The 144,179-nt window shown below is 35.1% G+C and overlaps 3 protein-coding genes across 3 annotated transcripts; 2 read left to right on the top strand and 1 right to left on the bottom strand.

Annotated features, from left to right (window-relative positions):
- Positions 1-33,308: 33,308 nt before the first annotated feature.
- Positions 33,309-34,472, top strand: LOC149085223 (histone-lysine N-methyltransferase SETMAR-like). The gene has a single exon (XM_089233894.1). It carries the CDS (start codon positions 33,309-33,311, stop codon positions 34,470-34,472), a length of 1,164 nt encoding a protein of 387 aa, XP_089090020.1.
- Positions 34,473-36,926: 2,454 nt separating this feature from the next.
- On the top strand, positions 36,927-88,434 carry LOC149085222 (phosphatidylinositol 4-kinase type 2-beta-like). The gene is made up of 9 exons (XM_089233098.1): positions 36,927-37,333; positions 38,250-38,450; positions 38,922-39,053; positions 42,401-42,554; positions 42,700-42,746; positions 51,127-51,220; positions 70,252-70,385; positions 78,793-78,852; positions 86,022-88,434. Exons 1-9 carry the CDS (start codon positions 37,142-37,144, stop codon positions 86,193-86,195), a joined length of 1,188 nt encoding a protein of 395 aa, XP_089089224.1. The 5' UTR covers positions 36,927-37,141; the 3' UTR covers positions 86,196-88,434.
- Positions 88,435-109,310: 20,876 nt separating this feature from the next.
- AQP (aquaporin) lies at positions 109,311-142,308 on the bottom strand. Its single transcript, XM_089233097.1, has 6 exons — positions 142,019-142,308; positions 138,215-138,406; positions 135,967-136,165; positions 135,782-135,866; positions 112,544-112,682; positions 109,311-110,663 (listed from the first exon to the last, which is right to left on the bottom strand). The coding sequence occupies exons 2-6, from the start codon at positions 138,384-138,386 to the stop codon at positions 110,482-110,484; spliced, it is 777 nt and encodes a 258-aa protein (XP_089089223.1). The 5' UTR covers positions 138,387-138,406; positions 142,019-142,308; the 3' UTR covers positions 109,311-110,481.
- Between the last annotated feature and the right edge of the window lie 1,871 nt (positions 142,309-144,179).

Genomic DNA, 144,179 nt, shown 5'->3' with positions numbered 1-144,179 from the left:
CAACCGAACAAAGTTTCGAGAATGTTAAGCTTACTATTTTTTATTTTTTCTTCGTGGTTTGAAGCTTCCAAAAAATGTTTGGAGAATCAGAAAATTATTCATAAGATGCCTTCAAGAGCACAAAACTTGAAGAGAATTGAGTACTTTCTGAGCTTCATTGGAGTGGAACCGCTATCGAAGAGAGAGTAGCACGTTGGGTCTTGAGTTTCTTATCGCCTAAAAGCAGAGCAAGTTCCAAGCGAATTCTTCCAGAAATTTTCAACTTTTTTTTTAAATTCCTATCCCATGCAGCTTATCCATTCTTCGCGTCGAAACTCGGTTAAATGAGAAGACTGTACACAATTTAGATAAGTAGAACATGATTCCATTCGATTTTATTAATCCAAAACATTTTGTGCAGAGATATTCACAAAACTTAGTTTAATTTAATTTTTTTTTCACAGTACTATACTGTACATGCAGGGTGTTTCATAGTTGATGGTACAAACGTTGTAAGGTAATGGAATACAACTAGAAAAGTACAAATCACCCTACAATGAATGCTACTTAGCAAAGCGACGAAGTGCTAAGGACGCTTCCCAGACGAGCGTTATTATCGCCGTACACCCAAGTTGACGGAACACACAACCAGTTGTCAAACGGGCGCTGTTTTCACGGAGAAAACTGTTTCAGGCAGATACCACACGAGTGCACGTACGTCATTTTCGGCGTACGTCTCTGGAGATGAATAATAAACGAGAGTTGCCGGTAGGCACTTCACAGACGGGTGGTTTTGTTTCTATTATGAAACTTGTTCCTCCTTGAAAAACAGAGGTTGTCTGATTGTGCGTTCCGTTAACTTCGACATACGGCGATAATCGTACTCGTCTGGCTTCGGCTTCATAATAGCAAAGGAACTCCCATCCGTAAAGTGCTGTACGATTTTTGCCTTCCACGATCATCTAGCAAAATTCTAGTTTATTATCCCTCCCCCAAAGCGTACGCCGAAAATCACATACGTGTAGTTAACGCTCGTGTGACACCTACATAAAAGTGCTGTTCACAGCCACTGCCATCACTTTCGCATCACATTAACCAAGGGAAGGTGGATATGCATTACATGTTCGAAGCTGCAAGGGACTCTCAAAGATTGTACTTCTTGTACTTCGTATAGAACACTTTCCGACAAGATGCCTGACAGATCCGAGAACCTTCCAGTGGCGACGAACCACCAGGAACAAGGTGTTTTTGCCAAAGGACAGTTTAAAGCCTCCGAGCCTCCTATTGAGATATTTGAATTCAAAAATCTTAGAAAAGTTTGGAAAAAAACAGCATGAACGAGGGAAAGAACAGCATAAACTAGAGAAAGAAGCGTTGTCTATTAGCTACTTGCACTTGGCAATATTGCACTTAGAAACATGAAAATTTTTTTTTTGGACTCAAGAGAGACAGGGCAACAAATTTTTAATTGGATTTTCGACGACATGGCGTCCGTATAAAAAGTCAATTTTTCACATTTTAATAAATATACAACCTTTTGCAACATGAATGACGTATCCAAGTTCTACACGTTATTTGGATACTTTTTCCTAATTGGAAGTATGCCTCTAGGATCAACGATTCGCCAGTAAAAAGTGACAAGGGGAATTATGGAATCACCCTGTATATGCGTTAATAGTTATTTTGTTTATACAAGATCACATTAGTGACAATTATTATTTCAATCTTCATTCGTGTTATTACAGTAAAAACCAAGAATGTCATTTTGCACTGAATAGAAAATATTTAAAAAATAAAAAATCTTTTGTGGAATTTTCAAAAAAGATATTTTGGGTCACTCGACACTCTGAAATTAGTTTACTTATCAAGTTAGCATAATAATCAAGCCTTTGAGCGAAATCGGCTATAGGCAGATGAAATTGCGATAGTAATAGCTGTTTTATTTTTTTATGAAAAATGGTGCTTTTCTTACTCTAGATCGCCACTTAGTTACTCGTCATGTCTGATAGAGCATCGTCATGTCTGAGAGAGATAGTAATCACTTCATCACACACACACATGCCTTTACATCGACAACGCATGAATATCTACTAGTAATATTTTACAGGATTTGTCCTCGAATTTCTCATAACCAATTTTCTGATTACTATCAAGTTTTTGCCATCGATTGTTCTATTCTTTCTTCCTGTGTATTACCACCAATATTACTTTCCTAGTCCGCCATTATTTTCCAGTATTGTCTTTTTATTGCACGGCAGTCTTCAATTTGTGCTGGGCACAAAGTTTAAAAAAGTTGTATCAATAGTCATGTCGTATTGGATATTGTACGGTATTCATGTTAGTTTTTTTTTTTTCTTGTACTGTTTTTCAAAAAGAAACATTTCAACTGTCCGATGGTTATTTTTTATGTAGACACTCGCCTCAAGCAAATAATAAAGGCGATGCCGAGAACAGTATTTTTATTCTTATTTCAGGTAGTCGTTCAGGAACGATGAAGTCAATGTACGACACCTCAAATATTTTCAAAGAAAACCGTCGCTTCTTATACGATTTGGATGGTAGTAAGAATATGGGCTCGAATATACGTGGAGAAATATTTGCGAGTAAATATTATTCCTAAGAGATATTACAAAGTCCTAAAAATAACATTTGCTCATAGGCATCTTGATTGTATATGCTGATGTACCTTATGCGAAATTATATATATTGCTGTATCTGGAATACTTTTATACAGTTTTTAGAACCTCACAGTCCTATACAATTCCTTAATAAATTTCATTTAATTTAAATTTTATATTCTTTTCTTCTTAAATTAGGTTTCAAAAAAAATTATCATGATTAGGTTTAACAGTAATTTTTCCGGTTTTTTTTTGTATGAAATATTTAAAGAATGTTATATTCAGAAACGAAACATAAGTGCATGTTTCTTATTTCTGGTTCAACATCACGTTATTTCACATGGCTGTTATCCCACTTCCTAAAAATTGCGTCTGTTCGTCTTTCAGCTACCATCTCGAAGTCATATTCAGCACTAGGAATTTTTTCTCAAAAGTGCATTTTTCTGTTATGTATTTTTCTAGATACTTCTTGTGAATTTTAAATCATACAAGTGTGATTTCTTTAACTCACAGAAGAGGAGAATGTATTATTTTTTTATCATTTTTCACTCCTCTACGCGAAGATGTCTAAGAAATGGAAACTTAGTGCGTGTTTCAGGGCATTTATTGAAGATTTTATTTTATTTTTCTCAGAAAGAATTCCATACGGTGGAATCCGCGTTTCTTCAACCAAAGCTAAGCCTTTTTAGCAGTTAGAAGAGGACTGTTAGAAAAAACGTGCCGTAGAATGTTTAGAAAACTTTGTTCGTGTCTTTCTTTCTTCAACACCAGACTATTTCGGGAACTCTATTTCAACTTTTTCTGATACAAAGTCTATTGTTATTTTTTCCATAATCGTTCACGGGAAATATCTAAAAAGTAACAGGAATTGTTTTTGATTTTTTTTTTCTTGAATGTTTTTGACAGTTATATCTTACATAAAATGCCAACGAATAAATTTGAAAGTTATATAAAACTGGTCGCGTACAAAATTGACACCTTCATAACAACACTTACTCACAGTACTGAATGTGTACTAAATATGCTCAAGATATTGAAAAACATCAACACATTTTTTTCGTATATATCAGACGAATTGTCCTATCACGTTATTTTTTCCTTCAACACTATATTTTATCGTTTTATTTATAACTTGATATATTATACACGTTTGCGAGAGATTCTAAAAAAACATCGTGGATTAAATTCATGTTGGGAATAGACGGTTTTTTCTCAGTCCAATATATCAAGGAAACATATACTTCCTAGATTTTATGCCGAAGTGAACTCGGAAAGAAAGGCCATCTGGTCTCCGCCGGGACTCGAACCTAGGTCCTCTAGCATTCCGGGCAAGCATGCTACCATCCACACCACTGGAGGCACGACCCTGCTTTCCTCATTTCACGCACTGTGGTGTGAAGCGCTGAAGTAGAGGCAGTAGAAAACCAGATTAGCATCACTAGAAGACCAGATGACTTTTCTTTCTAAGTTCACCTTTTCATAAAATCCAGAAAATATCGGTTTCCTTAAATTCATGTTGCCTATACTAAATACAAAAAAATCTACCGTTTCCCACGAACTAAAGTGATCTGAGAGTGGATCTTTATCAGCAATAAAATTTTCAAGTCCATTCTACTGAATGGAAAATTGTTATTTTCATTGCATCATCCCAGAAACTGGCTGCCTCGTCAGCTAATTACTAATTAAATAAACATTTGCTCGAGTGTTTCTAAATAAAGACATGCTGATCTTTTAACTTTGATAATATTATTTTGTCAAGTCATAAGGGAATTGGAATGCAATGGATGGAAAACGAACACTTACTGATCGATGAAATGTTACAAAGTCATGACCTTTTATCTCAAACCATCCTCTCAACATTCCAAAACAGAATGCTCTCGTTAACTCATTTCTAATTTTGCTCGGAATCGGGCATTTTATGATCACATTTCTGAAATGTTCATCGTCTAATCGCGTGAGGTATGTTAACTAGTTTTTGCCGTAAGATGGAAAAATAGAAAATAAATCATGTTCATCATAAATGCTTACCTCTTGCCTTAGTAAATACGGCTTGGTAGCAAATTCTGTAAGAACCAAAGAAACAGTTCATAAAGTGATTTAAAAAAATGTGCTCTCATTTTTTTTTCGGTGAAAAATCTTTGAAACTCTTTCATGTTTTAGAATGGAAGTAATATTAGTGTATTTTAATAGTTTCACGTGAAAAAATAATTTTATACCGTGAACCGAGGTAACTTTAGGACAAGTATTGCACAATTTTGAATGTGGTATCAGTACTGTAATTATTAACAGCATTGTTTCTGAGGGGAAATATAGCTATAACCCTCTGCTTACTTACCATGCACGATTATTTAAAATTATTTATAAAAAAAAAAATTTCTTACTAAAGACATATAATTCTGTTGTCCTACAGTTACCCCGGAATGTGGGGTAACTTTAGAACAAGACTTTTTTCTACTCTGAAAGATATATTAGTAATGTTGTCAGATTGTTATATCGATAATAGTCTGCAGAAATTCTACAGGATTTCCCTGAGCTCATGGGACTAAGCCTTAAAGCTTAGGCTTTTTAAATGCACATAATAAATGCTTCTTTATGTGTATTTTACCTTCCCTTAAACGAAGGTAAAATACACATAAAGAAGCATTTTTGTATAGCGATATTGGGTTGGAAATGAAAAGTGTTGGCGGAAAAACACGAAATGCTGAGAAAATGACAAAAAGCTTTTTATTTACATTGATAATTACAGTAAGTACTCAAAATTGCTACCACCAACATTGATACAGGCCTGGCGACGTCTAGCAAATTATTACGGTACCCTTTCGAAGATGCCAGGTGTTTCACGAATAGTTGCAGCAGCGACTGAAAGTTTTGTAATGAGGTCCTCATCGGAGTTTTTCCGCCCCAACACTTTTCAATACAAAAAAAATGCTTCTGTATGTGTATTTTACCTTCCCTAAAAGTTTGGCCCATGACTTCAGGGACGCCCTGTATAGAAGGAGTTTCACAATGAAAAAATCGAAATTTCCTTAGTTTGTTTCTTAAAACAATTTCTTTCTTTTACTTTTTTTTTCACTGTAAAGTTAATTTTGTTTTAAAAAGTTTAAGAAGAACTAGAAATTTCATTTTTATAGAGCTTTCACCAATTAAGTAAAAAAATGAAATGAACCTGAAATAATAATGATAATAAGTCAAGTCTTTAAATATGGGTGTTGAGAAGGTGTAAAAGATTGAAAATTATTCACTTATTTACAACGTTTTATTCAAACTCAAAAATAAGTGGAAATTGCACAAATATTAATGAATTAAGATTAAATTAAACCTTCCCTTTCTTTTCGATTGAAAACAAACCCCCCCCCCTTTAATTTTTTTGGGTATAGGAATATTTTTTTTATAAGTTTGTCCTATTCGTTTGGTCGCTTCAAATATTTCTCTGCCTTTCGCATTCAATAATTAACTTGGAATAGAGTAAGCCATTTTATTTATTTTGAAAGGGTAGAATCTGTATTTTGCATTTCTAAACTTACAAAATTTCGACAGCTATATTCTAATGTTACCCCTGTAATATGTTTACATTCCATTACGTAAAAAACTGCCTAATTAACATGCAAGAATATTTCAAACAGTAAACTAATAACTATGAATTTAATAATTGTCTGTTTCCACTTGACATACTTATTTATCACAGATTTATCACAAAGGTATGGTAATCACTAAATAGAAGAAACAAGCGCTAACAATTAGAAACATCACTAAAAATATATTTCAACATCTCAGCGTATTTTACTAACTGTTGTGAACGATTCCAGATCAAGAACTTGACGATAGCTTGAAAACTCATCCCACCAAGTAATTTCAAATATAAAACTAATGCTTGTCCTAAAGTTATTCCGCCTGTCTTAAAGTTACCCCAGTTTACGGTACTTCTTTTTTTCCAACCGAATCCAATATTTTTCTGTTAATTCCCCCTTTATAAATTTCTTAATCATTTATCTTGGTTCGATTTACCGTGGTTCTTTAAGGTGCCGTAAGATTAACAGATGGTTCCATGAGATATTTTGCAGGTATACTGTAAAGAGTAATTTTGGAATTGGCTCCTGATGGGTGCGTCGCGGTTGTTTATAAGCCGGGTTTTTTCCTAGGGGCAGGTTTCCTGTGCTGCGCGCAACGTGATTCGCCCAGCATAGCACGCCGTCCACTCACCAATAAGAAAAAGCAGTACGACTGTTTTCCTACAGAGCGTAATACGGCTGACGACGGCGCTTTACGCCGGGCGTGATTGGCGGTCTGCTTCTGGAGGAGTCAAAAGCGTTTGCCGATCTTTCCTTAATTGTTGTTGTGTTTTCTTTCCCTTCCCTTCAAACCGGAGCATGCAGACGACAGAGTAGCTGATGCCAGCAGGGCCGTATACTACAGTATATAGCTGCTCTGAGCTGATGCACCACGCGAGGAAAACACAAACGCGTAGCGAGATTATGTACGTTTCTACACGTTTCTGCCGACGCGAAATTATACTGTTCGGTTCTCAAGCCACGCGAAACACCTACTCCTAGGAAAACCCGGCTTTCGTACCGTATTTTCCTGTGTATAATCTGCGGTGACGCATAATCAGCATGCGAAATCAGAAAAAAAAAAAAACGTATAAACCACGGCGGCGTATTATCCACCGGATTTAAAAATAATAATAATAACTTACCTTTTGTGGTTCAATAATCAATCCATTGTTACGCTAATTAATGAAATTTATTTACGAAACAATAGCATTATTTACATACAAAACAAAATTTTCACTTCAATCAAAAACCTTCAAATTCAGACTCATCAAAATACTTATCAGGCTGATAACATGATTTTCTGCAGATTGTCCGCAGCGGTAGATAATACGTATTTTTTAATATTTAGCCACTTTTTTAACATATAATCCACGGATTAGGGACCGTTCAAGTATTGAGTCAGCAAATTTTTAGCCATTTTAACCCCTTTTTGTCAGCAAAATTTCTTCATCTCCGCCCCCTATCTCCTAACACATATTGGTGGGATCAGAGATGCACATCACTGAAGTAGGCCCATGGCACATTCACAGATCGCTTATCGCTTAAGTGACCCGCGACGCAGTTCCAGAACACTTAAGCAATCCGTGGCGCATTTAAATATCCCTTGAGTGACATGTGGCACAGTCTTAAAGCACTTAAGCGGCCCCCCATGCAACTCTAGATCACTCAAGTTACCCGCGGCACATTCCCAGATTACTTAAGTGATCCGCGGCATAATTACGGATCACCTGAGTGATGCGTGGCACAGTTCCAGAGCACTTGGATCAGCGAAATATTTAGAGATCACTCAAGTGGCTCTATAGAGGACTTATGAATAGGGAGAATGTTAGTTCATGTGCCTACAAACTAGCGAAAGTTTTTTCTCGTTTTTGGCGCGCCGAGTAGGGTTGTCATTAAGAATATTTCATATTTTTATGAATGGTGGTTGATGACGTAAGCATCATGCAAACTCCCCCCCCCCCTTCCCCGGTCATCAAAAGTCAGCAAATCGAAACCTCCTCCCCCCAAATGCTGACGTAATACTTGAATGACTCCGTAGACGTAGGAAAATATGGTAACACATCAAAGTAACTTGAAATCGAGAAAAGGTACAATGATCTTTTCAAAATTTTAATCTAATTCCTAACAGCTGCCATAAACATAAAAATGAAGGGAATTCCTGACATAACCAGAAAAGAAGATAAAATGTGTTAAATAAAAATTTGTCACAGATTCTTAGTTATAATTTTACATTTCAAGTATAAATAAGCAATTTATTTTTATTAATAAAAGATAAGTAACCAACTAATTTTACCAAGTTTTATATATATATGTGCTTCTCAAAATTTTTTTCCTCTGAGGCTATAAATTTTGTTATTAAATTTAAATGAAAGCAAATTTATGCTATTTAATTATTAGCTATATTTTTGCTATATATGAAATAAATGCATAGAAAAAAGTAACAAGCTACCAGAATTTGAAACTGTTTTACCCATGAACTAAATTTCGTAGATGAAATACGAGTATTGTATATGAGCCATCTCATTATACTCACTCACCACGAATACCTCATTAAAGTTAATTTTGAGAAGCAATATAAGAGAATTAATTATGCTAGTATTTAAGAGAATAATTTCAAACGTTCCATCAAATATATTTATATTCAAGATAAATTGGGCAATTTTTAATTTTTCGTCAGCTCGTGAAATAAAATACATGAATACGCTGAAGGAATAGTTGTTAAGATCTAATTTACATGACGCAAATACGTCTTTTCTTTCTATTAAAGTTAACGAAACTCTCATTACCGATCGAATTTTATTACCGAAATTAAAATTCATAAATACATGTATATCATTTTATATACATCGTATTTATAGGAATGTTGTTTCCAAAATAGTGAATCCCAGAGAACTTTCTTAGTATTGCGTTTGAGAAGCCTAATTGCTATTTTCCTTTTATTTCAGAACTGAACTTACTACAATTCAGACATCAATTAAAATAGCGTATTCATGTTTTCCTTAATGAAGAGAAAATTATAAAAAATTTCAAAATATAAAATACTATAGATAATTTGATTTTTTTTTACATCATCAAATTTATTATCTGTATGTACATATAATAATGAGTGCATAAAAAAGAACTACATATAAGAAGAGAGAGAGAGGAATAGCTCGTGTGTGTTTTTCAATTTTAGTACATGAATATTTCTAATGTTTTTGAAGGTATTAGCGCCATCTACTGATTTTTTATGAAATTACGACTGACTTACCTACTTTCGCGTCGAATTTAATATTGTATACGTACTTGAAAAAAAGATGCACAGACACACACAATAATATATAGATTATAATATATATATTTATTTATTTATTTACTTGTATCGCAGGTGCTGGATGTCACTGTTAAACAGTTTGTGATTGGCTCTAAACTGTAGCTAGTATTCTAAAAGACATTTCCCGCGAAATATAACAGTGGTGTGTGTCAGAATATGGCATAAATCATAGCTTCACGGCAGTAGTCTTGAAACGGGGGCTTATGGATGCCCCTTGCAGCCCAGTAATATTCTATGGGGGTCACGGGGATAAATCATTTGAAAAAAAAAGCCAGAGCTGGTGATTAAGGGGGCCACAGAGGCTGAAATAAAACTCAGATATGAAGTATAAAGCATTTTTTTACGTCGTCTGTGATAAATGTTGAAGAGGCCCTCTCTCCTAAAAACACTATTTTTTTATTTAAAAATTAAAAAAAAAATTGTAGTTTATGGGAATTCGCAACAAAATTTAAACTGAACTTGTGTAAAGTAATCCAGTCCGATTATGAATGATTCAAATAATTCACCGTGTTGTATACCATTAAAAAAGTTTAATTTAAAATAACAATACTATATGGATAATTATTTAGACATACTTTAGAAATAAAAAAATCTGCTATACATAAAAATATACAGTATATATATATATATATATATATATATATATATATATATATATACAGGGTGATTATAAAAAATCTATCCCGACATATGGCCCCCTAACTATCATACCATTCACAGAAACTGAATGAAATTTTGGCATAAGGTATTTTGAGGTATGCGCTCAAGAATGATATGGAAAACAACAGTGTCACTCTAACAGTTACGGTTACAGTGAGAAAATTTCGAAAATATCAAATGGCAACACCAAGTTTTTTGTATTGGAATGTGATCTCCATTGTGAAAAACGCTAAATAGCGTTCGAACGGCAACTGTAGCATGAAAATCACCGGCGGTAGATAGGCTAAAAGTGAGGACAACCAATAAGGACAGAGAAGCAGCATAAAATAAAGCATTTTATTGTGTTTCACAAATTTTCCACATGGCCTTGTGGAGGATTAATCAGGCCTTGTGGGATCTCAGCCGAAGAAACGGTGCGACGAATGAAACGAACATTAATGCTCTGGTGCACGGCAAAGTCCTTTTTACTTTTTCCTTGCCTAGCTCCGGGGATTTTCGTGCTACAGGTGCCATTCCAACGCTATTTAGTGTTTTTCAGTATGGAGATCGCATTCCAATACAAAAAACTTGGTGTTGCCATTTGATATTTTCGAAATTTTCTCACTGTAACCGTAACTGTTAGAGTGACACTGTTGTTTTCCATATCATTCTTGAGCGCATACCTCAAAATACCTTATGCCAAAATTTCATTCAGTTTCTGCGAATGGTATGATAGTTAGGGGCCCATATGACGGGATAGTTTTTTTATAATCACCCACGTATATATAACGATGATAATAATGGATTTCTCAAATCCGAAAAATTGATTCTACTTATTTTTGATTACTATACGAATCGATAAAAAAATGTATTTTCGTGTCATTCCAGAAAGCACCGGCTTGAAATAAAATGAGGAATGTAAAAATATACGACAATTTTGTAAAAGTTGTTATTCACTATAGTGAAAAAACTCTGGTATATCATTTTTTGAAGTTTGATGCTCTTATAAACCTTTCCCTTCCTAAATATTTCATTAGTTCACGAGTGTTCTAAAGCATTAATATTAGTGATACACATTACTTCATTTTACTCATTTAACATCACCCTGACTATAAAGTCATTTTCAGACAGACATAACGCTATGAGTATTATTAATTTATTCGTCAGGAACATCTTGATGAACCAGTCCAAGATTTAAAAAGCAAAAATACCGCCTGCCCTTAGCTCTTTTCCTCGAGATACATTTCTAAGAATAAACCATTATCTCACAGTAGGGTAACTTTAATGCTATCCCATGGGATTTCGTATATATCCACTATCCTCGTAATACAACGACACCTACTCAAAAAAAAGCTCTGAAGAAATAGAAAGATTTTTAACTTGGTGGTGGTGAATGAGAACACAAAATGATGTGGAGGAGGTTGATGAACTTTTTTTTTTATCACTTATTCTTACGGCCATGGTCTTTAGAACTTTATTCCGTTTTTAAAGGCCTCCAGCGGTTCGTTTAAGCAGAATATATGATATATATTTTTACCAGACAGCGTAGGAAGCCAAAGATTAAGACGTTATTATTACCTCTAAAGATGTCCTGAAAATCTAAAGACACAAAAAAAAGCAGAACTTCTGACCTTTCTGTCTTGTTCCGAAACTAAAAATAATTCTCCTTTGATGATTAACAAAAATATCATAATTAAAAACATTTTTTCCCCATTCTTATTCGGAAAGTTTTTAATTTTTCCTTTTTTTTTCATCCGATGTTTTTCGGAACGAATTAAAAGAAACTTTTATCGTGTAAATTACTAAGAATCCTTAATGCCTTCGTTTTTTCCTCCCAATTAATTTTTCATGCCTGTTAATTCTGAATGGCGAATATTTATATGTATTACGTGTATATATAAACTTTTTTGTTCTCTCAGAGAAAAATCACTTTCCTTAAATTCTTCATTCAAAAGATTAGCATTAAGAAAATATTAAAAATAAATAGGAATTTAAATTTCCTCTGCATTACATGCTCATCCAATTATTACTTTGTCACCTTTGATGCGTTACTAATAAAAAAAATTATTTCTTGAGCTAGTAAAAATTTCAGATGAGCTTTACGTTTTATAAAAGTTAAAAAATATATTCCTAACTCAATTATTGACAATGAATTAGAAAACAACATGTATTTTAAATACTTGCTAAATTTTCTCTTGCTTGGGTTCGAAATCTCTTCACACATTTTGAACAATATAAAGATATATTTTAAGCTCTCTGGTATTGTTCTTTAAGAATGTATAATTCTGATGATATTGTGATTGGATTTGACTTTCGGGAAATGAGTGATCAGTATTATGTAATACATATAAACAAAGAGATCAACTTGTATTTATTTCAATAAATTTTTTAATGCCCGATTAAAAAAAGAGTATGATACTCAGTTTGAAAAAAAAAAGTATTTAAAATGATTATTTCATCCATATCATTGAGACTAACCTTACTACAAAGTCAAAATTCTTCCTAATTAGAGATGTAAGACCATTATGTGAGTAGTAGTTGATTCTTTATTCGGTGTTGAAACTTGGTGAATAGAAAAATCGTTTGCGACGAATGCTTCTTAATTTTCGTATCAGCAGTAAATTTTTCAAAATCTATTAAACTTGTAGTCGAAAATGCCTAGTGACAAAGTTAAAACACATTTTCTTATAACTGATACATTTTCGATTAATAAAGGGATCTTTTGCGGCCTCTTCATTGCTTCCTTGCTGTTTTCACGCAGATACCTTTGAATAAAACTTACGTAGTTGCATTTAAGACACGTTAAAAGACTACCTATATTAAAATATTTAATTCTAGTTTTAGGTTCACAGACAATATGAAATTACTAATATCGTGGAGTTTCTTTCTTGTATCCCGATGAATTTTTATATGCTGTAAATCAAATTGTCAAAAAAATGTTATTACCTTAATTTAAAGAAAATTTACTTCGAAAAGCAAAAAAAATATCAAAAGTAATTTAAATCGGAATACATTTTGTGGACCAATCATGCGCGTAAATGTTTGTACATACTGTTATGTATTGTGATGGATGCTGCTATACACTCCCATACAATGCAATGTCTGCAATTCCAAATTGATGTACCGTGTGTTAAATCAAATTGGGGTGCGTGTTATGTATTGTGATGGGCAATCCTTGACTATCAATAGAGTTCAAGTTCTTTGTTCGATATCACGGCCGGTGATTGGCTTTGTATCCAAAGATAATTCAGGTAACGCGTGTTTGTTTATACTTGAACTTATGATATATAGATCCAGTACGACAGAGCTGCCGTATCCGTGGTTCGGAAAGTCACGCACATGCGTACAGTTTAAGCACGTAATGCATAAGCGCCGGTGTAAAATCTTGCCGAATTGTGGACACAAATATACGTCTAATTGTATTCAGACGATAAAAATAAACGATTCGTGTAACACAATTACTTATTTTTTTTTTAGGCCTACATATCGCCCATGAGCTTGTTGCGTGCGTATAAAAATAATTATAGCAAAGTAATAGAAAATTGTACTTTGTTCTCAACTATGGTCCAACCATTATTATGAACCACAAGCTGTTTCTCGCAGCATCACTCGCGTGGATTTGGTAATTTAAAAATTACTCTTCGATGATTCCCCCATGTAACATTTGAACTCCTCACAACCCCCTTGGGGATGGATTTTCAGAAATCCCGTCTTAGTGGGTATTTACATTATAAAATACAATATTGACTAAATTTCATATTTATGGCTTCAGGATTTCGGCTCAGTTATGATTGCTCCCTATAACTTTTGTACCCCTCCCTAAGGGGGCTAAATTTTGGAAAATCCCTTCTCAGTGATTCTCTACATTACAATACAAAAATACTGAAAAAATTAATACGACCCCTCCCCCATTGAACCCCCCTTAGTGGTCGAATTTCGAAAAACCCTCTCATAGTCATGAAACGAAACTTCTAACCAAATTTCATGATGAGCTTCAGCGGTTTTGGCTCGGCGTGATTTCTCTATGAATCCCCCCCTCCCCTTTTTGATCCCCTTAGGGGTCGAATTTAGAAAACCCCTTCTTTTTCTTCTTCTAGCGAAGGAGATAAAGATGGATATATGATATAGTGTTGAAGTAGATTCTCTCAACTGTGGTTCGTAAGCGATTTATAACACGAAATATATATGATGGACTATGTATTAATATATATGGTTGGGACTTCACATAACACAACTATAGTACAAAATTTAATTTTTAAAAAAATCCATATTTGAGCTACATAAGGAATAAAAAAAAAGTGTTTAACATTAATGCTTGATCTTTCCACAGGCAATATCAGCAAAAAAAAATTGAATAGCTTGAATACACAAGTTATGATGATTAATCTAGAAAATGGTGTTATTTTGGCGCATAGTTGAGTGAAATTACGGTATTTAAGAAAAGTTTCCATGATGAAATGGCAAAGTGAGTTGCAAGTTTTTGTTGCAAAGTTTGAGTTGTCCTACTATTGCAGCCGTGAGAGCGATATACATACATTTTTTTCTGCATCAACTTTTATAATGTAAATGGGTGCATCATTTTTTTTTTTCGATTTGCTGGGAATAATTTGCACAGGATTGTTTTGTATGAGAGCAAAATTACTTTCTCGAGACCAAACATGCATAAACAACACTGATGAAATCAATGTAAGCGTACTTGATTTAACTTATGCAGAGGTCTCAATGAATGTCAATGTTAGTAGTTCGCCTAATTCTATTTCGTATATATATGGTAATGTGTGGTATACTTCATTTCCTGTGAGGTATTTAAAAATTTAAAAAATTTATTCGTGGGCCGGATAAAATTCTCCAGTTGGTCAGATTGACACGGGGACCGGATTTTGTGCGCCTATGCTTTATGCAGTATGTATCCAATGATTGAGATGGCAATGTCTGCTTTTTATTATCCGTTATTGCAGGCATCCACGCAGGCCTGGAACCTATTTACCGCGGATACAGTGGCCGTACTTAAATTACGATTACAATAGCTTAATGACTGAGTAATAAAATAAAAAAAATTTAATGGCATCAGCTCGGTCAAATGAATAATGTGAAAACATACAGTGCAGCTGTTTATTGTTTATGAACTGACTATTGTGGGAGAACAGTTTTTCTGCTCTGCTCCAACGCACAACATAGCTGTTGCACGTCCATTCACTTGTTCTTTATGTGAACAACAACTATAACGTTGATTCTTTCCATGATTTTGCTATTCGTTTGTATTTGTATTGAAAGATCTGCCGTCAATACTGGTCCGTGACGGCAGATTTTTTGTATTTATGTCAAGACACGGAACGCTTCGACACGCATTCTTTGCATGTATACGCCTACGATGAATTTCGAAAGAAACTGTGCTTTCGACTATTGAAAACTTAACCATTGCCCTCTGTATATTCAATACATTAAACTAATTCATCATCCATAACAGTCTCATTTTACGTGATATGCTGTGAGTCACGATAGCTTCAAAGAGAAGTGATTTAAAAACCTGGTTAATAAATACAGTAGTCTTGTTAATAAACTTCAATCTCTTTTCATTTGATTGAGTTATTCGTTGCTGGTTAACACTGTATTGCATTCTTATTTAGGTAATTTCACTATTGCTATCCAACCTATATTACTTTCAAGATAATTGAAAGTTTTTTTTGTTCCCCCCCCCCCCCATCGGTATCGAACGAATAGCTATTCAAGTAGTTTTATAATGAAAGCACTACCGATGATGCAAGAATGCGAGTGTTCCATTTGAAGTTGGCAATTGCTATTTCAAACAATGAGCTCCAATAATTCACTAATTAATTTTTTTAGAGAGTACGAAATCGTTCCCAACATGTTTTGTGCTGTTCTAACCACTATTGAATGTTTCTCATCATGTTATCTGCTAGATATATTTTATGATTACTAATGCTTTATCGTTTGCATAGATATTCATATATACAAGAAAGTGGAATACTAAGGAGAGACGACACTCGATTTATACTATATTTCTTAATTCTTTCCCCCGTTTATCACTTGGATCATTAACTTTCTCCATGAGCATCTTGGTCAGAATATTAAAATTTTGCTGCTTTCCATGTTGTCTTTTCTTCCGTTATGGGATTTTCTCCTTCCGAACCCAAATAGTTAATTAACATCATAATCTTATGTCTCATTCTTAAACATATGCCTGTGTCATTTTTGGTATTAGAAAATACTTTGTTTCTCGCTCTTGTGCTTAAATCACGGATTATTCGTTGTCTCTTGAAACTAATTAACATGAAAAACATCTTATTTAAAAAAGTAGTTAAATATAAGTTTTCGGCTTTGTGCATGATAAAATTAAAGAATATTATACTCAAGTTTCTTGACCTGACCACACAAAATAATAATTATAATACAAATACAACAGCCACAACAAACAAAATTTCCAAGTAGGTGGCTGGAATAAATATGAAGATATCTGAAGATAAATATGAAAAATGCATTTAAATACGTAGAAAAAATATATATATTTGTCATTTCACCATATGCTATTCACGATTAACTTGAACCCAAAAAAATAAAGCTAAAAAACACAACTAACCCCCTCTAAGACAAAGAAAACTATCCCTCATAGAATATATGATTATATTCTAATTATGAATAGCTGTTCCATTTGGCCTGCGGTAAATATCGCTTTGTCTTATTTCTTTTTGGCATGCCAATTGTGGTTTAAAGTTGACTACTACGGAAGGTACGCAATTCTCTGTGATCACAACTGTATTGGCGAAGAGCTACAAAAGACAACGCAACTTGCAATTGTTCCCCAAGACGGAACAAACGTCCTCTTATCAAAAAAAAAATGGATTGGCTGTGAAAAACAGAATCAACAAAATTATAACCCATCCTATCATGAATATCTAAGATACGCTGCTCAAAACAATTAGGAGATATGTGTGCGTGTGTGTGTGTATTGCATATTTAAATTTGTTAAATTGGTTAAATTGGTTAATTTCAATTTATTAAAATTTAGCTGACGATTAACTCTTGCGACACAACTCTTGACAATATCTAACAATGTTCTTCGTCAATACGTTCTTTGTCAATATTTTACTACTTAAAATGTTTAAAAATCACATAAATAAAAACTACATTTTCCCTAATTGTTTTGAGTATCGTGAAATAATTAAGTAACCTTTTGCATTATAAACAAGAATTTCGAACAAAAGATTGAAATTGTCCTCAAACAGAACAGTGTTGGTCATTTTACATTTTTGAACTATTTTTAGAATAGATTTTTCCTTATTCTCATTTTGTTTCTAATTCGTAATTATATCTGAGTTGAAAACAGAACAGTGTTGGTCAGTTTACATTTGAACTGCCCATTTTTAGAATAGAATTTTTAATTCTAATTTATAGTTATATTTGAGTTGAAAATGTAGCATACAGACTAAAGCTAGTCATAAAAACTAATATATTCAACCTCCAGGTTAAAAAAAAATTCCATATTCTACATTGTTAACAAACGGAACATAAATAGATACACAGAACTTCGTTTGAATAAACGATTTCAGAAAAAATTACGACGAAAGTTAATTGGCACGATTCGAAAACTGCGGCTTAAAATTGTGCTCAATGAAACTTGAGTTCCTTTTGCAGTAAGTAACAGTGGAGCGTGAAAAAGTTGAATATAGCAAGAAAAGATCTAGACTAGACGTTAGCTTCTGAAATTAAAAGAGGTTTAACGATTAAAAATAGCATTGCTTGGTCTCCATTGAACAATTCAAACTCTAATCTTCCGCCACAGTAATTATGTTTTTTTTTGTTTTTTTTCACGGAGGCCCACGTTCCTTTAAGAAATCCCATCAATGATTCAAAAGAACTTTGGTGAAGAAAGCTTTCCATAATTTTCGAAGGAAATGAAATCTCAAAACTCTGACGTTCGAACGAAGTTCTTGAACTTCCATAATCACTTAAGAGCTTATTAAATTCTTTATTTGACACATTTTGAACCAACAACGGTCACCATTTTTCATCTTTTCTCTTTTTTTATAAACTAACAAAAACTTAATGGAAAAAGTTTTTTATGTGGAAGTATTTGAAAAAATGTCTGTTGTATGAAAATAAATTAATCACAATATCTGTGCATTAAGCTTAAAAAACTCGGTAATGAACACTGCCACTGTGATGGTCGAGTGGTCATAGTGACGGACTCACATCGCGAAGATACCGGTTCCGATCCCACCGTTGCCACAGTAGTGGTCGGTTGAAATTGGTTTTTTGTGGTTCCCAACTTCGAGGAACGAATGGTGAGCCGATCTCCCCGTTTAAAAGTCTCGCCACAGAGAGCAGCAGGCCTACAACGATACAATTTGTCAATCATTACACTTCACTCATGGTTTAAAGAAATTGATGCACGTGGCAGCACTACACATAACAAGCATTACACAGAAACGTACTTCACGTTAGGTTCACAACACATACATGCACAGCTCCCAGTATGGTCTTCTTCGACCATCCGCTAAAATCTCTTCACTGAGACAGAGCGGCGGGCTATGATCTGGTTAGGAGGTAATGAACTCTGGAAAACCTTCCATTCAGTTTCATACATTGATCAAGCAAGTACTATGGTACGAAGTACAGATGATTGGATACCAAGCAAAGATAATTGGAAATAAAAGTCACATTCTCCTCTTTGGCATTCGTTCTATGTCGCCATCTGGAGGCTAATTTCGTTACGAGCTGCTGCTGAGTTAGGAGGCTGTCTATTGCGCAGTCTCGTTCAGCCCAAAGGAACACAATGTTCTGAGCGAAAAAAATGTCTGTCCTCTGTATCCACAGACGAATGTGACTTTTCTTTCCAATTATCTTCGCTTGATATCCAGTCATCTGTACTTCGTATAATTAGCGGAGAGGTTCGTCGTTTCGTTTACGTACTATGGTGTATATATAGTGTATATATGGCCGCAACACTTGAATAATTTGGATAAAGAACGCATTTGAGATCCACTAACAATGGCATTCAAAAGCAGCAATGATGAACAGTTAAACCAGGTGGCTATCCAGGATGGTACTGTATGGCAACAAAGGAAAAATAATAATTTAATGGTTGGCTGAAACTGTAGAACGAAAGATTTCCACAAAAATTCAAAAATAATTTTAAATAGTATAATTCACACACAAAACACATCAAAAACTTTTGGCCTTCTTATTAAATCTTGCGTTGTTGATTTAATACATGCGATGCATTTACGAAATTCGAGCTCTCGCTCACTGAATCGGAAACCATGTTTAATCTATTTCTGGAGGAGGAGAAAGAAGAAAATGGTAGATTGATTTTTCACTGACTTTCTAAAGAAATTTGTTTTCTCAAAATATTTTAAATCTTCACCAGAGTATTTTTAAATATTTGGGAAAAGAATAATGAACGTCCTAATGAGTGTTCCGTTCTTAAGAATGAAAAGTGACTGTGGGATTTAGTCTCGCTCACGAATATAACAAGACACTCGAACAATCTCGAACACTTGTATGCTCACAAAATAAAAATATGATTTTTTTTCAACATTATTTTAGAATCGTGTTTTCGTTAAGTATAACCAAACTGTGGATGTTTTCTGTAATGATTCAGCTAGAAAAAGGATGACTAAATTCAAAAGAATGCGAGAGAAAGCGAATAAAAAAAATTAAATAAATCACGGAACTATATGAAATAAGGTTCAAACAATTTATCATGGCCTATTGCATACAGTGAAACTAGATCATTTAATACTCGATTCGTGTACTTCAAAAAGATATTCAAATTTTAAATTTACAAATCTTTTATTAAAATTCTATTTAAATCATACAACATTCTCCCGAAATTAAGATAAAAATTAATGACTTAAGAAACCATATTCCACAATTATTATTTTCTGGGGCTCATAAGCTAGCTTAGCCCCAAAATGTTTTGTGTCTGTGGTTTTACTGAATAAATAAATAATGCACCAAACATAAATATGAAGCAATAACTTTTCACAAATAAAAAAATTAGTGAGGGTTAAATTAAATTTTGGGATTTACATTTTTTTTCAATGAGCGATTTTTTTAAATTTAAACAACACTTTCAAATTGTGGGTTTCTTATGAAAGCTGTTTCAAATTGCTTGTCGATAGGAGTATCCTTATCCTCGCAACTGTTGACTCTAGAAGTATATTCCAAATACGAAAGCTTTGAAGAGTGACGAGCGATTTTTGTTAAAATGACGTAATTTGGGGCTGTATACATTAAAGGAACAAAAAATTAACTTTTCTGCACATCCCCATACACGTTAATTTTCAATTAGAACTTCCTCCGAAAAGTCATTTCCAAAAAATTCCGTATGTTTAAATGCAATGCTTACCGAAATATTGAATATGTAAAATTATAGCGTTTTGGCAAGTAATGGCATCTATTCTAACCATGGCTTCAGGGAAAGTGATATTCTGGACTCTTGACCTGGCTGGAGATACCAGTCTACAAATTTACAAACTCTTGTGTTACATTATAGGATGCGAGGATCCGGGTTCGAACCCCACAGTGGTGGTCGGCTGAAGTTGGTTTTCTGTGGTTTCCAACTTCAAGGCGCAAATGCGAGCCGATCTCCCCGTTAAAAAGTCTCGCCACAGAGAGCAACAGTCCTACAACGATAAATCATTCAATCATAACACTTCACTCATAGTTAGAAAAAAACTGGTGGCAGATGGCAGCACGACACATAACAAGCATTACACAGGAACAAACTTCACGTCAGGTTTCACTACACGTACACACACATTCCCGCATGTACCGATTCGTTGGGGGGTTCCGCGGGGGGTTGTGGGCGGGGTGCATGTGTGGTGTAGCAGTAGTAGGTAGGGCTCGTAGGTAGGGTAAAAAAGGGCTCGGGGATCCATGGTGTTCTTAGGTCAGCCACCTCGTTGGGCAATTTGCCTGTTGTGGCGTTGTATTTGTATTTGTATTTGTATTTGTATTTGAAATCTCACAATCATGGAGGTCTCATATCCCTTTCATTCCAGATGGCACAAACGTTGGATTGTTGTTTTTTCTCTTTTTTTGTAGATATATTTTTTTTCTAACCTCGGAAGTTCAGTCCTGACTTCAAAGATTGTGGGTGTTTTATTGTTTAAGTCAGAACCGAACTCCCTGAGGTTCAAAAAGAACATCTACAGCGAGAAAAAACAACCCACACCTTCATGCGTACCAGGTTCGAAAGGGTAATGTACATAAAGCTCCCGGTCAGTGCCCGTGTGAAGGCCAGTGTTTAGTGAACACTGCCCTTCAAACGGGAATGTTATAGAACATTGAGTCACACGAATTCAATGTTTCATTTAGTCATAGGTTAATCATACAAGTAATAGGTTTTCATACTGTTGGGGTGGGGGAACCATTCCAGTAGCTGAAACGCGTCCGAGTGACGCAGTGGTAAGATGCTCGTCTTCCACTATGAAGGTTGCAGTCAATGTCTATGGGTTCGAATCCAGTCAAAAGAACATCAGAAAAAGTTCTTTGCAAATCGAGCCTGGAGCGGCCACCGGTAGATGCTGTCTTCATTCCCCACCCAACTCCACTGGTTGGAAATTGCCGTATGACGATATGACAGGAGTTGGTGTACAGTAAATTAGTAACGGAAAATGTCCCTGATTTGGGGATTCATCGTGGACAAGCGCTTACGGTTCTCCATTGTTTAGTTCGAAACAAAAGTAAGTTGCAATTTTCCCTTTTTTTTTACGGACTGTACACTTATGGAATGAAACTACTTATTAAAAAAAAGAACAGTTAGTTCAAAGTCAACAAAAATTGTAATTCTTTTTTTCTCGCCGGATTTAACTAGACCTCATTTGGAATACGTAGTGAAAATTAAAAAATATCCATGCCTGCAGCTACATATTGATTTGATCGGGATTGTACGACGACTCGTCTCACATATTCATTAACGAGTATGCTAGATAAAAACTATTGGGGGCACTGAATATGCCTTCACTGAAAGAAGGCTCCCTTTTTTTCAAACCGAGCACAACTCTGGTCAATCGATATGGGCAATTTACTACCGAGTGAGTTGTGCCGGAAGTTTGAGTACCTAACAGCGTGAGTACGTATGTGGTGTTGTGTCTGATTTTTCGGTGCCGCCATCTATATTTTAGGAGTGAACTGGGTGAAGTGTCATGATTGAATATTTGTACCTTTATATGCCAGTTGCTCTCTATGACGAGACTTCAATGGGGAGATCAGCTCGCATTCCCGCCTCGAAGTTGAGAACCACAGAAAACCAAATCAACTTCATACGACCACCTCTGTGGCGACGGTGGGGTTCGAACCCGTGTACTCGCGATAAGAGTTCATCACTATGACCACTCGACCACCACAGCTGCACTGAAAGAAGGTTGTATTCGTGGGCACATATATACTGACTGAGACACAAAAATTTGAAAGAATATAGACAGGGTGGACCATAACACAAATGCAAGTTATCTAACGAGAAAATACAAGTAAACCAAGAGTTCTGCTATATCTAAATTCTACGTAAGTCTAACTGATACGTATGAACATATGTTGTTAAGCATATTGTGTGAATACCGTGAAATTTTCAAGCGGTATCGAAGCATTCAAGAGAGAAAAAAAATTCTATGAAGCTCTTTTTTGTTTCAAAATAAGTATTCATTGCAAAATTCAATTCGGAATTTACATTGTGTAGGTATATTAGTATACACTTATTTCTTTTTCCGGTTTTTCTTTTCAACTATTTTACACAGTTTCCAACGATGTAGCATCTTGTTCAAGAAGATAAGCAAAGGGGAGGGAAAATGTTGATAAGATGTCTTATTCAACACATTCCTGTCAACAGTCTCTTTAGTCGAGCAACCAACGAAGAGACAGATTATGCATATAATTACGTATATCAACGCATTCCGGAGAGAGACACACGTGAGGAGTCTCTTTGAGAGAGATGAAGTGGATGGAGTTTGCCCAATTTTTTTCCCCCCACTTCCCTTGACGACTTTTTTTTGACAAAACGGAATGAAAAGGGTGGAAAATTTATGACGAGAGGGGAAGTGAAAAAATAAAAACTCAAGAAAAGAAAAATAAAGGCAGAACAACCTACAAACATGAAAGTCCATTGAAGACGTTACTTTCCAAAGGCATGTTCTTCTATTCACGTTCAGCTTCCGTTCATGCTTCAGGCTTTTTCTGACAGTTGCTCCACATTACTTGTTTTACTTTTACTTTATTTGTTTGCTTACATGTCAACAAATCCATTGGTGTTGATGTGATCCTACAAAGGGAATAGCTACCATAAAGAAGATACTACTGTGTATTAAGTCTTGGTGGAAGTTACCACTGACATCTTTGATAACATAAAAAAATTACTTGTTTTTTTCATTCTTCTTGATATAATGAATATATGCAGTATTAAAAGTTTTTATACATGGTTCGGTTCACAAACTGCACGATATGTGAGAAAATTTCATTATGCTACATTAATATTGTATATAAAATTCATTTCAACATAATTAATACAGCAGAATGATGAGAACAAAAAAGTGTGTGTGTTGATGAAAAGTTTTGATGATAATTATTTAATATAAGTTTCAAAAAACGAAAAAATAAAACGTTATTAAAGAAATTTCAATTTAGGTCAAGTCACAAAATATACAGAAGAATTATACTGAATTTTTTGTGAAATACAACAGCCAGGTAGTTGGTTTTTATTATCAGACTAAGGTCTACTTCTAGATTTGGGCATACGTAGGCCTATTCATTTCGAATGTTCAATACTTCGGACAACTACAAAGAAAAACTAGTACCTCTTTTGTATTTCCCCATTCTTTCTTTACCTCCTAGTCTGGGCATTTAGAGATCTACCATTTTCATTCCAATGTGAAAGACAGATGGCAGCACTTCTTAAACATGAATCACGTATAACGCTGACATTATAAATGCATTATGACCATGCATATATACACACACACTATATACCACGATACACTAATTTGTGAAAAATTCCCCAGAGGAATGTTTACGGGTAATGCCTGTACAGTTCAGTAGTAGTAGTCTGCGCGTTCGTCTAGCTGTTATTCTATCACTAACTTAACACATCGGAAACGGGGACTGAAAACTCAGTCCAACGTCGTCTGACTGGAATTTAAAACTCGTTCTTCAGCTGCAGAAAGTTGAGTGTGGAATCCTTTGCCGACCGAAGGAAAGGAAATTTGTTGAAGTTACATCTTTTTTCCCTCCCCTTCCCTTTGTCTAATTTAAGTTGGTGAAAACATATATACGTACGGTTTGTAATAGATGAAGATAATATATATAGAGTACTGTATTTCTATTCTGGATTATATATGTGTAGCCTATATACTTATCTTATACAGGGTGATTCTGAATTCGTGGGATAAACTTTAAGAGGTGATAAAACACGCCTAAACAAGCATCTTTCGTCATGGAATATGCGGTAGAATATGAAAAGTTGAGGTCCAAACTCTGTATTAAAACACATTGGTGACACATTAATGACACTAACTTTGGCGATGAGGTCCCCAAAGATTTCAATGGGAATAACGCATGCAATGCCCAGGTGATGAGCTATCAATAAGAAATCGAAAGAGAAGAGGGATCGTGACAGACGGGTGACATATATATGATGGGCTCGCCGTATCTGATCAATTATAGCAGAAATGTAGTGTATGAGTAATTGAGTGTAGAGTTTCCCTCAAAAGTTAAGCCTATTTTAATATGTAGGAACCACATCCTTCCTCCGATATGATTGGGTTTTGGTTTTTATTGGCCCATCAAGGTTATGCTGTGCCTACAGTGATAAGCAGTACAATGACTTGTGGTAGATTTCGCATTACCCACGGTGAACTACGAGGAAACTTGCCCAGGGCAGGACCTTGAATACTGCGAACTACGAAACTACGAACATTTTATATCTTATGTATACGGAGTGATTACTTAATTCGCCTTACTGCATTATACTGGTGAACCGTTGATCCTAGAGGCATACTTTCATTTAGAAAAATTATCCAAATAACGTGTAGAACTTAGATACGTTATTTATGTTGCAAATTATTGTATAGTTGTAAAAACAAAAAAAAAACTTTTTATACGTTCACCCTGTCCCCAAAAACCGAATTAGAAAGGTGATACAATGTCTCTCGTGAGGCCAACAAAAAAACTTCCATGTTTCTAAGTGCAACATTTGGAGAGATATTGCAATTCCCAATTTTCACCGATTTTTTAATAACAATGTCTCTGCGAGTATTGCACTTAGGAACGTAGAAGTTTTCTGTTGGTCTCAGGAGAGACATTGAAACAACTTTCTAATTGAGTTTTTGAGGGCAGGGTGTCCGTATTAAAAGTTAATTTTTTAATTTCAATAACTATACATCCCCTTGCAACATGATGATATATCTACACGATATTTTGATAATTTCTCTAATTGGAAGTATTCCTCTAGGATCAACTGTTCGTCAGTAAAATGTGGCAAAGGGAATTAAGTAATCACCATATATATACCAAGAAAACTATTTGCGGGTGTGAAAGGGAAAGAAAGCAAGAAGGAGATGAGGGTGTATGTATGGAACAATCTATCTTTGGGCAGGGTTGCAATATCGCATCACTTTAATGCCTAGAAGAAACGATAAAACAATTTTATCGTTTATAGCTATCGTTTTACCATTACAGCTGAAAATCGTCTACATAAGAAGTGTTAAAACATTTATGCTCTAACAAAACTAACCTTTACAATAATAGTTTAATTTCAATCGATTCTTATAGCAGCGAATGCTTTGAAAGCTCGGATATTGAAAATAAATCAATGAAGCATACACCAATATATATATTATATATAGAAGATGAATAGAATCTCAACATATCGAGTTATGTGCGTATTCTTTTAATACGCGTGAAATCTTATACTTGCAGGTATATATTACAAAAAAAAGTCATCCTTAGTAGGAGCTTCTGCGTGGAAGAATATCTCTTTGGCAGAGGGGAATCCTGAAACAGATCAGATGCTACAAGCTCGATATCCTTCTGAACGATTTTGTCAAAAATAAGAAGTAAAAAAATTGTGGTATAAGGAATGAATAAGTCAAAGAAATGGAAAAAAAATATCGTAAAAATTTCCTGTTACTCGGCGGTGAAACTAGATCCAATATTCTGCGTTTCACTAAAAGTAGAAAGAAGAAATAAGGATTCACATTACCCGGCATGGGCTGCATCAGATGCGAGAGAATAAATTCGACTCGCTGCATATGCAGTCTTACATGCGCTATATTGAAAAGAGACTGACTTTAAAAAATTTTAAAACCAAATAAATTGGAGATTTCGGTCAATTCTTTTATATTCGATATTCCGCATTCTACGTTGTAGCATTTTTCGACAACTGGTAATTGAATTCGCAGATTAAGATGCTGCTTTTTACATTAAAAAATTCTAATAACAACGATAATTTTAAGTAACACTAATGGACACTAAGTTCGGTGTGGATATTGAGTTTCCGATGAAAATGAATGCTTTAGCGTAGTCTGGTGTTTGTTTATTTTTTATATACTTTCAATTATCACTGCTTCCTTAATTTTACATTTTTATTAGAAAGACACTTCATCATCTTCGATATTTATATAAATACAATATATAAGGAAAAATTAGTATGGACATTTGAGAAGAATGTTTCATTTTTCCACGAGTAAATCTTACACTTCAATAATTCGAAAGTTATTGTTATAAAAATAGTATCATTATTTCCCATCCCATGGTGTTTATCTGAGCTTGAATACTTCAAAATTTACTTCAAAATTTACTTCAAAATATACTTCAAAATATACTTCAAAATATACTTCAAAATATACTTCAAAATATACTTCAAATACTGTGAAAATGTATGATGTTTTTCTCCTTTATGCAGAGGTTTCACTGACAAGGAAAGGGTCCCAAGGTGACGTCTTCAAAAAGTTTCGAAAAAATTACCACTGATTCTTCTCATATGAATATGCACAAAAATATATAAAAAAAATCGCGTGAAATTATTATGGCAAAATAATTGTAAATGCTAATATTTTTTGAACGTCAATAGAGTTCAAGAATGAATTTAAAATCCCGCCACCCCAGAGTGACGTAATTCCAAAAAGTACATGATCAGATACAGCATAGAAAAAGAAAGAGAAAAAAGAGAAATAACTGGATTTTTTCTAAAACAGATAAGCAGAAGGAAAGAAAGGAAAAGAAGTATTTTATAGATATATCACCAAGAAGTGCGAGAGGCAATGAGTACCCGACTGTAACCAATTTTTATAATTTTTTGCGGCTTTAATAATTCCATTCCGCCGCTAATTTTCTAGTTTTTATGTGTTTCTGGGTGAGGTGAATTTACTTAATTTTCTTCATAATTTTTTGAGGAAAACACATTGTTACCCTTTCTTTGTGAGTCACAGCAGGGTAGCGCACGTTGATGATTTAACTCTGAGACCCCAAGTGAAAAATTGTAATTCTTTCGATTAATTCACAGGTTTTCACCTTTTCACTTTTAAAATTTGAAGTACTGCTGTTTGAACGTTCTCGAATGGATTCTCAACAATAAAATATTCTGAGTTGTTAATCCCTTAATTATATAACCGTTAATACTATAAAATATTTCTTACTAATGCACAGTTATCCCATTTCAATAAACCATGTATACTCAGTTTGACCGAGAATTCCTAGTCTAATTTACCCATCTAGGCAAGCGCATCTATGTTCTGGTGCAGAGGTTCTCAAACTGTGCCCCCCCCCCTAGTACGCCTCCAACCATTATCATGGACGCCTCGAAGCGTCGGCCCAGAAAAAGGTTTTTTTGCAGAGTTTAACTGCTCTGGGGAGCACCGGATAAGAGTTGATTAGATAAAGGGGCACCGCGGGTGGAAAAAGTTTAAGAACCTCTGTTCTAGTGAGTTGTATTTTGAACTTGGAACTGATTAGACTATGATTGTCATGCTAACTATTTTTCACATTTTTCCGTAACAATAGATATGCTTTTCGGTTCATATCAACCATGCAAAATGTATCTTCTGGTGCGCCAATTATACCTTTGAATTCGCGATTGTGAGAAACTTATTCAGTAAAACATAGGTCCTCTATTGAAGAGTATAATCTTGCTTCAGTATCTTCGCAACCTAATATATCAAAAGAAATCATATCGATTCACACGGGGCTAAAAAATATAATCTTCCATTCGATTTTAAATGGGACGTGAGCGCTTTTCTTGCTCAACAAATCATTATCATTCTAGAAAATTTGGAATTTTCAGTTGAGTGTAGAAATAACAGAGATAGATCATCTTATAATTTCGCATTTCTTCTTTACTGTTGCATTTACCTAGTTCTTTGTGGTTTTACCCACCTTTCTTGTCAGCATCCACGAAAACAACTGTGTAAAAAATACGGTTAAAACGCAAATTGAAGAGGCCTTCTCATTGTCATCATAATAAGCAACAGCAAAAACAAACATCAAAAGGAAAAAAATTTCCTAGTGTATCGAAAGAAAAACCATCGATTCATTTCATTTAATTCTAACAACGTTTACAAATTCTTGAAAAACCGATAACAAAGTTTTTAACCGATCGTTTGCGGTTGAAATATTCGAAAATGAGAAAATTTATCCCTCTTCTGATCGTTCAAAAATATTTTCTGCATTAATAAGTGTTATGGGGCACATCAAAAATTTCAACAGAAAGCTGCTCATTACGTTATTTTGCTAGGAGCGGATTATTTTTAATTACATCAATGCATCGCATTCTCACACCGGTGGTTTATAGATAATCTTCAATGAGTTGCCGAACTATTATTTTCATTGCGAAAATGGAAGTAAATTTGGATTCAGACCCAGATTAAACAACCGAATTATAGAGAGGGCTAGGTTGGAGCTCGAGATAGAATCGTTACGGGAGATAGTTGGAGCTTGGGAGAGCCCGGAAATAAGAAGCCACCCGTCGATGAAAAAGTAAGTGTTGTTAGTGATCTCCTCTAACAACGCCAATTCAGAGGGGGAATGAGTGGTTGTAGATAGGGTAGCTTGTGATAGTGATAGTAGTGCAGTTATCGGGGATTCTATGATTAGGAAACTGGAAACAGGAAACAAATATAGGATATGTAGAGACTTCCGGAGTTACAAGTGCTGCCGTCATCCAGCGGGGCGATAAGCTACTTTCGACATGTTTTTCGTAGGTGAAAGGTCACTGGGAGGAAATTCTTATGGGTAAAAACGAACCAGATAGGAACGACTATTAGTGAGTCTGTCAGAGTACCAGGACTATTATCCGCTCGGCAAGCGGGGGGTTCAGATGTGGCAATGATTCCCGTACGGCCAAGGGGTAGTAGGGCATTTAGGAGTAAAATCCAACATTTCAACTCAGACCTGACGGACAGTTGCTTCTCTGTTGGGCTCAAGTTTTTAGCTCCTGGTTTCACTGATACATGACTTCGTTAGATGGGATTCACTTGCAAGGGGTAGTTTGGGGGAATGTTGGTTAAATAATGATGATGATAACAGTATTAACGTGGAATAACACAATTTTGACTTGGATATCTTCTCGATTAACACTAAATCACAGGGAAAATTAGAATGTGTACTAATAAATGCCAGAAGCTTGGGTAATAAGAAAGATTTTTTGGAAACTGTGATAGCTATGGAGGGCCTAAATCTTATAACCATTACAGAATCTTGAGCAAACGATGGGGATGAATCATTCTTACAGATCTCAAGATACGATACGTTTTTAAAAAATACATCTGATAGGAAAGGAGGTGAAGTCTTGATTTACGTGAAATCATGTTCGAAAGCTAGAGAGCATAGAGAGCTAGAGGGCATAGAGAGGGGGGGGCGTGAGGGTCTGGTCCCCCTCCCCCCCCCGAAATGTGAGAAAATTACCGAAAAAGGGAAAAAGATGGCCAAATCCATTGTTCTATCACTTTGGTTCCCCCCCCCCCGAACGAAATTTCTGGCTACGTCCCTGCTAGAGAGTGTAACGTGACGAGAAGTGATATTGAAACTACATGGTTTGAGCTTGAAAGCAAAAAGCGTTATACGATTATTGTAGGAGTTTTCTATAATCCACCGGATAAGAATCCGAACATCTCCAAACTTCATGAGGAAATTTTCTACATGTCTAAGCATAAGAGGGTAGTCATGTTAGGGGATTTCAATTACCCGGATATCGATTGGGAGAAACTATCGTCTAGGAATCAATATGAGAAAGACTTTCTTATGTTTATGCTCTTTTTTTGTATCAACAAGTATCAAAAGCCACTAGGGGTACTTCTATTTTGGATTTAGTTATCGCTAGCTACGAGGATCTTTTTGAACATGTTTCGGTAGGGGAAGAGTTTTCTTCTAGTGAAAGTGTGGAAAGTGATCGTGTGGTTAGTTTTCTCTGTAACTTTTCTTCAGATAAAGCAGATAACAGAAGAATGGTTCATTGTTTTCGCGCGCGCGCGCGCGAAGACCTTTAACCTTCAATAGAAAGGTTATCAGGAGTTTTCAAAAACCGGTTGGAATCCGTTGGTGTGGTACGTCAATGGGAAAAATTTAGAGCAAAACTATCTTCTGTTTTCCACGACATCATACCTATGTTTGTAAAAATCACGTTTGCTTGTTGCACTCCCCTCCCCCGGGTCACGGAAAAAGTTTGTAATCTTTATCTTGAAAAGGGAAGGGCATTCAGAGAGTATAAAAGTGGAGCAGGTAAGCAGTCATCATTTACTGAAAAAGAAGGACATTGAAGAACGTGATTACGGAAAGTGAAAAGGAAGTTTAATCAAGGTTGGCAGATAACATTGACGCTGGCCCAAAATCACCTTTCAAGTATTGCAACAATGGAAGTAAGGGGACATTTACCCCTCCATAATAGGATCTAAAGTAGAGAGCAATGTAGGCGTGTGTGGTACTTTCAGTGATTTTTTTCACGTCAGTTTTTGATAGCGAAGATGATATCCAAAGTACGGTTGCTTCATGGGGTGATGAAGGTCTCAACGATATTCAAGTGGAGGATGCGGAAGTCCTAAAACTTCTAAAAAAATGTATGTGCAAGCAAACCACCAGGACCAGATGATATTTATCCCAGGGTAATTTGGAAGCATGCTAATGATCTCTGAAGGCAAGTTGCACTGATTTGCATAAGTAGTGTTGCTGAGTATATCGTTCCAAGGGATTGGAAGCTTGCTAATGTGGTTTCGATATTTACAAAGGTTAGTAGAGAAACCGTGTCGAATTATCCTTCGGTGAGTATGACGAGCTCCCTCTCGAAAATTTGGAAATTATTATCAAAAGGAAACTGGTGGTAGTAGTAGGCGAGAATAACGTATTGTCGGAAAACCACCATGGGTACAGCAAGGGGAAGTCATGTGTCTAAGGCTTTGGGAAAAGGCACAAACGTCGATATTGTTTATCTTGATTTCCAGAAGGTCTCGATCGGGTCCATCATGATAAAGTCGTGAAGTCGTCATGAGATTGGGGGCAACTTTTAAATTGAATATAATCGTGGTTGACAGAGAGAGGTCACAAAAGGTTATGGTGAACGGGGAAATTTCTGATTGGACATGTAAATAGTGGAGTCCGTCAAAGAAGTATACTTGGGCCCATACCTTTTTCACTTTTTATCGATAAACTCGATCAGCGTATCGACTCTATTGTTAGCAAATTCGCAAATGACGTGCAGCTAATGGGGTTGTCGAGAATCCAGGCAATAGGGAGATGCTCCAAACAAGCTTGAATATGATTGCAGCATGGACTAATTAATGCAGCATAACATTTAGTTTTGACAAATGCATGGTCACTCATTTTGGTTCGAACCTACGATGGACTATGAGTTATCATAAGGGTCTCTTAAATTAACCACTTCGACAAAGGGACACCCTTATCATTTAGTAAGGGACCATTTCAGGTTGTGTTGTCAATTTTCAATTTTTTTTTTCAATTTAAATTTCAATTTTATTCATCAGGCAGTTTTCTCTAATAGTATTTGTTAATGAATGGAATAGGTGCCTCCGGGGATCATGAATTCCAACACAATTGACACTTTTAAAAAGAAATGCAATAAACATAGTGGGATAGATCGAGAAGCTATTTATACTTAGATAACACAACCATAATTTTTTTTATGGGCAGTGTATTATATAGTTTTAATTATTAGTTTTTCTTTCGGATATATGCTTTTATAATGAGTTACTGTATTTTGGTTATATTGGACATCCATATTTTTTATGAGCATCTATTTTCAGGGATTTCTCTAACCGAGATGACTCTGGATCCATACGGGTTATAATCTAGACTCTACTGTACTGCAAGCTTTTACTCAACTGCAAGACTTTTACTTCATACTGAATGAATGAATGAACGCCAGAACTTTGCCACTGGACTTATCCCGTTGCCGAGATCTCTTCCAGCCCAGCTTCGTGGCAGAGTCTGGAACACTTTATTTAGTGTCAAAAAAAACAAAAAAAAACATGCAAACTTTTTTACAACATATTTTCCCCGGACAATTGGGTACTGTCACGATTAAAAAATTTTGTGGTGATTACAGACGAGATGGGATTAGGAGTTGGAGAAGTTTCGGGGTTTAGTTAAGATAAATGTACACATATTAGGATGGAGGTATGTTTTAAAAGCAATTGAGATCCTCCCCCCCCCCCCATGCAATCTCATCTGTTATCTTAAACTTGCCATATTATATACACAGGATACAAAAAGAAAAAGAAATGAGAATCTTATTGTGAAATAATATACAGGGTGATTATAAAAAAACTATCCCGACATATGGGCCCCTAACTATCATACCATTCACAGAAACTGAATGAAATTTTGGCATAAGGTATTTTGAGGTATGCGCTCAAGAATGATATGGAAAACAACAGTGTCACTCTAACAGTTACGGTTACAGTGAGAAAATTTCGAAAATATCAAATGGCAACACCAAGTTTTTTGTATTGGAATGCGATCTCCATACTGAAAAACACTAAATAGCGTTGGAATGGCACCTGTAGCACGAAAATCCCCTGAGCTAGGCAAGGAAAAAGTAAAAAGGACTTTGCCGTGCACCAGAGCATTAATGTTCGTTTCATTCGTCACACCGTTTCTTCGGCTGAGATCCCAGCCTGATTAGTCCTCCACAAAACGAGAAGAAGAAACCAAGAAATGCAAATTTCGGGTTCTACGTAAGACACAGTCATGACTGACGTCGTCACGCTAGGTGAAAGAAAAGGCACTGCGAAATGCGAGCCACGTATGTTGCTTTCTGCCATTCCGAACAAGATGCCGCTTTCAGGGAAAGAACGTGGGGAAATCGTAAAGATTTATTACCTGAATGGACAAAATGCCGCAGAGACATTGCGTGTTTACCGCAGAAACCATGGATTACGGCGAGGCCCGTGCACTGTCAAAGCTGTACGGGACTTGATTCATAAATTTGAAGAAACTGGTTGCACATGTGATCGACCTCGGTCTGGACGACCTTCCGTTCCCGTGGAAGCTGTTGCAGAAGTTCATCAGACGATAAGCACAGTTCGTCCAGCAAGTGCACGCGGTGTTTCACGTGTTCTGAATCTGCCGAATTCAACTGTCCGCAAGATTCTGCGCTCTGTTCTAAACATGTTTCCGTATCGATTCCAGCGTGTCCAGATGTTGGAAGCGGGAGACTATCAATTACGGCTGGATTTTGCGAATCAATTCCTTATCCGGTACGATGAAGATAGCAGCTGGCCTTTACGCATTCTGTGGACAGATGAGGCGCATTTCTCGTTAACTGGTAACGTGAATTCGAAAAATTATGTGCACTGGGCAGACAATAATCCACATGATGTGCTTGCACGTCCATTACACGAGGAAAAAGTGACGGTGTGGTGTGGTATAACGAGTACGTTCATCCTCGGCCCTTACTTTTTTGAAGAGGTTACTGCCGGTGATCTCCAAACATGTACAGTAACGAGTGCTCGCTATCTGGACATCTTAACTTGTTACGCGATTCCCGCATTGCAACGGCAAAATGCTCTATCTGAAGTTGTGTGGATGCAAGATGGCGCTCCTCCACATGTAGGGTCTTCAGTCAAACGTGTCTTAAGTCAACAGTTTGGTGACAGAGTTATCTCCCGTCATTTCCCGTTTCCGTGGCCACCAAGGTCTCCTGATCTCACACCAATGGATTTCTGGCTGTACAGATATCTGAAATCCAAAGTGTATCAGTTTCGTCCGCAAACTGCATCTGATTTGAAAGATGCCATCAGAACTGCGATTCAAGAGATTCCTATTGCCATGGTACGTGCTGCAGTGCTATCCACCATCTGCCGCATGCAAAGTGTCATCGTGTGTGAAGGAGGTCATGTGCAAAATTTGTGAAACACAATAAAATGCTTTATTTTATGCTGCTTCTCTGTCCTTATTGGTTGTCCTCACTTTTAGCCTATCTACCGCCGGTGATTTTCATGCTACAGTTGCCGTTCGAACGCTATTTAGGGTTTTTCACAATGGAGATCACATTCCAATACAAAAAACTTGGTGTTGCCGTTTGATATTTTCGAAATTTTCGCACTGTAACCGTAACTGTAACCGTAACTGTTAGAGTGACACTGTTGTTTTCCATATCATTCTTGAGCGCATACCTCAAAATACCTTATGCCAAAATTTCATTCAGTTTCTGTGAATGGTATGATAGTTAGGGGCCCATATGTCGGGATAGTTTTTTTATAATCACCCCTTATATATATATCCATCGGAGCGAGTCATCACCTTATTGGTGAGCAAATGGGTTTGATAACTTGCGACTAGAAGCCAGCATCAGTTTTATTGGGTTAAGTTCACTCGCTCCGGTGGATTTAATGAAAATATACAAAATAGAAGTATTGTGTGGGGGAATATATGCAATTAGGGAGCACCCGTGGCATCTCGCTTAGCACCTTATTCGGTGAGCAACATGAATACAACAATATGAGTACGCACGTGTGTTGTGGACATGAAATGCATGAACAACTTGAATAGAGGAAAGAGAAATACACACATATACACACATTTATATACATATATATAACTGCCAGGTCGAGTCGTCTCGCCCTAAACCTATTTGGGTGAGCAATGTGGGATTGGTTTAAATGGGGGATTGTCTGGAGAGAGCCTTAGCTGAGGATCAGCTTCGGTCTTGGTGTTTTGGTTACTTCATACTTTACTTCAAGACTTTACTTTTACTTACTGTAATTTTAGGTAAATAAACCACTGGGTTTTGTAAGCCAAATCCAAAAAAATGACTGGAATAAAAGAAAAATTTTAGAATTGTGGGCCGCGACTTTTTACACGACGCAGCTTTAAGCCTAGTTTAATGTCTACTCTGGAAACTTAAAAAAAACATATACTCCCCACATACATAGGGCCACAACTATGGGAAGGCAGGGAAGTTGAGGTCTGGTTCCCGAGTGCTAGCAGGGCCGTCTCTATTCTACCGGGCCTGCTTGTGCATTTTGATAACGTCATACAAAGAGGCCGATGGTCGGAGCATCGTCTGCGCGCTATCCCTGAACCTTATGCTTTGCTTACACTTTTCCGTAATATTAACTATAAAATTTGTCATTGCTTTTGACAGGCAAATATCGCGTAGCTGTGCCTTCCTTTTTTTTTTTTTTTTTTTTTTTTTAAAGTTACATTCTAACTTAATTTTTTTCATGCCGGTCGTGACGTTACACTAATGCGCCCTTTTTTTCACGTGTTTTCATGCAAGTTAGAAATTCTCGCATTCATCACAACCACAGCTGCATTAAGATTTTCACCTTAACCTTTCAAGCGGCTTTGATCCCCACGGAACGCCGCTCATAAGGGGCGCGAAATTCCAGTTGAAAGGTTGAAAAGGAAGCTTTGTCGACCAAAAAAAAATCTTTGGCAGAGAGCGTCAAAAAATAAGTCTCGCACGGGTACAGATTTTTTCTGCGGCTGCCCTGCATTATAATACTGCAGTTTTACGAGAAATTCACCTTTTTGTTTGATAATAATCAATCATTATTGAATTTTTTTACAGGATACCGTGACGACAGACTCGTAGCCAGAAATTCAGAAATTTTCGTTCGGGGGGAACCAAAGTGATGGAACAATAGATTAGGCCATCTTTTTCCCTTTTCTCTGTCATTTTCTCACATTTCGTTCGGGGACCACACCCTCAAGTCACTGCTGAATGAATGAAGTCACTGCTATGGTGGTTAAGTGGTCATAGTAGTGACGGACTCGCATCGCGACGACCCTTGTTCAAACCCCACCGTCGCCATAGTGGTGGTCGGCTGAAGTTGGTTTTCTGTGGTTCCCAACTTCAAGGCGCGAATGCGAACCGATCTCCCCGTTAAAAAATGTCTCGCCACAGAGAGCAACAAACCTACAAACAGTACAAATGTAATTCAATCGCAACACATCATTCACTTCCCTTCTGAAATATAGATGGCAGCACTGAAAAATCAAACACAACACTACATATGCACTCAGACTGTTAGGTGTACATACAGTTACACTTCCGGCACAACTCACTTGGTAGTAAATCGCCCATAGATGGTGATAGACCTGAGTTGGGCTCGGTTTGAAAGAAAGAAAGACCCTCAAGTTCCCCCTCCCCACTCTACGGCTCTGCGTCACGATTATTATGATTTCAAAAAAAAGTGTGCCACCAACACTTTGGAAACTGCTAACGGCTTGTCAATAACAAGTGGTGTGCATCAACTCTATTTTATTGTTTTCTATTTACAACACCAGATGGCAATGCTACTTAATCTGAAACTCCATGGATTACTCATCAGAAAATTGCATATCTACCTCAGTGGTTTCAGTCAGAGAAGTTATTGCTGTAAACATACACACACATACAGTACTCGAGGAACAGGATAAAAGTTGATTATTTAAACGTGAAAGAAATAATTGGTTACCATAACATGTTGACGTCATTATTTATTTAGCTTTATCCATATAATTGTTTGCAGAACACATTTTCGAACACGTAATCGTAAAAATTGTAATTGTATCTTAATTATATTTGTCTTTCCATGACTACTGTCAATCTGAAGTCTCCGATTTTAAATTCGTCCGACTCCTCGGAAAATAACTATTTCCCTGAAGATTTGCAATTCACTGCGATTATTCGAGAAGCTGAAGCAGCGATAGAAAATGGTATTTATCCCGAAAGAATATATCAAGGTTCTAGTGGCAGCTACTTTGTCAAAAACAGCGATGGAACGGTGAGTATTAGTAGAGGCAAATAATGTCATTCACAACAGATTGGTATGCTACCGATGAATTAAATCTGAATGAAACTGCTGCTGTAGAACATCGTGATAAATGGTATTATTCATATAGCTATGTAAACAATATATAATCCACTAGAAGGTATGGATTTTTTCAAGATTTTAGCTTCTTATTCAACTGATCGCCTTCCAACCTCTGATTTTCGTTCTTGATTAATGAAAACTTTTTTGGCAAATGCTTTTGCAGTAGTGTGTTTTACAGTGGTCCAAGAATTTCACCTCTAGCACAAATAACCTCCTATTTAACTGATCTGGGTTAAAAATTTAGTAAGGAAAATAAAAGCATGGCTATTTGTAACTAGCTTTTATTTGTAGGTCTCAGGCTAATTAGCCACCTGTGTATAAAATTTAGGTAGCGTACTACAAAATTTATCAACGATCAGAGAAAAATTCTCATTCATTCATTTTGTTACACCACTGGCATGTTACAAATTTAAATGGGTGGCAATATAGCTTGCTTTAAAAAAAAAATCCCAATGTCTTCAAAGAAAAAAGAAAAAGTTACTTTAATTTCCTGCCTATAATCCACCATTAATTCAATCAAAATAAATGTATAAGCAAACATTAGATATTGACCGTAGAATTAAGCAAAGATTAAAAAATGAGTGGCACATGCAAAATTTATAGTTTTGATTTTGGTATGTTTTAGAGAAAGGTTAGCCAGCATAGATCTAAAGGGACACAATGGAAATACTCAACACACTTTTATTGATTTCAAAGTTATAGTAGACTGATCTATATAGACTTTCTGGTATAAAAAAATATATATATATGTATTCAAAAATTCATTAGGAATATAAGAATTATCAACATAATGACTTTTTTCACTGGTATGAAAAATACTTTACAGAAAAGAATTGGTGTGTTCAAGCCAAAAGATGAAGAGCCATATGGATCGCTAAACCCTAAATGGACAAAGTGGATGCACAGGTTATGTTGCCCCTGCTGCTTTGGTAGAAGCTGTTTGATTCCAAATCAAGGTTATTTATCTGAAGCTGGAGCATATATTGTTGATGAACAGTTGCAACTGGGAATAGTTCCAAAAACTAGGGTAAGTTGAAAATTAATAATTCCCTGTCTTCTTTTAATGATTTTATTTTTTCAATTATATTTGAATGAATGTCAAACTGCATGTGTATATATATCAATTACTTACAATATATATCTTTGATTTTAATAAATGCAGTAGTCTCTATGTAAGAAATTATTAATTAATGTATTATTATTTTTTATGTAAAACTGTTTCTTTACATAAATAAATTTTTACTTAAGTGAGCTCACATTTTTGTTGATTTGATATTGATTATCAGAGATTCAATCACATTTCTCTTCATAATTTTATTTATCACAACCTAATAACATCCAAAATAATACTTTTGCAAAAGAATAATATTCAAAAAAGGTTTGTAGAAGTTTTTTTCTGTTAATATATAGATTCAAAAAGCCTGGTAATAAAGTACATTTAATTTTTCCTGTATATATTGAAATTTATTTAAAAAATAAACATTTCATTTTCATACAGGTAGTTCACCTAGCTAGTGAAACATTTAACTACTCTGCCATTGACAGAGCCAAGTCTAGAACCAAAAAAAATGTATCGGAAAGGTTTCCTAAAGTTGGAAAAAAATTTGCAAGAATCGGACTTCCACCAAAAGTATGTGTGTATTTATTATTTTATGAATATTTCTGACAGCTATCTATAATTTATAACCATGTATATATTTTCTGTTATTTAATAAATTAGAAGATCTTGCATGTGTACATTAGATTGATGAACAAGAATATAAAATTTCTTAGAAACTTGTATTCCAAAACTCAACGTATGAAAGCTAAATTAATCTTTCACAAGTTGGAGACTGAGATCTCAGTCCAACCTTGTCTGACTGAAATGTTACTTTCCCTTCAGCTGCAAAATGTTGCCAAGTATGACAACTATCCTTTGTTTGCATTTTAAAAAAACTAGGAAAAATACTGTCCCCCCCCCCTTCCTGTTTCCTAGTTGAAGTTAATTAAAAAAATTACATAGTAAAACCTTGATAAGTTATTGCTCATGTTATAAAAAAATTATAACTGCTTAAGCAGAGTGACTACTAAAGTGAAATGCCAAAAGTTTCAATGTTCAATACTGTGAAAATCATATAAATTCAAAGTAGAAGCTTGTAACATAAAATTCATAAAAATATGAAATAAAATTACAACATTAACAAAATTTATAGATTGCAAAAGGAAAAAAAAATGGAATTTTTAACTTTTTTGAGTTTTTAGTATTTAACTCATTATGGTAAAATACACTAGTACACTTATGATTTATGCTAGTTATTTTTAATCTGGACTAATCAGAGTAACTGTTAGAATAGTTAGCCTTTCTCTACAACAGAACTACGTGTATTGCACATTAATTTTACATATACATGTCATTTAATTTTAGTGATTTGAATGTTTCATCAGTAGGTAGTTCATGATACAACTACAAGGTACTCTTGAATACAGGGGTGACTTTTGACTTGAAGAGAGCCCTGGGCGAGGAAAAGAAGACATCAAAAGGCCTCAACTTGGGGAAAAATGTCTGGTTCTTCAGCAAAGATATTTTGTTTAAATTTGAAGCCCCAAATTAGTGGGGCCCATGCAGAAATGAGGTCCAGCTCAAACAGTATCTAATGTTTCAATAGCTTTTGTTTTTTATTTGACAAATTGACTTCCTCAGTGTAACTTTCGTTACTTGAGCTGATCTAATTTGGTGCATAAGACTTTTATAGTCACTTTTGAATGTATTGCAATGCTTATCGAGCCCTTTCTTTAAAGGGAGCCATAGAAATAATATGTGTTGTTTTTTTTTATAAATGTGATCCGCGCGTATTTCCAAAAGATCTTTATGATCTGCCCAGGGAATTTGTTAGTGTTAGTAGACATCCATGAACCGGGATTTGAACCCAGACCTGCATAGTCAGAAGCTAGCTCCCTAACCACTGGACTGCCAGGCGGCATCTCCAAAACTTTTCCATAGTGACAAGTTAACTGAAATTAGCGAGTGAACGAAGGTTTATGAACATTGTTATCTATGAAAGCTGGATGGGACAGAAGAAAAACAAAGACTTAACCAGAGTGAGAACTTATTAGGGTGACGACTTAATGATGTTTTACTGTATATGTAACAGATTTGAAAAATAAAAGTCGCTGGTCTTGTGGACCAACTGAAGAATGATAATTCATTTTTCTAAATATATTATCATGTAGGAGATTGGTATATTACTGAGGGGTGAAAAAAGCTATACAAAATACAATGTTATTTTTTAGACAAAAATTCCTGGCCCAAAATAAATCAACAATAAAAAGTAATTTTATATTTCAGACATGATAAATATTGATTGACACTCACACATTAGCCTATGCAGGATTTCCTCAAGTGGAGGGGGGAAGAATTCATATTTTTTCTTTCCAAGGGAAGGGGTTTCATTTTTTTTTCAATTCATTAATTCACAAAAACAGTATGATCTCTGCTCAATGCCCCCCCCCCCATGTACACAACAAATATCAAAAAAATAATGTTCATTACAGAAAGATTATCTGAAATGTGTAAATTAAAAACTTCATTTTTTGCGCAAAATTGAGCCTGAATTAAAAATGTAAATTTAGTGACAAAAACATTTAAGATTATGATGATATTGCAAGTGTCTGAAAAATATTTATTCATCAAATGGATGTTAAAGGATTGAGACACCACTTGGGGTACACATACTACATATATGTATAATGCAGCATATCAAAATCAGTTTTGTTCATGAATGTTTGAGTTTCAGTAGATGCCTGCTCTCTTAATATTTTTTACAGCAATATAAACATTTGTTATCATTCAATATTTAAGTGGCCAAAACAATATAAAATACTGGAAAATCAATGAGGGTATGTGTGTGAAAGAATTCTTGTCCTTGACAGTATTGCTATGTAATATTTTGCCAAAAAGAAAGAATAAAATACTTTTAATATTGCGACTGAAATTTACCTGCATAAGAAGTATTAATGAACCAGCTTTAAAATCTATCGTACAATACACTTTTATAAAGAAATCATTTATATTGAACAAAAACAAGAAGCTCTCCATTCTAAGATAGCAACTATGTTTTCAGCTCACAGGAGGGAATGAACTTATAATGATAGTAAATACAGTGTTTGTTCATCAGCCTACACTTATGTTGGTTGTCTTGACATTACTTTAACTAAATAGTGGTAGGCCCACCACACTTACAGTATTTTGAGTTTACAAGTGGCAGATAGAGAGCAACATACAGATATGGAGGTCAGCTGACAAATAATCAGTCTCATACCATCTAGAGATAGCGAGTAGAATTGGCAGGTTTGTCTCACTTAACTGAAAAACTATATTGTTTGAGTAAGAGAGGGTGGTCTATAGCACTGGCCCTGATTGTAGGCAGCAGTAAAACCATTTCCGACTCGAGGTAGAAGATAATCGATTTTAGCTGAGGAAACCATAATCTTCTGACATGAACTATACAGCAGAAAGCAATATCAAATGACTTCTATCAAATTGTTGACAAAACTCATGAATTGGGCTTTCACAATTATTTTCCTAATGCACAAATTTAAGTTGACTTCCCTTTTGAAAAAGTCTCGTGACAGTAAGCTGCAAACTTGCAACGCATATGTACATTCATATATATATGGCATGCTAATTTGGAAGATTGATGACTGTGGGCACACAGATAATGCTGTAAATACCAACACGATTCCAACTCAACTCGCCTCTTCAAGGATTACTGTTTTATTTAAATTGCTTCAATGGGGCAATTGGTTTATTGATGGTTTGAAAGTAAAAAAAGTGACAAAAGCAAAAGCAGGGCATTTTATAAGACAATGATTAATCTCTTTTGAACTGTAGTGTGGTGTAAAAAAATATTTATGATCCATATATTCATGCAAATGTTTGTTCCTTTTATTCTACGACACATTTTGATTACTTCCTTCACACATTAATTTTTATTATAGGTGGGCTCTTTTCAATTGTATGTTGAAGGTTATGAAGATGCAAATACCTGGCTGAAGAAATATCCTATCAATACATTCCCTGAACAAGTTCAAGCTCAACATCAGTTTGAGTTTGAAAAATTGGTAGTATTGGATTATGTCATTAGGAATACTGGTAAATATTTAAAAAAAAAGTTTTAACAAAACATTTGTGTATGAAATTGAGAATTACCACATCTCAGGTAGAATAATATAATTTTGTGAATTTTAACTTGTAAGCATCAAGTTCTGAGACAATTATTTGCAATACTCATTTTCAGATAGAGGGTCAGACAATTGGTTAATGAAAATGGAACAATCTAGTCAGGTAATTTTTTTAATTATATTTTGTACTTATAATTTTAATTGTTAATTAAGATAGGAATTCTCACTTCTCAGTAAAAAAGCGACAGTTTTACAGATTCACGATTAGGAGAGACTGTTATACCTTGGAATATTATTTTTCAAATGGTTTTTTTCCAAGTTTGTTTTAGTCTTAAAAAATTTCACTAAATACATTTTTAGTATCTGTATACTGTCTGAGACATCAGGTGATATTTAAAGTGCCTTCCTGTTCTAAGATCAGGCAAAATGTCATAAATGTAATTTTTTCCTATTTTTTCAACTTTTTGTAAAAATGCTTTTTTTGAACTTGACGTAAATGCCTATTCTGAAATTGTTTTTATGTTTTTCCTTGAATCTCTGAGCCATATTCTATAAAATATGGATCAATTCTTATCACTAATTCATATCAGAAAGCCCGCCCCCACTCTATTTTTGCATTATTGCCTAAGAGACAGGCAGCTGACAAAACATGGCATTGTGAGGCATAAAAGTGACAAAGATGTTTCATCTCTGCTATACATACTTTTCAGATAGCAATCTCAACATACCATCAAATTTGCATCGAGATTGTAAGAATGGATTTCAATTAAAAAACATATATTCATCAGTTATTGATGCATAGCATTTTGCCTGTTGTGGCCTTTTTGTATTTGTAACACTAAATATTGTTCACTGAACTTGCAATGTTGAGAAGAACATGGGAAAAGCAAGCAAGTGCAGAATTTTGTTGCTAAAACGTGTACTTGCAAAATCTCTGTCAAGGTCACAGACAAAGAGCTGAAACAACTTTTAGAGTAATGTATTTCTAAACTATTGCACTCCATAAACATCATCTAGAATGCAATACTATTAAAACTGCAGTAGACTCTCGCTAATCTGACATGTAGACGAGAGTGTACTGGATGATCTAAATCACCAGATTTGTGGAAGTCAATTGAAAAAGGCCATTTAATATGAACTACTGCACACTGACATGCAGTGGCATGTTTTCCTCTTCTATGCTTGAAGAAAAACTGTTTAAAAAAAGTCAAATTACTGGATGGGCTGGATTATCAAAACTACTGCATTTCATAGGTTTCAAGTTATACACTATCTACCAATAAGTATTTGCACACCTATGCGAATGACGATATCTGCAGTCCTGAGATACGTCACGCCCTCCGTCGGTATATATAGTGTAGGAAACAACATCGGCATTAGTCGCATGCAAGATGCCGTGCAGTTCAGAGCTCTCTGATTTCGAGAAAGGTATAATTATCGGGTATCACAAAAATGACCGATCCTTAAGGGACATATCTAGTGAGCTGAAGTACCCAAAATCGATGGTGGCCTGTGTGATTAAGAAGTGGAAGGTGAGCTGTGATTGTCGGAATTTGCCCCGAGTCGGCAGACCAACGAAACTGGGAGACTGACGGGTGCTGTCCAAAGAAATTCGGAAGAACCGCACACAACCGATGGCCCTCATCCATGAGGAGTTTCAACAGGCATCCGGGAGTATTGTTTCAATGAATACCATCCGTAAGGAAGCACATCTGATTGGTTTTCATGGTCGTGCTGCTGCCCATAAGCCTTTGATCACAAAGTCCAACCGCGTTGCTCGGTTAATGTGGTGCAAAGCACATCGAAATTGGACTGTAGATCAGTGGAAACGGGTTCTTTGGAGCGACGAATCAAGGTTCACCCTCTACCGTTCGGATGGCAGGGTCTGGCGTCTGCCTGGAGAACATCTCCTGCCAGAATGCATTGTGCAAACAGTCAAGTTTGGCGGAGGTGGAATTATGGTCTGGGGGTGTTTCTCCTGGTATGGACTGGGATCCTTGGTCCCCATTCATGGTAAGCTCAACGCCGATGCCTACTGCACTATTTTGGATGGCAATGTGCTTCCTACGTTGTGGCAGTTTTACGGGGTGGACCCCTGTTACTTCCAGGACGACAATGCCAGCTGTCATACTGCGAGGTTAACCAAGGCTTGGTATGGTGCCAATGGGGTTCATGGAATGGACTGGCCTGCCCAGAGCCCAGACCTGAACCCTATCGAGAACCTCTGGGACGAGTTGGATTGCTGAATTAAGGGGTGCCCTACCCGTCCAAAATCAGTGAAGGAACTGACATGTCTTCTCCAAGCCGAGTGGAAGAAAATGCCACTAGCCGTCACACAAGGACTTGTGGAAAGTATGCCCCGGAGGGTTCATGCTGTAATTGCCTCTCGTGGAGGCTCTACCAACTATTGATTTTGAATAAAGTTAGTTTTTCTTTTCTATCACAGGTGTCCAAATACTTATTGGTAGATAGTGGTATGGTACTATAGTACAACAGTTTACCCTAAACAAAAAATGTTCTACATTGAAAAAAGTAGCCTTTGATATGGTTTACACTAATAGTTCTTAATCTTTGGAATACTTGGAATGATTAATTTTTATTCCATAGGTGAAAATAAGTCTGAAGAATTTTTTTTTCTGCACTGCTTGTAGAAAATGGAAAATTATTTATATAAACAGCTGATTTACATATTTTATGATGGATTTAGACATTGATATTTTTGCATACTGTAATAAATGGCAACAGACAATCATACTTACAACCACAAAAATATTTGACTATTAAACAGTAAAATAAAACTTAATTCTAAGTAAATGTCTTTCGGGTTTCCTGTGACTAATATCAGGACCTAATGCTTGAGAAACACTGGTGCCACTACTTAATTGAGTGGATCAGTTATCTAAGATTACTCATCAATGAGTCATCAGTTGCAATGCATCTCTTGCCAATTAATTCACCAATGCAACAATTACCTTAAGCTCGCAAATCATTTTTAATATTTTTACACACTGCTGCATGAATGCCATCTGCCTGTTACTTCAAGAAATATGGGGTACTTACAAAATAAATCATACTTTTCTGAGCATCCCAAAAGAATTTACAAATATATTGCATTTGCCCACATCTAACGTGCTCCTATTTCTCTAAAATCAATCCTATTAATCTGAGTGTATGTTACTCTTTTATTGTCAATGCATGGAAATAGTTAATTATAATATATATATAACTGTCATTTACATATTCTTTATACTATTCTCTCTCTATCTTGTCTTCAACCTTTTAAATATCATGGTGATCTGGTTTATGCTGTGTTGAGGATATAATACATAGCTTCCGTCTTCCACATATATAAACTGAAGAGCCAAAAATACTGGTCCAGGCATGCGCATGCAAATAAAGAGATATGGAACTAATCAGAGTACGGGGGCTGCGGTCGGCAATGCCTATATAACACAACATGTGTCTGGCATAGTTGTTAGATTGGTTACTGCTGCTACAATGGCAGGTTATCGAGATTTAAGTGAGTTTGAACGTGGTGTTATAGTCGGCGCATGAGAGATGGGACATAGCATTTCCGAGGTAGCGATGAAATTTGGATTTTCATGTACAACCATTTCACGAGTGTACCGTGAATATCGGGAATCCGGTAAAAAATTAAATCTACGACATCGCTGCGGCCGGAAAAAGATCATGCAAGAACGGGACCAATGACAACTGACGAGAATCATTAAACGTGACAGACGTGCAACCCTTCCGCAAATTGCTGCAGATTTCTATGCTGGACCATCAACAAGTGTCAGCGTGTGAACCATTCAACAAAACATCATCGATATGGGCCTTCGGAGCCGAAGGCCCACTCGTGTACCCTTGATGACTGCACGACACAAAGCTTTACGCCTCGCCTGGGCCCGACAACACAGACATTGGACTGTTGAGGACTGGAAACGCGTTGCCTGGTCTGACGAGTCTTGGTTCCAATTGCTTCGAGCTGATGGATGTGTACAGGTATGGAGACAACCTCATGAATCCATGGACCCTACATGTCAACAGGGGACTGTTCAAGCTGGTGGAGGCTCTGTGATGGTATGGGGTGTGTGCAGTTGGCGTGATATGGGACCCCTGATATGTCTAGATACGACTCTGACAGGTGACAGGTACGTAAGCATCCTGTCTGATCACCTGCACCCATTCATGTCCAATGTGCATTCCGACGGACTTGGACAATTTCAGCAGGACGATGCGACACCCCACACGTCCAGAATTGCTACAAAGTGGCTCTAGGAACACTCTTCTGACTTTAGACACTTCCGCTGGCCACCTAAATCCCCAGACATGAACGTTATTGAACATATCTGGGATGCCTTGCAATGTGCTGTTCAGAAGAGATCTCCACCCCCTCTTACTCCTACGGATTTATGGACAGCACTGCAGGATTCATGGTGTCAATTACCTCCAGCACTACTTCAGACATTAGTCGAGTCTATGCTACGTCGTGTTCCAGCACTGCTGCGGGCTCGCGGAGGCCCTACACGATATTAGGCAGGTGCACCAGTTTTTTTGGCTCTTCAGTGTATATATATAAAACGTACATTCTAAAACAAAGACTCAATTAAAAACCAAATGTATTGAAAAAGTCAAAATTAAAACATTTCAAAAACCAGAGTATAACGCCAAAGGCAGCTGTATACGCATAAAAATTATAAAATTAGAAGAAAAATGAAAAGATGAAAAAATACAAAAATAAATGGAACAATGAGGAGGTCGTTCTCAAGGGGAATTGTTCCCCCCCCCCATTGTTCCAAGCAGCAAAAATGTTTCTAACAATGTGGTAAGCCAAGAAAAGGCATAGAATTACCATCAGTTCCCCCGACAAAAAACATGCTTTTGAAGTCGAAAAAAGCAAATATGAGAAAATACAAAAATTTAAAAACTAGAAAAACATGAAAAATACATTAGTAGCACAAAATTAAATGGACACCTCCACAAAAGTGTGTTCAAAAGTTAAAAAATAAAAAATAATGAAAACCTACCTCTCAATCTTCACCCACGTTTTTCGACTCAGTTGACACCATGTGGCTCATAATTTGTGGCATTACCATTAAAGAGTTGAATTTCAGGTAGGTTTTTCATTTTTTCTATTTTTTATTTTTTGAACACACTTTTGTGGAGGTGTCCATTTAATTTTGTGCTACTAATACATTTTTCGTGTTTTTCTAGTTTTTTCAATTTTCGTATTTTCTTATATTTGCTTTTTTCGACTTCCAAAGCTTGTTTTTCGCAAAAATGTCTGGGGAACTGATGGTAATTCTATGCCTTTTCTTGGCTTACCATCATTAGAAACATTTTTGTTGCTTGGAACAATGGGGGGGGGTGTTCCCCCTTGAGGACAACCTTCTCATTCCATTTATTTTTGTATTTTTTCATCTTTTTATTTTTCTTTTAATTTTATATATATATATATATAGGCAATCATATCACAGTTTTTCTCTGGGTTTCACTATCCTCTTATGCTTGCTTCACAATTTTTATCTTAAATATGTTTGGAAAGAGTCTACTAGAGGTAAGCCAAGAAAAGGCATAGAATTACCATCAGTTCCCCCGACAAAAAACATGCTTTTGAAGTCGAAAAAAGCAAATATGAGAAAATACAAAAATTTAAAAACTAGAAAAACATGAAAAATACATTAGTAGCACAAAATTAAATGGACACCTCCACAAAAGTGTGTTCAAAAGTTAAAAAATAAAAAATAATGAAAACCTACCTCTCAATCTTCACCCACGTTTTTCGACTCAGTTGACACCATGTGGCTCATAATTTGTGGCATTACCATTAAAGAGTTGAATTTCAGGTAGGTTTTTCATTTTTTCTATTTTTTATTTTTTGAACACACTTTTGTGGAGGTGTCCATTTAATTTTGTGCTACTAATACATTTTTCGTGTTTTTCTAGTTTTTTCAATTTTCGTATTTTCTTATATTTGCTTTTTTCGACTTCCAAAGCTTGTTTTTCGCAAAAATGTCTGGGGAACTGATGGTAATTCTATGCCTTTTCTTGGCTTACCATCATTAGAAACATTTTTGTTGCTTGGAACAATGGGGGGGGGGGGTGTTCCCCCTTGAGGACAACCTTCTCATTCCATTTATTTTTGTATTTTTTCATCTTTTTATTTTTCTTTTAATTTTATATATATATATAGGCAATCATATCACAGTTTTTCTCTGGGTTTCACTATTCTCTTATGCTTGCTTCACAATTTTTATCTTAAATATGTTTGGAAAGAGTCTACTAGTTTATGCATTCGTATCTGCTTTGTTGGCTTTGTAGATATTTGATGCATCTTTAGGTTTTATCTGGAATTTTAACCTATTATTAATATTTGCAAGGAGAAACTGTCTCTCTTTGTAAAGTAAAACAAGCAAAATATCAGTGGAGTCTGCTTGATCTTCTGGACTGTTGAAAGATGACTGAGATTTGGGTTGAAGTTGAAAATTTTACAGATATTTACACAGAATAGGAAACCCAGCTTGGTTTACTTGAGGGATTTCTTCCTTCGTGTTAAAATTATATTTTATTTTGTAAATTTCTATTGACCTTCATGTTTTGTTGGAAGTGGTGATAGTGAGAAGTTAATGAAATATCAGCTTGGTTAAACTAAATTATGTGGTTGCCTGAAGAGAATGTATGTTCTGCCATAACAGATTTATTAGGGTATATGAGCTAGATTTATCATTTAAATTTTGTGAGTCAGTTTTTTTATACTGCATATGTAAACTTCTGTTGCTACAGACCCTAGCTTTGGCTACATTTGTAACCTGGTTAATAACGTTTTTGTTACAGATTGCTAAAATGATCATTAATTAGACTCTATGTAATATGTACTCAGTGAAAAAGAAGATTAGACTGATTTTTTTTCAAAGTTCGTGTAAACAGCTTTTATTAGAAAAATGTGTGAGAATCTCGCACAATAGAAGTGAAACTTCTAGGCGGTTTAAATCTGATTTGAGATAACTATATTCACCTCGCCTTATGTCTATCTTTTACTGGTCTCAAGATATGAAGCGGAGTTCCTTCCCACTTCACCCTCACCCAATTTCTTTATTTCTAAACTGTGTTCATCCAGCACCTCCTAGAGATAGAAGGCTTCTGCACTGTTTACTATAAACGTCATTCAGACTACCTAGCAAGTTTGCCACATTTTGAAACACAGCATCTTATTTCATTTTGTTTTATTTCGGCGTTGAATCTTCCTGATTGGCTCACAAATACTGCATAGTGATTGGATGTGGGGCATAGAAATCTCCAATTCTGAGTCCTATCATTTCTTTTTCTCACAACGCTGATACTAGCATGAGCAGGGAATTTTTTTCCCTGAATATTCTGAGAGAAAATGGACTACTGATGTCACAAGCAGACTGCGGAGGCCTTTTATCTCTAGGAAGTGCTGGTTCATTGCCCATCTCTGAAGGGGACATTCTACGATTCCAGAGGGTAGGGAAAGGTAATAAACTATCTTTGTTAGACACAAACTGCAAAGTGGTTCAAGCGACTGTTTCTAAGGGAAACTAAAGCTCACTTTATTTCTGTTCCTCCATTTCACTTTTTCTGGCATGGATGCAAAAAATTTAAAAAGCTCTACCTCAAAAAAAAAAAGTTTCACTTTTTTTGTCAGCCCTGCACTTTCATATCCAGAACGTAAGTATGTAATTGAAAATCAATGCCAAAAGTATTCTAAATATATTGATTGTGTGTATGATTTGGTGTATGATTCTGTGGAAAATATTTCTCTGATGACTTGAATTGCTTGCAAGAAATCCTACTGGTACATTGAAATATCACTGTATTTAGATTACCATACAGTTGCTACAGGGTGATCAGCGAATAAGCCCTTATTTCAAAATTAAATATCTCTACAACAAAGATCAATAGAATTATGCGGTAAATGGTACGTTTATTAGAAAAACTGTAAGAATGTTGTTTTTGTTGAAATTTAGTTTTTTTTTAATTTTTTAAAATTTAAAAAAAAAAAACTGGAGATTTTGGGGTTCCGAAAATCCTCATTTGTGTGAAGAGAAACCACTGCATTCGCCTAAAGTTACTGCATGGGCTGCGATATGCGCCAGAGGCATTATCTGCCCTTCTTCGTGCGAGAAATGATTGCTACTGAACGTTACGTTACAATTTTGGAACAATTTGTCAGCACACATGGCGCATACCGCAGCCCATGCAGTAACTTTAGGCGAATGCAGTGGTTTCTCTTCACACAAATGAGCATTTTCGGAACCCCAAAATCTCCAGTTTTGTTGTTTTTTTTTAAATTTTAAAAAATTAAAAAAAAACTAAATTTTCGAAATTTCTGTACAACATTCTTACAGTTTTGCTAATAAACGTACCGTTTATCGCATAATTCTATTGATCTTTGTTGTAGAGATATTTAATTTTGAAATAAGGGCTTATTCGCTGATCACCCTGTACAAGTATAGTGTAATTTTACTATTATTGCACATTTTCTTATCACTTTTTATTCCTTCTCTCTACTTTTCCAGTCAAAAAAGTCATCACAAGCAGCGGAAATTAAAATTGCAGCTATAGATAATGGCTTGTCTTTCCCTTTTAAACATCCTGATGCATGGAGAGCATGTATGTAGCATTTACCCTTTTGTTTATTTTTACTCTGTCTTGTTTCACTAACATATTTCTAAATATTCTTTTTTAGTTTTTAAGCTAATCTTTTTCAACAATTATAACTTTCCTATGAAGCTTTCAAGTTATTTTGAAAATGTCTTGAAATAAGCATTTCTGAAGTTTTGTCTCATTCTGTGTTTAATCAGGGATATGGACTGTTCTATAAATAGGATGCTGGATTGATTTTTGAACCAAACATGAGCTACCAGTTTTTGCCTTTTTCTGCTTAAAACTGCTTTTCCATTGCTATTTTTGAATAAAATAACCTGGGTTGGTTTTGAATAGTGTTTATACATTAAAAATAATCGTATTTGTGTGTAAAACATTCAAACTTTGCATAGCTAATTAAAATAAAATATTTATTAATGTAATTAATCTGTAAATATTTCTTACAATCTTACAAAAACAGTGTTTACTTATTTATTTATTCATTCGTTTACTTATTTTACAGCTTTGTATTTTGAACAAAGCCACTGTGGTGGTCGAGTGGTTATAGTGCCGGACTCGTGATGCGAGGATCCGGGTTCGAACCCCACAGTTGTGGTCGGCTGAAGTTGGTTTTCTGTGGTTCCCAACTTCAAGGCGCAAATGCGAGCCGACCTCCCCGTTAAAAAGTCTCGCCACAGAGAGCAACAGTCCTACAACGGTAAATCATTCAACCATAACACTTCACTCATAGTTAGTAAAACTGGGGACAGATGACAGCACTACACATAACAAGCATTACACAGAAACAAACTTTACGTCAGGTTGCACTACACGTACACGCACATTCTCGCATGTACAGATTCGTTGGGGGGTTCCGCGGGGGGCGGGGGTGCATGTGTGGTGTAGCAGTAGTAGGTAGGGGCTCGGGGATCCATGATGTTCTTAAGTCAGCCACCTCGTTGGGCAATTTGCCTGTTGTGGCGTTGTATTTGTATTTGTATAAAAAAAAAGAATATTTTGCGTGTGAAAATCTTGAATGTTATTAAATATATGTATACTCATGTATAAGCTGACTCCCTCACTTCATGATCACCAAAATCACAATAAATTGAACATCCGTGTATAAGCTGATCCCCCAAAAATCTGTGCATTTTAGAGGGGAACCCACAGGCCAAAGGTTTATTCAGTATGCTTATATCTCCTTTGGAGACTGAGTGGGAGTTATGTTCTGGCCAATGTGTGGTTTCATTAAGGCACTGCTTTTTGTTGTTTTATTATCTTCAGAACTCATCCATTCAGTCCATAAATTCCTTAAAAAGGTTTGTTGATGATCACGTCTGAAGGCTGTAAAATTGATGTTAGTCCACCGGGTATCAAAATCAACAAGGTTTTTGATTTTTTGCTTTGAGTTTAACATAGTTTTTTCTGTAGGGGGACATAGCTAAAAAAGTCACTTTACTGATTAGTAACACATCTGTAGCTACAAAAATTACTCTATTCATTAGTAATACTATCTAAAGTATTCCAATGACATCGCAGATCTTCAAGCTAGCCGTGGGGAGGCCATGTAGCTATATAATTTGGTAAAGTGAGGGTCGATATTTTCTTCTCAAAAACTGAACTGTGTATAAGCTGACTCTCCCAAATTAAGGGACAAACTTTTCAACAAAAAACTTGGCTTATACACGAGTATATACAATAGATGTTTTCTTCAGTTATTTTTAATATGCTTTATTTGCCATAACAGTGAAAATAATTAAGTAAAAATACAACTTGTTTAACTAAGCATAATTAATGGAGATTGGTTAGCAATGAGTTGCAATATATGCATATAGTTCTAAAACCTGGGCATTCTGGGCACCATGGTGTGATTATGGCCATATCGGTCGGGCAAGGTGGACAAATCGCAAGATATTCTGTCGTCGCATTTCCGACAGTCAGGCGCATTATCATGGATGGATGTCCCTTTTTCGAATATTTATTTTTCATAAATCAACAACTACTACTTTGCAGTAGAACTTTGATTGACAGCATTCAATGGGTCCTTGGTTAATCAGACTCAACTCAGCCTACTGTCAACTCATACCAGATCTTTGACTGATAGAAGCTATCCCCAAAAATTTCAAAATAAAAGTCTGCTGATAATGGATAAATTTATTTACAAACAAATGAAAATTAACTTTGATATGGGTCTATAATGGCAAATGTAGAATTATGATAAAATATTTTTGAATGAAAAGTTTGAACAGTCTTCTTACTTTCCATATATGTGCTGCTCCAGTGAAAGTATATGTAACCAGTCCACCTTGGTCTGGCCACATACTTCAGTTGATTAGAGATCCTATACTGTATTTCAACTTCAGTGACTGAAAAATTTATGATTTTAAGGGTTGTAAAAAAGCTGTTTTAAAATGGATATGTAAGAAAAATTTATATGAACCTATATTATCCATTCACGCACTTTGGAATACAAATAAGAAACTGAAGTGGTTACACAGAGACTAATTGCATCAAAAGATAGTTTTTTTCTATGTGCCAATCAATGTCTGATTTTTCAAAATGTACATTTAATATATTAAAAATCAAATTAAAGCTAGATGTAAACTTTCATAACTGGATTTATTTCAACAAATGTATTTTTTGGGGGGGGGGGGGGAGGAGGGCATTATCTTATTTAGGAACACAAAATGGGATGAACTCCAGCAGATGTTGATGGATCTCTAGTGCATTAGACAGACCATACATAGCAAACTACTGATTTTTTGAGCTGATTTGAGGATAGTTCTGATATCATGCCATCAGAAAAGTTTAATGATACTACCTTGGTGGTGCATTTCTGAAAACTAGTTGGATGTTTCAGTTGGGAATGAATATCACCATAGTGGCTTAGGCCACTTGATCCTTAATAACTCATGAATACAATACCCCCGACATATGCTATTTAATTCTGTATAAATGGAACATCAAGCAATTCTAAGCACCTCCTCCCAATATTTCTTCATATTGGTGCATCGCATGCACATTAACCAACAAATAACCGCCTACAATCTTCTGGTTGCAGCAAATCAAAGAAAGTACAACTAAGAGGTAATCATCATCATCAATCATTTTCAATCCACTGCTGGAGGAAGGTCTCCTCTAAATTTTTCCTAATTTACTCTGCCTGATGCTTTAGCCATTCACTTTACTCCAGCCACTTTTCTGATCTCTGTGATCCATCTTTCGTGGGAACGCCTTCTTGGACGTTTAACACCATGGTGGCACCAATCCAGAATACTTGTGGTCCATCAGTTGTCCTGTCTTCTTGCAATATATCCAGCCCATTTACATTTTAAACTTTAATTCTTTCCATGATATCATATACCTTTGTGTGGCTTCTTATTCAAGTGATTAATTTTCTGTCTCTCCTTGTGATGCCTAACATACTTTCTTTTCATGCTCCTTTGTGTTGTCTGTAGCCTTTGTATCATCTTTTTGTGAGTATCCATGTTGCAGCTCCATAAGTCAGTGCTGGTAACACACACTGGTTAAGCTATTTTCTTTTCCAGTATTATGGTATGTGGCTCTTCAGAATTACAGTTTTTGTCAAAATTGCTCCATCCGATCCTTCTATTTATTTCATTATAAATCATTCTCATCTAATAGTATGGATCGGATGTATTCTTATCATGTTCCACTCACTAACCCAATAGCGGTAGTTTTATCTGAAACCATTGCCAAAGGATTATCTGTGGCGTCTGTGCACCATTTTGTGTTTTTCTTCATTCTCATGAGTTTCATTTGGCGTGTTTATTTATTTTTTGGATCAAACTCTGTGGTGTTTTCTTTATTTTTCTAGACTTTGAGTTTAATTATTCTCTTTACTTTGATTTTGTCACTGGATTTTTAGAAGGACTTTCATTATTGGATTTGCAAGATAAGTGTTTTTTTATAACTCAACTTTTTAATTTTCATAGTGTATTTTTGATTAACTTAAATTTTATTTTCACTTCATTTTCATTGTACTTTCGCCAGGTTTGTGACCATTGTCAATAATCAATTTCTTTGCTCATGTGTTCATATAGGAGGGAATATCTAGTTCATTGTTTCCCACCATTTTCATGTTTTTCCTGCTTCTTTGATGATTTCATGAGTTTTTTTTTTGAGCATTAGTGTTAGTGAACAGTGCATACTTTTTCCCGGGTAGTCTCAGTAATTTTTTTTTCATTTGGGTCCTATTGTTATAGTTAGTGAATAGATAGTTAGCTAATACTAAGAAGTATAAAATGTACTTTGTATCTTAATACTTTTTTAGGGGTGTATTGTATTCTTTATATACATATGGTTTAATGTTGAGGATTTTATTTTGCTTAATTTTTCCATACAATCTTTTATTATATTTTGCATTGTAATGTAATTTACAGTATTTTAATTTCCTGTTAACTTTTCCCATTTTCTTATTTTTTAAGTGTTATCTAGTTTTTAGTAATAGTGTTGGTATGCCTCGACCTCAATTAGTGTTGTGTAGGGCTTTCAGCAGGAGGTTTCCCTGATTTGGGGGGAATAGTAGCTGATAGTTTCAACTGTAAGGGGTGTTTGGATAGGGCAAAGTTGGAACTCGAGGTTGAAGCGTTGTGAGAGAGTTGGGGTTTCAGAGAGCCTGGTTATTATGGAGCCATCTGCCATTGAAGAAGCAATCTCCATGAACAACGACTTTTAGAGGGTAAATGGGTAGTCATTGATGAGGTGGGGGATAGTGAGATGGGGTTTAATCATTGATGATTCTATGGTTAGGGAACAAAGTGTGTAGGGATTTTAAGGGTTTTGAAGGCGCTGTTGTCTGGGAGTAGGGGAGTAGGATTCGCCAATTCAATTTAGGCTTAAAGTACATTTGCTCCTCACTTGGGGTCACGTTCATGGAGCTTCCTGCATTTACCAACAGGTGGCTTTGTTGAGATGGGATTCATCTAAATAGGAGTGGGGTCTGGGAGATTTACGATAGGCTCAGGTTATGTTTTTTCCTCCCAGACCACGTAGATGGGAATGGGAGTTATTAATAATAATAGTATGGTCAGGGAATTTTTTTTCGCACCTCTGACTTGGATGGCTTCTCAGTTGACACTAAATCACATGACAAATTAAAATGTGTGCTAATTAATGCCAGGTGCTTGGGTAATAAAAATTTTTTTGAAGCTATGATAGCTGTGAAGGGCCTGGATCTTATACCATTAAAGAATCTTGGGCAAATCATGGGGATGAATCTTTCTTTCACATCTCAGGATACAATACTTTTTAAGAAATAGATTGGATAGGAAAGAGGGTGGAGTCGATATACATGAAATCATGTTCGAAGGCTAGAGAGTCTATATTGAGACTATATGGGTTGAGCTTGAAAACAAAAGATATAAACTTATTGTTGGGGTTTGTGCAATCCACTGAATAGGGATCCAAACTACTTTGCCAAACTTCATGATGAAATTTCCTATGTTTGTAAGTGTAAGAGAATTGTCATACTGGGGGATTTCAATTACCCAGGTATAGAATGGGAGAACCTTTCAGCTAGAGATCAATATGAAAGAGACTTTCTGAAGTTTGTGCTCAATAATTTTCGAGGATCTTGTTGAACATGTTTTGCTGGGGGACGAGTTTTTGCCCAGTGATCATCGTGCTGTCAGTTTTCTCTAAGTTTTCTTTGGTTAAGGTTGATAACAAAAGATTGGTTCCTTGTTTTCGGAGAACTAACTTTGATGTTTTGAGAGGAAGGTTAGCGGAAGTTTTCAAAGACCGGTTGGAATCACAAAATCGTGGTGGTAAGTCAGTAGGAAAAAATTTTGTACAAAGCTATCTTCTGTTTTGCATGACATTATTCTCTTTGTTCGAAAAAAGCGTGTCTGTACATTGCAACCCCTATGGTTCACGGATAGCGTGCATAACCTTTATCTTGAAAAGAAAAGAGCATTCAGAGAGCATAAAAATGGACGAGGTGATCTGTCATTGTTTGCTGATAAAAGAAAGGCATTGAAGAAAGCGATAAGGGATAGTAAGAAGGAAGTTGAATCTAGGTTGGCAGATAACATTGGCTCTGACCCAAAATCATTTTTAGGTATGTCAATAAGGGATGTAAAGGGGCAGTCCCACCCCCTTTCGATAGGAGGGTCTAGGGTAGAGAGCAATCTAGGTATGTGTAGTGCTTTCAATGTGCGGTTGTTGCATGGAGTAATAAAATTCTCAACGATATTCAAATAGAAGATGTGGAGGTCCTAAATCTTCTAAAAAATGTATGTGGAAGCAAAGCACTAGAACCAGATGATATTTATCCTAAGGTCCTCATGGAATGTGCTAATTAATTATTAGGGCTAGTTGCACAAATTTACAGGAGTAGTGTTGCTGAGGGTATCGTCCCAAGTATTGGAAGCTTGCTAATGTTGTTCCGATATTTAAAAAGGGTAATAGAGAAGTTATGTCCTGTTATCGTCCAGTAAGTTTGACGAGCTCCCTCTCGAAAATTTTGGAAATTGTCAAAAAGCAATTGGTGAAGTGGCTAGACAAGAATAGTGTATTGTCGGATAATCAACATGGGTTCGGGAAGGGGAAGTGATATGTAACTAGCGTAGTTTGCTTCTAGATCATGTGACGAAGGCTTTGGTTAAGGGCAAAAATGTACATGTTTTTTACCTTAATTTCCAGAAGGCATTCGATCGGGTCCAACATGGTAAACTCTTGAGCCGTTTACACTAGATTGGGATTGGGTGCAACTTGCTGAATTGGATAGAATCGTGGTTAAGAGATAGGTCAAAATGAGTTATGGTGAACGGGAAATTCTCTAATTCGGCAGGCATCACATGTGGAGTTCCTCAAGAAAGTGTCCTTGGCCACATACTTTTTTTCACTTTTTATCCATAAACTTGATCAGGGTATTGATGGAATTGCTGGCAAATACATGGATGATGTGAATAGCTAATGGGTATAGTTGGGAATCAAAGTGATAGCGAGTTGCTCCAGACCCACTTAAACAGGATTGGAACATAGGCAAATGAATGGAGCATGAAGTTTAGCATTGGCAAGTGCATGGTGGCTCATTTTGGTTATAACAACCCACGTTTCTCTTACGAGTTGAATGGTATCACTATCCCACGGATGCAACTATAGTGACCTATTTGGGAATTCTCATTGACGAGTGGCTCAGGTTTTCTGAACATTGTTCAGCTGTGGTAAAAAAAGTGAATAGAATGCTCGGTTTTATTTTCAAAAAGGTATCTTCATGTTCTTCTAAAGTCATTCTTCCACTTTTCTAAAGCTTAGTTCATCCTGGACTGGAATATGCTGTAAGGTTTTTGAGACCATACCTACGGAAGGACAAACTTGGATGCAGAGAGGAGCTACACATGTCCTCTTTGGCACATGTGGCTTGAGTTATGATGAGAGACTTCACTTTTGAATATGTTTACATTGGATGGATACAAGTGTCATAGAGATATGATCGAAGTGTTCAAAATTTTCAACAGTATGGATAAGATGGACCATGATTTATTAATTTGCTGTCAATCAACTGCTTCTACAAGGGGACACCAGTATTGTTTGGTAAGGAGCAGTTCTAAGTTATGGTGTCGCAGGGAATTTTTCTCTAATAAGGTCATGTTAATAAATAGAATAGATTACCCCGGGGATAGTAAATTCTAACACAATTGACACGTTTAAAAAGAAATATGATAATCATGTTGGGGTAAATCGCAAAGCTATCCATACTTTAAATAAATACAAACCACAACAAGCAAAATGCCCAACGAGGTGGCTGAGAAAAAGATGCCCATAACAACTATGGATGTCATATATTACTAAAATACAGCAACCCAATTAAAAATGCAATTATAAAAACTATAAACAATATATATATATATACACATGATAAAATATATATTATACAATCTCCATAAAATGTATTTATTGTTGTCTTATTCTAAATATGGATAGCTTCTTGAATTGACTTTTAAATTGGAGGAACACAGGTCTGGGGGGATTGATTGAAGTATTTAAAATTTTCAATAGGATGAACCATGGTTTAATAATTTGCCATCACTCAACTGCTTTCACGAGGGGACACTAGTTTTGTTTGGTAAGGGACAATTCTGGGTTATGGTGTGTAGCAGGGAATTTTTCTCTAATATTGTTAAATGGAATAGCTTATCCTGAGGGTGGGGTAGTAAATTCTAACAATTCTAACACAATTGACACGTTTAAACAGAAATATGATAAACATGTTGGGGTAAATCCCAAGAAGCTAAACATACTTGGAATAAGACAACCATAAATACATTTTATGGGCATTGTATAATAGGGTGGATCGAAAAATCGAAATGTGGATAAAAGAATCAGCTTGGGGTGCAAAAGTTGTCTTTTAAGCATACTAAGCATAAACGCAAATTTTTTTCAACTTCAATTAATTTCTTCTGGTGCCCCGAGACACTTAAATATTTGCTGAAAATTGATTTTTATGCAAAAAATTTTGAATAAAAAATAAATAATCGACTTTACTGGAAAAATAGTATAGGCAGAGAATGAAAAATTATTTATTGTTTATTGTTAAATGTATAAAATTATTTAGTATAGTAAAAGGTGGAAGCCATGGTAAAGGTTGGAAGGAATGGTGAAAATATTCATGCCATACCCAAGCAGTTGAAAGATACATTCACCATGTGTCTGAGGCATCAGAAAGTGTGTGTGGAGAAGAGACATGGCTTCATATTAAATAGGATAAAATAAAGCCATATCAAACATTTTAATACCGAAAAGCATTACAACATTTAGAAATATGTAAATCTTGAAATTAATACAATTAAAAAAAGCCGTTATATAAGTTCAATTTTTATAAGTTTTATGACTTATTGCTTTGATTTTTAAATTTATACTTCATGAAAATATATTAAAAATTATTTATAAGTTCATACTTTAATACCTGAATACTCAGCAAAATTTATAAAAAAAATTTCATTAATTTATAATTTTTAATATATTTTCATAAAAGTGTGAATTTTTAATTATTTTTGGAGCATTTGGGCCACCAAAAGATATATAAAAAAATTATGTGACATATATATCCAAGACAACTTCCCCACCCCACGGCATAAGTAATTACGAAAAAATTGGTTTTTTTATAAATTTTCATCAAAATGTCAATTTTTAACTATTTTTCGGGCTCTTGGGGCACCGGAAGATATGAATGGATTTCAATTTAAAAAAATTATGCAAACTAATATACTCAAGACACAACTTCCCCAACCCACGTCAAAAGTAATTTCGGAAAAAAAAATTTCTTATACTTTTCGATCCACCCCATTGTATAATAATATTTTATCATGCATATATATTGTTTTTGGAATTGCATTCTTGAGTTGCTGTATTTTAGAAGTATACGACATCTGTATTTGTAATGGGAATCTTTTTCTCAACCACCTTGTTGGGCATTTTGCCTGTTGTAGCCTTGTATTTGTATTTATTGATTCTGTTCTCCATGGTGATTTGTTGTCCCAGGTATACATAGCTTTCTAATTAGTCTACCTCTGTGTTGTTGAGCAGGATCATCTTTAAAGCAGAGTAGTTGAACATAACTTTAGTCTTTTTTAGATTTATTTTCAAACCCACCTGAATACCAGTCTTCACCAGTTGTATCATTTCTTGTTATTATCAGCAATTGGATTATTGCTGATAATAACAATATCATAGGCAAAACGCAAATAGTTAATAAATTCACCTTTTATTTTAATTCCTTTCTCATCCCTATCCAGTTCCCTGAATGTTTCATCTAAAACAGCGGTAAAGAGTTTTGGTGGGATAGTATCAGATCCCATTCTGATTCCCTTTCCAAGTTTCATCTTTGCTTTTTCTTTATCCAAACGAATCGTTGCAGTTGCTTTGCCATATATTTTCTTGATGATATTGGTGTAAGTCTTTTCTACCCCAATTACATCTAGAGCTTTAACAACAGTGGATGTGAAGACAGAGTCAAACGCATTCTCTAAATCAATGAAGGCCATACACAATAGTAGTTTGTATTCCTTGTGCGTCTCTATAAGTTGCCTGATTGTTTGGATGTGCATAGACATTGTACTGAATCCACTTCGAAATCCTGCCTGTTCTTTTGGTTGAGCTTCGTCCAATTTGGATTCAAGCCTACATGTCAGCACTTTGGTGAAGATTTTATAAATTACTGATGGGAGACTGATTGGTCGATAGTTCTTGATATCCTCCTTTTCACCCTTTTTGTAAAGAACCATCATTGCGTTATTCCAATCTTCAGGCACATCCAATTTTGTAAAACAATTTGTATACAAAGCTGCTAGCATACAGGCAAATTCTTTTCCTGCTTCTTTAATAATGTCTATTGAAATCCCATCTTCACCTGGGCATTTCCCTTTTTTCATGCATCTTATAGTTTTGTAGACTTCCTCTTTCAGCACAGGTGCTACTTGTATAAATTCGGCTCCATTCTCTTTTTTTCCTGCTCCCTTTCCTCTGTCCTGTTCTTCATGTTTCTATAGAGTATTATTAAATTCCTCAACAATACTAATGATTTTCATCTTTCCTTTTTAGTGTAAAAATTTCCTTTCTCCTAACACGCAGTTTTTGTTTTGCTGATTTTAAGCTCCTATTATCTTCCAATGCTTTCTTTACAATATCGCAATCAAATTTCCTAACATCTGTAATCTGCTTTCGCACCGTCTTACAAAGTTGTGCATATTCCCCTTTTGATTTTGGGTCATTCTTCTTAATCCGAAATTCTCTCCGGTCTTTCACCAGTTTCTTTGTTTCTTCCATTGTTTTCTTCACCAGTTTGATTTCTTTTCCTCCAGCGACTTCTTTTAGGGTTTGGTTAAATTTATGTTCACTGTGGTGACATCTTGTCGATCTTCAGTGGTATTATATAACAAATCAAATCTGTTCTTGAGCTCTAACTGGATTTTATATCGATGTTCTTGAAGATTTGCCATATCTATGACAGTTTTTGTATTTTTGATAAGTTTTGCTCTTTCCATTCTAGTGTTAAGCATTATTCTACATTTTGTTGTTCCAGTTGGGCTTCTCCACATTCACTTTCTGTGGGGTTTCTTAAAAAAATGAATTCATAATGCATAACTTCACACTCTGCAAATTCGATGAGTCTATTTCCTCTGTCATTTTGTACACCATAACCATGACTTTAAACTGAGCTTTCGCCATTTCTTCTCTTACCAATTCTGGCATTGAAGTCACCCATCACTATTTTGATATGATGGTTTCCTTTACTATTCATCTCATGTAATTCTTCATAAAAGTTTTCTACTTCCTCAGAATAGCTCGTTTCAGGTGCATAGACTTGTATAATCTGCAGAGACCGTCCATCCCTTTGGGAAAGAGCACAAACCATCCCAAGATGGTCTCTCTGGGTGGTCAGCGGTCATATCTGTATAATCTGCAGGGCTCCCACTCGCCCTACTTTTCCTACTTTTTGGTGAAATGTCCTACTTTTGTCCTACTTTCTAGTTTTTGTCTTTTCCTACTTTTTTACCAAATCCTATCTACAAAATTCGTGTAATTGGTTTTGATTAAGCAGGGGAATCATTGATATATTGCCAAATAGTATAAATGTTGTAGATTACAATTAATGATTCTGCCAAAGCAGAAATTGTATTATTTTCAAGATTATTTGGGAGTTCTATATGGACCATTTGGTTTATTAATTTTTAAGTTCAACAAGTAGAGTAGTCATTAAAAACTTCTGTCTGGATAGAAAAAATAATTTTTTATTTACTTATCATAGTAACTTGCAGTCATCATTCAAAAAAAAAAAAGCCGCTGTGGTGGTCATAGTGACGGGCTCGCATCGTGAGGATCCGGGTTCGAACCCCACCGGTGCCACAGTGGTGGTCGGCTGAAGTTGGTTTTCTGTGGTTTCCAACTTCAAGGCACGAATGCGAGCCGATCTCCCTGTTAAAAAGTCTCGCCACAGAGAGCAACAGGCCTACAACATTACAAATATTCAATCATTACATTTCACTCGCAATTTGAAGTACAGATGGCAGCACTGAAATATCAAACACAACACTAGCTACACACTGAGACTGTTAGGTGCACTCACTTTGTCCCAGATGCTGCCACGAAGCTGGACTGGAAGAGATCTCGGCAATGGGATAAGTCCAGTGGCAGAGCCCCTGGCGTTCATTCAAAATCATGGTGCACATTTTGTATATAGGTGAAACAACAGTTTGTATTACAAAGCAATTGAATACATAGACCTATTTTAGGTTTGGTGATTCTGATGCTACCCAATAGCATTCCATTGTCTTCTTTATTTTTAGGGCATGCATAGGCATAAACAATGTATACAATACTCAGCAAAGAGTTAGGAATGAAAGTGTTTCGTTTTTCAAAAATGATTAGACTGATATTGAACAGTAAAATGTAAACAAATCCCTATAAAAAAGAGATTTCAAAGCAGTAAAACCATTTGGTTCACCTTGACCTCCAATGTAAAGAAACATCAGAGCTTGTAATTTACACATTTTACACTGTGCTTTTAAAAGTGGTCTCAAAGGAGCATGATTCTTAAGAATCTTACATGCCTTTATAATTTGCTGTGCGTTGTTGAAGAGAGTTGACAGTTTGAACTGTGGAAGACTAAAAAAAATGCAATTTATATTGTGAGGGGAGAGAGACAGAAAAGAATTATCTGTGGTTGCTAGTGCACTGTTTTGGCCAAAAATTATTTTTGTTAACAAGTCATTTTTCTTTGACTTGAGTCAATCTTATAGGATACTGAAATAGTGCTATGGAGAGAAAAATTTTAGGAATTGTTTTTGTTATATATATATATATATATATATGCTATAATTATGTTATCTAAGGGGGGCAAGTTCTTATAACCATCTCATTTGCATATTTCCACCAAAGTTTCTTGCACCAGCGCCACCTATTGGATGTTTTTTAGTTAGTTTTTCCTGTTTTAAAAAAATTCCCATCACCTAGCGATGCTAACCCTGCAAACCGTTTTTTATAACAATCCCCCATCTTACTTTTTCTAATTTTTTAAGTGGGAGCCCTGAATCTGTATCCAGTACCTGCTTGATATTTGCATAACCGACTTTGCAAACTCTTATCAGATGTGCTATCTAACTCGATGTGATTTTTCCACCTTTTATATGAATGAGAAATCCTACTCCACTGGTTCTTCCATTATCTGTTCCTCTGTAGTAAAATACATGTCCACTGGCAAGTTCAATTTTCTCCTCTCCCTTTTTCTTCTTATTTCACAGGTGCCTAAAACGTCTCAATTTATTCTTTCCAGTTCTAACTCCTGTAAACGATTTTCTGATGAAAGAGATCATCCGTTATACGTGGCCAAGGTCATCTTAATGCAGCCTGGTCCAACTCAGCAATTCTTAGCACCCTCTGTCTTGATGTGATGCGGGTCGCTGCCGTAACCAGGGACAGTCAGACTGCTGGGGACTGAGGTCCTTAGTTTATAGACAGAGTTCATATTTCTCTTTTTAGAGGGTTTTTGGCCATAATCCTCCATGCTAGCCAGTGCGGGTTGGAGGAAGCTCATCTGCATCCGTTCACTGCATGTTAAACATGGCTACTTATGGGCTGCACCACAAGAAGGTGCGGATTGGATGTTAAGCCTCTAATTCTAGTCGATTCCTTTGAGTCCTCATAATGAAGTAATTGAAGGGTCTTCTCCTAGTTAACGAGTAAAGACTATTAAACAGTCCATGCTAATGAACTACCCTAAACCAGTCTTTGCCCTTCAAAGAAGAGCTGGTGTCATCATTGAATTATACCACCCACTCTCAGCTGGTGGTATAATCCAATAGATGATCTCAGCTGGTGATGATGATTGTCCCTTCAACTGCAACTTGAAACATGGATTTTGGGGGGGGGGGTGCCCCAGGGGAGACATGAAAACCATTTTAATATTCCAAAATTAAACAAATATTAATATTCTTGAAAAACATCTGATGTATAGGAGGTGCGCTGGAAAAAGCAACAACGCCTCCCAGAAACCCAAAGAGCTTGGCAAGCATCAAAACCCACACAGTCCCATCCACAGCACACCACAAGCAAGCACACCTGCCACCACTGTAAACACCCCAGTGGACACGACCCGGCCTCTCCAACCACAAAGTAGAAAAGAAGAACGGGTCGCAGGGCCCCAAGACACCAACAAAACACCCAACAGCAAGCCGGTGCCCCTGCCGGCACCAGACCACCCTGAAGATGAAACCTGGAGGGTCATTTATTTCATCCTAAAAAGATAAAATCTTTACAATTATCTCAGGAGAAATAAAGCAACAACACTTTCTAATTGAGTTTTTAGGACAGAGTGACCAAATAGAAAGTTAATTTTTTTATTTTAATAAATATACAACCCCTTATACAATGTTAATGACATATCTGAAGTCTGAACATTATTTGGATACTTTTCTTCATTTGGAAGTATGCTTCTAGACTCAATGGTTCACAAGTATTTCCAGGACAAAGAGACTTCCCTATACACCTTGTATAAATGTATGATGCAATCCTTATAGATGAACTTGCTAAAGATAAAGAGCATCAGAATGTACTTCAGGGTTGGTAAATATGATGAGAAATTTTAACTATACTTAGATGACCAAAATAATTTACCTTATATAATTGTGTATAAGCCAATTAATATAGTTTAAAAATTTGTTCCTATATGTAGGGGAAGGTCAATTTATATATATACAAGTCAGTTGTTGAGAAATAATTGAATCTTTTTTGTCAATGCCTCTTCCCTATAGCAAAGAAGCACAAACTCCAGCCGATGCCCAAAAACAGGATCATCTTAGCATCATCCTTGGCCCCTGGGCTGAACAATATATTGAGGCCCCTACAAGTTAGATAAAAATGACAGTAATTTCTATGCTCTGCCTCTTATTCACCAGGAGGCCCTCTGACAGTGCTCAGGTTAGCTCATGCATCAGGAGAGTCTCCTGTGGGAAAATTATTCACGAAAATAAATATCAATCCTTCTCACAAAATTGACCTAAATTGTGTCCTCAGCAGTTTGGTAAATATATTTAGCATAGAATATTTTTCTTATCACTTTCTATTTATATTCCTGTCTCTGACATGTCCCAACTCTATGTATAATATTTCCATCAATAGATTTTTTAAATTTTCTTTTCTTGAGAGTATATCCTTCTCCTGGGTGTCCTCAGCCCATTTGTACAATAACTGTCCTCAAGTTTTGCAATAACTTTCTATCTGAAAACAATAATATATATTTTTAGGACCCATACACTTTCATATTTCATCTTTTTTTATAAATTTAAATATTTTTATCAATAGTTTATCACCAAATGAAAATTTTCCCCAACTTTTTTTTTCGTTTGTAACATTTGAAAAACATAGGTGGCAACTGGTGTTGCAGGACTTGAATGAATCAAATTTTGTGTTAAAAAGGTTAAGAATAATGTAGCCATCACTTGAACTTCCTTTCAAATCAATTAGAATTGGAAATTACTTCACAAGTTAGATTTATTCAGGAAAAAAGAGGTGTGTTTTTGCCCAAATGTAGCCTGAGCTAAAAGGTGTGGTCATGCTGAAATGTGATGGTTTTATGTTATGCAAATTTTTCTAAACATTACTTATGCACTGTTTGTGTTGCATTTTATGTGTTATGTCAAGTTTTTTGTTTTACCTCACCACCCGTGAGTGAGATTGAACTTTTTTCATTTATAAAAAAAAACTGATAAGTATTTTATTGCTAATCACTCCTTTTTATATCAATTGGTTAATTTTTTAATTAATTTTTAAAATGTGTTCAGGACTTCTCATTCATTCTATATTACATGCAGCTGCATTAATCTGCAACTTTTATTTCTGAGAGATTGGCGTGTAAATTTTTAAAAATTTAATTTGTAAAAAATAATTTTTTAAAAGATGGAAAGATGTTAGAAAAATAGACACTTTTTTCAACAAAAACAATGTTTCTTTTCTTAAGATTTCGTTATTGGTGAATGAAATTTGCATATTCAGGTTATGTTATGACATTTCTTTTTTTAGTGTATATTTATTCCTTAAACTATGTTCAACAACTTAACTTCCTTTTCTTTTTGTCCTTTCACTCTTCAAAACTGACTGCAGCAAGAGATTCAACTGAGTAAAAAGATTTTAAGTGCAACACATGGATTGTTATTCCATTTTTCTATAATGATTTGGTTTCTAGTAACAAATGAGAAGTTATATGTACTTCTGCTCTCTTTTGCTGAGGTTTCAGAAAGTTCAAAAGGGCATTCAGCCATTCTGTATCTTCTAGTTGAACCCATGATTCAAAAATCCATATGCTTAAATTCCAAAAATCATAATAATTGTCAAAGAATACAATGTAGTTCAGCTCTAAAATGTTATCTAGCATCTTTTCAAAAAATTGGAATCATAAATGGTATTTAGTCCATTGAACTGACTTGATGTCAAAATTGGTAGGAAATTCTTCACCCCATAATACAAATCAAAATTGTTAGAAAATGCCATTTTAATTTTATTAAATTAACTTAGCAATCAGCTTCCTATCTATAAGACAATAAATCCACTCTTCATTTTCTACCGTGAAATCATTAGTTTGTATAATAAATTTGATTATAGATACATAAAAAAAACTGAATATGTCATAGTTTAAAACTTATCTGTCAATATGAGCTCTCTAGAATCTAAAAACCAATATATATGCCAAAAACTACAAATGACAAAGTTTTTGCTCCAATACAAGATACAAAATTTGTTAAAAATGGGTTGAAAGCAAAATAGTGGCTAGGCAAGGGCGAGACACCTTTAAAGGTGAACAGAGGCATGTCATTTTGAATCCCAGTTTCTTGCATTGGCAAAAATTCTTAATATTCATAATCCTTGTTTTAAATCCTAATCAGAATATTTTAAAGCAAAACAGCATTGCCTTTTTGATTTGTTATAAAAAAAATTTGGAAAAATAACCCATAATAATAAAGTAGAGTAGTTTTTTGGAAAGGAATTTACATATGTATATAACAGTAAGCAGTGCCACCATGGGAAGAAGATATCAGATAGGTCAACCTGTTATTTCAAGAAACTCTGTTTTTGTATTTCTTTTCCATTGTTATATTCACACTTACAAAATTCTGAAAATCATTTTAGTTTCGACTATATGAGTGCTTATTTAAATGAAATATATTAACTGTTGTCTAGTAACTTATACTTGATGTGCAAGAAAATATAAGCTGCACAATGATAGCATACAGGTTACTGTTCCACTTCCTAATTTGGAAAGTTAACCCCCCCCCCCCCACTGTTAAAGTAACTTTCCCATTGCTTAACAGTTTTTCCATATCAAAGAAAATAGGTTGTTGCTGGTTGACCATTTTCATTCACAACATCATGAAATTTAATAAAGGTGATAGTAATAAAAGAAAATATGTCAAAAACTGAGATTCTTAGCATATTAAAGTATTTAATTTTTATGAAAATATGTAAACCAAAAGGTATGTTCAGTGAAATACACTTTGACTTCTAAACTGCACATGCACCTCTTGAACATTCCTCTCCTCTTCTACCAGATTTGTAAATACCAGAAAATGTTGTGTATTTATTCCTAACATTCACATTGTCTGAGTTGTGCTTGTTATACATATGAAATGCTGCCATCTGTCTTAACAAATTTGCTGTGAGTGGATCAGATGAGTGTATTTTTGTGACTTATTTCAATGTTGGTCAACCTGCTCTATGTGTGAGTGGCATAGAGGTATAAGGTACTCATCTACCACACCATGAAGGCTACTGTCAGGGCCGATCCAAATTGGCAAAGTAAAGTTCTTTCCCCCATCAAACCTGAGGTGAACACCAATATATGGAGCCTTCTCAATATACTCTTGGTAAAAGTCCCCTCCATGCTCATGATGAGGACAGAAGTACAGGGTTAGCAAAAAGTCTGTAGAAACTTTAAAAATTCATAAAAACCAGAAAAATAACCAAAATAAAAAATGGTTTACATGGTTACCATCACTAGGTAACAGAAATTTTTTTAAGAGAGGAAAAAAAACAGTCTATAGGTCGTGGTGACATACACAAGTCAAAGAAAAGATACACGAATAACTAACAGAATGCCTCCAAATCGTTTATTAAAGCAGTATGAGTTCCACTGCAGGTGAGTCACAAATCCAGCAATGGCAGAGTAAAGCAGGTCCACATACACAGTTTAGTGTGAACTAGTGGTGGATTAGGAGGGCAAGTTCTTATAACCATCTCATTTGCATATTTCCACCTATTGCATAGTACCACCTATTAACTGTTTTTAGTTATTTTTTCCTGTCTTAAAAAAATTCCTGTGACCTAGCGATGCTAACCCTGCAAACCGTTTTTTATTTTGGTTATTTTTCCGGTTTTTATTCATTTTTAAGTTATTGTGGACATTTAAAGTTATTGTGGACTTTTTTGCTCACCCTGTATATAACATGTCTTTCTCTACAGAGGAAAATTTTGACCCAACTCAATTGGTAATAAATTACTGTACAACAATGTGTGACCGGAGTTGATGTGTGGTGGAAAGAAAAAAAGCCTGCTCTATGCGTAGAAACTATTTTAAAGGGGAAGCTGGCCTCGAAGTTGGAAAACCAAAGAAAACCCCTTTCGTCTGGTCATCACTGTGCAACCATGAAGATTAAACCTGAGCTCTCTAGATGCAAAATCATTAAAATGCTCACATGACTGCACAGTAGCCAATTAAATTACACCATTGTTTATTATAAATTCAACATGAAGAAAATGTCAATTGATCTGCAAATGTGAATGATTAATGTCCTATGTGTGCATGTTAGCAGTAGTGTAATGTTGAAAGATAACATCAGAGGTCTGTATGAGGTTATTTATGTGAAATTATCATTCAATAAGACAGTTCTCATATTGCACAAATCCTTCCTCAAGACATGGAAATACCATTTTTCTCAGGGCCTGCTTTGTACCCCATTGAATATCATTTCTTGTGTTTTCAATTTGGTTCTTGTGCAGATTTTTCTGATATGGTTTATGTCACATGCTATTTTTTTCCCTTTTAGATCCTTATCACTGGGCATGGCTTCCTCAAGCTAGGAAACCTTTCTCAGAAGAGATCAAAGAACTTGTGCTCCCTCATCTGTCTGACATGACATTTGTTGATGGAATGTGTGAAGCATTGTATTCTGTGTTCAAGGTAATAATTTTAATTTCAGTTACAAAAAATAAGTTTATCAAGTGAAAAAGAACTCATTTGGTAATTGCAGTTACTAGTTAGTCAATATTAAAAAAAATTAAATTACAAAACTGATTCTCACCAACTTCTTAAGAATTCCTATTTAAAATTTTTGTAGCAAATTATTGTTATATTTATTACTCGAGCCATGACCACTTTGAAATCATTTTAAAATACTTTCTTACAATTCTTTTACAACTGGAATATGGCATTGCGGCTTCAACATCAGTGACTAAAGCTGTGGGTTATACATCATTTGTCATAATTTTCAATATTATTATTTTAAGGTAAAGAGGCAAAAAAGTTGATGCAGGAAAATGTTTGGTCCATCCAAGCACTTTTTTTGGGCGTAATGGTTCCAGACATTCATATTTAAATTTTTTAAAGCACATGTTTTTTTAGATTTACCAATTACAAGCAGGGGTAGTCTTGGATTGCTGGTGGCATTTGCACAGACCGTAGCAGTGATATCTTTTTGGGCCTTAAAACCTGGGACGGTATTTTTCAGTTTGTGCTTTTTTAGACAGTGACAGATAACAAACTGGCGGTTAATAAAAGTTTTACTGTATAAAATAATTATGAACAATTGAAAATAGTGGTATGTTCTGTAATACTGGACACAAATGGTCTGTCGAATTGTTTCAGATATTTTACTAGTCCTTGGATTTAGAAAAGTTGAGAAATGCTGTACTATATCATAGTCAAACTTAGTTATAACTTTTGCACTAAAAATAAGTTACAGGAGTTTCTTAAGCATCATATACAATCAGCACTGCCAAATTAAAGGACATTTTAGTACAAAAATTTAGCATTTTGATTGTTGGATGTATTCTAATGTTATGCAGAATAAGGGTATTGTTTCAAGTATCCGCAATTATCTAGATAATTTAATAACAGAAATCAGCATTACATATATGGTGTCATATATATACATTACATAGTCACTTTAAACATTACATGCAATTAACGTGTGTATTTATTTCCAATGGGAATTTTTATATTAAAAAGCAATATTTGAGGTTTTTGATGTGACAGTTTAAACCATCAAAAACTGTTATGCTTTAAAACCTGCCAACCCACCCAGGGGGTATGAATACTTTGCACCTTTTTCAAGAACTCATACTTGAAGCTCTGCATTCTACTCCTGCAACACTGTAACCTGGTTCAAAACATAAAAGGGATCAAAAATGACATGGAAACGTTGAAAAATTTTTTTTATTTGAATCAATAAACCATTTTAGTCAATGTAATGATCCTTCATATGACTAGGCCATCAAAAACAAACAGCCAAACATACTATAAAGAAAGCAAAAAAAATAGTGAATTCAAAAGAATGTGGATAAAAACTTGATCAGGTATGAATTTTATCGTGTCAGGAACAATATACATTTTCCTGGTGCACGACATCAATTTGGGATCATCATCAATGCCGTAAGTAACACATCCCATCTGTAGTCTACAACGTCCTCCCTTTTTCAGACCACTTCCAACAGTTAAGTCCTTTCATCATTGTAGACACTATCACAGTTTCCGCATCCAAACTAAAGATGACACTGGGATATAAATTGGTGTCACTTTGTGATATCTGAGTGACAGGCACATCATCATTGTCTGTGTTTTCCTCTTCCTTTTCCCTTCCAACTGGTTCTGACAATAATTATGCCAGTCTAACTTGTCTTGAACAACTTCAACTTCGTCAAAAAAAGGAGAGCGAAGTACCCCCATTTTTGGAGCAATGTTACCCCGGTACACATTTTTACTCACTCACAAGAAAATAATGGTCAAAACTGAAAAACTCAAACAGATTCGTAATCAGCATTAAATTTCTATCAAGATAGCATGGGTACTTACCCACTGTTGCATTTGCTTGAAGCTGCACAAGCAACCTTTTGGATACAAATATTTCTGTGAGAAATGTGCGTTCACTGATAACAGCAAGATAACCTCATTACAACCTACTTGGAGAGTTGTGAGGATAAACAGGGTTACTTCTATATGTCTCCTATTGGTAGCTCAGAGGCTGTCAGACAAACCATCTGCTATAAAGTTATCATCGAAGTTTTCCCATTTTTGGAGCAAAGTAATCTCTTCTGATGGTACTAGTAAAACAGATGAAAATAATAATTAGAAAAAGTATAATCATGGCTTCAACCCTTTCAATTTCAATTTATTTCCGTACATGAATATTACAGTGCATTATAAAACTTACATGATTATTGATACAAGTGAGAACATCAAACAATATAACAAAAAAACTGTACATGTACAGTCGAACCATGAAGAAAAGGGCATAGAAATGCCCTGACGAACTCCATGGTCGATAAGAAGGGTTGGAAAAAACAACCAGGAAAGCAAAATGAAAAAGTCGGGAAAAAAACAACATAAATTGATGCTATTATAATGAGGAAAAAAAAAGAAATATACTAAATCTCGGCTGTTGTGTTGAATAGATTTTTGGACGGGTCTTAAACATATGTGTAGGCTATTAATTTCTCTTAAAGCGGCAGGTAGCATATTCCAGCATCGTGGGCCCATAGTATTTATATTGTTGAAAAGCATATTAGTGTAAGCTGCAGCGGGGTAAAGTATGTCACATCTACGGGTATTATATTCATGGTTAATATATATATATAGAAGTCAGTTGTGTGTATAATATCTGAGAACATGTGGAGTTTTATTGCCTTAAACATAAAAATTGAAAGAAGATAATCGTGGAGTATATGAACAGGAAGGATCTTAGTAGTATGGGAGGGGAGAATGATGAGAAATTGTTCTCAGGAAGCATCTCTGGATGGCGGCTAAATTATTCAGGTTTTCAGATGATGTGCGACCCCAAATCAGTAAGTGAGTGTAGGAAGTATAAGAGTGTTGTACAGTAAAAGTTTAATTTTTAACGGAATGATAGTAGATAATTTGGCAATGATGCCCGTTGCCTGTCTCAGTTTAATACGGATGGTATGTATATGGTCATCCCATTTTAAGTGAGAATTGAAAATCACACCCAGGAATTTTACTGAAGGATTATATTGAATTTCAAAGTTATTTATGGAAACTGGTTGGATAACAAGAAGAATCGGCTTATTAATTTGTCAAAATAATATACTTTTGGTTTTTATGTGGTTCATTGCTAAAGAATTGCGACAAAACCAATCAAAAATTTTGTTGCCATAGTGGTTAGTGACAAAAACTAACTCTTCAACTGTGGAAGAGGATATAAGGAGACTTGTGTGTCATATATATATCCGCTTACAAAATCAAATCAAGGCCACCCCAATCAAATTCAATATCACCCAAGGAGACCACCAGATCATTTACATATATGTTAAAGAGTAGAGGTCTCAAACAGGATCCCTGGAGGAACCCCAATTTCACAGCGCATTAAGGGTGACTTAATGTTATTTATTTGTACATATTGTTTTCGGCCTGAAAGGTAACTAGCGAATAGTTGAAGTGGATGTCCCGAATTCCAAGATGATAGAGCTTTGTTCTTAAGATATTATGAGAGATAGTATCGAAAGCTTTACTTAAGTTAAAAAAAGTGCCTGTACAAAACTTATTTTGGTCAAGGCTGATCTGTATGAAATTTAGGGCCTGAAGGAGGGCGCAGTTTCCGTCGAATGATTTTTTCTAAACCCATGTTGACAGTGGGAGATTAAGTTAAATTGATTTAAATACGCGCGCGTGAGTTAAGTCTCTTATAAATAATTTTTAAAAAAAATAGAATTAAAGCACGGTAAAACTGCAATGGGACAATAATTATTAATATCTGAATGACTGCCAGATTTGTAAATTGGTGAGATACATGCAATTTTCATTAGATCGAGATAAGTCCCCCGAAGAAATAGAGAGGTTAAAGATTAAAGTGAGAGGTTCAGAAATTTGCTTTGCTGTTTGTTTGATGACATAAGGACAAATACTGTCGTTTCCAGAAACCTTTTTCGAAGGAAGCGATGAAATAATGGATTCCACCTCGCTTATTTCGATAGGCTCTAAAAACATGGTTGATGAATGAAATGCTATATAGTCCCAAAAATTTGCTGTGGTATTAGGGATGGGGGAACTTAATATATTGGGTAATTGAATGAAGTGATTATTAAAAAGATTGCAAATTTGAGGGAAAGAGGTGATGAAGGTATGATTGGGGATCAGAAAATTTTGGAGATTTGTCATGCTGATTACCGAGCAATTACCCGAAGTTCATATTCACCTTATGTCTAACTCAAAACTTACACAATCTTTTAAGTCAGGGCTAGACTCCCTGAGGTCAAAAGAAAAAATTCTACAGTGAGCAAAAGCAACACACACATTTGTGGCACCTGGGTCTTAAATGGTTAATATATATAGAAAATTGCAAGAAAATAAAAAAAATGTGATAATAGTTTAAAATTTTTTTTCAAAATTGCTGAATGCTATTTTTACTTACAGTGAAACCTGGCTACAATGATACCTGATACAATGATGACTCCCTCTACAATGATAATTTTCCATGTCTACTTTGAGATTGCCTTTACCCCTAATGTTAAACTCTGATACAACGATATCCTCTACTACAGTGATTCCCACGTGGGGCGTTAGCGCCCCCTTGGGGTGATGGAATTTTCCAGGGGGTCGGTGAAAGCAACAGGTATAACATAGGATCCTACGGATTAAATTGCGTTTGGGGCGAAGGGACAAAAAAGGTTGGGAAACTACGCTCTACTACAATAATTCCCTCTGTAACAATATTTTGCATAGAGCTGTAATATTTTTTCAGAGAGCTATAATGATATTTTTTTTTAGCTTTGCAGTTTCCTTTGGTCTTTTTCTCAGGTGCTGAGAGGACCCCTAACAATTACATCTAGTTACAGTTTTCGAAAGTAAGTATGCAAATTGGAAGGGATGTAGTTTTAGCTAGAGGAGGGGGGGCATGAAAAAATCGCTTTGCCCGGGGGTCCCATAAAAAGCATGTACAGGATTGAGACCTTTCGAGGGGTACAAGGAATCTTTCTAGAGAAATTTTGAGGTAGTACTTAATTTTCAAAAAAGTATTATAAATTAACAGATATTGATTTTTGGTAACATATAAAAGTATTTTTCTTTCGATGTTTTAATTCTTTGAACAAAAATATTTTTTATTTTTTCATCATGTGAACAATACAGGGCCCATATTTGCAAAAGCCTCTGGGGTCTATGATACTGTTAAGAAAGCTCTGGCCTTTATGGAAATTTTGTGACATCTCTTTCCAAAAACTCAGCATTAATGTGAACTCTAGTTTGCGATATTAGTTTCTATATATTTGAGATTAAAATATTTTGAATTCTTCATCATAAGAGCCTAGAACATATGAAATATAATTTTATGGTTTATTTATCTAAGCTACTCATTACCTGTGTTGAATTTGCTAAGTCGAATAGAGCTGCTTATTCAAAATATGTATGATAGGGCATCAGGGTTAGGTTTTTGACCCCAGAAACTAACTCGGTATTAAAACTATCAAAATCTTACTGTCAATGATGTCAAATAGTTTTTGTTAACTTGATAGATATGTTAAATAACAAAACACTCACTTTTATTTAGATTAAAGGGTTTTATATTCAGAATGATAATTACTGAGGAAAAATATATATTTTGATATTTTAAATTTTCTGATCCTCCTAAATTTTTATTCCATATAAAAATTCTCATGCAGCATCTGTTAATGCACTAATTAAACTCATTTATTTTCACCTAAAACTTTCTTAGAGCTCAGGGTGTCAAAATTCACAGAGCTTTAAAGAGTATTTTCAACCAAAGCAGAGCTGACAAGACTTGATACCCAAAGCATTTGTTTTGCATGTTTGAATACAGCTTCATTTGGAAAACCATTGCATTATAAATGCTAGTAAATGTACCATATCATAGTGCAAAAGTAAGAATAACTAAGTTTGAGGTACAAGCTAGCATTGCCAAATTAAATGACATTTTAGTCCTACAACTTAGTATTTTGATCGCTAGATATACAGTCAAACCTCGTTAATGAGTCACTCTTGGAGAGCAAAAATATGACTTAGTAAGCGGAGTGACTCGTTAAACGGAGTAAGCCATAGCTGTTCCAATTCCTGCCTGAGGACAATTGGGACTTCCAAAAAGTGACCCGTTAAGCGAAGTGATGTACTAACGAGGTTTAACTGTATTTCAATGTTATGCGCAATAAGAGTATCGTTTTAAGTATCAGTGGTTATCTAGATAATTTAATAATAACAGAAATCAACATTGCATACATGATGTAATAAACTTTTTTAAACACTTATCTGTTGTAAAAAGAGGACATCAGACGGTTTATATCAATACAAACATATATGAGCAGTTGAAGAAATTTTGGAAGGTCAAGAATCATCTTGAATCAAAGAATGTCAAATCGTTCCACTGTTTTCCCTTCAATGTTCATGTTATGCTTTATTTAAATTTATAAGAAAAAAACATATATATTGTCCAAAATAATTCTGTCGAGAGTAGAAAATTATTTTAGAATCATATTAAATATTTATTCTTTGTATAGCATAGTCACTTTAAACATTACATGCAATTAACGTTTTCATTTCCAATGGGAATTTTTATATCGAAAAGCAATATTTGAGGTTTTTGACGTGACAGTCAAAAACTGCCATGTGTCAAAAACCTGCCAACCCTGATTCTTGTTCATTCCCCTGCTCCAATTTATAAATATCTGCTCGGAATCCTATATTTTGCTGCTCCAAAACTGCTCCGGATCCTGAATTTGCTGCTTCAAAACTGCTCAGAATCCTGAATTTTGCTGCTCCAAAGCTGCTCCGAAATGAACTTTGTCACTTCACACCCCTGTATCTTGCATCATAAAGGAATTTCAAGATGCTTTCATTTCCAATATGATCTTATGAGGATTTTCTACCCAATGCTTGATAACTGTGAGAAAAAAATTATACATTAATAAAAAAAAGTATAATTTGATAACTTTTTGTGGTGCCCCTTTCTCCTGATGCCCTAAGCACATGCTTATTTTGCTTAATGGTTAATCCGGCCCTGAGTTCGATACTCAGTTTGTCCTGGTTGGAAACTTTCCTGATGCAGGGGTACAACAGAAACTGTGACATGACCACAGAAAAAGATTGCTACTGCAGGAAGTGCCACATCGAGAAGTTAGCGCACAACCACTAAGTGAGTATAAACAAAGCTGCCACTCAGAATCAGCAATAAATTGTAGGTCCCGGTCTAATTAGCCCTTGTGTGCAGAAAATGAACGTGGTGCAACTAATATTATATACTTATTATATTCTAAGCATGTAGAGCTTCTCGATTCATCCCACTATGCTATATTTATTATTTCACTATTTATCATACTTCTTTTTAAACGTGTCAATTGTGTTAGAATTCATAACCCCTGGAGGTGAGCTATTCCATTTATTAACAACCCTATTAGAGAAAAACTCTCTTCGACGCCACAACCTGGGATTGTACAATACTGGTGTCAAGGCAGTTGATTTACAGTGTATTAATAACTCATGGTCTATCCTATTTAAAATTGTAAACACTTTAATCGATCTCCCCCCCTCCGCCCCCCCCCCAGCAACTGTGTTCCTCCAATTTAAATACACTCAAGAAATCAAGTCTTTCTTCATTGCTCAAGTCTCGTGTGCCAACAAGAATGTGCTACAATAGATGTATGGATACGATACACATTTTCTCTAATTTTAGTCGCTCAAATTTCCAATATCATATTAAATGTTTTTCCATTCAAAATAATTTTAATTATTTTTATCACCACTGCCATACGCAGGTAGGGTTCTTTTAAATCAACATTTCAAAAAAACGAAAATTCTGCTCACGCCTATGATTTTCAAACCTTATGGCAAACATTAAAATTTTTGTCACTACATAATTAATTTTTAACAATTAATTAATCAGTATTGGGCATAATAAGAGCTCATAAGTACTCATCCACTATGAAAACAGAAAGAAATGCCTGTGCAATGCCATAATTGCAGCATTGTGAGATGATGAGGATGCCTATTGATAATTCCTCTTCAACAATATTTTTCTCGGGTCCGCAGAATATCATTGTATCGAGTTTTCACTGTATTTCTATTTCTCAGCATGTGTGGCTGTCTTTTTTTGCGGATTAAGAAGACTTCAAAAATATGTACATTCAGTTTTGAGAAAATACTTTTTCCTGATAAATTTGCGACATGGACCACTGTAGGGTGTTGTCAAAACTAATAAGTGGTAAGGATTTTAAATTCAAAAGACAAGTTGAAAATCTCTTCTGATTTTTATATTTCTGGCTGTAAATGAGAGAAATGAATGGCTAATTTGTTTTTTTATAAAATTTTTATTACATAATGATTTTTTATATATTTTTTATTATTTCTGTAGGCTGACAAAGGATTTAGTCGATCTATGTTTGAAAAACAGATGTCTGTGATGCGAGGCCAGGTAATTTTGATGAATTTCCTCCTTCAAGCTTCAACATTCATAAAATTAATAATACAATGAGAGAAAAAAGAAAAATAAATTCAGTTCAACTGAAGTAGGGGGACGATGACAGGCGTATCTTTTTGCCCCTGCCTCTTAGTCAAAGTGCTAAAAACTGAAGTCCAGTGGGGAAAGCGAATCCGTTTCGGAGATTGGTTGCTGTAAAATTTAAAGCCCCCATTTTTTTTTTTTTTTTTTTGCCTTCTTATTGAATAAGAAGGCAAAAAAAACGGGGGAGAGCAGGTTCTGTCCACACACGAGAGAAAAAAAAAAAGTTAGGTTTTTAAGTATAGTTTTCTCTCTCCCGAGATCCCGTAACAAGCGTTCATCCCAAAAGCCGGGTTTTCCTAGGAGTAGGCTTTTTGTGCCGCTTGAACTGAACTGGATCATTTCGCTTTGGCAGAAATGTGTTGTATAATCACGCTACGCATTTGTGTTTTGCAAGCGTGGCGCATCAGCTCAGGACGGCTATATATTATATGACCCTGGCGTCAGCTACTCTATCGGCTGCATGCTCCGGTTTGAAGGGAAGGGAAAGAGAACACAAAAAATAAAGAGAAGATGGGTGAAACACGCGGCACAAGACGCATTTAACTCCTCCAGAAGCAGTCCGCTAATCACGGCCGACGTAAAGCGCTGTTGTGAGCCGTATTGCGCTCTGTAGGAAAACAGTTGTACTGCTTTTCTTATTGGTGAGTGGATGGCGTGTAGCACTGGGTGATTCACATTGCGCGCAACACAGTAAACCTGCTTACCACAGTAAACCCACACCAATGCTCTTAAACTGTCACATGTTACTCAAGGATCTCTAAATGTGCCACGGATCCCTTAAATGGTCTGGAATTATGCCACGGGTCACTAAAGCGATTCGTGAATGTGCCGCTTGGTTCATTTTTACAAAATTAGTTTTGAGAGGGACAGGCCGCAACAGAACCCCCCAGGGCCACATTTGGTCCGCACAGGCCAAGTGTTTACCGTGGGTCAAGGGTTACCTATGTGGCTTACAGGTATCACTCAAGTGTGGCTCGCGGCACATTCACAGATCACACTTATAACCTGCAGCGCTGTTCTAGATCACTTAATTAAGTGGCCCGCGACACGTTTTCAAATCAATGAAATAGCCCGCACTCTTCAAAAGGTTGAGTCAAGTTGAAATGTACCGCGAGTCATTCAGGTGGTCTGAGCGTGTGCCGCGAGCCGTTTGAGTCATCTGGAAATGTGCCGCAAGTCACTTGGAGATGATCTGAAAGTGCGCAGCGGACCACTTGAGTGGCCTGGAAAAGTGTCAAGAGCACCACTAAAATAATCTATAAAAAATGCATTGAGCTACTTAAAGTTAAAGTGTTAATGTATCACAGACCATTAAGTGATCTGTGTACTGCGTGCCACTCAAATGATCTGTAAATGTGTCTCCAGTCACTTACAGTAATCTGCAACTGAACTACATGCCACTTAAGTGAACTGGGGGTTTGCTGTAGGTCGCTCAAGTGATTTGGAAATGTGCTTGGGGTCACTTAGCTGATCTGGATATATGCTGTTGGCAGCTTGAATGATCTGCAAATGTGCCACAAGCCACTGAAGTAATCTGGAAATGTGTCCCACTTAAATGATTTGATGATCGTTCATAGGCACTTGTGTGGTTTTGTTATTCGTCCTGGGCCACGTGAGATGACTCCGAGCGTTATGGGTTAGCATGTTTAAGGCATACTAGGTTCATGAGTATGCTATTGACGACCTGTATGTCCTTTTTTTTTTTTTTAAAGCATTCATGACCATATGTGGGCCATTCTAATCGTTGTATTCTTCGGATGTAATGTAATTGCAGGAGGTGTTCAACTTTGAGTAGAGTGTGGGCCATTTCATTGATTTTGAAATTTGTCGCAGGTCACTTAAGCTGACCTGGGTCAGTTGAGTACTCGGGAACTGTGCTGCAGTGATCAGTAAATTTTCTGCAAGTCACCTAAATGATCTAGGAATGTGCCGCAGCACACTGAAAGAATGTGGAACTGTGGCGCAGGTTATTGAGTGTGATCTTTAAAAGTTTCATGGGTCAATTGAGTGCTCTAGAACTGTGCCACTGTGATCTCTAAATATACTGCGAAATATTTAATGATCAGGGAATGTGCCATGGGACACTTGAATGACGTGTAAATGTACCTCTTGTCACTTGAGTGGTCTAGAACTCTGCCGTGAGTAACTTAAGTGTTGGTGAACAGTGTCACAGGTCACTCGAATGATCTAGGAATGTGCCACAGCTCACTCAAGTGAAGTGGAACAGCAGCTCGGGTAACTTGAGTAATCTGGAACTGTGCCGTGGTGATCTGTAAATGTGGTGCCACTTGAATGACTTAAAACTGTGCCACAGGGTCTCTTGAATGATCTGGAAGTGTATCGCTTAGTTCATTTTTACAAAGTTAGGTTTGAAAATGTGGGCCACAACAGATGACTCTGGGGCCACATTTGGCCCATGGGCAATGGGTTAAGCACGCATGCGTTACATTTCTATGACACCTAGACAATTTTTTTTTATTTCTTCGGAAAGCACCAGGGGGGGGGGGTGTATCAAGATCATTAAGTGGACTTTTCAAGTAACAGTAGAAATTTTATTAATTTCTGTTTAGTTTTGCCATTTGCATTGTTTTTGATCCCACATTCTGTGAAAATGAAAGCTTTTTTTAAATTCGTTAGAGAGAGAACTTGAGTTTCTTGAAATATCAATAGATAATACTATAATTGAAATATATAAGGTGTGAATCTCAATGACACAACATTTTTAAATGCCACGATAATTTGGGAATTACATTTTTTCCCTCCTATTTTTTTCCTATTTTTTTGTCGGTGGTGTTCCTATTTTTCCTACTTTTTTTTTCAAATTTTCACTTCTAGGCCTGTATTAGTCCTAAGAGAAATTAAGAAAGCAAACTTTTTTTCCTCGTGTGTGTGCGCTTTTGAAATTCTTACGCAGTTTTTATACCCAAAAATAAAAATTTTTTCCTTTGTTCAAAGTTGTGTTCATTTGATTTTGTCTCGTTTAAATGAAGTATCACTAATAATTTTGAGTCAGTTCCAATTTAGAAATTTTTGAAGATTTACATGGTTCATCATGACTTTTGATTGTAATTCTGCAACACTGTGAACTTTATTGGCACAATAAGTTTGTTGAATGAAATTGAGAGAGATGGCAGTTATAAATTGTCATGATGAAGTCTAACAAATACAATTTAAAATTTTTATGCCATATCATTTGTTTTGAGTGTGCATGAAAAAATATTCAAAACCATATTTAGGAGAACAAACAGTAAAGAAATTTCTTTTATTTTGAAAAATGAGAGCTGGGGATGTATGACTTTTCGGGGGGGGGGGAACAAAATATAAGAGCATCTCAAACAGGCAGAAAAATTAGTAGTGCCTAGAATTAGCAACAGCCTGAAGTCTGTCTCTGCTAAGAGGGGTCCAGGGCAACCAACCCCTTATAAATACAGCCCAAAATGAACCTTAATTTGAATGAATTACCAAGTCCTGCACAAATCATGTTGTCTGAAATAAATTTTGAAGTTGTAAAAATCATTCTAGTAAAATGTGAAGTAAATTTATTAACATTTCAGCATGATAAAAATCAATTGCAGTCAAAAGGAAATTCAAAACTTTCATTGCAACTTGTCAAATTTGGAATAAAAAAATCAATAATTCAATTCAACAATTCAATGAATAATCAATAGGAAAAATCTGAAACCAATAGTTATTTTGAATTTGTGAATTGATAAAATAATTAGTTTGATTAAAAGTTTCTGATTGAATCATTGTTATTATTTTAATAATTTCACCAGGTACTTTTGTGTCAAGCTACCATTTTTACATTCTTCATTGAAGCTTTAAACGCATAACTGTTTCAATGAAATTTTAAAATACAAAATATTGTCCTGTTTTATTGATCAACATGTGATCTAATTCGCAAGACAGTAAAAAAAATTATAACAGTAAACATTATATATTGTATGCACCTTCTCTCAAAGTATTTCAATTAACAGTGAAGGAGAGTAAATTACCACATTTTGGCAAAAAAAATTTAATTTGTTTAAACAATTTTTCAAGTAGATTCCATTCTACTAACACTTTACAAATCTCATGATAATTTTGCAGATATAGCAGACGGAACTAACATGTAATAACAAGGTTACAACTGCACAAGAGAAAAAGTGCTAAAATGCCAAACTTGGCTGATAACAGGATTTAATATTTCAGTTCATTTTCAAAAAGCTACAACCTTCTGCTAGGTGAGAAATTCACTTTTGTTGGGTGTTTGGCGCAAAACTGACACATTACAAAAATTAAAAACTGCCTAATATTCATCCGATCCTAAAACAAAACGCTTTTGAACGACTCATTGTATATTCACCAGGAAGAGGTGGAGGACTACTCAACCCCTGTGATTCATCCCTATTATTAAATGTGACCCGGATAACTTAACAGAAATATTGATGTGGTCCTGGGATGCAAAACATTGAAGACCCCTAACCTAATGCATATACGCTATCTCAAACCAATAACGAGAGGGCGGGGGATGTTATTAAAGAGTCCCCTGGAATGTTAGAAAATGATTGATGTGTATTAGTTTTTCACAGTGAATCGCATATGTAATTATTGGGTGGTTGATAGTATCTCACCCTGCATAAATGTTTATTTTTTTATGTAGTTAGTGTTCCTTTTGGAAGTTGGAAGTGTACATAGTGAGGTGTATGTTTTCTGGATTTCAATATACAGCATAATTCAGAATCATCTAATTTCAGAATTATACTTCACTTGAAATCAACTATTAATAATATTGTTCATAAAATGTGGACATTTCTCCTTTTATATTCACATATGACTAATCCATTCTGTGCTTTTAATTTTAAAAAATATATAATTTTGAAATTGGATTGATTTTCCATGAGTCACCCTGTATAATGTGATATATTGATTATTTGTACAGGTATAAATGGATATATTGATTATTTGTACAAGTATAATGTGATATATTGATTATTTGTACAGGTATAATGTGATATATTGATTATTTGTACAGGTATAATGTGATATATTGATTATTTGTACAGGTATAATGTGATATATTGATTATTTGTACAGGTATAATGTGATATATAGATTATTTGTAATCTATTGTATAATTTGATAAAATTACATTATACCTTTTATAATATTTGGTAAGTAGCTCAGCTGAGTAAAGACATTTCTTAGTTGTGACATATTTTTATTTACGTTGCGGAAAATAGAAATGAATTTCTTTCTTGGACATTTTTATTGGACCTCCCCTCCCTCAGGAAATTGTGACCCACACTTTGGGAACCACTGAGATTTGTCATTTACAAAATGTCTTTTATGCAGAATTTTGCCTTATGTATGCAGACATTGGTGAAGACGTGGAGAATTGAATCTTCTCATGAATATGATGAAAACAAATCTAAGGAAGCAACAGAGGTCCCTATTCCAACACTTACATAGACCAGGGTTTTCTAATGCAAAAGTTCCCATGGAACCCTTGATGATTACGAGGCTATTCCGTAGAACCTTTAACAAATTTTGAATGTTTCTTCAATATAGAGGGTATCTCAAAAGGCCGCATTTCCTCGGCGGAACAAGAATCCTCACTTGTAGTAGATAAAAGCATCAAAAAATATATATTTGTGAGTTACACATAGTGTAACCATATGACCCATATTTTACGGGTCAGAATTATTATTTTTTTTCGTAATATTTGGCTATTTCATCGTTTTAATAAAAATGTTCTTGTCAAGCTTGCTAAAAAACTCACTTTGAAATTTTTAAACCGTTAATTCACTATTTTAACATGAGCTATGCACCAATGAAAATTTCCATTTTTTAATAGTTTTTTTTTTATTTGGTTATCCTAGTTATGCACATAGCTTCAGAATAACGGAAAACGTACTCATTTAATCGGTTTTTTTCCCTCCACCTTCATTTTCTGCATAATAGGACTAATTAGATTGTAACTTATACAGTTCACATCTAATTCCGAACAGCTTTTTTGTTTCTCACCGAGAGGGTCGTAGGCCAAACATTTGGTGTGCAGACTTTTTCAATAGCAATGTGCTGTTTGATCGTTGTGGTGCTGTTTTTGCTATTGTTCCTTGTATCACAAAAGGCACTGGCAAGAATAAAAGCGGGTATTGAACACACATGACATCTCTGAGCAACTTGTGGCACAGTTCGCGAGTATCTCTTGGACCTGGGCTACCATGTTCCACTGCTATGTAATTAGTATTTCACAAATACTCACCGTTTTTAAATCATGACAACTGATACACAAGTATCACTGGTTGTTCGTTTAAGTATTCACATTCAAATTCACAAAATGCAAAAAGCTGTCAAAAGAACAGGAAAATAGTAAAACAAAATGTTTGATGAAATCTGGGCTTTAACTAGAGGTAGGGGGCAAAGGGTCAAAAAGCTCAATTGGCAATTCCAAAATTTTTTTAGAGTATATGTTCTCAACAAAAATCAAAATAAAAAACTGCTTCAGGTGAAACAGTAACAAAAACATTTTTGAAGCCATCAGGGTTCCATCTCTTTTGATTCTGCCGAACCCCAAAAATGCTCTCACGGAACACCAGTTGGTAAACCCTGGTATAGACTATAGACATGGGAGAAAAAATGAGGCTGTTGAAGCCAAAAAATCACATCTTTCACTCTCTAAATAAACTTGAAAATTTTGTGCATTGTTTAAGAGCATCCAAAAGGAAATTTAGGCTATAAAAATTACAAATAGAATATTTGTAGTTTTCATAATCGTTTTACATTTTATAAGAACACTGGTTGCTTCAATGAGAAAACTGGAATTCAGTGCATTTTTATAATTAATAAGAATTTGATTTTTTGTGGAAGTATAGTTATCTTATATTGATGAATTGACTAATTTGATTTCTGTTCCACTTGAGCTTCGAATTAACCAAGTTTGACTATTATTACAATTATATTCCACTTATATACACCTTATTCCACTTATATTCTCTTTTTGTCTATTTAAGGCCAAAAAAAGTTTTTTTATTCAATAGTCTTTAATTTTATGTTTGGATGTTTTGTGTATTCTAATCTTATTAATAACTCTACAGATATTAAATCTGACGCAAGCTTTAAAAGATGGCAGAACTCCTGAACAGTTAGTGACAATGCCTGCAGTGATAATTGAAAGGAGAGATGATAATGATGCTGCAAGATTTCGTGTAACTAGTGGAGCATTTATTCAAAGATTTCAGCGTGTTCGGCCTTTTTTTTCATGCTGTTAAAAATCATTCTGAGATGAGAGTTATATAAAATTTTCTTGAATATTCAAAATTCTTTATGTATTTTTGAAGTTATTTTTTTTAAAGAGAAATATGTTAACAGATTTCTAATGATAAGAGTCCTAGTTGGTTTGTTTGTAATGTTTTTCGTATATATATATATATAATTGATTCATAAACAAACTTATTTGTTGATTATTTTCAATTTCTTTGTATAATTAGCAAGCAATTTTTTTGGTAGTTCCTGAAAGCAATAAATTAAAACTATTCTTTGATTTTGAAAAGACTAAACTCTTAACCCTTTCACTACTTTTTTTTTCTGAGGAAATTAAAAAGGTGCTGTAATATATATAAATCAACTAGAATACAAATATTGATAATATGCTGCAAAAATAATTTTAAAAAAATCACCAGGGAAGGAAGGAAGGACCAGAAGGGACATATGTCCCATTGTTGCTTTTTAGTGGGACACATGTCCCAGTGTTATTGTACTAACGATTAAAATACAATGAACTACTAAGTTGTTTTTATTCAAATTAATTTTGCAAAGATATTAATAAAATAATAAAAGCCCATGAGACACATGTCTTCGTGGTAGCGAAAGGGTTAACAATAGCTTATTTTCCTCAAAATGTATATGTAATTTATATTTGATGTATAAAAAATTTGTTTTGTTTGTAATGACTTTTGACTACATTTTTTATTTTAAAAAAACATTTTATGCATGCAATGCTGTATAACAGGATTGATGCATTTGATATTTATTTCTTAACCATTCCAAATCTAGACATTTTATCATTTTACCTCATTGTTAGTGAGCAATTTTCTCTCTTCAATGAATTATTTTGCATGTTAAATTGTCAGAAGTATTCTCGTGTCTTCTCATTTTTCTACTATATGCTCAAGTAAAGCAGTTTATTTTGGTATTAACATTTAAAATTGAGTAAAGTAGAATGAAAGCTCAACATGATACATAAAATTATAATATTTAGTTATCTCTTACTGCTCATTACCTAATAAAAGGTTATTTCGCAATGTAATATTCAATCAAGTATTTTTTAATCCTAATCAACTTTCAATGAACTTGTCATAGAATAATTCTGTGGTGTTTGATCAGAACATGTGATAACTCCAAAATCACATTTTTGAGATATAAGCATTTTCATTGTCATTTAAAAATCATAAATAAAGCATACATGCAAATGAAAATATCACACATCACCATGTTTAGCTGTATACATATATTTGTCCATTTAGCTCACTTCTAATTAGTTATAATTAGCAAGACTTACCACTAGATCAAAAAGCCATTTTTTGGAGATATGTTCTGACCAAACACCACAGAATTGTGTTATTAGCTTTTAAAATCAAATAAGCTTAGAGGAGAAGAAAAATAAGTTCTACAACAATTTTTATATTTGAATTTCTAAGGATTGAGTTTTAAAAAAATGAAAATACAATGGTTCCTTGAGTTGCAAGTTCAAATTGTTTCTGAAAGCAAACTTACCAGTTTAAAATTATGGAGATTTGTTCTATATTCCCATGATATCAATATTCATATAAAAGTCAATCAGCATCTTATATAACAATTTATTCCATGCATAATAAAATTAGTTTTGCTTACAATACAGATTGTATTGTGCAGTAGGGTATGACAATCACCGCCAGCATTGACTATTTTGAGGTGCCCGTACATTAAATGAGTTTTTTTTCCCTTATGCATTTCAATTTTGTAACTTGAATATTTGCTCACAAGTTGATGCATTTTTAGTGAATGTATTATTTTTCATCTTTTGCTTGTAATTTGGATTACATTCAAGTCAAGACCCTTGTAACTCAAGGTACCATTGTAGTAGTGAAATATAATTTAATAATATATAAATCTATGGTAATGTGTAAAGCTAACGCGAATTTAATGCATTAGCTCCTTGTTACAGCATGTCTCATTGTAATGTGCATTGGGATATTTTGCATTGTTTATTACAATCCAGCTGAAGTTGTCTGTTTTGTTATGCTCTTTCTTTGTCTCCAAACAGGCATGATGAAAAGAAATTTAACTGCATAAAAAATTTAATCTTTTTTTTTTAGTCTTATTGTATGGATTTTATTTTTTTACTTTTGGGTAAAAGTAGTTTAAAAATATTTGAAGAGAAATCATTCTCAAGACAAGTTCCAATACGTAATTTGTTGAGAAGTCGCATTAATTTTTTTTTTTTTTTTTTTTGAATAAATACTTTTCATCAAGACTTGAAATATCATGTTGATCACTTACGAATTATTGAGCAATTTAAGGGTTAATTTTTTATCATTTTTGTCGTGCCATGGTAATTTTCTGCACATGAGGGCTAATTAGACCGGGACCTTCAATTTACTGCAGATTCCAAATAGCATCTTTTTTCATACTCACCGAGAGGTTGGTGTGCTAACCCCTCAGTGTGGGACTCCCTGTGGTAATGGTCTTTTTCTGTAGTCATGTTACCATTTCTGTTGTACCCTTGTGTCAGGAAAGTTTCTGACAAGAACTGGGTATCAAACTCTCGACACCTTTAAACATCCTTTGGTACTTTAGGTGAGTATCTTATCACCCTGGGCTACTGCACCCGTTTAAGGGTTAAAAATAGTAAAAACAAACTGTGTAGAAGCTCTCTTGATAAAGCATTAACATCAGTTTTTATTCATGTGTTTGAAGCTATTTAAAAAAATGGTGCTCAGTACAATCTATCTCAAAAGTTTAGACACTAAATTTTTAACAGTATCATGGATACCCAGACCTGCCAACTCTCTGGCTTTAGGCAGGAGACTCCAGATTTTTCATCCTTCTCTGGATTTGTTAAAATTTCTCCGGATTTTCGCAGAAAATTAGATTTTACACAAGCTTTCATGTTGTTTTGACATCAATTACTGTCATCGTCGTTAGGGAAAACACCCATAGAGGACAGCTGTGGTCATTTCCATCGAGCAGCCATAAAAAAAAGTCTTGGTGACTGCATTTAAGCAACTGGCAAAGACGTGACTTTGTTTGTGTAGCGTTTATCAGCAATCATTTTATCAGGGGCATGACCTTGGTTGCCAAAATTCCTGCATAATCGTTATTGTAATCCATTAACAGCTGTGTGGTAAATACGTTTTTTCGTCAGCAGCTTTGTATTTTGAAGTTTTTAATTATTTCCTCTGATTAAATGTCTTCAGAAAGAAAATGTAAAACTTTAAGCTATATAAAGCTAAATATAAAGCTTTTAAGAGTTCATATACCCAAGATTATCAATTACTGATAGCATCCACGAAAGGAGACTTTGTTTGTTTTATTTTAAAAAATGTTTTATATGAACAGTATATGTAGATGTGATTTCTCTATTCTGCATGGAAAGACTGACATGGAATTATATTCTGCTCGGAGGGGGGGGGGGCAATGGAACTTTTTCTTAATTGAGGTGATTAAGAAAATTTTCTTAATTTTGTGATTTGTTTTTTTTTTTTTGATCAAATCTATTAGTGTCAGGGGAGGGAGTATCCCCTTCGGGAGAATCTCGGGATTTCTTGATTCCAAAAGTTGGCACGTCTGGATAACATTTCAAATTTTGATTTCATTTTTTTTCTCTTGTGTTCAAAATGCAAAAATCTACTTCAAACTTCTGTCATTGTTGAGGAAAATAAGTTTTGGATTTTTGAAACTCGCATAATTTCAAAAAATAGCTGCCTCAAAAGTTTAGAAAAACTTTCAGTTATATGAAATTTTGAAGACACTGTCTATATAGCGTGTCAGCGATGTGATAGCATAAAAGTGGAAAGCTATCAGATTGGTTTTCATTAAAAAAATAAATTCCAGAGGTTGTCGCATACTTTGTACAATGAAATCATTTGAGTACTTCATTTTAAAACAAAAAGAAAGGCTGTAAAAAGCATTGCTATTTTTAATTAGGTGGTTGTACTTTTGAAGTATAAATGACATCCATAAAATGATATCCATATTTGTTATGGGCATCTTTTTCTCAGCCACCTCGTTGGGCATTTTGCCTGTTGTGGCATATTTGTATTGCTTTGACCAGGTCGAAATGATGTGAGTGACATGTATTGACCCAACATGTGTCCCAAAAGTCAAAAACTTGTTGTGGTAGGCAATGCAGTACAAGTTTATGCGATGACAAAATTGTTCAAGAATTGGCTTCAGTGCAGAAAATGACCTTGCATGAAATTATGAAAAATTCTGGAATGAAAATTTCAATAGAGACAGTTCATAAACAGATCAAAAAAGCTTGTGTTTGATTCATAAAAGAGTGGTTAGGAAATCACCTGTCACACAAGGAAGCACCAAAGGAAGAGAAAAAAGACTAAAATGGGTGTGAAATCATGTTTTTATAGAGACAAATAGTATATTTTGTGGTAAAAAAAATGGAACTCATATGTTTCAGTCGCATGTTTTCAGCAAACCATAAGGTGGAGCTTTGATAATGATATGGGCAGCATATGCTTCTAATGGTCAAGCTTCTTTAACTTTTGAAATTGGTCATCAAAACTCTGATGTTTAAAGGAGATCCTCGAGAACAATTTGCTACTGATTGGAAAAGATTTAGGAGGTCCAAACTTGACATTATAATGTGTCTATTTAAATATCTGCTGCCACAAAAAAAGCTCTTCAATCACGAAAACATATTGGTTTTAGACTGGCCAAGAGTTCGTTTTGAGTTCTGACTTGAATCCTATTAGGAATGTATGGGGCATACTTAAGATAAATGTGTTTGCAAATGAAATATAGTATTCGACTGATGACGACTTGAAAAGCTCTATTGAGGAAGCAGGTTTTGATATTGAAACCGTGCAAAAGTTAATTAGATCCATGGAAAGGATAGTGTGTTTGAGGTTGTTAGAAAAAATGAAATGTTTATTAGCTATTGAAACCCTGCAGTTTTTGTAAATCTGAATTTTCTCTAAATTTTTGAGACATCCATTTTTTGTTTTCAATACTATATTCTAAATGTTCTTTCGTAGAAATATTTTTTTTCCTATAAATGTAAAAATGCTTCAGGTATTATCCATTAAAAGGTGCCCATTTTACTTGCCGTATTTTCTTGTTATTTTAAGAAAAGTGTATATTATCTAAACTTTTGAGATGAAATGTAGTTACTACGGAGAATTATATGCAGCATAAAAAGAAAGTCATCAGTTAATAAATGTGTGTGTGTGTGACAATTTTTTTCTTTTTCTAGAAAAACGGAACAATATTGACTTTATTTTTTCATGTGCATATGCCAGGTATTAAGACCATCTCTGAACCTTGATGAATTTTATAGTATAACTTCATGTCATCAAGCCTTTTTCTTTCATACATACTTACACTTTATGAAAAACAGGATATAGAAAGTGATATTAATAAATTTTTCCTTCAGATGAACAATAAAAACGGATAAAATTTACATGCAGATATGCTGAAGGAAAGATTATTTATTTCTTTAATTTACTTGTTTTCATTGTTTTCTAAAAGTGTTATATCTTTATAAATATAAGCTACACTGTTGTATAAGCAGTTTCTAGGTAGGCTGAAATTAAAAATTTGACCACAGCGTTGTTAGTTATTGACATTAAGCTCTTATTTCATTTAACTTTCCTTCACTCAATTAAACATATGTAAACATGATATTGTATTACCATCTTTTTTTTAACCAGTCATGAAAAAACAAATCCACATAAAAAACACTTATTCCCTATTATTATAAAAACACATAAAAACCCACTATTCTATTTTTCACTTTCTTAAATTTAAACTCAGATTCTATTTTGGTGGCGTTTGCAGAGGTAACAGAAATATTAAAAATAGTGTAAACTATAACATGATGTTAGTACGGAGATAGAAAAAAAAAAAAAAAGAGTTCACTTGGTGAGCAGGGCCGCCTTAACAGCATCATGGTTCACCCGGTCAAGTGATGTACTGGGAGGGGATCTACCTGCCAAATTTCATTCTCAATCTCAAAAATCGTGGTACTAGACCACATTATTGTGCATTAAGGTATACTTTATTTTACCTTACCATCACAACTCAGTATATATATCTGAATTCCACTCGTATCATATCAACTCTGCAGCAGGAATGTGGTAATATGCATTTCTTCTATACTGCTGCTAATATTTTATTATCTTGAAAACAGCCAAGAGGATAATAAGGCATTTCCATCAATAAAAAATGAATCATTGTTAAATTAAAAAAAAAAAAAAGTATCAAATCTGTGATGTGGATTTTAAGGTAATTCTAAAATGCTTCACTATTAACAAGTGATATCTTGAATAAACTCGAAATTTTCAGGAAAAACAATTATAACATCAAGCTCTTATTTTTTTTAGCTACCTTTGCATGGGTTTAATCTTATTCTATAATGTAATCCAATCTCTCTTATGCATCTTATGCTTTAACCGCTACTTTTCCGCACACCAACTCCAGTCATAGTCATATATCATCATATGTCAATTTCCAACCAGTGGAGTTGGGTGGGAAGTGAAGGCGCCATCTATATTGGTGGTCACCCCAGGCTCTGTCGGTAAAGAACTTTTTTCTGACGTTCTATGCCTTGATTTGAACCCGTGGACCTTGACGGTAATTTTCATAGTGGAAGACGAGCATTTTACCACTACACCACTCGGGTGCGATCTCTAACCACTATCTCACAAACACTGCCATGCTACTGAAGCATCCAAGAGTGTTCATTGCTTAAGCACAATTTTGTTCTCCCAAAGTATTGATTGGCACTCCAAGTTAACACCCTATTCAAGAAATAGCTTTATGCTGATTTGAGTTCAACCATGTGTCAAATTTGCCACATGGGTTGCCTTTTCTCTTTCTTCTGATGATGGACATTTTTTTTTAAGATTTATTTTACTTGTTTTTGTTCTTTCTCCTTAAAAAATATTTAATATTCCTTGATTTATGCTGCTTTAGTGTTCTCTTAACTATTAGGTCATCCCAAAAGTTCTTAGAATTTTCAGAAGATGCATGTTTCAGCTGCTGATGTATTTTTTTATTATGTTAAAATAAACATTTTGCAGCAACACTAGAAAGTTAAAGTTGCACTGAGATTGCCAGTTTGGCATTTATCATAATCAGTGTATTTTGAATATTTTCACATGGTGTCATGTATAGCTGATCAAGACACTTGGTGATGTCATTTAGAAAAATTGACATAATGCTGCTCAAATTTGTTGTAATAACTGTATATAGTGGTTAGCCTGCTAGTCTTTGGCTGTAAAGCTCTGGGTTTAAATCTTGGTATGGGCATGGATGTGTTTTTAACTAACTCTAACTATTTCCCTGGACATATAACACGGATATCTTGGGAAAACATTATTTAAAAAATTCTATAGCAAAATGATGTTTTACATCAACGGCAGCTTGATGGCTTCTCAAACTTCTGGATACAGGAATTTCAATCTAGACCAGTGTTTCCCAAAGTGGACAATATCGCCACTGGTTGGTGATGGAATGGTCAAGGGGAGCGCTAGAAGCTACGAATTTAACATGGGATCCTATGGGTTCACTTGAATTGGGGGGGGGGGGGGTGATGATAAAAATTTCTGAAGAAGGAGGGCGATGGAATGAAAAGTTTAGGAAACTATGATCTAGACCAGCGGTTCTCAACCGGTGCTCGAGGAAAATAAAATAAAAACAGTAGTTTGAAAAAAAAATAATTATAATTACTTTAGAATAATAAGAATAAATCAGTAATTTTTTGCTGAATAAGTAAAAAATAGGTCTACGGGGCTCCGCCATAAATATTATATGCCACAAAGGACTCCGCGAGTCAAAAAGGTTGAGAACCGCTGATCTCGACCATAGTTTTCCAAACTTTTTGTTCCATTGCCCCCTTCATTAGAAATTGTTTTCTCTCATCGCCCCCAACTCAAGTGAACCCATAAAATCCCATGTTAAATACATAGCTTCCATTGCTCCCTGGACCATTCCATTGCCCACCAGGGGCGATATTGCCCTCTTTGGGAAACACTGATCTAGACAATAATAATTCGGGTGGATCACCTGTTGCAGAAAATTACGTTGTCATAAAAGTTAAATTTCAAGCAAACCTAGAACATTCACCACTCAAAACTTAGCAGGATTTTAAACATTCCTAAAAGTACAGCTCAAAAATATTTCTTGAAACTATTAGGAGACAAACTGCATGGATCGATATCGTTGCTTCCGAAACAAAATGGAATTGATTTATTTCTGAGGTTTCATTTGCGTTTGGTCTCCCAAAATAAATTGCATGCGATTGGCTAAGATATTTTACCTCATTCACCATACTGACGAAACATTGAACTATCTTGCTTTCATTTGTTTCACTCCATTCAAAATGTTTTATGCTGAAAATCATTTGCTTATTTAAATGCTGTCAAAAATCTCATAAATGACTTTTTGTCAAAAACTAACTAAATTCTGTTAAGATGCAATTACAAAAGTAAAAAAAATATAGTATGCTTTTCAAAGAATAGAGGTAAAGTAAAACCTTTCTTTCTTCACTCAATAATGTACCAAACAAATGTTCACACCTTTCAGAATAATCCAGTGAAAATATAAATGTTATACAGGCTAAACCTGGTGCTTTGAGATCATGTGGGAACATGAACATATACAATTCATGCTCCTAAATACTTCTGTTGTCTGCTAATATTTTTCTATTCTAGTCATTTGTAATGCTCAGTGAATAAAAATATTCTCCATATTAGCTATATTCTGTTATTCTATCAGAGAGAGGCAATGGGAAAAATATCACATACACTATACCAATATATGAACTGCAGATGAACATTTAACACTGTGTCAACAATTTCCTTCTAGAAATTATGGTAATTTTAAATTAAAATTCTCTTTCAGATGCACAGATTTGAAAAATAATGGAATTTATTTTAATGCACCTTAACTCCTTACAAGCGATTAGCAACAAATTTAGATCTCTATTTGATGAACCAGCAATAAATATTATAACCTTGTCCTAACCTAATTGCACATTGGATAAAGGAAAAGGAGGAGGGAAAAAAGTAAAAGAGGGAAAGGAAGAAAAAAAATACAAATGGAAAAGTAAAACAGTATATTGGATAAGAGAGTACGTGCAAAGTGTAGATTTCTCTTTTCACCCTCGCCCCCTACCTGTTTTCTTTCACTCTTACATATATATATAGTAGAAAGATACATCATATGTGAGGAAAAAATCACTATCAGGATATAGAAAAATGAATAAAGAGATATAGGGTACAACAAAGTTTCACGATGATGAGGAAAGAAAACAAAGAACTTGTTTGTATTTATTCAACTGGCATTTGGACCTACTATTACGTTCAAGTAGTGGTTAAGGTGTTATTAGTTTAACACCCCATTCATTTCTTAAAGGTATATCATCCTTTGCTTGTGAATCCAAATACATTATGCACAGCTTAGCAAAATGTGTATCATAATGGTGCTGAAAATGAACAGTAGAATCAAACCTAACAGTTATTCATTCATCATTTTTCACATATTATGTGCATACCTAGATACAATACACATTTATGTAAGAGTAATATTGTATTATAGTTTATTGTTTTAAATATATTGATCTAATTTTAACAGTATTTTCATTCTGGTACATGAAGTTCACAATTTCGTTTTTCTGAACATTGTTTAGTGGTGGTTAAAAAATGGAATGGAATGCTCTTTTTCATTCTCAAAAACTGTGTGTTCTCCTGAAGTGATCATTCCAGTTTTTTGGGGCTTAGTTTGTCCTGGATTGGAATATGCCGTTAGGTTTTGGAGACCATACTCACAGAGTAGCATTGACTTGGTTGAGGGGGTGCAGAGAAGAGCCATTGGCGCTCTTGATGGCACACAGGGTTTAAGTTATAAAGAGAGACTTGTTTTTTTTGAAAATTTTTACATTGGAAGAGTGCAGATGTCGGGGGATATGATTGAAGTGTTTAAAATTTTCAACAGGCTGTATAGGATGGACCATGAGTTATGAAAACACTGTCAATCGACTGCTTTAACAAGGAGACAAGTATTGATTGGTAAGGGATAATTCTAAGTTGTGGTGTCACAGGGAGTTTTTCTCAAATAGGGTTGTGAATAAATGGAATAGCTTACCTCCAGTACCAATACTTAGATGAGGCAACCATAATTTTTTATGGGCAGTATATTTATATTTTATCATAATTATTGGTTTTTTTATAGCTCTTATTGGGATGCTGTATTTTTGATATAGCTTAGATATATATTCAGCATCCATATTTTTTTTGGCATCTTTTTTGAGCCACCTCGTTGGGTATTCTGTCTGTTGTGGTATTTGTATTTGAATGATTGCACTCAACCTCATGGGAATTAAGGATTCCATACATTCTGAAAAGGAATTTCAAAATACTTTTGGTGAGTTCAGGCAAGACCCCCACATGGAGTAATTTATAGTGTAGAAAAAACATTGAGATTCATCACAGGTTGGAGTCAACCTCCCTCGTGGTGCAGTAGTGTGTTCAAGAGGTGCATTTGAACCATGATTTAATCCCATGATAAATTTTATTAGGCTAATATCCATTTCAGTTCTTGTGAACCCTCTAAATATTATTTTATAAATATTTCTTTCCCACCCCCAGTTGTTTTATTTTTGAGTGTTCATGGGTTTTACCTCTCAAAACTTCATCTTTTTTTTCAAACCGAGCACGTTTCAAGTCCATTGCCATGGGCAATTTACTACCTGGTGAGTTGTTGCAGAAGTGTAAGTGTGTGTACCTAACAGTCTGAGTATGTATCTAGTGTGGTGTCTGATTTCTCATTGCTGCCATCTATATTTCAGAAGTGAAGTGTAATGATTGAATATTTGTACCATTTGTAGGCCTGTTGCTCTCTGTGGCGAGAATTTTTAATGGGGTGATCTCTGCTTGCCCTTGCACCTCAAAGTTGGAAACAACAGAAAACCAACTTCAGCTGCCCACCTCTGTGGCACTGGTGGGGTTCAAAACCCAGTACCTCTATGGCCACTTGACCACCATAATGGTCAAAACTTCATCTACCAAATGAACAGTTCTGGGGGATAGATTGATCAACATTATTTTTTTGCTGTCTCAATGATTCTCATTTTCTCTGAATATTTTGGTGACCTTGAAGTTTATTTTGATTGAAGAAAATTTTGGTTTTTAAGTATTCCTTGTAAAACTACTTTTTGTATTCTTTTTTTAAAAAACGTATGCAACATAAATTTAAATGATTCTATCAATTGAAAGTTATTTTCCCCTATGTTGTGTTTTCTTAAATTCATGATAAAGGGTTTTTTTTTTCTTTAATAATATTCATTATTTTTAAACTCATTATTTTTTGTAACTTTTTTTGCTGTGAAAATTTGAGTGGTTTATTGAAACGAGTCAATATTAATGATACAATGGTGAGACTATTAATCTTTAAAATTTATACTCTTTGAAAAATGGAAATGTTCAAACTATATGTTTGTGTTGTGTATATATAAATGTTATCACCATGTGCAGAGCATATCAAATTCCTGTTCTTTTCTTTAAAATCTAAAGAATTTTGTTATCAAATTAAATTAATATTGAGCTGCTTGTTGTTGTAGTATTTGATGCATGTAGCTACTCTGTTATTTCATGGGTAAAACATATTTCGCCATAAAAGAAATTATGACATTGGTTTTCCTTGTTGTTTCTTCGCAGTTGGCAATCACAAATCTCTAGACACTTCATTATGAAGATTTTTGAATTATAATTTTTCTCAAGTAAATAAATAATCAGCTGTCATTGCTGATTGAAGGCACACAAAAATTTTGGTGAGGAAACAAGTGAAATTTTATTACTTTTTATGGGACCCAATTTTTTATATTTTTGATGTTTTCACCTATATTAGAAATTATATATTTGACATTAGTGTCTGAATTTATATGGTGATTATATATACAGTCAATCTCAGTTATAATGACATAGAAGATTCTATATTAAATTTTGTCGTTATAATCGAGGTGCCATTATAACTGAGGGTGATGTTTTTAACCTTCCAGAGAGAGAGAGAGAGAGAGAGAGAGAGAGTAGACATGCATATGTAGGAGATAGGTGAAGAAAAGATCTACATACACCTGCTCGAAGGCAAGGCCCCATGGGTATGAAAAATGTAATCAGATGCAATCGAATATACTATATATATATATATAATATATATATATACAAGATTGTTATTTCATCATGATTAGGCATGACAAATATGAGAAATGACATTCATAAATATTTCTAATTATCTCTATTCCTGATTTTAATTAAGGTTGTGAATTAAAGTAAGCTTCATTGAAAAACGAGAGGGTTGAAAACAGATTTTTCTTAGTATACGAACTAGTTTTTAAAAAACTTAATGATCGCTAGGGAGGGGAAGGGGGGGTCACTCAAACTTAATTTGAAACTCTGTAACAGTCAATTAGAGTACTTGATGCATTGGCCTACCCGGACATTCCCCCGAGACCTTGGGTGCATAGAGAGCCTCCACGATAATGAAATTCAGTACTTTTGATTTGTAGATTACTTCCACTAGGTAGGTCCCCATAGTATCACTATGCACATAATTTTGTTGAGATGGCCCTGGCTAACAAGAGATGTTACATAACATCAGTATTTGTTTATGTAACGTGAAAGCTACATTATGTGTTATATGTTTCTCATATATTTTCAGGCATAATTAATTTTCTTAGAGTGAAGAATGCTTTTATTAACAAGAGACAGCCATACTTCATGAAGAAGTGTTTTCTGGCAACAGAGTATCACATAATGCAGGGGTCCTTAATGTTTTGGGGGAGAAACGAAGAGGGGGCCCTTCAGCAAACACTAATTGAAAGCATCATACTTTAATATATTGTACTTTTATATGAAATTGGTAGATTATGGTTTATTTAGTTTTTCCAATTCATATTACGTTAGTTATTAATTTTTTAGATTTTTTATTGTGGCACGAATATAATGAGTGCTTGTTATTACAAAAAAGCACTGTATTTTTCACTGTGTGTATCAACCAAGTTTGACTATGTATATGTATTGAGAATAAACTTTGTCTAAATATCTACTCCAAGTTAAAAAAAAAAAATTAATTCAAATACACCACCACCACAGGAAAAAGTGTAACATCTTGAAGGAGTGATGTCTTTGATCTAAAATTTCAAAGACATGTAAGGTAAGGAAGGCGAAAATACACACAGTTGAATTTGTCAAAATTTGACCATTGAAGTACTTGTGAAGAGACTTCTACTTAGAAATGAGGCAATGGATACATATGCATGCTTTTGTACTTCAACTTTTATTTACATTTCTTGTCATCAATTTCAATGCCTTCCTGAAGAAGTAGACAGCAGTTTCAACAATTAGCAGAATTATCTGCATGAAGGAAAGGGATTTTATTGTGAAGAGAAATTGCACATATGTTTACCAAAATGTTTACAGGCCATGGTGGCATTTGGTTCTGTCAGTGAAATGTTTGCATCTAGAATGTTCTGGGAGATTTCAATCAAATAATGAACTAACTGTTCTCCATATCTACTGAATGGCATTTAGAAACAGCTTTTATACAGCATCTTGGTTGGCAGCATGCTATCCTATTAGCGTCACAACCTGGACGGTAAGTAATAGACTTCTGCAGTTCTTTTTGCACTATTATCACCCAGCTCAGTGTTAACCTGTGACATCAATTTACAGATGCTATTGTCTGCAGTTGTGTAGAGCTAGAACAAATTGGAGCTTCCAACAATTGAGAGAGATGTTTTCTTTAGGGATAAATATCCCTTTTTTCACTGGCCAGAATGATGTTATACAGCGAGAACAAGACTTTCTGGGAAAAAGAAATGCAACACACTGTTCATTGTATCAGCACACAGGCCTAATACCTTGGTTAATGTTTTGGGTTGCCATACGCTTTAAATCGCGATCAGGACTGTTTGTTTGAATATTGATATCCTAGAGATGTTTCCAAATATTAGCTTTAACATTCATCAAGTAACAGCACATTGGTCCCACAGAGTAACGTAAGTTCTTATATTGCAAGAGTGTCTTTGCCGTTTGTACAAGCTTGTAACATACACATGAGACATAACATACACATGAGACATAACATACACCTTGCCAGACCTCCACCTACTAAAAACATCTGAGACAAGGTGGAATGCTATTTTAATCCATCCACAATTTTAACAGATTTAGAGCATTGTCTTACTGAATTATGCTATGATATAGGCCTACCCTAACAGCACATAGAAGCAATCTATCACAGCCTTCTGCAACTCATCCAAGTTTGCATTTAGTCCATAAGGAGTTTAATAAATTACTGATATTTTTTTTCTATTTCTATTTTTTTTTCTTGAAATAATGGATATTTTCTTTTGATTTTGTGATCATTCGTACGTATCTGTATTCACTTTCTCGTGCAGAAATATACATACAGTTAAATTTTCTCTATGTATTGAATTGTTTTTAATAGTACATTTTCCAATTCCTACTGGTAATGTAAGGTCAGTTAAGATATGTTAATAGGATTTTATATTCTGGTTTTTTCTCATGAGTGACTTGAAAGATGTCAACATATAGCATGTTTATGAAGGAAATTGAAAGATAGTCAAATTAATTATAAAGTTTTTATATCCATGTTTAACTCAAGTAATGAAATTAGGGTTACTTTATTTTTATCATGGAATTGGCTGAGGTTTTTGTTTTCAATTTGCAAAATAAAATAGCAAATATGGTAAAGGATTGTTTGTTCTGAATCTGCGTTTTTTTTTTTTTTTTTTTTTTTTTTTGGTCTTCGGAAAGAAATTTTTTTTTTTATAAGCAGCATCAAAGTTATTACCTTATGTTATTTCCTTAGTTTCTGGAGCAAATTTATTGCCTTATGTTATTTTCTAAGTTTCTGGAGCAAAGAATCGTCAAGTCATCAATTAAAAATTGTATATTTCTTTATCATCATTGTTATCTTCTCAAGCTCCATAAAAATGCACCTGTAGCTTTTCTCATTTTGGTGGGCACTACTTTGAATTAATTACATTATCATACTTTTAATGTAGCTTTTTGAATAATTTCCAGCTTCAGAGGTTTTTGTTTATCAGATTTCTTAGAATATTCATGTAATTCAATAAAATAACTTTTATAGTATCTCTCTTCTCATTATATGTTTCTTGTTTTCTGAAGCCATTAGATTGATTATCACTAATGGTTATGTGATCAAAGAACGTAGTAAATTTCACTTCTACACAGTTTGATGACTCTGAAAAATAATTTGATGAAATTCGATTTATAATTTTGAATTAAGTATGAACTATATACAGCACTCACAGAGATTTTGTAGACATTAATTTGTCTAATCACATTGCTTATACAAATCACCCTTTGTTGGAAGATGTGATGAATGAAAGAGTAAATGTCAATAAAATAAGTATTTTTATTTATTTCATTTGCTTGTTTCACTTTTGCACCGAAACTTGTATTCAAGTGATATTGATGTACATGCTCATTGAGTTAGTTATTCTATATGTTATAAGTTATGGTTGCTGTGTGCTCAATTATATTCTTCCAAATGTTATTACACTTGCTATAAATATTTTATGTGAAATAAAATAAAAGTTTTTCTACTATTGTGTTAGTATTTTTCCAGAGTACTAGTCTCTCATGGGCTCAACAGATAATTTAAACCTTAACCTCCTCAATCCTAAATGTCATTTTGAATTTTACCTTTATTTTTAACTGTAAAACTGCCCAAAATTAGTTTCTACCAACAGATGAGTATAAATGCTGACAGACTACAGAATGTTTATAACATCTGGAACCAGTGCCGTCTTAAGGCATGGGCCCACCCGGGCACCTCAAGACAGAAGGGGCCTCACAAAAATGAGATCTGGTTAAAATTTCCTAGAATTTGCCTGGTAGGGCCACAGAAAGATCACTTGGCCCGGGGGCCCATGATACTCTTAAGACGGCCCTGTCTGGAACTAATTTTGAGATCTCTGTGAGCATTTCATTTAGCTAGGTGGACTTTTGTGCTGTTTAGTGTCTTCCACAGGTGATGCAGGGGCATCTCTAATGCTTTTCTGATGCCTTGTATATGTAAAGTGAAAATAAATTTCTTGATGCAGTATTTTGTAGGATAAAGCTCAGCTTCTTTGCCACTTCTAAACCACAATAAATTCATTTGCATGGGGAAAAATTCATTTGCATAGATCACACATGGGTCCCCACATCCTGCAGCAGGGGCTCCCTACTATAGCAAGTTCATAGCTTGGAAAAAAAATGAGAAGAATCATTATCCCCGCCCTTGTGGGGGCCATGGAAGAGATTTAAAAAAATTACTTTAACCCATAAAACTACTCATTTTTAAATGAAACTCATTATTCTTAGTACAGTAGAAGCAAAAAATTTTGTCCTCTTTAATTTGTGAAATATATTGAAACCCTATTCCATAGGATTCAGAAAAAAGATTTGCTAACAGGGATTGTTTATTATGGACGGTTTCACAGTTTATAGATATTTTGCATATTGCACCAACTTTCTGAGCTTTGAAGTAATGATGTAGACAATTTATTTCAGATGAAATATCACTCCCCAAATTGTATGGATGAAGTCTGCGAGGTTGCACAGAAATAGAAAAGACTGAAATCTTCAAGTATTTGGAAATAACATTTGAAATGGGAAAATCAATGATAGAAATTATCAACAATAGAATAAAATACTACAATGTTATAAAATGTATAAATCTCCAAAATATATTGTGTATTTGTGTCAAAAATGGCAGTCCTGGAAGAAACTAATTTTTAATGCATTACACGTGGCTGGGAAGGCAACCAAATGAACAATGAATATGTTTTGAAGATGAAAGGGAATACAGTGTAAAAGTCAAATCGAAACTTTTTTTCTTTACGTCAGCATTTTTTCCCCTCCCGCTGGTTTGACGAGTTAAAAAAAATATACGGTATAACGGAAAACCGGCTCGCGCACACACACACACACACACACACTATGTTCACCCTCCCGGCGCGAGTATACCACGCCTATCTTATTCGGAAACACGTGTGCACTATAAGCGTACCAATAGAAACGATCTTTTGCTGATCTTTGATTAGAGCAGCGGTTCTCACCCGGTGCTGCTTGTGCACTCTCCAGTGGTTCCGTAGCCGCTCCAAGAAAATAAAAAAAAAAACAGTAAAATTTAAAAAAAATTATAAACATTTTTAAATAGTAAAAATAAATCAGTAACTTTGATGAATAATTAAAAAATAGGCCTACGGAGCTCCGCCATAGTATTTTTTTACTTAAATGGGCTCCGGGAGTCAAAAAAGTTGAGAACCGCTGGATTAGAGGATTCAATGCAACTTTTTGAATCCTGTACTTTTTGGCAATTTCTGCCTTTGTAAGAATTCGCACATTAAAAATTTCTTTCAAAATATTTTTTTTTCCTCCACTGCCAAGTACATTATTTTTGTTGGCATTGCAAAGAAGAACAGCAGTTGGCTGAAATAGAGTTTGATCGACTCTCGACTTGGAAATCGCTTATCAATAACCTAATATTTTAACCTAACCGCCATTTCTGAAACCACAGTTTATATAATTTGTATACACTGAAGAGCCAAAAAAACTGGTGCACCTGCCTAATATCGTGTAGGGCCTCCGCGAGCCCGCAGCAGTGCTGCAACACGACGTAGCATAGACTCGACTAATGTCTGAAGTAGTGCTGGAGGTAATTGACACCATGAATCCTGCAGTGCTGTCCATAAATCCGTAGGAGTAAGAGGGGGTGGAGATCTCTTCTGAACAGCACATTGCAAGGCATCCCAGATATGTTCAATAACGTTCATGTCTGGGGATTTAGGTGGCCAGCGGAAGTGTCTAAAGTCAGAAGAGTGTTCCTAGAGCCACTTTGTAGCAATTCTGGACGTGTGGGGTGTCGCATCGTCCTGCTGAAATTGTCCAAGTCCGTCGGAATGCACATTGGACATGAATGGGTGCAGGTGATCAGACAGGATGCTTACGTACCTGTCACCTGTCAGAGTCGTATCTAGACATATCAGGGGTCCCATATCACGCCAACTGCACACACCCCATACCATCACAGAGCCTCCACCAGCTTGAACAGTCCCCTGTTGACATGTAGGGTCCATGGATTCATGAGGTTGTCTCCATACCTGTACACGTCCATCAGCTCGAAGCAATTGGAACCGAGACTCGTCAGACCAGGCAACGCGTTTCCAGTCCTCAACAGTCCAATGTCTGTGTTGTCGGGCCCAGGCGAGGCGTAAAGCTTTGTGTCGTGCAGTCATCAAGGGTACACGAGTGGGCCTTCGGCTCCGAAGGCCCATATCGATGATGTTTCGTTGAATGGTTCACACGCTGACACTTGTTGATGGTCCAGCATAGAAATCTGCAGCAATTTGCGGAAGGGTTGCACGTCTGTCACGTTTAATGATTCTCGTCAGTTGTCGTTGGTCCCGTTCTTGCATGATCTTTTTCCGGCCGCAGCGATGTCGTAGATTTAATTTTTTACCGGATTCCCGATATTCACGGTACACTCGTGAAATGGTCGTACGTGAAAATCCAAATTTCATCGCTACCTCGGAAATGCTATGTCCCATTTCTCATGCGCCGACTATAACACCACGTTCAAACTCACTTAAATCTCGATAATCTGCCATTGTAGCAGCAGTAACCGATCTAACAACTATGCCAGACACTTGGGTTATATAGGCGTTGCCGACCACAGCGCCGTACTCTGATTGGTTCCATATCTCTTTATTTGCATACCCATGCCTGTACCAGTTTTTTTGGCTCTTCAGTTTATTTCTCTAATCGTAATATGCACAAAGAGTGAACGACGTTGTCATAACGCATCTTCAATTGGGCCAACCCCGTCAACAATCGAACCCTCCTTCTTGGCACGTGTTCGCATAACACCTATATGTTGGAGTTGGTGATCACAAATTTGTGAAGTTATTTTTTTTTTTAGAAATTGAAATTTATTTAAAACACAACACACAAAAAAACATGTTATAACACATCAACACTCGCATTAACACAATACACAAAAACAAAATACAAATACACATTATTGACCCACGTCATTGCCCAAGGGATTATAGCAATCCGTCCAGGGAAAAATAAAATTTATACATATTGATATACGCATATACTGGGACCGACAACAGATCGATCATTGATATAATAAACTCTCTCTTCCTCTATTTCCTCTTACGACACAGAACGTCCAAATTAAAGTTTACTTTTGATTACAACGTACTCGGAGGAGGCTGGAAGAATAAAATGGCCGGAAAAAAAGTGGAAGGGGAAAAACGAAGTTCGTATGATAGAGAGTTAATAGAAATGAGAGTTCGTAAAACAAAGCGGATTTTAACATTAGCTCTCTGTGGTATACTGTTCGAGACAGAGGACCGATTCCTAAAAAAGAGCATGTTCGTAAATTGGAGGTCCGTAAATTCAAGCGTCGACTGTATTCCTTGAAGTGAGAGAGATTATTCAATTTATGTTATGTACTCTTCTCTCTCTCTTTAAAAAAAACAGCCAGTTGCAAAAGCACACAAATAATTTTACACATAAAATTATTTCAAAGATGATAAAAATTTATAAAAGCAGGGGAAAAAATTGAAAACAAGAAGGAATTCATGTTTTGAACTAGTTGATATCATTCACAAAATATTCAAATATATTATGTTTCACAAAATTTCTTGAAACAAATTCTGAAAAAAGTAATTGAAAGAAAGATGCCGATTTTTCTAATACTGCAATTGGGGTATATAGAAAATGATTATATGCGAAACTCTTAATATTTCTCTTAAAACTAGCCTAACTGGGACCAATGATCAGCCAGTTAGGAAAAAATTTGGATGAATGAGAAAGCCCGAAACCAGTGCAAAATATATTACGAACTGACTAATATTCAATCTCTGGGGTACTTATTAAGAAATAATGCATCCCACGAATTTTATTTGAAGATCAAGACAATAAATAGTTTAAAAAAATTATAACATTTCGTTTTATTCAGCCAATACGTAGGGTACTCTGTAAGTGATAATATGGCCTTTGTCTCATCAACCGCCTGTCGTAGAGATATGACTCCAATTTAAAAAATGCTCAAAATACTTTTAAAAATTACTCTGTGCCAGTTTTAAAGGTGGGAATATAGTTTGTCACAAAGTAAAAAAAAAAATCGAAATTTTTATACGTTCCCCTTGTTCTCTCATTTCCAATTAGAAAGTTGTTGTCCTGTCTTTTCTGAGAATCCCATTTGTTTAAAAAAATCCTATTTTTAACGGCAATATTCACCGAGATATTTTAATTCAAAAAATCAGAGAAAGTTAAGAAATAACAGCGAAAACTAACGGACAACGCTCCTTTCCTTCATATATATTCATGCTGTCCTTTTCACTTTTCTCCGATATTTGAATTCGAATATCTCTGGGAATATCGCAGTTAAAAAATCTCTATTCTTGGAAAAGACAGGGCAACAACTTTCTAATTGGAAATTACAGGAGGGGGGGGGGGCGTATAAAAATTCAGATTTTTTTTATTTTGTGACACACTGTATTTTCACTCTCAAAACTGGTACACAGGTACAGAGTAACTTTTGACCACATTTTGACCATTTTTTAAATGGAAGTCATACCTCTCTTAACAGTGAATAGTTTTCATGGTCGTAGGTTTGAAAATAATTCCCACGGCTTAGCATTCATTTTTTCCGCCAGCTACTACAACCAGCTGATGAGATAAAGGCTGCATCAGCACTTACAAGACACCCTGTAGAATTACATACTATGAATTATATATATATTCTGTGCGAACATACCCGGTACTTACCACTTTCACTGCGCGGGTTCATCACCGTTATCTTGTTCCAGCCGGCAGTTGGTTAACACCACCGTGGCGTCACGTCACGTCACGAATGCGAGCTGATCCCTCCGTCAAAAAGTCTCGCCACAGAGAGCAACAGGCCTCTACAACGATACAATTATTCAACCATTACACTTCACTCATAGTTAGAAAAATTGACGGCAGATCCCTACACATATAACAAGCATTATACAGAAACAGACTTCCCGTTAGGTACACAATACATACACGCACAGCTTCCAGCATGGCCCAGGTCTTCTTGGACCATGTGCTAAAATCTCTTCATTGAGACAGAGCGGCAGGCCATGATCTGGTTAGGAGATCCCATTATATACAAGTTGACACCTTTGGGATGTCAACAACTCGAGGTCAGGTGAGAAATAAATTAGTCATACTCCTATGGGGGGCGTTTTTAGCGTATCTTTTTCGAGCGTATCTAAATTTGAATGGGATTGCTGAACAATACTATTTTCACATGATTAGCGTTGCCACAAAAGTGACTATACGAAAAAAGTTCATCTTTGTTCAACCGCAAAACTTCTTTTCGGATGTTTTACGTGCTGTGGGTAAACATATTTTATGATTCAATGCCGCCCCTTTTCTTGAAATAAATTTTTGAAATTTTCTTACCTATGCCTCGCATAGTGCTAAGGATGGATTGGGCTTGCCTGTTAGAAATTCTACAGATCTGGTGATGAAATACATTGATGAAAACTCCACTGAAACAACATTTAAACACTAACTTGAACTTAAAAGTATTAAAATTTGTCGGAATGTAGAAACGTTTCATAAAAGTCGCCTTTTACAGAATTGAAAATTATGCAACAAGACCCTAACGTGTTTCCAAGAAAGGAATTCGTCACGATCACAAGGAAAAGTCGATAAACGATAAAAAACAAAAAAGTCGATAAAGTCGAAAATACTTCATGAAAATCAGGGGAGAACTCAAAAATGTTTTCCAAGACATTGGCTTAAAAAAAAAGAAGCCTAAATCATAAAATATTTTGGAGAAGTACAATACGTGAACAAGCCAAATCATCCGGCCAACGCACGATAATAAATTTTGCTTCGCTTAGATAAATTTTAAACATGATAGCAGATTTTTTCTATTTTTTTTTTGCAAGTTTTTAATTTGTAGAAAAAATTACATAAGCGAAAATTAATTTGAAAGAATTAAAAAATATATTTTTTCAAAAAACAGTAGCACTCTGGGTACATATTTGTAATTTTTAAATAACCAGTGGAGTTTTCTCTTAATTTTTGTTTGAAATCCATTCTAAAGGATTATCTGATCGCTAATCCAAATCGAAAATACAAACTACAGATTTTGCCATTTTATATAGTTTATTTTTGAAGTTTTATGCAGTAGGGAAATTATTATTATTTTTTTGGAATAAAAAGCTTAATTTTTGGCGTGGGAATAAAAGAATTTTCAAAAAATATTCATTAGTTTTTGAGAAAATATTTTTTCCTCCTAAATTCACTATATAGACCAAAGTGCGATGTCCATCTTATGATTCTTTTTAAAACTCAATATAATGCGCGTCTGGTTCAAGAGATCTTGGTCAAACATCGCAATAACTCCAAATAGAAAGAAGAAAGCGTCGTAAAAAAACGAAATATGGCATTTTGCTCAGTCTTAAATGGGAAAGAAACACAGCTGAAATGTTATATTCTTTAAGCAAGCCCGTAGCCAGAAATTTCGTTCGGAGGGGACCACTTTCATTTCGGGGAGGGGAGACCAAAGTGATAGAACAATAGATGTGGCCATCTTTTTCCCTTTTTTCGGTCATTTTCTCACATTTTGGGTGGAGACCAGACCAACACCCCCATAGATAAAATCCCCGCGATCAGCCTCCACTCCGTGACGTCACGACTTCAGTGTGGAGGCTTTCTTATCTATAGGGGGTGTTGGTTCAGCGCACACGAGCTCTAAGGAAAGAGGATTCGTTTTCTCTTTAGTCTAGTACGCTCACCAGGCAAGTGAGAGGACGTGGGTTCGATTCCTCGCGCAAAGCCAGGTGAATTTTCTTTCCTGAATTTTTATCTTCACATCAGCCAGCTGTCTAAACCTTCGCACACACAGAACGTCTTTTGTTGCATCAGGTGAAAATTAAATCTTCTACATATCGTTCCAATTTTAGCATATGTGCTAGCCAAGCGATTACAACGATTATACTGTAGTACCCGTGAACAAAATTTTTCTGCAATAATATATAAATGCAACGGAAAGAATTATTTCATTGAGACGGAAAAAACGTGTAAAAGCAAGCTTTACTTTGCATTAGAAATTTTTCATAGGTACAATATTAATTCAACAACAGTATTGACAACATATAGGCTCGATAGAGTACTGAGCTAGTAATTTTTTTTTATTACTGGTAATAGTTAATAATTCCAGTTTTTATTCACAAAATGTATAGTTACACTGTAAATTAAACTTAACAAGAAATACTTTCAAATGAATTTGGCACTTGGAATACGAAAATAATGTAACATATCACATAAAAGGAACATTCATTAAATTCATGATTCCATTTTTTTCATTTGCTTAGTTTGGATGGTTGACTTCTATATCATGTTTTATATTCGAGAGGCAAAAGCTTTCTCACTATTCGTGTAATCTATAATTTGAATTTGTGAATATACATATAGATTTTATATTACCTATATTTTATAAATATAAGAATTGGCGCAGAATATATATCCCAGAAATTGAGATGTTTTATTTGTTGAGAATGTGTTTTAGATTAAAATTTTGAGGTTTTCTCGAAAAGATACATTAAACTTCTTTCATGCTCAATAATACTGCATATATATAATAATTTCGATCGCAAATAAATTCTCCAAATCGTGATACTCTGCTCTAAAATTTGGCACAAAAATAGGAAAAATATGTAAAACACGTTTCATTTAAATCATCAAGCGTTTCTTGCTGAATTTTTGCAACACGTCAAAAAGTTTGTTATGCAATCGACGTGCGTGTAATGACATTGATGTTAGTTAAAAGACATAGACGATGCAAAATGATAATACTAAAATTGTTCTCATTAGAGGATAAAATGATTTACCAACTCAAAGTGGCACAGTTAAGAATTATGCGTATTATTTTAAATGTATTTAAACGTTATGTATACACAAAATTTTATTAAAATCAGTAATGAAGCACTTCAATGAGATCCGGTGATTTGGTTCCGGTGTAAACAGGACAAGTAGTACTTCATTACATTAAATGTCAAACATCTAAATGAACATTACATATTTGAGCATCATCTGCACCAACAGAAGAGTCAACTTTCACTATATCGGACGGAACATTCCAAAATATATTTTACTTTTACAGATGGAAGACAAGGAATTTTCAGTTTCTTTTGTTTGTTTTTTTGTCCAGAAAAGGGGTAAAACCTTTTTTCCCTCAATGGAATGATTAAGCTATTTTCTGTTTACCGGCACCTCTAGTGACATCAAAAAGAAGTCTTCCGGCGAAGCCTCCAATAAGAGCTCCGATCCAATAAACAGTGAAATGTTCAATCCATGTGTTGCCTTTGCAGCCAAGCGTTAAGGCAGTTGCAAGAACTGGATTGAAAAATCCTCCAGTTGTGCTGGTAGCTGAAAGGAAAAATATATATAATGCGAATTTATCCCTTTATCTACCACGTTATGAAAAAATAAACTAAGAGGATACAATGAATCCCACTTATAACGTTCCCCGCTTAGTACGACTTATATTCGTGGTCCCAACGCTTACTAATACTCAACGAGATATCCCGCTTAAAGCGTTTTTCCCCACTTACAGTGTTTTTCATGACGGTTTTTTGAAAAATGATATAAGTGGGATCCACGGTAAAATGTATACTAGTATTATTTGGTAGGTCATCTTAATTATAATTAAAGACAAAAAAAAAAAAAAACAACAGAAAATAAAGTCAACCTCAGCTATAACGACATCGAAGATTCTATGAAATTTTATCGTTATAGCCGAGGTATCATTAGAACCGAGATCGACGTTTTCATAAATTTGTTCAAGCAAAAAATTTAATCAGATGCAATGAAATATTGTATTGTGCATGAAACTATTATTTCGTAATGATTAAAACACGGCCGTAATTACGATTTTTGAGATGGGGGGCAAACTTGATTTTGTAACCCTCACTATATACTATATAAAATTCAATGATTTTATAATGTTATTTTTGCTCCGCCCCCCCCCCCAAAACTTGCCAAAATCCCTACAGTTTTCGCCCTTCGCCCCCTCTAGTTTCGGCCCTGTATTAAGGGTGATCATATCTGATCGTGAAAAATATGGACAATTGGGATCATTAATACGGCATATTGAATTTTCTCGACAAAAAATGTCCATTGCCAACAAAAAATTGTCTAAACGAGAGAAAGAAGCGTTGTCCTTCAGTTTATGCTATCCCTTCCCAACTTTTCTCCGATTTTTGAATTCAAACATGTCAGCGAATATTGCACTTGGAAACGTGGAAATTTTTGTTGGTCTCAAGAAAGACAAAGCAACAACAACTTTCTAATTGCTGCTTTGAGAACAGGGTATCCATATGAAAATATATAATTTTTATATTTAAATAACTATACAACCCCTTGCAACATGAGTGGCATATCTGAGTTCTACACGTTATTTGGATACCTATAAAAAACCAACGAATTCTCCAATGAAGATTTTTATGCGATAAATATATGTATACACGGCCTATACATCTCATAAAATCATTATCATACCAGCAGAAAATATAAATGAATAAAAAGATGCATCAAAAACGGTATACCATATCGTAACAACATTTTTTAAGAAAACAGAAAAAAGTAGCATCGAATATGTGGCATCGATGAAATTAACCCTTTAGAGTGGCAATCGCGAAACATCTCGTCAAACTTGCTTTTAACACGATTTTATTTCAAATGGGGGCAGTTATAATGCGGACCAGGAAAATTGAAAACAAAACCGCTTAAAGGGTTAAAGATCTAAATAATTGGTTAACAGTGAATAGTTTTCATGGTCGTAGGTTAGAAAATAATGACCACGGCTTAACATTTTTTCCGCCAGCTACTAAACGCAATAGAAGCGAAAAAATATGTTTGGACACACATATGAGAAACAAAATATTTATTCTGAATTCACTACGTAGAAATTTAGTTACTCCATCGCAGTAGGAAATCCCCGCAGCAATGGTGTTAGTTAATTATCTTTGGTAATGAAGCAATCATTTATTTTTGTGTAATTTGTGAACCCATTACAGAATGAGGGATAGGTTTGTCTCCTGAACGTTTGTTAAGCTTCAGTGAAATGAAGTGTCTCATTTTCTACTTGAAGCGAGTCCAATTTTTCAACCTCACATTCCAATGACATAAAACAAACACAAATCTAGCTTAAACTGAATTTCGCTAAATGATTTTATACCATTTTTTTCGGCTGCAACGCAATGGCATAAAACTTAGTTTCCTTGTAAAAGTCAATAACAGATTTGTACCTGCTAAAACGAGAATTGTCGTTGCAACAGAATTTGCTAGAATAGCTGCATTAGCGGACCAAAAATTAAATTCCAAAGCCACAACTCGGCTTATCAGTGTTATGATTCCTTCTATCAAGGCACCATAGAACATGTTCACCTAAAAAAAATGTAAAAAATTATACGTATTAGCAATTATAAAGAAAAACGAAAAGACTAAACACGTAGATATGTGCACATGTAACCAAAATTAAAGCCCGAACGCTATTGGCAACAACTCGGCTTAATGAGGAAAATAAGAAATTTCAAAAAAGTAACTCGTGAAAAGATGTGGGTGATAGACAGTGAGTGATGATATATTTCTGAATAACATTTACATATATTATGCTGATTCTGTACCATTTTTAGAACTATGTATTCAAAGAAAAAAACATGAAAAATTGAATAGATAATGGAAATTCAGAAATAATGAAAGAAATAATTTCAGAATGAATAAAAATTTTGAAACAATGAAAGAAATGATTTAGAATGAATGAAAATTCAGAAACAATGAAAAAAATGGTTACAGAATTGAAATATTTCCAAATTCAAATTTATTGCTCTGGTCACAAAACCTATTGCAAAAGTGAAAGAAAAATAAGATGCATTTGACGGTACAATTAAAGATAAAATCGACTATATACAGCCGAACTTGGTTAATTAGAAGTTCAAAGTAACTGGAAAAAAATTTGAATTATATATCCAAATTTCTCGAATCATCCAATTAATCTATTCTGGATCTGCAAAATGACTACAAATCGTAACTTAATCATCAACATTCACATAGGATAATAATTATCAACTATTAAAATTTTATAATCAGTTACGAAACTGCTTCCCAAATTTTAATAATCTATAATAGTAATTGATCTTAGTTGCTACATCATTCGACTGTTCTAGGATCAGCATCACTGTAGAATTTCTTGACCATGTTTACAGTCTTATTTAAGGAAACAGTTCATGATCAACAGTTATGAAACTGTTTCCCAAATTTTTCTTATCATTCTTACGCTATTAACGAAATGTACTTTCATTAACGTAATACGATCTGAACTTTCCAATGCTTTCCATACTCTTAATGGCGACAAAAAGATTCAGATTTTGAATACTTCACTTTGATCTATAGGTTGAAAAGCATAATTAGTATTATGTGGTACACAGTCTCGATGCACTCCAGCTGAACAATGTTAAAATGGGCATTTAAATCATGAAACAAAATAGTAAAGAGAGAGAAAAACAGAATTTTCAAACTTTTATTAGTATTTCAAAAATTGTTGTTCAACAACTTGATCGAGAAAAGCAAAATCAGGTTTCTTGTACAATTTTACCAAACTAAATTTACTCCTACAAAACTCATGATTTTTTTTCCTCCAAATTCGAATTATCCAGGAAAATCGAAAAAAAATTCCAATTAAACAATAAATTTTAACATTAACTTAAATGGGAAACTCAAGGGGAATTCATAAAAGTTCGAATTATCCAAAATTCTAATTAACACCGTTCTACTGTACTTGAAGACATATGATATAGGGGTAATCCAATTATATACATGCATATTATGTGATTAATTCATACACTGTTTCGCAATAATGCAGTAAGGGGTACAATTAAATACTAGAGTCGAAAAACACTGTACAAAATTTAAATACAATAATAGGATTTGTAAAAACGGATATATAATTCAAACGTATCCCGAAACATATTGAAGTGTCAGAAACCAGACTATTTTGTATATGAAATTATCGGCATTCTTTTTACAACGTATGAGAAGGATTGGCTTATTATAGGGGTTCCCAAGTATTCAATTATGTAGTAACTTTAAACTCTATCCCATTATCACGTGCTACCAAGTCTGTTATCATTTCATTACAGAAAGAGCAAATCTCATTCCGGGATTCATTGCTATTACTCTTCCGTTTATAAAGATTGAATCCAATCAGAATCTACGTTGGGTGAAAACCCGTTTTGCAAGAATTTCCAAGTTCCCATCAAGATAATTTGCCTGTCCGAAATTCGTTTTTAAAAGTTTTTATTGGGGAAAATTGCGAAGAGTTTTGAAGGCAGGTCATTTTGTGTGCTTTGATCTCTCGGTGATTGAATGAATAGAGGAATGTAAGTACGGATAGTGAACACTCACTTGTCTTAGGAAACTAAAACCGCTTTCGTCCAAGCTGTGGCATACGGAGCTTAACCAGTTCGCTGAGAAGTTGACTGTATTTCCCGCATTTTCGGTCAACCGGAGATAGCATTTCTTAGAGTATCTATGTTCTGGCATTATCAGTAATCGGATCCAAAAACCTAGAAATATTTTTTTTAATTCAACGACAACCGGGAATTGTCCAAATTCTGCTCTAATCACTTAGCCTGGAATTCGTCGTGGGAGAAGGAAAATTTTCCTGTGAAATCTATACAAAATGGTTTCAAGGTCAGCTAAATACATATCCCTAGGGAACCAGGCAGCAGTGCCGTACAAAGCAGATGTTAAAATTAGAATAAAGTCTAAAAGCAATAGACATAGAAGATTGTTTACACTTCTTTAGAATTGACCAAACGGAAGATGATGATGCCAATTTGGCTTTTGCGATGCGATCGATCTTAGTTTTGCCAGGTGAAAACTCCCGTTTGAAGAGAAGGGTATTCCATCGGAATTACATCTAGTGGTCTGCTTCCAAGAAACTATCTCTCATCTCATCTGATTTTACCCCCTATTCTGCATACCATCAGTTTTGTTTTATCAACATTAACGCTAAGGCCATAATCTCTACAAAACTTTCCCAGAATATTTATTTTTTTCTGTAACCCGATTGGACCCGCAATTATCACCATATCATCCGCATAAAATAAATAGTGTATTGCTGAATGGCTACTGACACAGATTGGGATTACGGACTATTTCTGACGCATTCAGTCTCTCTACTAATTCAGGTTTTTTTTTCAAAGTACATTGAAAAAAAATTGCCGCCAGAATTTCGTCCTGGAGAATCCATCACCTAATTTGCACTGCCTCTGAGAGTCCCTCGTTGGTTCTTACTCTCAGAGAAGCTCCTGCATACATTTCTTTGATCAGGGCACTACATCGAGGACCCAGGCTAAGTCTCTCGAGTGCAAGCCTTAACATGCGGCATGAAACAGAATTACATGCATTTTTAAAATCAACATATAAGCCCAAGGGCAGGCATTGTACATATAGCCTGTCCTTGGGCTTTTAAGCACTTGTTGTATTAAACAATGGGAAGAGTAAAAATATGATCTATACCTATATCCCTCTCGAAAGCCGGCTTGTTCTTCAGGGATAGCATTGTACAAATTTAAAGTAAAGTTTAATGGAGGTTTCACACTGGAGCTATACGGTAATAAATACGACAATCAATGCATCTTGCGATGAACACTAAGGCTGCGGTTATAGTGGAGCAAAGAGATACGAGTTCCAAGAATCGCTATCGGGTATGAGAAAGAAATGCATAGGGGTGGAGGAAGAGACACATCTGCGCATAGTAAAAGAGGATAGAGAAGATGGCCGGAGAGGGGTTCTGAAATGTAAGGGTGTGATGATGAAGAGAAAGAGAAAAGAAAGGGGGGGGGAAATGATCAATCAGCAGATAGCGAAAATCCCCACCTCGATGTGAAAACAAACACCGTTGTTCGAATCCCGCACCTCGTTGAGTGCTCTTTTTCTTCCTCTCGAGTATGTGAGGTGTAGAACAAAACAATACAAATGTTTTTTCGTCGCTAGTCACTATTATGCACTTCTGTACCTCGTGATCGCCTCACTATGTGTTTGGCCTAAGGGTGGATTCACATGGACAAATACTCACCCTGTCGTGTCAGACACGGCAAACATTCTTTAACATAAAAGTGTCTGTCTGCGCCTGCACAGCTACTATCCGATATAGATATGAATACGTTCATTAGTTTTATCCTAAAGAATGTTTGCCGTGTCTGACACGACACGGTTAGTGTCTGTAGATATGAATCCCCCTAAATCGAAAAGGATTGTTAAAAGCATGAAATCTCTATTGAAGCAACAAATTAGGTTCACACTGGCACGATCGCGATACTGCAGCAGCATCTGCCGGAGTTTTATCGGATTGAGAGACAAAGAAAGTTTATCGGTCCATTCAACGTATCGTACGACACAAAGAAGGATATTTCAGAAATATTTTCATATAAGAAACTGGTTGAGCAGAATCAAAGCCTCCTAGATAGAGGTAGTATTCAGGAGGCTTTGGCAGAATCCATGTTTATATGGAACTACATTTTAAAAAATTATTCCCATACCGATTCGACTGGTTTAGCATGGAAGCTGAAAAATTGAAGGACACCGGTATGAAAAAAAAACAGCACATGGGGGAACCTTTCTTTAAAAATTTCAATAGCCTCTACATTATTAGGCTCATCATCATAACATGATTTCTCTCTCCAAAGGCATAATAACAGAAATAATAATAACAGAAATTAATAATAACAGAAAATTGTGGTTTTTTTACTTGTTGTAACCTACCCACGTATGTCCATTATATACGGCGGTTAACGGAAACTTTGCCTCCGATATTTCGCTCCCAGAAATTTCACCTGACCTGACCGTATGAGTGACCATACAAGTGATCACACGAGTGACCAAGTGAGTGGATCAGTGAGCATACAAGTGACCAGGTTAGTGACCATATGCGTAAGCATGTGAATGGGAGTGACTGTGTGAATGACCAAGTGAGTGGGTGAGTAACTGTGTGAGTGACCAAGTGAGCGAGTGAATGACCATTTATGTGGCCAAGCGATTGATCGTGTGAGTAACCAAGTGCGTCCACTCACTCATATAGTCAATCGCGCACTCACTTGGTCACTCTTACACTCACTCAAACGATCACTCACCCACTTACATGGTCACTCATACGGTCACTCACCCAATCACTTTGTCACTCACACGGTCAGTCACTCGGTCACTCATACTGTCAGGGCAGGCGGAATGTCAGGAACGAAATGTACCAGGGGACAAAACGTAGGGGCGAAATGTCGGAGGAGAAATTTCCGGATCCGTATGCGGCAGTGGTTCCCATGGTGAGTGTCGTCAGAGAATTTCTAAAATAAAAACGTCTTGACAAGCAATTTATTTTCCTACGTGCGGGGCACATTTTTTCAAAACAGTGGGATTTTTACAATTTTTACAAAATATGTGAGGTTTCAATCATAATACTGTATAAAACAAAAAAATCCACTGAGATATCTAAAATATTTCTATAACTTTTTGAGATATTTTATATCATGTTATAAAAATTAGATTATTTTCAGCACGTACACCAGACATTGTACACAGAAAACTGCAGCATATATTCGAATAGTTTTGGCACTGTATGCTGCTATGACTGTTATCTGTGCACTGAAATAAAAGTTTTAAGGTACACAAAATAGTCTTTCAAAAAGAATCATCCGATTTAAAAAAATCATAACTATTCAGCTTTTAATCCGTTTTGATCGAATAATGTATAGGTAGAAAGAGGGAAATCTCGAGTTTCACGCAGTTGCCGACAGGTAGCGCTAACGCTCTTCCTTCGGCCACCACTTCAGTTTTTGTCAAAATAGCGACTGCACAACAGAAATCGTTTTGTTTTCTAATCTTCGCGAAGTGTGAGTCCGTAACAACTGTTCATCGTGCTTTTCGTCGACAATTCCCTGGTGTTGAAATTCCTACCGCTCAGAGCATTAGGCGATGTTATAAACAATTCCGAGACACGGGTTGTCTGTGTAAAGGGAAATCTGGCCGTCCCTTCATGTCAGACAAAAATGGGGAGCGCATCCGACAGAGTTTCACACGTAGTCCACAGAAATCCACTCGCAGTGGATGCAAACATGCTCGCAAAAGTTTGGAATGAATTTGACAACCGTATAGACATATTCCGTGTATCCCAAGGTGGACATATTGAGCAAATACAAATACAACGCCACAACAGGCAAATTGCCCAACGAGGTGGCTGACTTAAGAACATCATGAATCCCCGAGCCATTTTTTGGAGGCCCTACCTACTACTGCTACACCACACATGCACCCCCCCCCGCGGAACGCCCAACGAATCGGTACATGCGCGAATGTGCGTGTACGTGTAGTGAAACCTGACGTGAAGTTTTTTGTTTGTTTCTCTGTAATGCTTGTTATGTGTAGTGCTGCCATCTGCCACCAGTTTTTTTTCTAACTATGAGTGAAGTGTTATGATTGAATGATTTATCGTTGTAGGACTGTTGCTCTCTGTGGCGAGACTTTTTAACGGGGAGATCGGCTCGCATTTGCGCCTTGAAGTTGGGAACCACAGAAAACCAACTTCAGCCGACCACCACTGTGGGGTTCGAACCCGAATCCTCGCATCGCGAGTCCGTCACAATAACCACTCGACCACCACAGCACCTTTAATTTGGTTTGTAAGAAAAAACTTTGATTAGCCATGTGATATAAAATTAATCTTAAGTGTCTATGTGTTCAATATTTTTCGTAATATACGCATTTCAAATCGGGTGATTCTTTTTTGAAACACCGGTATTCTCTGAGATATTGTGGTTTTCGTGAATTTTCACAAAAAGTTCAAAATTTTAATTGGATAATTCACATTTACTTCGTCGGGGCCACTGGTCGGCCACCCTTGCCATAAAGCATGAAGGAGGAAAAGGCTGGCTTGGGGGTCCGCCAAAGATCCCATTCTAGGGGTCCTGCCCGAGACGTATGGCCACGGTCGCACCACGGCTTTTGATTTTAATTCTGCAACTCAATAATTTGATTAACACAATAAGCTTGTTGAATGAAATCGATCATAGTTGCAAACGATGTGAAATCTAACACAGTTTAAATTTTTTACGACCTCTCATTTATGTTATGGGGGTATGTGTATGAAACAATACTCAAAACCATATTTAGAGAACAAAAAGTAAAGAGATGGCTTTAATTTTGAAAATTGAGAGCTATATAAGGATAGAGGACATGATTTTTCGGGAAAAAAATTAAGAAACGGAATATAAGAGCGTTCCAAAGGGGCGGCAAAATTTGTAATGCCTAATACGACGAGATCCTGAAATCCATCTCCGCTAAGAGGGGCCGGGGCAACCGCCCTCTTATAAGTTAAAATACGCCCTCACAAATAAAATTTCATCTGAAAAAATGACTAAGGTCTGCGCGAATCATGTATGCTGAAGTAAATTTATTAACATTTCAGCTCGATAAATAATCAATTGCAGTCACATGGAAATTTCTTTATTGCAACAAGAATAAATCGGTATGAAAATGTGACTTGATGAATAATCATTAGAAAAAAATTAAAAACCAATAATTATTTTGAATATGTAAATTCTTAACTCTCTGCTGAAGAAAAGGCTTTTTGAAATTGATCTGAAATATTCAATCCCGTTAGAAGCCAAGATCAGGTATTTTCTTTCACGATCGGCGCTTTTTCCTCTTCGTATAGAACAGCGGTTCTCAACCGGAGCTCCGTGTGCACCTCCCAGGGGCTCCGCGGTGACTCGAGGAAAATAAAATGAATCAGTAGATTTGATAGATAAGTAAATAAGAGAGGGCAGAGAGGCCTACACAAAAAAGGCTCTGCCATAAAATTATATACTGAAAAGGGCTCCGCGAGTCAAAAAAGGCTGAGAACCGCTGGTATAGAGTGATGTTAACCTTGTATTACGTGTTACTTTACGTGTATTCATCCCACCATATTGGCGAATTTATCACCAGATTTGTGAAACGTTATCTATATATATGTTACCGGCAAAGTATGAAATCCAGGCATTCTATAGAATGCCTAGGCATTGTATAGAATGCCTGGTCGTTTCAGGCAAAGTATGAAATACCGGTTTTATTCTATACTTTGCCTAGGCATTCTATAGAATGACTAGTCATTCTATAGAATGCCTAAACACAATCCAGGCAAAGTATGAAATATCTTCTTCCAACAAATCTCTTTAGGGGCGGTATAAAATATTACATAAAATTAAAATTTCGCAGAATTTTCATCATTTTTTCCCGGAAACGTTTCCCTTTCGCTCTCGTGAAAAAGGATCTGTTGAGGGGCGGTATAAAATATTACAATTTCTTCGAATTAAAATTTCGCAGAAATTTTGCCATTTTTTCCCGGAAACGTTTCCCTTTCGCTCTCGTGAAAAAGGATCTGTTGAGGGGCGGTATAAAATATTACAATTTCTTCGAATTAAAATTTCGCAGAATTTTCGTCATTTTTTCCCGGAAACGTTTCCCTTTCGCTCTCGTGAAAAAGGATCTGTTGAGGGGCGGTATAAAATATTACAATTTCTTCGAATTAAAATTTCGCAGAATTTTCGCCATTTTTTTCTCGGAAACGTTTCCCTTTCGCTCTCGTGAAAAAGGATCTGTTGAGGGGCGGTATAAAATATTACAATTTCTTCGAATTAAAATTTCGCATTAATTACGCATAATCATTTATATCGATTACTATGCATAATCACCGATCAAAACGGATGAAATTATTGTGCATAATAACCGGCGATTATGCTTAATCACCAGATTTATCACAATTACTGTATTTTATACATGGCACCAACCTGTAAATGTTGTCAAATTTAGTGCTCAATGATAACAATTCTGAAAAGTGCCCCGCGACGTAAAAAAATTTTGGAACCAGTTTTCTATCACTTTGGTCCCTCCCCACGAAATGAAAGTGATCCCCCTTGAAATGAAATTTCTGGCTAGGGGCCTGATGAAACACATGACGTCAATTATTTCACCACTGACGTAAGCTCCCAAAGCTGAAGTAAATTGCTATCCAAAGAATTCTCGTAATTTTGGTAGATTGTAAAAACCATGTCACTAAGTTTTATTGCACATTTAGGCTAACCAAATTTCTTCGAGAAAAATACCGGAACTCAGGATTTCAAATACGGGTAAAATACGTAACATCGCTAATCATCGCCATAAATGACGCCGAATGTAAGCACAACTGTAAGTTGAAAACTTTTGCAGAAATTTCTTAAAAAACACCAATGGCAGGAAACAAAGCATTACTCTGAGAGAATTGCAGTGAACAAAACTGGATTCCACGAAGTACATTGTAAAATAACGAAATAAAACGTTTGAAGGGGCAAACAATTAAATCAACGTTTAGTATTTGCCGTCTTGCAGTGGAGTAGTTTATGAGCTAGCGTTTTACTGTGGAAGTGTTGGTTCGAACCCCGATTCTCTCGGGCATGGATGTTTATTAACATTAACAAATTCCCTGAACAGATCATACAGGATCTCTTGAACATATTTGAGGATCACTTTATCAAGTAATTAAAAAAACCATGATGTATGTGAGATGAATATTCTTATTCATAGTTGTAATTATAGTGATATAATTTATGCGTCGAAAAATAATTTCAATAGTTGATTTTAATAAAGTATAAAACTATAAGCATCTAAAAGTAGGCTTTGTAGATTCTACAATGTAGAACATTCGTGACAAACCACGGCATTCTTGCAAAAAAAGTCGGGACAGCCAAAATAAAGTGAAAATACGGGAATGTCCCGGGAAATGCGTGACATATGTGTCATATGCATAAGGTCACCACAAAACGTTTGCTAAGTAGGCCTATATTTTGCTATTTATCTTTTATTTTCACTGTCCCGCATTTGTTTTTCAAAATGTCCCGTATTTTCGACTAAACTCACTTGACTCGCTGAAACTCGCTCAATCTTGACTGAAAACGTGGAGGAAGATAATTTTAATTTCTTACAAATCACGGTACGATTAATTATGATTGTAAACATAAACGTTCATGTCGTATATATATTTGTGACGTGTTTCTTTTTTACATAACAAAAGCTAGACATTTTTAAAAAAATATCAATAACATAACATTTATTTTGTGAAATACATTTTTATTTACAGCAATTTATAGTAGTCCTTCTTCGTACATACCCATCAGCATTTCTTTCCCATCACACACACAATTTAAACCATAATTATCAATTTTTCAACATTTGACAATTTTTTGAGAGATAGAATAGCAATAAGCACGGTGACCATACATCCCGTATTTCTCGGGACAGTCCCGGTTTTCTTCTGTTTTTTTGCTGTCCCGACTTTTTTGCAGAAATGTCCCGAGTTTTCAAATATTTTCAACGAAGTCAACTTTTATTCTTCAAATCAACGATTAAAATTATCTTTCCAGCTTAGAAATTACATCACAATAATGAGGCTTTTGGAATAGACATCATAATCATCATCAGCATTGGCGTACTCAAAGGGAACCCCCCCCCCCCTCTCCGAGCCAAGATTATAGTGTTATTTTACAGGAAAAAAGGTAAAACCCCCTCAGAAGGTAAAAAAATCTCAATTCCCCCTCGAGAAAATTCTGCGTACGCCTATGATCATCAGTATCACTTGGAGGGACAAGCACAGCATGTTTTTCCCATGGAAAGCAATGTTAAAATTGTCGAATTTACCTTAGAAATGTGGAAATTTAGTAGGGTTTTTCGCCTCATCAATAATTTTAAAAATTGAACTGAATTCTCGAAAAACTGAGTTCGGTTAGAAATATGAAGCACAAAAAATTAAATATAAAATAATTAGCCGGACCTACTTTTGAGTTAGAAATTCATGCAATAACATTGATTTATATCTTCTCAAGCACAAAAATGAGAATTAATACTTCTGTATTGTTTTATAACATCCAATATCATCAATCTATATAGTTTAGGATGTTTTGAAGTTAATTATGGGCCCATAAATTACACTGAAGAAATTCCGCAGCTTTAATCAAGCATTTTTTGAAGCAAAAGCAGGCAAATCGATAACTTGAGCTTCAAGAAAATTTTCGAAATATCTAGCACCCATCAAAAAGAAAAAAAAACCAATTCATTTCTACGTTTCTTTAATTTTGATTTATATCTTTCATGAGTTGCGCAGGAAGTCGCCATATTGGTTACCATGTATGTCCCTCCAGAAAAAGGGAAATATCACGTGATTCAAAAAGCCTCATTAAGAGACTAAAAACAAGAATATTCATCCCACACATTTGTCATGTTTTTTTTTAATTCACTGCAATTTGAAGTGGCGCTTTATTTCTCGCGATTGGCGAATTTTCTGTGATTTTAGCACGAGTTAACGACTTCGCTTACTTTTGGCATCATTTAGCGATAATTGACATTGTCCCACATTTTCCCGTATTTCGAATCCCAATTTCACGTATTTTTCTTGAGCAAATATGGTCGGCCTAACAATAAGCAATTCTTTACTTAGGATCTCTATCTCCCGTATTTCCACCGATAAAATATGGTAAACCTACGTATACCAATTTGTTTTCCGTGACCGACATACCACGGTCACTTTCCCTCGAACAGATGAGTTAACGGGCGCTTTATACATTATATTTTTTGTTCATAAATCCGTAGATGAAAATTTCGGTTACTTCAAGACAAAATGATATCGCATAATCCACATTTGCAAGTTCCATTTATCAATGATGAAATATTAACAGAAAGACGAAACGGGGGTCTTTTTTGACGCTGCACGCTGTTTAAGCTTACATATCTCTGCTAAGAATAAACCGAACCACCTGGAATTTCTGGACTTTTCCTGATTTAGCATGTTCTTATTGTATACCAAAGCTTCCTTTCGTCATCTTTTTTAACAACGAAGCTACGAGCGGATATACCTAGAAAGACCGAAGGGGGCCATAGTGACCCTTCCTTATATTCTAGCACAATATGCGGTAAATACTACTATCGTCGTCACAATTGATTTCTAAGTAGGTTATAATCCTTCTGAAAGTCTTTTTTGCATTTGACCTTGTGTGTGAACTTTCTTTTCCTCTCATTCTTCTCTGCAAGTGTCGTCAGCAGGTGTGTGATTTTTGGTTTTTGTCAAGCATTCTTGCCATATTATCCGTTAAATTGTTTATTCTGGGACGTAGAAAATTTGAGTGCATGTGATCTTCTCAAACAGTTAGTTTAGAACATAGTTTCCCAAACTTTTTGTTCCATCGCCCCCTTCTTCAGATAAATTTTTCCCTCATCACCCCCCAACTCAAACGAACCCATAGTATCCTATGTTATACCCGTGGCTTCTATCGCCCCCTTGGCCCTTTCTATCGCCCACCAGGAGGCGATATCGCCCACTTTGGGACACATTGGTATAGAATGACGAGAAAACGTATATTTACTGAAGAAATACTCCAGGAGATGCTCCATTAGATGAGAGAAACTCTGGAAGCAGTTATGATGAAAGTGCAGAAGAGCATAGACCTTCCCTATGTCGAACTGTAGTGAAGAAAGTAGCGGCTCTGATGAAGATTTAAATCAATATAAAATTATTTCTCGGGCGCGGTAGCCCAGGTCGATAAGATACTCGCATAAAGTACCAAAGGATGTTTAGAGGTGTCGCGAGTTTGATACCCGGTTCGTCTTTGTCAGAAAACTTTCCTGGCACAGGGGTACAACAGACACGGCGACTTGACCGCATGAAGTCCCCCATTGAGGAGTTAGTGCACCAACCTCTCGATGAGCTTAGAAACAAGCTTGCCGTTCGGAGTCGGCAATAAATTGTAGGTCCCGGTCTAATTAGCTCTCGTGTGCAGAAAATGACAGTGGTGTGACTCATTATAACTCGTTGAAGCCACAGAAACGATCTAAGAAACTGCAGCAGATGGGAGCATATGGAAAATCATAGAACCTTCCTCAACTTTAGGATGTCGAGGATCACAAAATATATTGAGAGAAAATCAAGGCCCCACATTTTATGCGTTCAAAAAACATAAATGAAAGTGTTCTGGGTTCGTGACGCCTTATTTTCTGCGACAAAATGATTCGACATATACAGAAGCTGAAGCCCATCGTCGTCTAAATGAAACTTCTTGATCAGTTTCTTTGCTTGAACTGGATGCAACGATATCCATTATGTATGCAAGAGGTGCAAAAAACTTCCTACTGAATTCATTGTGGTCGTCGAGATTTGGGGTCCTCTATTTTTTCCCCAAACAATGACAAGATATCGTTTCAAAGAAATTTTGAAATTCATGCGATTCGATCTGACCAATTTTCTCTTGCATGTTCACTATGGATTTCATTCATAGAATACAGTGCGACTTGCTACAAACCAGGGCCCAATCTAACTGTGGACGAACAACTTCTACCCTCAAAAGCAAGATGTCCATTTACACAGTATATCCCAAGTAAGCCAGACAAATTTGGGATAAAATTCTGGCTTCTTGCCTGCGTTGATTCCAAATATATTCTGAATGGACAGAAAATCAGTTTCGATTACACTGGGACAGATAACACCAGACCAGCAAATCAACTTGTCTATGAATATGTAATTCGATTAGTCAAACCTTATCTAGGAGAATGTCGAAACAAACAAAAAAAGATGATTATTTTACATCACTGAGATTATGTGCATTTTTGAAAAGGACAAGCTTGGTTGGGACCCTTCAAAAAGACCGTCGTGAGGTACCTCCAACTGCAAAAACAGGAACACAGAATCTATACTCGTCGATAGTATTCAAAACTGGAACTGATATCACGCTGACATCTTATCAGAGAAAAAAAAAATTAAAAATGTTCTAGTTTTGAGTTCACTTCATACTGATGTCACTATCAACGAAAACGTGAAAAAGACCCCAGAAACAGTTGCCTACAATAACGAAATTAAATATGGAGTCGACATCGTGGATCAAATGGTGCGATTATACACGAATAAGAATGGAAGTCATCCCTGGCCAATGCATGTTTTCGGAAAAAATTACGAACCTCAACAGATCCTTTTTCACGAGAGCGAAAGGGAAACGTTTCCGGGAAAAAATTAGGAAAATTCTGCGAAATTTTAATTCGAAGAAATTGTAATATTTTATACCGCCCCTCAACAGATCCTTTTTCACGAGAGCGAAAGGGAAACGTTTCCGGGAAAAAATGAAGAAAATTCTGCGAAATTTTAATTCGAAGAAATTGTAATATTTTATACCGCCCCTCAACAGATCCGTTTTCACGAGAGCGAAAGGGAAACGTTTCCGGGAAAAAATGGCGAAAATTCTGCGAAATTTTAATTCGAAGAAATTGTAATATTTTATACCGCCCCTCAACAGATCCTTTTTCACGAGAGCGAAAGGGAAACGTTTCCGGGAAAAAATGGCGAAAATTCTGCGAAATTTTAATTCGAAGAAATTGTAATATTTTATACCGCCCCTCAACAGATCCTTTTTCACGAGAGCGAAAGGGAAACGTTTCCGGGAAAAAATGACGAAAATTCTGCGAAATTTTAATTCGAAGAAATTGTAATATTTTATACCGCCCCTCAACAGATCCTTTTTCACGAGAGCGAAAGGGAAACGTTTCCGGGAAAAAATGACGAAAATTCTGCGAAATTTTAATTCGAAGAAATTGTAATATTTTATACCGCCCCTCAACAGATCCTTTTTCACGAGAGCGAAAGGGAAACGTTTCCGGGAAAAAATGACGAAAATTCTGCGAAATTTTAATTCGAAGAAATTGTAATATTTTATACCGCCCCTCAACAGATCCTTTTTCACGAGAGCGAAAGGGAAACGTTTCCGGGAAAAAATGACGAAAATTCTGCGAAATTTTAATTCGAAGAAATTGTAATATTTTATACCGCCCCTCAACAGATCCTTTTTCACGAGAGCGAAAGGGAAACGTTTCCGGGAAAAAATGACGAAAATTCTGCGAAATTTTAATTCGAAGAAATTGTAATATTTTATACCGCCCCTCAACAGATCCTTTTTCACGAGAGCGAAAGGGAAACGTTTCCGGGAAAAAATGACGAAAATTCTGCGAAATTTTAATTCGAAGAAATTGTAATATTTTATACCGCCCCTCAACAGATCCTTTTTCACGAGAGCGAAAGGGAAACGTTTCCGGAAAAAAAAAAGAAAATTCTGTGAAATTTTAATTTTATGTAATATTTTATACCGCCCCTAAAGAGATTTGTTGGAAGAAGATATTTCATACTTTGCCTGGATTGTGTTTAGGCATTCTATAGAATGACTAGTCATTCTATAGAATGCCTAGGCAAAGTATAGAATAAAACCGGTATTTCATACTTTGCCTGAAACGACCAGGCATTCTATACAATGCCTAGGCATTCTATAGAATGCCTGGATTTCATACTTTGCCGGTAACATATATATGTATAAACGACACATCTATTGAAATGTTTTTCCCCAAAATCAACACTTTTTTGCCAAAATGTGGCATGTTCTCCTTCATTATCAAGTCAAATTTTTTGAGAGAAGGTGCATACAGTGCATAGTGTTTACTGCACACGATCGTTTTTTTATGCTGCCGTGTTGATCAGGCTGCACGTTGATCAATAAAACGGGGCAATATTTTTTCAGTTATTTTAAAATTTCATCGAAACAGAGTTACGCGTGAAAAGCTTCAACGAAGATTATAAAAATGGTAGCTTGACGCAGGGGACTGGTGGAAACAGTAAAGCAATAACAACGATTCAATCAGAAACTTTGAATCAGACTAATTATTTTATAAATTGTCAAATTCAAAATGATTAATGGTAACGGATTTTTTTCTATTGTTTATATATTGATCGAATCCCATTTTCATACCACACGTAATTCCACATGTTGCAATAAAGATTTTTCATTTCCTTGTAGCTGCAATTGATTTTTATCCGCGCTGAAATGTTAATAAATTTTTATTTCGCGTTTTTACAAGAAATATTTAGACACAACATTTAAATTTATTCCAGCCTGCATGATTCGAGCATAACTTGGTTGATTTTTTGGATGAAATTTCATTTGGGGGCGTATTTATAAGCTCCGGGCACCTCTTAGCAGATACGGACTTCAAGCTTCGCCGTATTAGGCATTACTAATTTTTCCTGCCCTTTGGGCCCCCGATATATATATATATATATATATCTCGTTTCTTATTCTTTTCCCCGAAAAATCGTGTCTATCCTTATATAGCTCTCAATTTTCAAACTTAAAGCCATCTCTTTACTGTTTGTTCTCTAAATATGGTTTTGAGTATTGTTTCATATACACACCCATAACATAAATGAGAGGTCGTAAAAATTTTAAATTGTATTTGTTAGACTTTTTTCTTCGTGACAGTTTGTAACTGTGATCAATTTCATTCCACAACCTTATTGTCAGGGGCGGCTCGAGCTTACCTGCCGCCCGGGTACGAAACCTCATGTGCCGCCCCTAAACACGACACTGGCGGTAGGCTGACAGGGATCCAGTGTAGAGGGAAAAAAACTGCTTTGTTTTTTCCCGATTTTTCTTAAAGATTAGGGGCCGTTCAAGTATTATGTAAGCAAATTTTTAGCCATTTTTGACCCTCTCCCCCCCCCCCTTGTCAGCAAAAGTAAGCAAAACGCTGACCCCCTCTCCCTTTGTCATCAAAACTTCGTCATCAGTTCTGCCCCTCTGAATCCTAACTCATAATTGGTGGGATCAGAGACGTACACGGGGGGGGGGGGGCATAGGGGCTCGTGGCCCCCCGGCTATCAAAAATTTATTTTTTTAATGCAAAAAATAATAATCTTTTTTAATTGAAATTTCGGAAGAAAATACCTTTATATGTTATTATAATCAAAATTTCCGTTAATTTCAATGCTATTTGAAAGCTATGAACTCAAAATTTATCTTTAATAAATTCATTGCGACACACCCTCTAAGCCATATAATGATAGATGCGGGCGTTTCGTGCATAAAAACTATTTTTTCGCAATTTTTGTAATTATTTTTATCTTTTATCCCTGATTCAGTGTCCATAGGCAGCCTAGAGCCATTTTTCGCTGGTTTAATCTAGAGCCCCATATAATATGGGTATAAAGATGCCTTCATTCCGATCCTCACAAGCAGTCGATGGGAGAAAATATCTTAAAAGATTTTCAAAAGATTTTGAAAAAAAAAATCTGTCTTTTCGGAAAAATATGAAAGAAAAGTTCCAAAAACATCCAATGTTCCAAAAAAAAAAAAAAAATTCAGGGGATATCAAAGAACTCTGCAAATAGAAAAAAATGGGAAGGGGGAGGTTTTAAAAATGTTTGTGCTCAGAAATATTCACATCAGAATTCTGTCTTAGGCTGGTATTACACTACAAAACTTTTATAAAAATTATTTTATAAAACTTGAAAAATGTAACCAATATACACATCTGTTACATTCGAGCGAACTTAACTGATCCGCCTTGGTTGCATTTTTCAAGTTTTATAAACGAACTTTTATAAAAAATTTTATAATAATTATTTTAAAAATGCAACCAATAAGATCACCGTTTTCATTTGCTTGAATGCAACCGATGCGCCTATTAGTTGAATTTTTTAACTTTTATAAAAGATCTTTTATAAAAATTTTATAATAATTCTTTTAAAAATGCAACCAATAAGCTGATCGGCTGCATTTGCTCGAATGCAACCGATATATTTATTGGTTGCTTTTTTTCAAGTTTTATATAAAGTAACTTTCATTAACCTTTTACAGTGAAATCCCATACGTAGATTAGTCACTTCTGAAATTTCAACTTTTTTTTAGTTTTGTGCTCAATATCGTGTAAAATATACTTGAAGATATCGGGGGGAACCACCAAAACTATTCAAGTGCTTAGGGCCTTCAAACGTCTTAATCCGGCGGTGAGTGTGAACGCCGTACGTGGATAACGTTGTTTAATGAAAGTTTTTTTTTTTTTGGAGTTTTAAAAAAATTAGAAGATTAAAAATTAAAAAATACATATATATGTATTTAAAATAATTTCAAATATTTATATTTTTTAGATAATTTTAAGTATTTAAATAAAAAGAAAAAATTAAATTTTTTGAATTAAATTTAAAAGTTATTAAAGTATGTAGTCAATTAAATATTCGCAATGAACAGAACGGCTTATAATTTTGGTCCCGTCAGTGGCAGTTGTTGACAAGTTTTATTGTATAAAATTGTAAAGTATGGACAAAAGGCAGTTAAAGTTGCTGTATCTCCATCTCAGAAGGAAACGGAGGGATAGACGTATATGTGGGTGCATCATATTAATGAACAGGGACCTTCATATGGTGTTTTTAAGAGTATTTATGGCAAATAATTAAAAAAATTCCTGGCAAAATCATCTTTAAAAAGTAGCCAAAGATGTGGACGAATTCGCACCGCATCCGCATCGTGTGAATAGCTCCGAATAACCCAATTGTCAAAACTTCTATGTGCGGATGCGGAACCCGCACTCCGCGTCTGCATCCGCTCCGTGTGAAAGGCCCCTTATGTGTCCCGTGGTACAATTCCAGAACATTTAAGCGGCCCGTGGCATATTTTCAGATCACTTAAATGACCCGGGACACGGTTCCAGAACACTTAAGCGATCCGTGACACATTTAGAGATCCCTTGAGTGACATGTGACGTAGTTTTGGAGTACTTAAGCGCCCCCCCCCCCCCAGTGCTGTTCTACATCACTCAAATTACCCGCGACACATTCTCAGATTATTTAGTGATGCGTGGCAAAGTTCCAGAGCACTTAAGCGGCCCGGACACATTTCCGGATCACTTGGATCCGCGAAACATTTAGAGATAACTAAAGTTACTCTGCAGGGTACTTATTAATGGGGGAATGTTGCTATCGAAAGGTTTTCTCGTTTTTGGCGCACCGAGTAAGATGCGATTAAAAATATTTCATATTTTCATAAAGGGTGGTTGATGGCGTAAGCATTATCCAAACCCCCCTCCCCCCTTGTCATCAAAAGTCAGCAACCCCCTCCCCCATCGATGATGACGTAATACTTGAAAACGGCCCCTTATACGTACATACCACTGTTATCTCTTTTCAAAAACGCCAAGTTGTACGTTCGGTGAATTTGGCAGGATTTGGAAGTGACGTCATCAATTTTTAAAGTGTTATAACTCATTAATTATGGGTCAAATCAAAAAACCAAAATACAGTAGACATCCATGGAATCAAAAATTTTGTCAGCTAGCGGGGACTGTCTGGATGCAGTTGAACCTCGTTTATAAGACTTTCATATTTATACGACGTTTGGCTTCGGTCGCAATCGTTTTTTTCCCTATACATTCTAATATACATGTTACTGAAAAAGTGATGCACCGGTGGTTATGCATAATCACCAATCGTCTCGATAAAGAAAGTTTGCTTAAATATTTCACTACATTTTTTTAATCACTTTTAGAGGCAATTATTCATAATTCCGAAATAAAGTTGAAAAGTCTGATTGATGTGGAAGAATTTATAACCTTTCTTCTCTTCATTAGAGCAATTACTTATTTTTACCTGCACATGATACGCGCGCTACGCATATTTCGCAATAGAAATTAAATTGACTTAAAATAAGTGCGAAAAAGACATATAACAACATTATCAGTCTTGTAACTTTGGCTTTCTTCACACGGATCAACAAACAAAACCAACATTATCATTCGAATTTGCCATCCTGGACCACAGCTATGTTCAGTTAATTAAGTAATTAATTGACGATTTATTATATTTACCAACACGAGCTTAGGATTATACATCATCTTTATTGAATATGATAACTTCTCGGTTTACGAAGAAAAATTAATAAATTATAGTTTGGGGAAAAAAAATTAGAGTGTGCCTGATTTTACTGTCCGCTAACGGGAAGTAAAATACATTAAAGCCCTATTCCACGGGACCGGGGATCAGAAAAGTGTCCGTTTTAGAGTAGGTTCTACTGTATATATAAAAAAATTAGATATCATACCAAAACTTGTAGGCACATACTTGGTGAAAATTATTACGTTACGGTGGACACACAGATGCTATCAACTTGAAACTTGCAGGAAGGTTGATGGTGATGAAATGTACAAATGACTGAATTGTCACCACGTGGCGGTCGAGTTGGTAATAAACTAACTTCCGGCCCAATGACTTCGGTTGCAAATTCTGGTTTTGACATGAATGTATCCGTTGACGATTGAAATCAGATATTAACTGTTTCGCCTCGATTACTTTTTGATTGCCTTAAATGACTGACTGAGGAAACTGTATCTATCATGTTCGGCAGTAACGGGATTTCATTGGCTTCTAACAATCCCTGTAGCACTGGGTTCATCCGAGTACACAATGAAGAGAAATGATGGGATTTATGGTGGGTTAATATCCCAACGCGCACTTGCGTGTATGCACGTTAATGAAAGAGAATTGAACATGTGTAATTGAAATGAACAATGAATTTACCAAATGAAGTACTTCACGAAGTCGATTCCCCAAAGCTAAAAAAATATTGTATGGTTCATTTTAAAATTAGAGCAAAATCTGGAAAATTATCCGCAAAAAAGGGAAAAGTGTAATAGTTTCACCATCATAGAATGATATTAGAGGAAATACAAAAATTAAAATTTTTATACGGACACAAATTAAAAAATAAAAAATTTACGCATCTTTTTATACTATAACGTCGAAAGAAATTTATCTCGTAACACTTAATGAAATGTTTTCAATAATGTTTTCATCGAGATATTAAAATTTTTGATTTTTGCTACTTTTTTCAATGTTTCCTGTATCTTTTGTCAGACGTTGTTATTTCAGCACGTAAAAATGTCTGTCCAAATCAAATTTATTTTTAAGAAAGAATATTATGTAACTCCATAAATCGAATAGTATTTTTTATAGAAATCGACCAGTATTTTATATAGAAATCGAATAGTATTTTATATAGAAATCGAATAGTATTTTATATAGAACTCGTCTAATAGTATTTTATATAGAACTCGTCTAATAGTATTTTATATAGAACTCGTCTAATAGTATTTTATATAGAACTCGTCTAATAGTATTTTATATAGAACTCGTCTAATAGTATTTTATATAGAACTCGTCTAATAGTATTTTATATAGAACTCGTCTAATAGTATTTTATATAGAACTCGTCTAATAGTATTTTATATAGAAATCGACTATTATTCTCATATAAATCTTCATAAAAGTCGACTATTATTTTTATAGAAATCTTCATAAAAATCGGCCAATATTTTTTGTATAAATATTAATAAAAATCAACTTATTCATATTATTATAGAAATCAATTAATGTTTTGAGGAGACTGTGTTACGCGCTCTCGAGGAATTAGCATTTACTTTCATTCAAACTTTTATAACACGCTTATCTCTAGCCTTCCTTGAACAGTTTCATCCATTTAGGAGCTTTGCTATCACTCACGACATTCACACTATACATTTCACAGATCTGGCCATTAATCTCTGCCGTTGTCACAGTTCTCGAAGTCAGAACAGGAATAGCGGACCTTATCTCACAGATGGTGGGTAGCTTGATTTTCTTAAACGTTTCCATCTAACGACACGAAACGCACGCACACTGCTGACATGATTCGAAATTATGTCTGTTCATGCGTAAGGGATTAGACACGTGCAAAATTACGAAAGCATGCTTTTTAAAAAGATAGTTCTGAAAGATTCATGCTTGAAAAAGAAAACAGACCTCGTACTTTTAACGTAAATTCCTTTGTTCTACATGACAAATTTCGTCCTTTTACATGAATTGAGTCTTGTTTTGTAATCGATAAGTTTTATTTTCATTTGTTTCTTCTTTACATTCATAAAGATTTTCTTCCCTTTCCTTAAAGTTCAATGCTTCTTTAAACTATATCATTCAATTATCGTACTTTCTTTGAGTTCGAACAATGGATTAATCAAAAACAACAAAAAGGAATGTTAATAATGATTTTTGGAAATACAGTGCTTTTATACAAAAGATATGATCGGATACAAAAATAATTTAATTAAGAAAACAAAATTATAAAAAAAAATTTGAAAGCATCAGGTGAATATTTTTATCCTCTAAATTATGAAAAAATTAATTTCCTCTTCTCTGTCTGCTTCGTTGATTTTGCAATATTTCTCAATAAGTATGAATGAAATTATAAACTCGGTTTTAAAAATTGACTGTTTGACGACAGGTTGCATAATGTTTAGTAATTAGTTATATGACATAATTTCCTTTCTCGAGAAAAAAAATACCCTTCAACAATCGCCAGAAGTTATAATTACGTCTTTAATTGTGCCCATAACAACTATGTGGTGTAGAAATAATTCATAAACAATTAGTTAATTTTTATAATTATTTATCTGTCTAAAACGAATAATTTTTTCTCACGGAAAATTATAAAGTATTTATTTTGAAGATAATTTGTCTGCCTAATGTACCAATGGACGCTGTAAGTTTTCATAAGTCCGATATAACGTCTGAGTTTTTCAGAATCTTTTCTGACAAAGAGGGGATATTTTGAGTGCTGCAATAATTAACACAGACTGGTGAAAAACATGGAAGGAAAGCCATTAGGAATCGGTTTAATTGTAAAATATTGTAGTTTTCGATCTCATTAGTCTTCGAGTGCATATAAACGACCATTGTATGAAAAAAATAATCAATATGGTACATTTACATGCGTTAACGGGAACTACAGCACTTTAAAATAAATGCGTTAACGATTCATGTGAAATAATATTTTAGGGCAAATACTCAAATATTTAAGACTATATGAGAGAGAGAGCGAGATTAGAAGGTGTCTGATGTGTAACGAAGTCAGTTCTCAGAAATTCCTCTCATTAGTTCACCCTGAATTCAACTGAAACATTTCTGATCTGTCCCAGTGTGAATCTGGAAAGCCGCTGGAATCCTGCCAACTATGGAAACATATTAGTGTCATTAACCACTACGAAGTAAAGTGCAGAAACTGTGCAGCCTTCTATTCATAATGTTTTAACAGTGACAAATTGCCTAATTCCACGGTTTGCGCTTGTATTTTAACAGTGGTTTCTGCGCATATACGGATTTTACCAGCCGAGTGAAAAATTGCAATTTACTCGAGATGTTACTGAGATAATGAGCATATTTACTACAACCAAGTGCATTATGGAGAAATTTTCCGCTGTTTCATTCGAATCATAAATGATGAATAATTTTCTCATGCTGCATTCTTTTTCTTTCCACACTGTCTAATTGAATGCTTTGTAAAATTTTTGAACAACTGTTGGCTTCTTAAATTGCTGCTTAATTGAAGGAATCAATGCGGGAAAAAAAGTAATTATTATATTATGATAACGTGAAGAAATATTTCTCAAACTTCTGAATTAATCTAGTGAAAACTAGAGCCTCATAGCCATCATGGGGTCGTATATTGTGGTTCAAAGGTGCTGACTAGTGAAATCAACTCTAAATTGAAATACCTGTTAATAAATTCCTATTTTGATAAATTAAAATGTGTGTTTACCTGCAGTGATGCTTGACATTCTGCAGCAGCATGTAAAGCATGATGCTCTGGTGTCATATGGAAAGACCAAATGAGTTTGGCGTACCTAAGAAAATAGTGAACTCTTATAAAACTCTCTTTAATGTACAAGTTACTGCAAAAGTTATATTTATACAGTTTAGAAAGCATAATTTATGGTGACTTACGCAAAGGCGAGTGCTCCACCGATGCTTTGCCCAATCAGTTTCCTCATCACTACACCGTCCATTCCAGTTCCTAACAGACATTCTTCAAATGGGCCGCATGGACAGGCTTCGGCATCACCCCATACTAAACACCACCATACGCACAGGACAAACAACGCTAATCCTAATCCTATGTATCCATGAACCTCATATGTGACACCTTGAAGGAAGAAATAAGACTTGACTTTCACAAAATATTCATTCGAAATTTCTAGAGGGTATAGAACTGGAAAATTAGGATCAAAACACTGAAGTTTGAAAATTTGTCAGATGATTTGTCGAACGAGTGACTTCTAAAAATGTAAAGTGTTTTTGGAAAATGACATACACTCTATTCTAATGGGAATAATTACTTACGAAACGTTTTCCATATCGTTATGCTTTGTCTGAAACACTTGAGCGCGCAATAACGTCACGATGAATTAACAACAGTGATCGAACCACTTGTTTTCCTGCTAACTGCTCTTGCTAACTTGCACTACACTGCTCTTAGTCCACGAAATCTAAAATCTCAGTCTTCTGGAAAACCTATGAATGTGTTCTTGAAATTTCCAGAATTCAAACTCTTGACATTTCAGTCAATAGCATTTCAGGAAGAATGGATTATTTGTCCATTTACGTAACTACTGAGTAAATCCTCTCAGAAATATGGACTGCGAAGGATTTCCAACTTCAAGGAATAACACAAACTTGAATACAGCTATTTCAAACAGTATGAAGCTTTTGCAAGCTTATCAACTTCAATAATATTACATAAAAGTATTATGTAACTAAAAACTACAAAATAATAATGGCTTTACACTCTCTTTCTATCAAAACAAAGGCTTTATAAGCTACTCAGAAAGTTTGAAAGTCACATCAAGCATTGGATTTATCGATAATAAATCGAAGAAAACAAGAAAAACGAGCTTTAGCGATAAAAACTAAAATAGTTTGCCCAATTTCTTGAAGATCTTGGACGGGGTTTTGTTTGCGTTGAGATTAAATGAATGCCAGAGGCGTCAATATAGACGATGGACGTCTTATAGATGGATACGCTTCAAAAACAAGAAACATAAGTGTGGTTTGTTTGTCAAAAGTTATAACACTGCGTCTATTTTAGAATTTATTTTTCCAATTTCTTGAACATATTTCCATTAAGAAAAAAACATTTTTTTTCTACTCTTTTATTTCTTAAATACACTATAATATTTGTACTATTCTCACATTGAGAAATTTGATGTTGACCAATCATTAAAAATCCATTACTAGATTTCATCATTATTTTGTAAGTTCTGTCGAAATTAGCAGAGTTAAAAATACACTGGAAATTGCGAAAAATGAAAGAAATAAAAAATAATATAAAATATTCTCAAAAAATGGTTGAGTTATATTTCCAATTTTTTATTTGTGATTTTTTTCATTCGCATTGATGAGTGTATTATATCTACTATACCTCATTTAATTTCTTGAAGAAAGATTTACTGACTCTTACGAGTAAATACCTTCAATTATTTGTTTCGAAAGCTTTTCAACAAAATCAATATTTTTTTCCCCTCATTTTGTTACCAAATAAGAAAAACCCAACTGAACTTTTTAATTACATTCGAAATCTGGTATTTAAAATCTAGCATTTTAATATTCTTAGTTAAAAACAAAATAGAAAGCATGAAGTAAATTTTGTAGTAATTCTCCCCCGAAAAAAGGTTTTTTTTTGTAAAAAAACATTTTTATTTTGTAAGAAACTATTTTTTTTAAATGATAAAAAAAAGAGGTAGCAGCGACTATGCAATTAAAAATTTAATATTCGACAAGAACACTTCACTTGACTCGTTTACAAGTTCTTTTTTTTTCTTTGTTACGGAACTCATGAAAAATGAGATTTTGAAAGGCCAGTTGGGATCTAATAACGACGATGCTTATATGTACGTGAAATATTTAAAATTCAAAACTAGCAACCAAAACATAAATTTTAAAAAAAACCAAAAAAAACGCCATATCATTTCTTTCTGTATCATGGATAAATTAACTAAAGGTATTCATCACGAATTTTGCTTAAAAAATGTTTTACCGAAGAAAAAAAGTGTTTCAAGCCCCCTTTTTTTTTAAATTTCAGCATGGACTGAAAAAAAAAGTAATTAAGGTTAAAAATTTCGTATAAAATTGATATTAGGAACTAAAAACATTGAGAATTCAAGTTTTAATATTAGAATCGTAGAATGTCTCTTACCTAATTCTGCGCAGTTTGTACATAGCTCGAGCGTAGCGATTACTTCGGCGATTACAAGTTGTGCAGTAGTTGGACTGAATCTTAGAAGTATCCTTCGGAATGAATGGAAGACAAAAGTGTTGAATAGAAGAACCAAATATGGTACTATTTCATCGGCTATCGTGATCTGCATGCCGTCTCTGGGATTTTCCGCTGAGACAAAAGAAAAAAAAAACAACAAATTGGCAGCATATAGTAAATCGTTTTATTGCTCTCAATGACCTACTACGACATGCGTGATATTTTATGAGTGATTCTTCCTGTTTTGGAAGGTTCACAACAGTTAGTAGCGTTTGATTGATTTAGTGACTTCCCTTTGTGCACAGAAGCAACTTCATATCTAACAACTAGATGAATTCTTTGCCGTCAAGCCGCTGTCCAGATTCAAGTACAGAACCCGACGTTTTGTCTGCAGATGAAGCAAATCTTCGGTGGGAATCAGTAACTATGCGTATCTTAAAAGAATATTCTTTTTCTTGATTAAAATTATCAAACTTTTACATTCTGAAGAAGAAACTTAAGATTTATAATTACGGATATATCTATCACAGTGGTAGTCAAAATGTCAAGTTCTGTTTTCAATTCTAGACCACACCTCATCATCAAAAGTCCATTCTCATACTGAAAGTTTGCATATTTTTCCATATCCAGCATATTATAATAGAAATTTTACAGGGATCGTATTAACCCTTTAAGCGATGCAGCAGAAATCACTAAATCCCCCGCCAAAATACTGTATCTTTTTTAATGGAGTACGTATAGGCTTTCTCCCAATTTTCAGCAGGTGCAAGCTAAGAGGTGCAGGGGAAAAAGTTCTATTGAGAAATCAACTTTACGAAATATCTGAGCTTGTCAATGCTATAATAAGAGGCTTTGAATAAGGCGAGATATCTCGTCAATACCGCTTAAAATGTTAAAATCGTATGCAATGCTATATTCTTCAAAACCGGAATTATTCGGGTTTCACCTAGTCATTTGTATATGTTCTCATGTGCTGCAAACTTGCCGTTTTTAACATGATATGAAATCATCAAATTAGAATAATATGAATATTAATGATACTATCCAATTACTGAATTTCACGTGGCTCTGAACCCTTGTAAATATTTATAATTTCATTTTTGATGTCATAAAGTATAAAGAATTATGTATATACGAGAAGACTAAGAGCTCATATCCAATACTTTAAATGGTATTAATGCTTCATTTAAGATGTGTTGAAAACCCATGTAAAGTTTGAATGCACAGCATGTACTAGTAAATACATTCATTATAGGAATTTATCAAAAGTTATAGTTACAAATCTAAAGCAAATTCCATTCAGGATGACACAATATTTCTTCCGAGCAATGTATAAATAACAAACTTACTGTCATTATGATCATTAAATCCTCGTTTAAACTTACTTTATATAAGCTACTGCCAAAGCCCGAAATTGGCCAGTTCGCGAACTGGCTGGCCCAGTTGACCCCCAGGCTCATGTCCGAATTTCAGGCTTTAACTGACCCCTATATGTATATCGATAAATATCGTGTTAATATATATTCCTACATATCGATCCCTAAGATATCGATATTCTGATCGTTAGGGTTGCCATAGCTAACCATGATTATAAATGGCAGAAATTATCACAAAAAAAGCACTGATGTGGCAATGATCCCGAAACATAGGGATAAATGTGTAGGGTTACATGTTCGATGTATAGGGGCCGGATAGAGCGCGAAATTCGGACATTGGCTGGGTCAATAGTGCCGGCCAGTTCCCGAACTGGCTGATTTCGGGCTATGGCAGTATAACATATATATCTAACACAGGTAAAAGTATTTACGGGCTTCATATCTCTAATATAAATATCAGTTCTTTGTATGTTTTTGTCATAATCATCATCAGCAGGGGGGAAGAAATTGTTTTTTTTAAGACAAAGGAGAAACAATTACTTTCAAGATAGTAGATATCAACGTTGCGTAAACAAACGCGATACTACGTAACGTGAAAGCAAAATGGTCTTTGAATATGTACTCGTCGTATTTTCGAGGAATCACAAAATCCAGCTCCAATATCTTTAGAGTGGATACCGACTCCATTTACCGAGATGCATCAAAATTTGTTTTCTTATTTGTACAAGAAATCTGTTCTTCATAAGTAGCCTATATTGTCTTAGTCACAGTAAAGTCAAATCGCAGTGTGATGCATAAAACTAAACTGTAGAGAGTGTATCACCGACGAAATGATGATCGTGAATCAACAAAAAATTCTACCTATACTAAAAAAATCCACATCGTTTTCCTACAGGAATAGATCCGCGGCTAAAGTGAAAAGAAGGTTTCAACTTTTTATTTGATAAGAAATTTAAGGGGGACTTCTTTTATTCACAAAGGGACACCAGTATCGTTTAGTAAAGGACAATTCCAGGTTATGGTGTCGCAGGGATTTTTTTTGTAATAGGGTTGTTGATAAATGGAATAGCTTACCTCCGGGGGTCGTGAATTCTATCACAACTGACACATTTAAAAAGAAGTACCATAAACATATTGGATAAATCGAGAAGCTATCCATTTTTCGATAAGACAACCATAACTTTTTATGGGTAGTGTATTATATATTATTAATTATTAGTTTTTGTTTTTATTTCCTGATATAGTTTTTTTTTCTGTGGTGCTCTTATATATTGGGTTGCTGTATTTTTGTATTTCGGTTATATTTGACATCCATATTTTTCATAGGCATCATTTTTCAGCCACCTCGTTGGATAATTTGCCTATTGTGGCCATTGTGTTAGTAAATTATTTTAAAACTTTTATGATATCTATTTGATGGAAAAAAAATACGAAAAAAAATTAAAAACAATCTGATCTAAAACGTATTTGATGTTTCAAAAGTTTTCTCGATATTTCTTGAAAAGTGTCATTGAAAATTCTAACAGTTTTGCAATTTTATTCTACAGCATATTTTTAATTAGTTAACAACGGATAAGAATGAATTATGAATGGGACAATAAAATCTTTAATGGCAGCTGATAATATCAAGACTCAGTATAAGCTTTATTTTACATGATGATATCCAGACCACCCACAAGCAGATTCAAGATTTGATCTTTGCCGGAATTCGCCTTTTATTTATTAAGTGACATAAAAAATAAAATGGATGGCTTTTTTCCCAAAGTGCCATAATTTCCCATTTTAAGCTTTTTATTAATCAGCAGATGTTTACCGGTGGAGATACATCTCTATAAAGGACACTTTATGATCTCGAAAAGGTTCTTGACTATCCATAAAGTCCAACAATATGTCTTAAAAGAAATAGGAAAGCTAGTTGCTCAATTTAAACATTAAACATTGCATAAAAGCATCATAATTTAATTAAAAGGTATTCAACGACAAAGTTATGGAAAAATTTATACAAATTTCAAAAAGAAAAGAATTTTTTTATCGACTGTCATAAAAAGTTAAGGAATGCTTGAAACTTCACTAAAATATTCATTCCTCTTTAAACGCAGATATAAAATTATTATAAATTATAGTTTTCTTTAAAAATTATTAGACATCTCGTACAAGTCATCTATATAATGCAGCCACATAAGGAATCTAAGCTTTATTAATTTCTTTACTTGAAAATCTAGAAATATTTCATATAACAAAAAATTTAATTTTAGGTATTATATGCATAGTATATGCTTTTAAACGGCATCGAAAAAACAAAAATTCTCATAAACAATGGGAAGACGTTTTATAGACTACGAAAATATTATCATTAAAAATAACTCACAGTTTCAAACGAAGAACAATTGACAAGAGCTGCAGCCCCAACGACTTTAACTTCTGTCTGCATCGGCATAACTTGGAGCCCCATGATGAGTTTGTTCTCGAGAGATATATATAGCCAAAAAAAGCTGGCGTCCGTCCCAGAAGAGTGCGAGGATTTCTGTCCATCCATGTGCGAAAAACAAATGCAAAAAAGAAACTTTAGAAAAGGAAAAGGAAACATGGAAAATAATTGTATCGGAATATCGAAACCATCGCTGAGACCGAATGGCGCTCTGCTATTGATTCTGAACTCAAGGGTGAGATTACAGGCTCTGTTATCTCTTTATTAGATGTCATCATCGCGACCTTCAAAAGATAAGAAACAATGTTATTTTGTGTTCTGAATTTGATTTCACTGTTAAAAAATATATTTATTGACTCAAAACGAGCTCTCAATGAGAGTAATGTAAATATTAATGTAGATTACAAAACAAGCAATAATCAACGATCGTTTCATATGACTGGTACATCATGGTTATGTTTTTTACTGTATACTGTAAGCAGAACAGTACCTGCGCACTCTTTCCCCCATCGTGTACTTAGGGGTCATTCAAGTATTACGTCAGCATCGATGGGGGTTTCCGATTTGCTGACTTTTGATGACAAAGGGGGAGGGGGAGGTTCGATGATGCTTACGTCATCAACCACCCTTTATGAAAATATGAAATATTTTTAATGGCATCTTACTCGGTGCGCCAAAAACGAGAAAAATCTTTCGCTAGTTTGTGGGCACCTGAACTAACATTCTCCGTAATGATAAATCCATTACAGAGCCACTTCAGCGATCTCTAAAGGTTTCACGGATCCTTCAAGTGCTCAGGAAATGTGTCCGGACTGCTTAAGTGCTCAGGAACTGTGAAACGCATCACTCAAGTGATACTAATTATGCCATGGATCACTTAAGTAATCTGGGAATGTTCCGCGGGTAGCTTGAGTGATGTAGAACCCCACTGGGAGGGAGGGGGGCACTTAAGTGCTCAAAAATTGTGCCACATGTCACTCAAGGTACTTAAACGTGCCACACATCGTTTAAGTGTTCTGGAACTGTGTCGCGGGTTACTTAAGTAATCTTTTAATGTGCCACGGGTCATTTAAACGACCTGTAAATGTGCCGCTTAGTTCATTTTTACAAAATTGGGTTTGAGGGGGCAAGCCACATCAGATAACCTTGACGAAAGTGCTGACGAAATTTTGCTGACGGGGGGGGGGGGGGTGTAAAAAATGGCTAAAAATTTGCTGATGTAATACTTGAACGGCCCCTTAACTACTACACCGATTGACCAGAAGAAAAGCCGTGGTACCAGTACACATGCATGCCTCAGAATGTAGTGTTATGATCCGCGGCTGTTTCCGTTGGATTGATTATTGTCAGCAATATTGTGCAGCAACACCCATCATTCAGATACTTTGATTGGCTTCCTACACGTTCAACGCTAATATTAAGACTCTATAATGGACTTCATTAGAGAGGAATTTGAGAAATCAATTCAACGCTGTTCTTCAACCCAGGCTCAGATCAAGGGAGGTGATCATTCCTTCCCCCAAAGATTCAGAAATACAATGGAAAATAACGGTCCTGTTCCGTAAAAGAAGGGATGTATACTCACCTTACGCTGTTTACTCTCACTTAATCGTCCTCCTCTCGATAAATAGCCTTGGATCCACACCTGCTTCAACCACAAGATTATTTGTGAAACATTGAGATGCAAATTTGGCTAAAAATAAATGTCAAGATTTTACATGGCCTTATAAACTAATTGTCACTACGAATGTGAGAGGAAAATTCTTGCAGAAAGCGATCCAAAAAAGTCTTACAATGTGCGACATTTTTTTGCTAGGCGGGATAATTTTACCGTACCGAGGCTGTTACATCTTCTCATCTTTAGAGAGCACTTGATCCGACGTTATGCCAGGGTCGTCTTGACAGCATCATACGGGCTAGGGGGTCCTGAGGCGAAGTGATGTTCTTTGGCCCCTACCCGGCTGGAATTACCAGCTTACCATTTCCTCTCGAAAATCATAGTACCAGATCTCATCATGGAGGCCCCTATGAACTATGAGGACCCGCGCAGACCCCTGCGTTGGGATGTCCGTACGTTGGTGACGATTAGTAAGGAAATTTA

The sequence above is a fragment of the Pholcus phalangioides genome, unplaced genomic scaffold (genome assembly GCF_987345545.1).
Source record: "Pholcus phalangioides strain wild (caught in Gottingen) unplaced genomic scaffold, Ppha-v1.0 ptg000007l_1, whole genome shotgun sequence".
Lineage (NCBI taxonomy): Eukaryota > Metazoa > Arthropoda > Arachnida > Araneae > Pholcidae > Pholcus > Pholcus phalangioides.
Note: the sequence above shows the minus strand (reverse complement) of the source record. Positions and strands in the feature narration are given on the sequence as shown.

Excerpts from the sequence above, each read along its gene's own strand:
- LOC149085223 (XM_089233894.1), top strand. The coding sequence starts at position 33,309 with ATGACTGACGTCGTCACGCTAGGTGAAAGAAAAGGCACTGCGAAATGC.
- LOC149085222 (XM_089233098.1), top strand. The coding sequence starts at position 37,142 with ATGACTACTGTCAATCTGAAGTCTCCGATTTTAAATTCGTCCGACTCC. Across the intron at positions 42,747-51,126 it reads AAATGGAACAATCTAGTCAG|TCAAAAAAGTCATCACAAGC; the intron begins GTAATTTTTTTA and ends CTACTTTTCCAG. Across the intron at positions 51,221-70,251 it reads TCCTGATGCATGGAGAGCAT|ATCCTTATCACTGGGCATGG; the intron begins GTATGTAGCATT and ends TTTCCCTTTTAG.
- AQP (XM_089233097.1), bottom strand. The coding sequence starts at position 138,386 with ATGCAGATCACGATAGCCGATGAAATAGTACCATATTTGGTTCTTCTA. Across the intron at positions 135,867-135,966 it reads GGTGGAGCACTCGCCTTTGC|GTACGCCAAACTCATTTGGT; the intron begins GTAAGTCACCAT and ends CTATTTTCTTAG. Across the intron at positions 110,664-112,543 it reads GACAATTCTCGTTTTAGCAG|CTACCAGCACAACTGGAGGA; the intron begins GTACAAATCTGT and ends TTTTCCTTTCAG.